The sequence below is a fragment of the Dendrobates tinctorius genome, unplaced genomic scaffold (assembly GCF_039654945.1).
Source record: "Dendrobates tinctorius isolate UK_male_01 unplaced genomic scaffold, ASM3965494v1 ptg000388l, whole genome shotgun sequence".
NCBI classification, from domain to species: Eukaryota; Metazoa; Chordata; class Amphibia; order Anura; family Dendrobatidae; genus Dendrobates; species Dendrobates tinctorius.
Window position 1 is genome coordinate 1,895,921 of NW_027362054.1, and position 144,179 is coordinate 2,040,099.

The following is a 144,179-nucleotide window of genomic DNA, read 5'->3' on the forward strand; positions in this document are numbered from 1 at the left end:
TGCGACAAACAAGCTAAGTAATCAGACCATATATATTTTACCTACTGTGAAGCATATATATTTACACTGACCCCATGAGGGTCTCTGTTACATGTGTGGTATTATGAATTAGTAATTTGTTAGCACTTTATGGGATTTCTTCTTTATGGCCTAATGGCACTAGCGGTCAAAACTTAGGGTCATTTAGGGACACTCTTCGTTGAGCAGGGGCAGCATATCTAAACTTTTAGTGTGCCAACCTCTGTGGAAAGGGACAGTATTTGAAGACCAGATAGCCTGTAGTCACCTTTGTCTCATTTCCCTCACTTTTTTACCATATCTGTTTGTGTGTGTTTTGTGCCCTTTTTATGCTTGATATAATTAATAAAGACATGTTTTTGTTTTTTTATTTCCCCTTTGGTTGTAAATTTATAAGATCTCCTTGTACTTATATCTTCTTTGTTTTTTCCCCAATTGCGATCAATGTAATGAGGAAAATGAGCCTTAGTGGAGCCTCAAATATCGTTTTAAATAATTATACTAATAATTAAAAAAATTGTGCCGTGTTTAAATTTACCATAAGTACTAAAGTGTCCATGATCAGTAGAAAACCCAAATATCAGAGTTAGGGCAGAGACACATTGGCGTATTTCTCCTGCGATAATCGAATCGCACTGAACGAACTGGCCGGCACCTCTCCTGACCTGAGCATGATAGTGTGACCTGAGCATGACAGCCAGTGCGAGTTTTACAATGTGATTCTCAGACGGAAAATACGGCAGTGTGACTCTGCCCTAAGTAAACTAACTGGACATGTACTTCACTAATATGTATATGGAAGGAAAACTACAGTATGATAACCTAACATAACAGCTGAGAACACAAAGGTGACCAGCGCATACTGTAATACAAGAGCAGCCTTCAGATTAATAAATTGCGACTCAGATGTTTGAGAAAATTAGAGTTCTTTATTTCCTTTTTGCTTTGTTCTTTTTTTCTTCCTTCATTTTCTTTTTGGATACAGTTGGAGACTTGGACTTGGAGTATAGATGGTATCCTATCAACCCTAAAAGAGTTGGCACTAAAGCAATGCAGAGCATGGGAAGTACATCATTTACCAGGGTCTGCCACTGGGTGGGCTTAGATAACGCTATGACTTCAGTCTCAAAATGTAGCACAGCATCGCCTATGAGAAAAAAAGTAATGTAAAGCAATAGTAAGTAACAACATAAGACAATGATAAATTAGAAAATAAAATAAAACAAGTTCTTCTTTTTTGAGGCCTATTATGCTCTTGAAAAGCAATAAAACAAAAAAAATCCAATATTCCACACAGGGGAAGTCTTAAAGCACCATTCTAGTGTTTTTTCTTTTTTGGAGTGGTGCTTCTAAACTTACGTCCCTGACCATAGTCTTATACTTACCTACTTACCTGTCACCAGCTTCACCTTTTATTGGTGCTGCTCCAGTCTTGCGGTGCCAGCTTGTGACCGCAACCTCTGCCTGGCCTGAAGTCCTAAGTAACAGTCGCAGGCTCTCAATGGAAATCTATGAGACCCAGTACGAGGTTCTCAGACTTGCATTGAAAAGTGACCTCCAGCTCGCTGCAGCGATCACTGGAGCGATCCGGCTGGAGACCAACCGGAGTGGTACTGATAGAAGGCGAAGACGGCGGTGTGTAAGTATAAGACTACAGGCAGGAACTTAGATTAGAAGCACCACTCCGGTTGTGAAATGAGAACAAAAAAAAACGCTGGAGTGGTGTTTTAAGGGATCTTTTTGATCATCAACAATCTGATTCATCAGCTCAAAGTCACACTCTCAATAGTGATGTCCAAAAGTTTTATGCTGTGAGCCATCAGAATTACAACGCAAAAAGTGAATGTATAGTTGTATAGGGACAATTCATAGCTATATGACCTGTTCACATAGTAATTAAAAAGAATCCTTACTTACCCTGCCCAGGTCCAGGGCTGCATCTTGGTGGCTGCTCCTGGTGTTTGTTGTTTGCAGTGCTGACATCATGAAGACAGTGCTGCAGACCACCGAGGCTTGTACAGTCTACTCAGGCAGAGCTATTAAACTCAGTTTGCAGTGCTGTCAAGGTGACATTAGTGCTGCACACAACAGACACCGGCAACAGCCACTGAGACTCGGTGCTGGACCTGGGGAGGGTAAATAAAGCTCAATTTTTTGTTACTAAGGATAAGCCAGTTATTTTATACAGAAACATCCAGTAAACAAAACTATACTATGTGGTATTATTTACAATAAAAGTATAAGCCCGTAGTATCTGAAGGAGACCCTAAATGCACTCTAAGGACAGGGACATTCAACAGTAGACTGTCTCATCCGAGAGAATCGCGTTGCTTATTCTAATGACACTATAATCAGATTTTTATCCGAGTGTCGACACAGGTGAGAAGATGGAAAACAAAATGTTTCCATTGTATGTGTCAGCAGAAATCGGCCTGCACTCAGATGTCTTTTGAATGCAGTCCGATGAATTCCACGTATCCATAGACTTGAATGCGTGACTGGCATCTGATTTCAGAATGAAATTGCAACATGCTGCGATTTTTTCTTTACTGACAGATTATGCCAGTGAAAAAAAATAATTATCAGCACTGCCCCACTGAATAACATTGGTCAGTGTACTCTCTGATAAAATAAAAAAATCAGAAAGCACTCGCAGGTGTGAGCAATTCCTATCATCAAGTCTGCATTCAGCTTATAAAGTCAAAGGGCTATTTCCAAAATCATAACGTGAACTCAGTTTTCTGTCCGTACAAAATTAATCATATATACAAATACAACTTATTTTTAAATCTGCACCACTATAATGATGCTCCCACACGGGTTCTCTGTACTCTCTGTTGCCACTGGATCCATCCTCCAGTCGTTCTAATGCTGTTGGCTGAGGCTGTAGCAATGCACCTAATGACCTTGTGTAATAAAGCACTCTTTCGGCTGTCGCTGCATCCTCGTTGATCTGACAGCCGGGTTGTAACACAGCTCAGCACAGCTATGCTTGGTTCCAAAGAACACAGTGATAATAGATGCAGATGCACCTAAAGACCCTGTCTAAATGCAGGTGCAGATAAGCGTATTTTTGGTCTGAGTGCGATCTGACAAAGCATCAGATCACACCGGAACCAATAATATGGTCTGCGCACATGTCAGATTTTTTCCTCAGCCCAAACTCATGAAAAATCGCTGCATGCCCGAATTTGATCTGATATTCGAATTGCACTAGGCCATGTAAGTGAATGAGTGCGTGGAAACCATCGGATTGCACTCGGATGACATCTGAGTGCAGCCTGATCTCCACAGACTGACAGAATGGAGAAGATCAAGACATTTTTATCTTTTATCATCTTCTCCTTATCTGAGAGAATCAGATCTCTCTATACTCTTCTCAAAAGCTAATCAGTGTTTGAGCAAAGTGTTGTTTGCATAATCGAGACGATTTTCTTGCAGGAGAAAACATATGTTCATATGCACCTACAACAATAAAACACTCACTGCTTTCTCATTGCGCTGACAGTCAGGTTGTAGCACAGCTCAGCTCAGATATGCTCAGCTCTGCTATATACAGTTGTGACCAAAAGTATTGACACCCCTGCAATTTTGTCAGATAATACTCAGTTTCTTCCTGAAAATGATTGCAAACACAAATTCTTTGGTATTATCTTCACTTAATTTGTCTTAAATGAAAAAACACAAAAAGAATTGTCCTTAAGCCAAATTGGATATAATTCCACACCAAACATAAAAAAAGAGGGTGGACAAAAGTATTGGCACTGTTCAAAAAATCATGTGATGCTTCTCTAATTTGTGTAATTAACAGCACCTGTAACTTACCTGTGGCACCTAACAGGTGTTGGCAATAACTAAATCACACTTGCAGCCAGTTGACATGGATGAAAGTTGACTCAACCTCTGTCCTGTGTCCTTGTGTGTACCACATTGAGCATGGAGAAAAGAAAGAAGACCAAAGAACTGTCTGAGGACTTGAGAAAACAAATTGTGAGGAAGCATGAGCAATCTCAAGGCTACAAGTCCATCTCCAAAGACCTGAATGTTCCTGTGTCTACCGTGCGCAGTGTCATCAAGAAGTTTAAAGCCCATGGCACTGTGGTTAAGGCCTCTTTCACACATCAGGTTTTCGCCGTCAGGCGCGATCCGGCGCTTTTGACAAAAACCGGATCCGGCGAAATGCAATGCCGGATCCGGTTTCCCCCCCATTGACTTGCATTTGCGCCGGATCGCGCCGGATGGCCATGCGTTTCATCCGGTTTTCGCCGGATCCGGCAATGTGTCTCAATCCGGCGTCTGGAAAAAACGGCTACTGTAACGTTTTTTGTCTCCGGCGAAAAAGCCGGACACGCCGGATCTGGCGCGTCCGGCTTTTTCACACAATGAAAGCCTATGAGCGCCGCAATGGTCTGAGCATGCTTAGTAGCTCTGCCCACAAGACACATATATAAAAGCAAGACAGTGGGACCCTCAGCCACACCCAACATGCCACCCAAGACAGCAACCAGGCGCAGGAGAAGGCAGGAGACCACTGCAGCACCATCAGCACCACCACCACGCCAAATGGAGCAGCAAATGGAACATGCTGAGGAGGGGAGTCCAGCAGCAGATGAGAGACGGTAATTATCAAATCCCCCATTCCTCCAAACTAGGGCCATGGAATATCAAGATATTCATTGGCCCTTTGTTTCTCTTTATTCAACAGCCGCCCAAGAGATGCAGCAGCAGCAGCACTGGCAGCAGCTGTAACACCACCCACAGCCATGGAGTCTGGCCAGCAAGAGGACAGCACATCTTCTTCTGGGAGCCCTCCCTCGCATCGTCAGCGTTTGACGGTAAGTTTTTATTTCCAAAATCCATCATCTCTGTAATATATGTCTATTCATTGCCTTTTATTTCAAAACAGGAATCACAAGATGAAGAGGAGCTCCCAGAAGAAGAAGGAAGGGGTGGACAGACACTTGGAGTGGGCTCACAATTGGTAAGTTTTTTGCATCAAACGCAGAAACACAACATCACACTACACACAACACATAGAAAACAATGTTCTGCCGGCCACACACAGCAAACAAATGCCTACATCCAAAGACATAACATTTTTTGTTTTCTTCTCTAGTCTTCCCAATCTGGTGCTCGGTCAAGAGGTCCTCGCAGTGCCTCCCAGGGTCGTCGGCGACAGCAACGCGGCGGTCACCAGCATGTAAGTATAAATATTTTTGCTTTGTTTTTTTGCACTTTTTATTTCATTTCTTTTGTGGAGGCTAATTATGTTATTTTTGTCTTTTTCTTTAACAGCCTTCACAGCGTGCTCCTGACTCTGACGGTGAGGATGGAGGAATCGATGTGGACCACCTCATCGATCTCGTCAGAGAAAGGGAGCCGCTCTGGAATATGGCTGACCGCCGCCACGCTGACCTTATCGTTACCCGACGACTCTGGGAGGAAATCTGTTCGCTCCTTGTGGACCGCTGGGAGGACCTTGATGCTCAGGCCCAGATTAAAAAGCGTAAGTATATACAGTACCGGTTGCTTGATGTAAACCAGTGTTTCCCGAACAACAGTCCTCGTGGTCCCCACGGATCATGTGTTCAGGATTTCTATTTACTATGGAAATCCTGAAAACATGACCCCTGGGGACCATGAGGACTGGAGTTTGGGAAACACTGATGTTGTATACTAACCACTCCTTTCTCGTTTCAGGGGAGAGAATTGTGAAGCGGTGGCGGTCTGTGAGGGATCGTTTCAAGAAGGAGTTCAATAAAGATATGCGGGCCCCGAGTGGATCTGGAGGACGCAGGAGCAAGTACAAGTACGCACAAGCCCTGTCGTTCCTCCGGGATACAATGGTCACTAGAAGGTAAATATTACACACCACATGTGAAAAAAAAATGTTTAGATGTAACAATTTTTTTTCAGCCAGGGCCATACCATGTCACTTTTTTAATTGTTTTTTTTTCTCTTTATTCCACAGCACGGTGAGCAGCACTCGGGAGCCTGCACGGTTGGACCCTTCTGAGGCGATCCCTGAGGAGACCGGCACCGAGGGACACTTCGACCGCCCCGGTACATCTGCACCTTCACAGCCTTTCCACACATTCGACCCATCTATCCCATCCACCAGCACAGGAGCATCGTGGCCGCCTACATTACATGAAGCTGCTGGTGAGGAGATCGCTTTCCCTTTACCCCACCCTTCTGCCCCTGCCACCTCTAGTACACCTGCGGGTACTGGGCGGCAGCGGCAGAGGGGTCAGGAAAAGACTTATGCGCCAGAGTTCTTGCATCTGAATGCATCTTTCCAGAACTGTCTAAAAGTCTTGTCAGAGCAAATCTCCGCAGGCTTTCAGCAGATCAACTCCAGCATTCTGGAGGTGAAGACACTTCTGCAAACCATGCATTCAGAAGCAAGATCTTCGCCAAACCACACCTTTTTCAGGTCTGTTGTGGAGCGCATGGCAACGCTCTCTCCTACCCAGCAGATGCATGTAATGCATTCATGCCACGGTGCTCTCCAGCACGTTACCTCCCAACCTCCTCTTCCCACCCCAGTAGTTCATCCACCTGCACCCCCTCCAGCCACTTTCCATCCTCCCCCTCCTATTACATACCATCCACCTCCCCAGTACCAGCAACCTCCCCAGTACCAGCAACCTCCCCAGTACCAGCAACCAGACATCTCCCCACTTCCAGCAACCTGCCCCATACCAAACTCCTTCCCCATACAACTTGCCATCAACATCATCTGCTCCTACAGTCCCTGCCCAACCCTCCACTCCACCGCCCACCACCTCTTCTGCCTCCCACATGTCCAGCCATTCTGTAGCTTTTTCCACACCTTCACCTCTAACTGTTCCTTCCCCACCACGATCCCAGTCCTCTCTCCACACTCCCAGTGTCGAAGTGTCCCGCAGCCCCTCCAGCAGTATTTCCACCCCACACTACACAGATTTATAATGTGTGTATTTTAATAAAAATGACCAGTTTTATGGTTTCAAAGCTTTATTAAAAAAGTTTATTAAAATTTAAAAACAGTTTACTAAAAAAAACATTTTTCAATAAAAGTTAAATTATTTTACACTGGTTGTCTGTCATTTCTTTCTGCGGCCAAAAAGGTTAAATACAGGGTATTTAAAAGGTAAAATGGTATTCAAAACTAGGTATATAACTGTGGGTAAATTTTAGCTTTTTGCCACAGTTGTGTTCCTGGTTGTGTTTGAAGCAAAGTATTTCACCTAAAAAGTTGTGTTTATTGTTGGTGATTTCCTAACAATGTACACAACTTTTGTTAAAAGGTGAAATACTTTGCATAAAACACAACCAGGTACACACCTGTGGCCTAAAGCTAAAAATAGAGACCATGACAAGATAGCCAACTTTGGTTGGCAAAGGTATATACTGTTGGTACAGAAGGTACACAAGTTTGGTTAAGGGCACAAATCTTTCACACTCTGTCATCCTGCCAGTGTACTCTGCCTTGAGGTGACATAAAGTATAGTGCAAAATTGTCCCTCATTACTGAAACCGTCACAGAACTTCTAGTGGTAATGTCATGGTAATCTTGCAAGGTGGTTTCTTCAGAGTGTCCTCAATGGAAATGGGTTCCTTGCAGATAACAAAATTGTGGAGTACCACGCAAGCTTTGATCACCTCGTCCACAGTTTCTGTCTTGAGGTTGATCGCAGTCAATAGGACCCGCCATTTGGCTGTCAGAATACCAAAGGTACATTCAACCATTCTTCTTGCTCTTGTGAGGCGGTAATTAAAAATGCGTTTTGTTCTTGACAATCCTCTGCTACCGTACGGTTTCAAAAGGTGTTCTGACAGCTGGAAGGCTTCATCCCCTACACAGACAAAAGGCATAGGTGGACCAGATGTTTGCGGCAGCGGTCTAGAGGGTGGGAACTGGAAGGTGTTTCCATACAGTTTACGCCCCATGGCAGACAGTTTGAAAACTTGAGTCATTGGAGCGGCCATAGGCCCCAATATCAACAGCAATAAATTTGTATTCCGCGTCAGCGATGGCCATGAGGACAATTGAAAAATATTTCTTGTAATTGAAATATTCCGATCCCGATCCGGCTGGCTTTACAATGCGGATATGTTTCCCGTCCACAGCGCCCAAGCAGTTGGGAAACTGACATATCTGTTGAAACTTTTCTGAAATTTCAATCCACCTCTCTGTTGTGGGCTCTGGTAAAAACTCTTCAGCTAAGGAGTCCCACAGTGCACGGCATGTGTACTTCACTATTCCAGATATGGTGGAAATCCCGAGTCTGTACTGGAAATGCAGTGACGAAAGGGATTCTCCAGTTGCAAGAAATCTGTGGGGAATTAAAAAACAATCAATTAGTTTTAAATCACAGCATTACATACCAAAACTGAGCTATAACACTTGGAGATACAAACTACCACCAACAAGATTGCAGTGAAAGTGTGCTCTGATGCGATCACATCCAATAAATGTGGCTTACCTTAAAGTCACCATCAGACGCTCTGCGGGTGAAACAGAGAAGCGGCAATAGGTGTCTGCTTTTCTTATGAGGTGTGCAATGCGCTCCACCAAGTAATCAAAATTCTCCATTTTCATCCGAACATATCCAAAAAATGTATCCGGGTTTCGTCGAAGGTCCATGCAGAGTGTAGAATAGACCCCACGCGTCATTCTCTTGGCTGTGATGGGGTGGATCCACAAACGTCATCTACGATGCCTGATGCGCTGCTGTCTCGCTCTCTCCTTCTCCAGAACAATCACCCTCAAACGATTCGCCTCCGCTGTAAAATCCGCCAAATTCTTCAAAATATTTCCAATGACAACATCCATCTTCGCCAGTAACTTGCTCTTCTCTCCAACCTGCACTTTCTCCTCGACAACCTGTCAAAGAAGGGCTGTAGGAACACGCTATATATAGTTTTCCAGTAGCCAATCCCGTTCGGAAGGCCCCAAGGGGTGTTTTTAAAAACCGGATCCGGCATAATCCGTCGAAAAACGGATGAACCGGATGAGACGGATCCGGTTTTGTCTGTCAAGAACAAGACGGATCCGGCAGAAAAACGGATCCGTCACATCCGGTTTTATGAAATATTTGCCGGATCCGGCGCTCCGGCACGACGCCGGATCGCGCCTGACGCCGAAAACCTGATGTGTGAAAGTAGCCTAACCTCCCTAGATGTGGACGGAAAAGAAAAATTGACAAGAGATTTCAATGCAAGATTGTGCGGATGTTGGATAAAGAACCTCGACTAACATCCAAACAAGTTCAAGCTGCCCTGCAGTCCGAGGGTACAACCGTGTCAACCCGTACTATCCGTCGGCGTCTGAATGAAAAGGGACTGTATGGTAGGAGACCCAGGAAGACCCCACTTCTTACCCCGAGACATAAAAAAGCCAGGCTGGAGTTTGCCAAAACTTACCTGAAAAAGCCTAAAACGTTTTGGAAGAATGTTCTCTGGTCAGATGAGACAAAAGTAGAGCTTTTTGGGCAAAGGCATCAACATAGAGTTTACAGGAGAAAAAAAGAGGCATTCAAAGAAAAGAACACGGTCCCTACAGTCAAACATGGTGGAGGTTCCCTGATGTTTTGGGGTTGCTTTGCTGCCTCTGGCACTGGACTGCTTGACCGTGTGCATGGCATTATGAAGTCAGAAGACTACCAACAAATTTTGCAGCATAATGTAGGGCCCAGTGTGAGAAAGCTGGGTCTCCCTCAGAGGTCATGGGTCTTCCAGCAGGACAATGACCCAAAACACACTTCAAAAAGCACTAGAAAATGGTTTGAGAGAAAGCACTGGAGACTTCTAAGGTGGCCAGCAATGAGTCCAGACCTGAATCCCATAGAACACCTGTGGAGAGATCTAAAAATGGCAGTTTGGAGAAGGCACCCTTCAAATATCAGGGACCTAGAGCAGTTTGCCAAAGAAGAATGGTCTAAAATTCCAGCAGAGCATTGTAAGAAACTCATTGATGGTTACCGGAAGCGGTTGGTCGCAGTTATTTTGGCTAAAGGTTGTGCAACCAAGTATTAGGCTGAGGGTGCCAATACTTTGTCTGGACCATTTTTGGAGTTTTCTGTGAAATGATCAATGTTTTGCTTTTTGCTTCATTCTCTTTTGTGTTTTTTCATTTAAGACAAATTAAATGAAGATGATAATACCAAAGAATTTGTGTTTGCAATCATTTTCAGGAAGAAACTGAGTATTATCTGACAGAATTGCAGGGGTGTCAATACTTTTGGCCACAACTGTATGTGGGGAAAAGAATGATCATGCTTACTAGAGGAGAATGAAACATCCAAGGACACATTGTAAGTAGAAAAATCTTTATACATCAACCTGTCTCTCTGTTTACCCATTATGCATTGATTATCAGATGTGGACATATATATTTTTAATAAAATTAACCTTATGATAATTTTATAAAATAAACTAAGGTGATAACCGAATACAATAAATAGTCTAGTATACCACTTCTCTGTTTCCCTTCTCTCTTTCTGTAATGTCCTCATTTCCTCTTTGTCCCGCTCTCTTTTGTGAAGTTGTTAATATTTATTATCGTGCTGTCTCTTTCATTCCCTTTACTTTCTCTCGGCACTTACATTTCTTTCACACCGCCTTTTTCTTTCTTTCTATATATATTGAGATCTATCTATCTATCTATCTATCTATCTCAGAAAACAAACAGGAGAGGGTGGGGCCTGCAGCACTGAGGAGAAGCAGTGAGCTGCTGGAAATTGTAGTTTTAGCAGATAAAAGGATTGCCCATTCAGTTCAGTGAAGCTGGATGCACAGAGAGCAAAATGACATGAAAAAAACAAAAAGGTCGAAGAAAGAAACTTCTGTTTGCTGTTGTGGAAATAACCCTTTAATGGGATTTGAGAACTGATAACTTTAAGGCTGGAGTCACACTAACCTGCGCAAAATACGGTCAGTATTTTACATGCGTAATACGGATGACAGACCCCTAAATAGTGCTCCGTATGTCATCCGTAATCAAGGTGTGGTCGCGTATTTTGCGCATGTAAGCATCCGTATGTAATCCGTATGGCGAGATTTTCTCGCAGGCTTGCAAAATGGACAAATAATGGAGCCCTATGACAGGGTTTCTAAAGACACCAGGTGCGTATTTCTCGCAGGTCACATGTGTGGTCTGTGTGCAATCCGTATTTTTTGCGCACCCATAGACTTGCATTGGCGTACTACGGCCGTAGTACGCTGACAATCGCAGCATGCTGCGAGTGGCACGGAGCGTAGGATACTGAGGAGAAATATACGGCTGGTGCGAGGGACCCCATAGAAAATCATTGGTCCGTGTCTAATGCGTGCTTTTTGCGCCTCTCACTCTCCCGTATTCCTCGCCAGTGTGACTCCGGCCTTAGGCTATGTGCACACGCTGCAGATTTACCAGCGGATTTTTCCTTGCGGATCCGCAGGTAAATGGACCTGCGGATTGGCCAGCGGTTTTCCCCGGCGGTTTGACACCTGGACAATGGAATAGGTGTCAAACCACAGCGGAATTCGCAGATTGACATGTCAATTCTTTCTGCGGATTTAAAACCGCAGCTTTTCCGCAGTGAAAAAACCGCAGCGTGTGCACTGCGGATTGTAAATCCCATAGACTTACATGGTACTGTACACTGCGGAACTGCTGCAGATCCGCAGAGGCCAAATCCGCTGCTGATCCGCAGCAGAATCCACAGCGTGTGCACATACCCTTAGTAAACTAATAACAAATTGGGGAGAACCTCCCCAAAACCCTCTATCAAACTATAAAATTTAACTCTTTAATGAGTGTACATTTAAAATACTAAGGGTATAAAACTTGTCCCTAATCTGTCTCAGATTAGATTGCTCCTAACAATTTTGTTTGTGAATATTCATTGGATGATACCCAGGGGTGCCAACACTTATAGGGCAGAATAGGACAAATAATATTATAGCACTAGTCCCCCCCAACATGTTTCACCGCATGTGCGGCGTCATCAGGGGATGGGACACTGGCATTCAGTAAACAGTTTTTCTATGTCTGCAGTAATATTAACAGTAGGTTTTGCAACAAAGTTGTTAAAATACTCAGTCCACTCGTATACTGTATACGTGTGAAGTTTGGATAAGGTGAAGGTGTTCTGTGGCATCTTATCAGGTACATTTCTTGCTATCCACTTTTTGAGTTCTTCTGTTCCACAAATAATATGGAATATTCTGGATTCCATAGTACTTTCGTTAAGCATAATAAGTTTTGCTAATACTTTCGTTACAGAATAAAACCTAATACAATAATAGATTCTATTCAAAGGGCCAAAGAAAAAATCGGATTAGAGAGGATCATGTATTACCTGGTATGGAGGGTGGGAATCCTCGCTTTCCGTAAGCCAAATGAGGCGGGATGACAACTTTACGCTTCTCTCTGATGATAAAGTAATAGTAAGATTATCAAGGTGGCACATACAAGTAACAGCTTAGAAACACAGCGTGATAATTATCGTAGCTTCTGTCCTGCTGTGATACTGATAGAAAATGAGTTCAATTATAACTGCAGCGCTAAAGAGAAATCTATCCTGCTGTAATTGGGAGCTTTGGAAGACTCCGCAGCAGATTGTCGGGGGTTCCAAAAACAAGTTGTCTCCGGGAGCAGCCAGTGGGGGATCAGATGTGTCACTGTGTTAAAGTCTGATCATTTTTCCGCTAAAGATGTAATCCATAGAAAATAAAGTTTAGAAGAAATACCAATATTTCAAAGTGCAGCCTTAGATGGATGATTTACAGAATATCCCAAACTTTGTGGGACAAACTCTAATATTCGCTATTGCAGCGTATATACATGACTATAATATGTAACGTAACTGGAAGCGACTAGCAACGTGTCTGTATAACCGAGCTATTGTCTATTTCGGACGAATATATATGCAACAGGAAAGTTTTCAGAGCCAACACAGCGTCCACAAAACAAGTTTTAGGATTCAAACAGGTGAAAAAAATAATACAGCTTAGGAACCTGTCTGCTCTCCAATTCTTTTTAAAGGGAAATCTATTCATTGTTTTCTGATAATATCTAGTCAATTTATAACTAAGGACTTTGTTCCCATCTGTGCTTTGTAGCTCCGTTACTAGGAACCGATTAATTACATAACAGATGCAAACAGCATCATAAGGACCATAATTAATCATTTATTTTACTTACTTATATAGCACCATCAAGCCAAAGCGTTTTACAGACATCATGATCACTGTCCCCATTGGGGCTCACAATCTAAATGACTTATCAGTATGTGTTTGGAGAATGGGAGGAAACCAGAGAACCCGAAGGAAACCCACGCAAACACGGGGAGAACATACTGAACATGAAAGATGTTGTCTTTATGCTATATATACACCATCACTGACACCCCACATTACATTACGTCTTTATGACCCATTAATACCGCTATCTTATACCTATTCCCTTAGGACCCATCTAGGACCTCACAAAATGAATCTTTGGGGATTCTTAAAGTATCTTCCATGTAAGTGTTCCCCATATTGGACACTATAGACTCAATTTTTATACTATTTTTTGAAACGTATATATTGGTTATCCAAATAGATGCTATTCACACAGACAGCTCAGGAGCAGTTGGGTATGTCCTCATTTTTTCGCTTTTTCTTGGTTTCTTTTCTTTATCACTTTCCATCACCTGTGCACTTTTTGACATTGTAGCTTATATTAGACCCATTGTCATAAGTATCACAGTTATTGATTGGCAGTTTATGTATTATTTAAATCTTTGCAGTGTATTGAGGAAGGTCAGATGTGCTGATCGAAACGTCTACCTGTGACTGCTAATCTTTTTCTTAAGTTGAGTGCCAAAAGTTTATTTGAATATTATTCTGGTGTGGGAACCTCATTTGAGCACCATCAGAGCTGTGCCACGATATACAGTTTCACCAGTGTGAAATGTCATATATGTATAACATATGTATTATTTTGGATTGCTACAGTTAAAACTTTTTTCAGCATTGCTATTTGGAATGCCAAATATTTTTTTACATTGGACCATGGGTTGGTGCCCAACTTGCTTTGGGAGTGCAGTTTATCCATAATATCATTACGCATCGTAATAATTATTTTTTACATTACATCTGGACATAAGGAAATTTGAAGGGAAGAAGCAGCTGTAGCAGTATCTCTCCCTCTGTGTGAGGCTGCGGGTAGTTATTACTGTGAGAGGGGAGAAGGAGCATTAGGGATAGAGGTCTATGCAACGTAGAACATTACAGCAGATACAGAGGACCCAACTAGGACAACAGACGCAGCATTTCTGACTACACTACATCTACAGCTGGGTGTTAATGCCAGGTACTTTTTAAACAAGAAAAATGCAGTTTGCAATCAGTTGTTAATAAAGCATAATAAAATGGATTTTGTGCATGGAGGGTACTGAGATTTTCCTGGATACAAAACAATGTTATAACACTGAAATATAAAATTTGCATACCGATCACAGAGTGTGAAATAAATGTAATAACCCAAGATTAAATAAAGTCGAGCAAGACAACGGCAATGATTTCATTTAATTGCAATTTCCACAAGAGACATCCATAGCTCTATTTATTATCACTTGGTCCGATGCTCACTAGTTTTTCCTGGCATGGAAAATGATTCACCACTGGAAAGGTGATGTGTTTTGTAGAGCAGTGACCTTTCAAGTTCTGCCAGGTCTGTCTATGTGAATCAGTCATTCACTGCGGACACATTGTGATGATTGGGGTGTGGAAAGAACCAACATCTGAGATTAGGCTTTAAGGGCCCGTTACACATAGCGATATCGCTAGCAATATCGCTATAACGTCACTGGTTTTGTGACGCAGCAGCAATATTCCTAGCGATATCGCTACATGTGATACTTACCTCCGACCGGCTCCACCGCTGGTTATCGCTGATCGCGCGAGAACGTCCTGGGCTGTTTCTCGTCGTAGGCTTCCTGCTGTGGCGACGAGCGACGCGTGGACGCCGGCGGGAGGACGTCAGGATCGCCTCGTCTGACAGGTAAGTAGCGATCCCCGTCCCCAGCGATGTCGCTGGTGAGATCTGCCTGTGTGGCAGCTCACTAGCGACCACTTAGCGATGCACCAGTGATCCTGACCGCGTCATATCGCTGGTCGGGATCGCTGGTGCATCGCTAAGTGTAACGGTACCCTTATACTGTACACATCACATCTGCAAGTAAACTGCTACTTATTGTGACTTTGGAAGAGCTGGTTGGGATGATATGGAGAAAGGCTAAAACAGCACAAAAGAATAAGTTATGCTGGATATAGGCAGACGAACAATGGCTGTTTCATGACAGCTGTTTGGTTAGGCTGACCATACAGCTACTAGCACAGATTAATCGCTGATACTGTCATTCTGTGAGCATTCGATATCACGTTCTCTTTGGCGCACGTCCTGTTTACACAGAATGATGTGCTGCTGAGAACAAGGATTTTTTTAAAAGAGCCACAGGGGCATGAGTGAGTTTGCTGCACTGAAAGTAAAGGGGCTGAATAATATTGCACGCCCCACTTTTCAGTCTTTGAATTTCCACAAAAATTTAAAATAACTAAGAAATTTCGTTCAACTTCACAATTGTGTCCCACTTGTTGTTGATTCTTCACCAAAAATTTACATTTGGTATCTTTATGATTGAAGCATGATATGTGGGAAAAGGATGAAAAGTTCCAGGGGGCCAAATACTTTCACAAGGCACTGTATGTCCTTGACCTTGTCACTGTATAATCCTTTATTGTAATTCTTTATGCATTTTTTTTCCCCACAAAAAAAACAAGCTATTTAACCCTTCATAAAAATCCCCTTGTATGCATATACTAGATTGATTTGTGATTTGTCATTGTGATCACCCTAATAACTTAGTCATCCTAATAACATTGTACTTGGGTATTTAAGGATACATTTTTTGTTTACTTTTAAATGTCATAATACAGTACGTCTTTTTATGGGGGGTTTCATATGTTAGTTCACTACCCTCTGAAATTATTTTCGTTTTGTGAGTTCATAAAAATGTATTGTAACCACCCTCGGTCTAGCATTTCTCTGTTATAAATATTAAAATTACAATTGTTTAGGAGGATTTTTTCTAGAAAAGAGCTAAAGAGCAAGAAACAGCTGTTTTTTTTAAAAGTAAAATGCAATATTTTGCCAATAAATGAAATCACTAGAACAGCATCCAAAACCAATTTATACTACGGCTAACTCAACATCACAACTAAACAAATCCTCATACATCACTCATCTCAGTGCAGATCTAACCTACGTAGCTCTACCATTAAAATACCATTCTTTATAGCACAGTCTGGTATAGATCAAGCAACCTATTATTTATTTCAAAGCCACCTAACTCCACTGTACAAAGATATGTGGCTTGGATTACAGGACAAATAAGACAGAGAAAAAAAAGATGTAAGAGCAGAAATTCATTTTTTCTGTGGCAGAATCTAATCAAGTGCTTTCTATCCATTTCATACCATCAAAAGATGAGAATATGATGTAGTAAAACTTCAATAAAGCCAACTATGACAACTCAAAGAGAAACAAGGCGAAATTGTAGTATATAAGGGGGCTATAAGCTGAATACAAGTTTCATAGTTTGTTTTGTAATAGTTAGATTATATGGGATAAGATATTTATATCACATTTATCCAAATACCCAACACCGTTCTTGACAGTGTATGTTATCATAAAGTAGTAGATTAGTACAAAAGGATCATGGTATTGAATGCACCAGTTACATGATCCAGCATCATCTTGCTGTTTGTAAGCCCAGAGAGACTAAAGGTACTGTCACACTTAGCGATGTACCAGCGATCCCGACCAGCGATATGACTCGGTCAGGATCGCTGGTGCATCGCTATGTGGTCGCTAGTGAGCTGCCACACAGGCAGATCTCACCAGTGACATCGCAGGGGTCGGGGGTCGCTACTTACCTGTCAGACGAGGCGATCCTGACGTCCTCCCGCCCGCGTCCACGCGTCGCTCGTCTCCACAGCAGGAGTCGCAGCAGGAAGCTGACGACGAGAAACGGTCCAGGACGTTCTCGCACGATCAGCGATAACCAGCGGGGGAGCGGTCGGAGGTAAGTATCAGACATAGCGATATCGCTAGCAATATCACTATAACGTCACAAAAACCAGTGACGTTATAGCGATATCGCTTAGTGTGACAGGCTCTTTAAAATCCTAGTATGAGAGTACAGAGCGGAAGAGATAGGTGGCTGAAGATGGACACTTCCCTGATTCCGAGATACTCACCCAACGCACATTCCCAGAAGACTCTTTTCTAGACCTGAAAACATAGAAAAAAATATTTTCAATGGCTGAATAAATCTCTACACGGAATACATATTCAATAGCTTTTAGCTTTGGAGCATTACCGCAACATTCAAAGTTTATGGAATTGGTGGAACCTGCTGAGCGATATACTTTGCCATCTCTATAATTGTCATACACAACGAATGAAGCAGTAGTGTGTTTTCATGTCTTCATCACCACCACTCATCCTCAGCCATCATGTATTTATCCCCCATTTTAATGCATATAACCAAACACCATGACATGACCTATGGTTTTTGAACTCAATAGTTTTTACTTACTGCTGTAAAATGAACTGACGCATATGGACATATAAAGTAATAAAAATAAATCAAATCAAGCCATTAAAAGACATAATGCGTATAAAGTGGGTTTCGGAAAGTGTTCAGACCCCTTTAATTTTTTCACTCTTTGTTTCATTGCAGCCATTTGGTAAATTCAAAAAAGTTCATTTTTTTTCTCATTAATGTACACTCTGCACCCCGACTTGACTGAAAAAAAAACAGAAATGTAGAAATTTTTGCAAATTTATTAAAAAAGAAAAACTGAAATATCACATGGTCATAAGTATTCAGACCCTTTGCTCAGACACTTATATTTAAGTCACATGGTGTCCATTTCCTTGTGATCCTAATTGAGATGGTTCTACTCCTTCATTGGAGTCCAGCTGTGTTTAATTAAACTGATAGAACTTAATTTGTAAAGGAACAACACACCTGTCTGTATAAGACCTCACAGCTCACAGTGCATGTCAGACCAAATGAGAATCATGAGGTCAAAGGAACTGGCCAAGGAGCTTAGAGACAGAATTGTAGCAAGGCACAGATCTAGCCAAGGTTACAAAAGAATTTCTGCAGTACTCAAGGTTCCTAAGAGCACAGTGGCCTCCATAATCCTTAAATGGAAGAAGTTTGGGACCATTAGAAGTCTTCCTAGACTTGGCCGTCCAGCCAAACTGAGCAATCGTGGAAGAGCCTTGGTGAGAGAGGTAAAGAAAACCCACAGATCACTGTGGCTGAGCTCCACAGATGCAGTAAGGAGATGGGAGAAAGTTCCACAAAGTCAACTATCACTGCAGCGCTCCACCAGTCAGGTTTTTACGGCAGAGTGGCCTGACGGAAGCCTCTTCTCAGTGCCAGACTTATGAAAGCCCTCATAGAGTTTGCTAAAAAACATATGAAGGACTCCCAGACTGTGAGAAATAAGATTCTCTGGTCTGATGAGATGAAGATAGAACTTTTTGGTGATAATTCTAAGTGGCATGCGTGGAGAAAACCAGGCACTGCTCATCACCTGCTCAATATACTCTCAACAGTGAAACATGGTGGTGGCAGCATCATTCTATGTATGGGGGTGTTTTTCAGCTGCAGGGACAGGACGACTGGTTGCAATTAAAGGAAACATTAATGCGGCTGAGTACAGAGATATCCTGGATGAAAACCTCTTCCAGAGAGCTCTGGACCTCAGAACTGGCTGAAGGTTCACCTTCCAACAACACAATGACCCTAAGCACACAGCTAATGGAGTGGCTTCAGAATAACTCTGTGACCATTCTTGACTGGCCCAGCCAGAGCCCTGACCTAAACCCAATTGAGCATCTCTGGAGAGACCTGAAAATGGCTGTCCATCAACGTTCACCATCCAACCTGATGGAACTAGAGAGGATCTGCAAGGAAGAATGGCAGAGGATCCCCAAATCCAGGTGTGAAAAACTTGTGGCATCATTCCCAAGAAGACTCATGACTGTACTAGCTCAAAAGGGTGCTTCTACTCAATCCTCACTCACAGGGGGGTGATGACATGTCTGGAAGCAAGGAGGGGCCCCTTAGCCATGTAATACCAACATCCAACACTTTTCCTACTCCATACCAGAAGGGGGAGCTCTAAACCCAGTTTCAGGGGAGCTTTCCTAAAAGTTCTGGGCTGGAGGTGGAGTTAGTTGCAGTCTGTGAGTCTGTACAAGGGACAGGAGCTGTGAGGAGCTCGTCCCAAGAGCAGAGTGAAGAGAGAGGAAAGTGGAAGTTTAGGAAAGCCTGGGTATTGGAGCTGTGACCAAGCTCACCCCAGAGAAGAGCGCTTGACACCAGACATCGGAGTCCGTGGCTGCACAAGAACAACAGTCCCAGCAGCCAAATCCGGAGGGTAGGAGACTGCAGGCCTCCTGGCCCCATGACACACCTGAAAGCACAGCAGCATACCAGAGCCGGAGTCACCACGAAGCAGTGACATCTGTAAAAGGCTCAAGATGCCTGCCATACATGCAAGGACTAAAGAACAGTAAGGAACAGAGGACTGAGCATAGCTTCTGGAAGCAAGGACCTCAGAGAACAGCGCAGTAAGGAGGCCTCCAAAACCATCTGGCTTAGGGGATCCTAAATTGCTTCCAGGCTGCCCGAATCTCCTTTACCATCTGTAATCAGTGCCCTGGACTGCAACACAAACCATGAGTAAAAGTGTGAAGACTGTACCCTGCTGTGTCCTCAGTTATTTACTGCACCATCCCCTCTGCACTACAACCATCACCACTATCTTTAACATCATAAGTGCCCTGGGACTTGGCTCTACCTGTGGAGAGCTGTACCAACTCTGCTGCATCACCATCAGCCAATTGGTCTCTTTAAGGCCGGTTTCACATTTGCGTTTAGGGCCGCAGCGTCGGCCTGCGCACGGCCGGCGCTAAGCCTCACCCCCTGCCGCGCCTCCTCCGGTAGCTCCGCCTCCGGGCGCATGACGCTGCATGCGTCATGCGTCCCCTATCTTTATCACTGAGGACGCAGGCTGTGCGCAGTATGTGTTTGGTGGCGCCTGCGTCCTTTTGACGGTGCGCCGAGCGCAACCAAATTGCAACAGGTTGCATTTGGCGCTGATCGGCGCACCGTCAAAAGGACGCATTCGCCGGCAAACGCATACTGCGCACAGGCCTGCGTCCTCAGTGATAAAGATAGGGGACGCATGACGCATGCAGCGTCATGCACCCGGAGGCGGAGCTACCGGAGGCGGCGGGGCAGGGGCGGGGCTTAGCGGCGGCCGTGCGCAGGCCGACGCTGCAGCCCTAAACGCAAATGTGAAACCGGCCTAAGCATCGCTGGCTATCCATTGCCGAATACCACTGGTGGCGTCACAAACTATATCTTATAAACGTTATTGCCATTTTATCATCATTTTCATTGGATGCCCAGGGCCACGGACTGGGTCACTGGTTCCATGACACATCCCCTTAAGAACTGGCCCGATACCGAGTACCCCTCAGCTCTGGCGGGCGTGCCATCACTCTTCAAAGTGACTTCAAATGTTAGGTGGTCCCTAAAAAAATGGTTTGGTAAATTTTGTTGTAAAAATGAGAAATCACTGGTCAACTTTTAACCCTTATAACTTCGTAACAAAAAAAATGTTGTTTCCAAAATTGTGCTGATCCAAAATAGACATGTGGGAAATGTTATTATTAACCATTTTGTGTGACACCACTCTCTGATTTAAGGGCATAAAATTTTTAGAAAATTGCAAAATTTTAAAAATTTACCATATTTCTGTTTTTTTCATAAATAAACGCAAATCATATCAAACAAATTTTACCACTAACATGAAGTACAATATGTCACCAAAAAAAACAATCTCAGAATCAGTGGGATCCGTTAAAGCATTCCAGAGTTATAACCTCATAAAATGACAGTGGTCAGAATTGTAAAAATTGGCTTGGTCATTAAGTAGCAAATTGGCTCTGTCACTAAGGGGTTAACCCAGGGGGTTTGCATGAGATGTTGGTGACTAGTGAACTGCAGCATATGACTAGTTAATGACAATCGTAGCAGACATGCATACAGTTAGGTCCATATATATTTGGACAGAGACAACATTTTTCTAATTTTGGTTCTAGACATTACCACAATGAATTTTAAACAAAACAATTCAGATGCAGTTGAAGTCCAGACTTTCAGCTTTCATTTGAGGGTATCCACATTAAAATTGGATGAAGGGTTTAGGAGTTTCAGCTCCATAACATGTGCCACCCTGTTTTTAAAGGGACCAAAAGTAATTGGACAATTGACTCCAAGGCGATTTCATGGACAGGTGTGGGCAATCCCTTCGTTATATCATTCTCAATTAAGCAGATAAAAGGCCTGGAGTTGATTTGAGGCGTGGTGCTTGCATTTGGAAGGTTTTGCTGTGAAGGAAACAGCCGGTCAAAGGAGCTCTCCATGCAGGTGAAACAAGCCATCCTTAAGCTGCAAAAACAGAAAAAACCCATCCGAGAAATTGCTACATTAGGAGTGGCAAAATCTACAGTTTGGTACATCCTGGGAAAGAAAGCAAGCACTGGTGAACTCATCAATGCAAAAAGACCTGGGCACAAACGGAAGACAACAGTGGTGGATGATCGCAGAATAATCTCCATGGTGAAGAGAAACCCCTTCACAACAGCCAACCAAGTGAACAACACTCTCCAGGAGGTAGGCGTATCAATATCCAAATCTACCATAAAAAGAAGACTGCATGAAAGTAAATACAGAGGGTTCACTGCACGGTGCAAAACACTCATAAGCATCAAGAATAAAAAGGCTAGACTGGACTTTGCTAAAAAACATCTAAAAAAGCCAGCACAGTTCTGGAAGAACATTCTTTGGACAGATGAAACCAAGATCAACCTCTACCAGAATGATGGAAAGAGAAAAGTAAGGTGAAGGCGTGGTACAGCTCATGATCCAAAGCATACCACATCATCTGTAAAACACGGCGGAGGTAGTGTGATGGCTTGGGCATGCATGGCTGCCAGTGGCACTGGGTCACTAGTGTTTATTGATGATGTGACACAGGACAGAAGCAGCCAAATGAATTCTGAGGTATTCAGAGCCTTACTGTGTGCTCAGATCCAGCCAAATGCAGCCAAACTGATTGGTCGTCGCTTCATACTACAGATGGACAATGACCCAAAACATAAAGCCAAAGCAACCCAGGAGTTTATTAAAGCAAAGAAGTGGAATATTCTTGAATGGCCAAGTCAGTCACCTGATCTCAACACAATTGAGCATGCATTTCACTTGTTAAACACTAAACTTCAGACAGAAAGGCCCACAAACAAACAGCAACTGAAAACCACCGCAGTGAAGGCCTGGCAGAGCATCAAAAAGGAGGAAACACAGCGTCTGGTGATGTCCATGAGTTCAAGACTTCAGGCAGTCATTGCCAACAAAGGGTTTTCAACTAAGTACTAGAAATGAACATTTTATTTACAATTATTTAATCTGTCCAATTACTTTTGGTCCCTTTAAAAACAGGGTGGCACATGTTAAGGAGCTGAAACTCCTAAACCTTTCATCCAATTTTAATGTGGATACCCTCAAATGAAAGCTGAAAGTCTGAACTTCAACTGCATCTGAATTGTTTTGTTTAAAATTCATTGTGGTAATGTCTAGAACCAAAATTAGAAATTGTTGCCTCTGTCCAAATATATATGGACCTAACTGTAGCTTTCTGTGCTCTGCATCTTCTAAACTGTCAAACAAAAGAGAATGACATTTAATACAAGCTGGATACACAATCTCATTACCTTAATTTCCATTATACCCTCAGGACTAAACATTACATTTTCAGCTGGGAGACACCAGACAGCTGCTCTGTTTTCAGGATTTGATAGTGGTTACTTTAGCATCTGGAGTCTCATTTTAGAATGAATGTTGAACTTTTTAAGGTTAACTTCAGTGAATGCCAAAAGGTTGTGGAAATGGAGTAATGTATTAAGTTTAACAATTGTATTCAGTTTATATTTGGAAGCGCAGTATTTTCAGCGCCAGCTCAGTTGGAGAGAAAACCAAAAATGCATCCTAAACACTGTGCCTGGATCTGACGTAAGGCTTTCAGTAACTACAGGGAGTTCAAAGTTTTAGTTTTGCAATCTGCAGGTCTTTCTTCTCTGCTCTCTATACTGCTGCTGTGTCTGTGATCTCTTCTGTTCCCCACAGATTCAGCAGGGGGTTCTCCTTTCTCACTACACAGCCTATGTGAGCTCTTGCCCTGCAGACTCTTGGCCCTCTAGTCCTATTTAACAGCTTGCTCTGCTGTGTGAAAGAATGGAGGGGAAGAACCGATAGAGCGAATTATGCCAGTCCTATGATAATACAGCAAGGAGCAGTGGTTGTCAGCTGTATATCAGCAGCAGCAGCACAACCAGATACCGTATGTACAGGAGCTGCACAGAATCTGCACCAGCAAAATGGTAAAACATTTTTAACCCCTTTTCGCTGCAGTCAAATTTCACTTTTGCACTTTCGTTTCTCCTTTTCTTCTTGCAAGAGCCATATTTTTTTGTGGCGAAACAGCTTTTTGTTATTTGTGTCAGCTTTTTTTGTGGTTTTTTTACTTCTTTACAAATTTTATTCCACTTTTTTTTCTACTTTTTCACTTAGTTCCACTGTGGGACATGTATTTTTTTTTACTTTGATCACTGGTCTCATTCATGCATTGCTGTACTCATGTAGTGCAGTGCCTGAGACCTGTCAGTGTCTCACTGACAGCCTGTAGGATCCTGTACATAGCTGGGTCTAACAGGCCACCATACCCTTGGGTTACCAGATGACCTCTGATCGGCCCCAACGATTATGATCAGGGATCGGGGAGGGTCGATCCTGTCAAAGGGGGTCTTTTAATCCCCTTTCAACCACTTAGATGCTGAGGTCGCGATTGACAGCGATATTTAATAGGCTAATTGGCTACGATCAGTTCCAAAACTAGTCGGGGCCGATATTGCAGGGTGTCAACTGTCATATACAGGTGTTTTCCGTGGAATTTGCGCCTGCGGGGAGGAGATGCTATTTACTTATTCCTGTGCACCATCAAAAAGTGGAACGTTTAGGAATTGCAACCATTTTTCTACAAAGACTCCTCATTTCAGCAGCTCAAAAGTAATTGGACAAATTAACATTACCATAAATAAAATGTTCATTTTTGATACTTTGTAGAGAATCCTTTGCAGACAATGACTGCTTGAAGTCTAGAAGCCAAGGCCACCAAACACTGGGTTTCCACCTTTGTGATGCTTTACTAGGCCTTTACTGCAGCTGATTTCAGATGTTGCTTGTTTGTGGGTCTTTCTGCGTTAAGTTCTGTCTTAGGCATGTGAAATTCATGCTCGGTAGGGTTGAGATCTGGTGATTAACTAGGTCATTACAGAATATTCCGCTTATTTGTCTTAAAAAAACTTCTGGGGTACTTTCACATAATGTTTTGGGTTATTGTCCATGTGTACTCTGAAGCGCCTTCCAATCAACCTTGCTGTATTTGGTTGAATCTGAGAAGAAAATATCATCCTGTATACTTTAGAATTCATCCAGATGCTTCAGTATTCAGTGACATCATCAATAAACACTGGTGGCCCAGTGCTATTGGACGCCATGCATGCCCATACCATCACACTGCATGCACCATGTTTTGCAGAGGATGTAGTGTACTCTGGATAGTGAGCCGTTCCAAGCCTTCTCCATGCTTAATTCTTCCCATCATTCTGGTACAGGTTGATCTTGGTTTCATTTGTCTAAAGAATGTTTTTCCAGAAATGGGTTGGCTTCCTTAGATATTTTTTGCAAAGTATAATCTCGCCTTTCTATTTTTAAGGCTGATTAATGGCTTGCACCTTGTGGTGAACCTTCTATATTTGTTCTCATGAAGTATTCTCTTTATGGGAGCTTTAAGGACCTGTCACACTTAGCGATGCATCAGCGATCCCGACAACTATATGGATCGCTGGTGCATCGCTAAGTGGTCGCTAGTGAGCTGCCACACAGGCAGATCTCACCAGCGACATCGCAGCGGTCGGGGGTCGCTACTTACCTGTCAGACGAGGCGATCCTGACGTCCTCCCTCCCGCGTCCACGCGTCGCTCGTCTCCACAGCAGGAAGCCCAGCAGGAAGCTGACGATGAGAAACGGCCCAGGACGTTCTCGCGCGATCAGCGATAACAGCGGGGGAGCCGGTTGGAGGTAAGTATCAGACATAGCGATATCGCTAGCAATATCGCTGCTACGTCACAAAACCAGTGACGTAGCAGCGATATTGCTAGCGATATCGCTTAGTGTAACGGGGCCTTTAGATACCGAAACACCTACATCCCGGAGATTGTTCTTCACTTGGGTGGATATTGTGAAAGAGTTTTTCTTCATCATGGAAAGTATTTTGTGATCATCTACCACTGTTCCATTGACATCCAGGCGGTTTTTAGTTCCCATTTTTCATTCTTTTCAGCCTAATGGGTCAGCTTTACTTCCATTGAGAGCTCCTTTGACTGCATGTTGTGGGTTCACAGCAACAGCTTCCAAATGCAAATACCACACCTGGAATCAGCGACATACCTTTTACCTACTTAAAAGGGTTGTCCACTACTAGGACAACCCCTTCTCATTCTCCATGCTTGGCCCCAATAAAATAAAAACGCCTATACTCACCTTGCATGCTGGATCTGTTCCAATGGTGTCGGCACTCGAGTTTCCGAGGTTTTTGTGCAGTTGTTATGGCACGTGAGCCCTATCAGTGCTGGCTTCACTGTCTCCGTCTTTGGACTAATCGACTGCCTCTTGCTGTTCGATTTGTCTGAAGGCAGGAACAGTGACGCCAGCACTGTCATAACAACCACACAAGAGCCCCGGGATCGCAAGTTTCGACACCAATGGAATGGCGCCGACACAGTAGGTTTGTATAGGTGTTTTTTCAGTGCCTTGAGAAAGTATTCACCTCCTTGGCTTTTTATCTATTTCATTACATAACAACCTGTGTTTAAATATTTTTGTAATCCGATTTGTGTGTAATGAATCAGCACTAAATAGTCTAAGTTGTTGAAGTGAAGTGAGAAAAATATAGGCATAAATCAAATTTAAGTGATCAAATAACTACAAATTGGCATGTGCATATGTATTCACCCCCTTTGCAATGAAGTCCCTAAAAATTTCTGATGCAAGCAATTACCTTCATAAGGCATATACTTATTGAAAGGAAATCCACCTGTGTCACGTGGTCTGTCAGTATGTGCACACCTTTTTTGAACGGCCACAGAGGCTGCAACACCATTAAGCAAGCGGCACCACTAACCAAATAACATGAAGACCAAGGAGCTCTCCAAACAAGTCAAGGACAAAGTTGTTGAGAAGTACAAGTCAGGGACGATCTCCTGAAGCACCATCAAATCCATTGTCATCAAATGTAAACATGGTACCACAACAAACCTGCCAAGCTCACAAAAACTCTCAGCCAGGGCAAGGAGGGCATTAATTCGATAGGCAGCACAGAGACCAAAGGTAACCCTAAAGGAGCTGCAGAGTTCCAAAGTATCTGTCCATATGACCATAATAAGCTGTACACTCCATAGAGGTGGCCTTTATGGAAGGGTAAGCAGAAAAAAGCCTTTACTTGCACACAAAAATTAAGGGTCACTTTGAGTTTGCCAAAAGACATGTGGGAGATTCACCAAATGTATGGAGGAAAGTACTGTGGTCAGATGAGGCTAAAATTGAACTTTTTGGCCACCAAGGTAAATGCTATGTCTGGCGCCAAACCCACACAGCTTATCACTCCAAGAACATCATCCTCAGAGTGAAACATGGTGGTAACATCATGCTGTGAGGGTAGTTTTTCAGTAACAGGGACCGGGAAAATGGTCCGAGTTGAGGGGAAAATGGATGATGCGAAATACAGTGATATTCTTGAGTAAAATCTGTTTCAGTTTGTCAGTGATTTGAGACTGGGACAGAGGTTCACCTTCCAACAAGACAATGACTCAATGCATACTGCTAAAGCAACACTAGAGTGGTTTAACCCCTTAATGACCAGGGGTATTTTTGGTTTTACATTTTCATTTTTCCCTCCCCTTCTTTCCAGAGCCATAACTTTTTTATTTTTCCATTTATATGGCCATGTGAGGGCTTATTTTTTGCGGGACGAGTTGTACTTTTAAATGACATCATTGGTTTTACCATATCGTGTACTTGAAAACGGGAAAAAAATTCCAAGTGCGGTGAAATTGCAAAAAAAGTGCAATCCCACACTTGTTTTTTGCTTGGCTTTTTTGTTAGGTTCACTAGATGCTAAATCTCACCTGCCATTATGATTCTCCAGGTCATTACGAGTTCATAGACACCAAACATGTCTATTTCCTCTTTTATCTAAGTGGTGAAAAAAAATTCCAAAGTTTGCTAAAAAAAAAAAAAAAAAAAATGTGCGCAATTTTCCGAGACCCGTAGCGTCTCCATTTTTCATGATCTGGGGTCGGGTGAGGGCTTATTTTTTCCGTGCTGGACTGACGTTTTTAATGATACCACATTTGTGCAGATACGTTCTTTTAATCGCCCGTTATTGCATTTTAATGCAATGTCTTGGTGACCAAAAAAACGTAATTCTGGCGTTTTTATTTTTTTTCTCGCTACGCCGTTTAGCGATCAGGTTAATGCTTTGTTTTTATTGATAGATTGGGCGATTCTGAACGCGGCGATACCTAATATGTGTATGTGGGATTTTTTTTTTTACTGTTTTATTTTGATTGGGGCGAAAGGGGGGTGATTTGAACTTTTAGGTTTTTTTAATTTTTTTTATTTTTAAACATTTTTTTTTTTTTACTTTTGGCATGCTTCAATAGCCTCCATAGGAGGCTAGAAGCTTGCGCAACCCGATCGGCTCTGCTACATATGGGCGATGAGCAGATCGCCCATATGTGGCAGATTTACTGCTGTGCTTTCAGCGCCGACCACCGGGTGGCGCTGAAAGCCATATGCCTGGAACAACCATAGAGGTCTCATAGAGACCTCTGGTTGTCCAGGCAACATGACGCCGACCCCCGATCACGTGACGGGGGTCGGCGGTGACGTCATTTCCGGCCCGGCGGCCGGAAATGCTATTTAAATGCACGCTGTCAGCTTTGACAGCGGAATTTAACTAGTTAATAGGCGCGGGCGGACGGCGATTCCGCTCGCGCCTATTGCGGGCACATGTCAGCTGTTCATAACAGCTGACATGTCCCGGCTTTGATGCGGGCTCAGCGCCGGAGCCCTCATCAAAGCAGGGGAAATGTCTGATGACGGACTGTGTCCGTCATTGGACATTAAGGGGTTAAGGGGAAATGTGTAAATATTTTGGAGTGGCCTAGTTAAACCCCAGACCTTAATCCAATTGAGAATCTGTGGTCAGATTTGAATATTGCTGTTAACCAGAGGAAAGCATCTACCTCGAAGGAGCTGGAGCAGTTTTGCCTTGAGGAATGGGCAAATATCTCAGTTTTAGGGGTGTGTTATGCACACTGAAGTTCTCAGTTATTTTGTCCTATCTGTTGTTTTCTTCACAATAAAAAGCAAACCAAATGCTCACAGTTGTAGGCATGCTCTTTACATGAACTGATGCAAACCTTAAAAAAAAAACAGTGAAATTCCAGGTTGTGAGGTAGCAAAACACAAAAAATTCCAAGGGGGTGAATATATTCGCAAAGCACTGTATTTTATCAGGGCATATTATCGGAAATGATGTAGATATATTCCAGACAACCCCCAGAAACCTGCAAATCTCTAGTATAATAACGAGGGCTCTTACTGCCTAGCCACAGAGATTGGCACCCTGGATAAACGAAATGGCACATCATCTTAACGGTGGCTCTCCCTCACTGTCCTTAGCGTTCCCTGTTCTTTTTATAATATAAGTGATAAAACAACTTAGATGCAGGGGCATGATTAAAGGACTTATAAGTTAATGCCTAACTAATAACATATAAGTTACCGTAATCCCTAACTTATTATGAGATGTGTGTGCTTCTTGATGTCTGTGCCTCGATGCATACACCTTATTACAATAAGTTTTTTTCTTTTCTTTTTTATTTGTTATGTACCTATGATCATATGCAGATCTGTATGTCACTTATCTCTTTGGACTGTCAGTATAAATTCTTTTGTTAATTACAACCCTTGTTCCCAGTGTATCCACACTGTATACTGAAACTCTGCCTGTATCTCTTCATATTTAAGAAAGTGTTTGCATACAGTATCAAACCTTATTATTCCGATGATCTATGTTACGGTGGTTACAAGCAGTGTGGAATGCAATTGATTGGGTTCGACTGCTACTAACAAAAACTGGGCTGCTACTAGAAAATAGTGTTTCTATGCAACTTTATGCTCCTTGAGCGGTGTGGTGCTCATTGTCACTATTTCCCCATAAGATTATCCTTTAAAAGATGCTTTTATGAAAGACAATTTTTTCTCAATATAGTTTTATTTTTTAGAAATCTTTAGAAGATCGCATTTGCTTCCATTTTTTCTTTTGGGTATTCTATTCAATCAGAAGTGCTTATACTATTGAGCAGGTTCTTTTGGGGTACTTATGAAAAGCCGCATAGCAAAGTCACTTAAAGGGAATTTGTCACCTATTTTTTCGTATATAAGCTGCCGGCACCGCCATCAGGGACTTATCTACAGAATTCTGTGATGTCGTAGATACGTCCCCGATGTAACCTGAAAGATAAGAAAAACGAGTTATATTATACTAACCCGGGGGGGCGGTCCGGTCCGATGGGTGTTGCCGATCCGGCGCCTCTCATCTTCTAGCGATGACGTCCTCCTCTTTGCTTCCCGGCATGGCTCCGGCGCAGGCGCACTGCTCTGCCCTGTTGAGGGCAGAGCAGAGTACTGCAGTGCGCAGGCACCTGCGCACTGCAGTATTCTGCTCTGCCCTCAACAGGGCAGATCAGTACGCCTGTGCAGGTGCCACGACGGGAAGGAAGAGGACGTCATCGCTAGAAAATGGGAGGCATCAGACACGGACCTGCGACACCCATCGGACCCGGACCACACCGGACCGCCCCCCCAGTGAGTATAATATAACTATACGTTTTTCTTATCTTTCAGGTTACATTGGGGGTTTATCTAGAGCATTACAGAATGCTGTAGATAAGCCCCTGATGGCGGTGCCGGCAGCTTATATGTGAAAAAATAGGTGACAGATTCCCTTTAATGAATTACCTGAATGCAGGAGCCTATAAGGCAGACTCCTCGGATTCCTCAATATAGAAATGATATAGAGTGTGTGATCATGTAAATAATTTAATATGATTGTCATTATTTTATGCACATAACTGAAGAGACACACTAAGAGAAGGTTATGGAAAATGATTGCTTACGATATTAATACCATAATCGTATTCTCTGTTCATTTAAAACCTGTCTAAACAGAAACCATTTCATTCTGTATCAATTTGGTGCATTACTTTACTAATAGCGCCAAGAGTGTAAAACTAAGAGCCCCAGTCTCCTAAATGCAGAATGAAATAGCTCGGTCCAGCAAGCTCCATAACCAATAGACATGTAGTTTTCTTAGTGCCGCTTGTAAAATCCATTCCTGACACTCTTATAAATGGGCTTTTAGAGCGTCTGCTCAGCCGAGATAGGAAATATCAGGAATGAAATGTAAAATGTTTGATGTTCTCTTGCTCTGGACACTCCAGAAATGAGTATGTTCTCTCTCCAGCAGCTTCTATCCTCTTACAAATACAGCAGCTGTTAAGCTAGAAGAAGCATAAGTGAGAAGTGATGCGCGGCAGCAAAGACATGGCCTGATGGACACTAATTCCCTGAAACAATAATGGAAACAAGCCCTGAAATGAGAATAATGTATCCGCCACAATGTTGCATATAAAAGACTAGAAATTATTCTTCCAGGCTGCGGACCAAGATTAAGTTTTCTTTTGCCAAGTGAGGAAGTAATCCCCTACTCAAAGGATAGGGGATAACTTTCGGATCGCTGAGTACCCTGTAGATTTCCAAGAACAGGGCTTAGAAGAGCCCCCTGCTCCATTCATTTACTAAGGGACTGTTGGCCTTTTCACACCCCATTCCCGGGATTGGTAGGGGTCTCAGCAATCACCCCCCACAATATTAAAGTTAGCCCTTATAGATTCCATATTTAGTCTAAACCCTTTTAGATCTTAACGTATTAAAGCTCATATGTAAGGATCCCTTTATATGACATTTAGGGACACAATTTATGGTATACACCAGGAAAGGCTTTTGACGTTTATGCTAAACAGATACAGTGCCTACAAGTAGTATTCAACCCCCTGCAGATTTAGCAGGTTTACACATTCGGAATTAACTTGGCATTGTGACATTTGGACTGTAGATCAGCCTGGAAGTGTGAAATGCACTGCAGCAAAAAAGAATGTTATTTCTTTGTTTAATTTTTTTTTAAATTGTGAAAAGTTTATTCAGAGGGTCATTTATTATTCAACCCCTCAAACCACCAGAATTCTGTTTGGTTCCCCTAAAGTATTAAGAAGTATTTCAGGCACAAAGAAGAATGAGCTTCACATGTTTGGATTAATTATCTCTTTTTCCAGCCTTTTCTGACTATTTAAGACCCTCCCCAAACTTGTGAACAGCACTCATACATGGTCAACATGGGAAAGACAAAGGAGCATTCCAAGGCCATCAGACAAGATCGTGGAGGGTCACAAGGCTGGCAAGGGGTACAAAACCCTTTCCAAGGAGTTGGACCTACCTGTCTCCACTGTTGGGAGCATCATCCGGAAGTGGAAGGCTTATGGAACTACTGTTAGCCTTCCACGGCCTGGACAGCCTTTGAAAGTTTCCTCCCGTGCCGAGGCCAGGCCTGTCCGAAGAGTCAAGGCTAACCCAAGGACAACAAGGAAGGAGCTCCGGGAAGATCTCATGGCAGTGGGGACATTGGTTTCAGTCAATACCATAAGTAACGTACTCCACCGCAATGGTCTCCGTTCCAGATGAGCCCGTAAGGTACCTTTACTTTCAAAGCGTCATGTCAAGGCTCGTCTACAGTTTGCTCATGATCACTTGGAGGACTCTGAGACAGACTGGTTCAAGGTTCTCTGGTCTGATGAGACCGAGATCTTTGGTGCCAACCACACACGTGACGTTTGGAGACTGGATGGCACTGCATACGACCCCAAGAATACCATCCCTACAGTCAAGCATGGTGGTGGCAGCATCATGCTGTGGGGCTGTTTCTCAGCCAAGGGGCCTGGCCATCTGGTCTGCATCCATGGGAAGATGGATAGCACGGCCTACCTGGAGATTTTGGCCAAGAACCTCCGCTCCTCCATCAAGGATCTTAAGATGGGTCGTCATTTCATCTTCCAACAAGACAACGACCCAAAGCACACAGCCAAGAAAACCAAGGCCTGGTTCAAGAGGCAAAAAATCAAGGTGTTGGAGTGGCCTAGTCAGTCTCCTGACCTTAACCCAATTGAAAACTTGTGGAAGGAGCTCAAGATTAAAGTCCACATGAGACACCCAAAGAACCTAGATAACTTGGAGAAGATCTGCATGGAGAAGTGGGCCAAGATATCTCCAGAGACCTGTGCCGGCCTGATCAGGTCTTATAAAAGACGATTATTAGCTGTAATTGCAAACAAGGGTTATTCCACAAAATATTAAACCTAGGGGTTGAATAATAATTGACCCACACTTGTATGTTTAAAATTTATTAAAATTTAACTGAGCAACACAACTTTTTGGTTTGTAAGATTTATGCATCTGTTAATAAATCCTGCTCTTGTGTGAAGTTTGAAGGCTCTAACTTATTTGCATCTTATCAAACCTGCTAAATCTGCAGGGGGTTGAATACTACTTGTAGGCACTGTATGTTGAACAGGTGCATTACAGCGGTATCCGCCACCCGCAGGTTCCCAATGTAAAAGCCAGGGGTGGAAACAGTCGAGCACAGTACATTAAATTACAGACAGCTGATAAATGTTTTTTGTAGATCTAATTCTTTCCATATGTAATGGTTTATCCCATGTACATGTCCCTGGTCTCCCGAATTCAGTGTTGTTTTTCTTTTGTTCCTGCACCTCTCCACCCTGTGTGTAAATCTGGTCATTTTTTAGTAACTGGGAAAGCCTCTCAAATTCTTCTGTATGGGTGTCCTGAGTACCACGTCCAAATAGCTAAAAAGAGTAAATTTATATACAGGGAAGAGGAGATCATATCTGTGGAACCGAGCACAAAAAATAAATAACACCAGATTGGGGAGAACAGTGGTATATATAACTGGCGAAAAAAATGTGATGCGTATTTTTGGTAAGTGACGGCTCCTTTTTAAGTACAAGACATACACTTTTCAGACACAATGTGTATAAATGTTCAGGCACAATGAGACCATATACAATATAACCTGTGCTATATATTCTCATGGCTTTGAGTAAACCTTGAGAAACCGTAATCTAAGCTTGGATTACCTGGTATCACTTGTTTCTTTCCAAGCACCACCACAAGTGGATCCCGAGAGAGAGAGCTATCAATCACTCGTCCATCATCAAGTCTTCCCTAGAGACACAGAGAAATATTTTCATTGCTAAACTGAATGAGACACGATAAAAGTCAAGAAAGGGCTGTGCCAATACTATACGATAATGACCACAAAAACAAAAAGAACAGTAGCATTATTCACAGTGATGTGAATCTCTCACCAATGTATGAGGTGCAATCATTAATTGATATTTTCCCTTGTGCACAACTTGTCATATTTTAGTTACTTTTATTTGGAAGTGAATCTACAGGGTCAGTCTGCTTCTAGAGCTTATTTTAAATAAAAAGGGGGCGGCGTTACCAGTGTGAGACGTGTAATGACCGACACTTTGCTCAATGCAGCAGAGCTAACACAGTACAGCAGAAGTGATCTTTGTCTCCTTACAAACATGTACAGCAACACTTGTGCTCTCATAGTGCTGTCAGTTCTGCTGAAGAACTGTGCCTAATTATAACCAACACAGTACAGCAGAGTTAAACCTTGTCTCATTAAACACAACAAGTACATTTGCAGTTGGCTTCTCACGGTGCTGTCAGCTCTGCTGTACTGCCCTTCTCCTACACTGGCTGCCTGTGAGATGGAAGATGAAGCACTATGAGAGGACAACTGCAAATGTTTGTAATCTGACAAACTTCACCTCTGATGTTCTGTCTTAGTTCTGATCTCAACGTGTGTGCTTATGAGAGCAAAGTGTCAGACATTACAAGTCTCACATTGATAGCGCCTCCTTTCATTTAAAGTAAGCTCTGGAGGCCGATTCTCAGGGGCATCTACAGTTTGTCCCGCCCATAGATCTTAACAGCTCATTTTCACATAAGAAAAATGTGGATTTCTCATTTTTTTTGCCTTGAACTTCAGCTATCGCCTCCAGTTCAGGGTTCAGCAGCTCCACATAAAATTGAGTGTTCTGCCAGGTCATTGCTGCACAAGTGATTGGTTGAGCACTCACTTCCTGGGTGTCTAGGACTAGGAAGCAGAGAGCAACCAGTACCTGGGAAGCATTAGAACAGGGGTCAGAGGGGATATGTGGAGTGAGCATTACTTGTTTTTTCTTACATGCTATTTTGATTAATTTTAAAATGAAACATATTGTCTGGACATCCCTGGTATTCCCAGCGTTGGTCATCTGGAAGATTTAGAACAAGAATCTGGTTGCTGATTGGGGAGAGGAGGGTGGACCCCACTCCAATAGTACAGACCATTTTTATCATATGGGTGCAATTTCTTGAAGGGAGTGGTGTTATTAAGAAGGAGATCTCTGACTTGGGACTTGGAATGACAACCTGTGGGATAGCTGAGTGCAGTAGTCTACAAGTATTTTTACATAAAATGTGTTTGTCCATGTAGTAAGAAAAAAAAATGATGTTATTTTTGATGGCTTATAACAGTTAAAATAAACCTAACAACAAATTGGCTAAACAGGAATCTGTCATCAGGTTTTGCCACCTAAACTGACAGCAGCATAATGTAGGGGCAGAGACCCTGATTTCAGCGATGAGTCACTTAATGGGCCTCTTGCTGTAGTTGTCATAAAATCACAGTTTTGTCAGCACAAAATTATCATTAGAGGTCTAAACCTGCTGCCATGTAGTCCTCATATTCATGAGCTCTCTATAACCACACCTTCAGAGGCTGTAATGGACTCCAGCTAAGGCCGGTTTCACACGTCCGAATGGGTCTACGTGTGTACGAGTCTCTGGTTCGTTTGGAAACTGTCACTACATGTACCGGAGACACGGATGTATGAAAGAGGCCTAACAGATACTACATGAGAAGCTCATGACATATCGTATATATGTATAATGAATTCCTGTGAAGGATGCCAGTAACATCCATCACTGAAAGACATCATGTGAAAAAATATATATATATATGATTAATATATAGTTCCCATAGACTGTAATGTGATATTTTTGCGGATTCCGTGCGCATGCGTTTTTTTGAGACAGGTTGGACGGACCAAAAATGCAACAGGTTGCGTCCAGCGCGCCTAGGCGCACACTACAAAAAAACGCATGCGCACGAAAAAGCATACGAACGCGTGCATACGCTAGACCATGCACCCCCATGTTAAAGATAGGGGCGCAGGGACGTGCACAAAGCGCAGCGCTAAAAAACGCTAGTGTGAAACCAGCCTTAGAGACAAGTAAAACTGCGCAGATTCTAAGCAGAGGTTTTTGTTCTGCAAATTTAAAGCTGAAATTCATGCGACTGTCATAGTCAGGTTGTCAAAACACCACATAATAATTACCCAACATGAGACCATCCCTGCAATCAAATACAATGGCCTCACACTCAGACAGGGGATTTGTTTCCCTGTTTACTGCAGTTAATAAAGTGTTTATAGCACAAAACAAGAGCCAAGGAGAACGTGTCTTTCCTTGCGCTGATAGAAATGACAATACTGTGTGATCACACCACAGTTATTACTGCAATTACCTGCCTTTTATTGGAAGCAGAAAATTCGGCTAATGAGACAGAGCTCTTATGGGGCAGACATAAATGGCCTCCTCTTTTGTTATACAAGATGGAGCTCTGATCACGCTGCATCCCTCTTTGTATTTTTCAAAAAGGAGAGCAACGTAATATCAAACAATATAACAAATGGAAAATATATGTGACGTGCTGTGTAAGGACAGTAGTACTTTTAGTGATCCTATATATGCTCACAATGAGATGTATGCACCCCAATACATGACTGGCACATAAAAACATTCAAATGGCTTAATGTTGTTTTTCTTGTGGCGAGCCCAACAAAACCACATATAGCTGCACTGAACGTGTCAATCAAAAAGATACCACTAGTGAAAATTAGCCCCAACTGTGCTATAAGCTGCATAGCTGAACGGGACAGCAACACAATGAATATGCAGTGGGCTGCCTGTTACACACCTGAGCAGATTCAGAATACATTTTGTGGGAATAAATTCTGTATAACTTGTGATTTATTGATTTAAATCCTTGCTGATTGTGAGCTTAGGAGTCCAGTGGGTGGTCCTACTCAGTGAATGACGACTTTCTGAATGCACTCATACAGTGAAGGCTGTCAATGTTTGTGTAGAACCAAACACTACACTCCTAAACTCACAGTTGGCAAGGATGTATATCAATAAATTGAAAATTATATTAATCTTCTTGTTACTTCTCCTGAATCCAGGCATGCACTGCCTCCTCCACTTAATATTGGCTCTCTCTGCTCTTTGGTGCGCCAGGTTGTTGTAGCAACCCAGCGCATAACTCTGACACCATGCTCTCCAACTTAACAGGCCAGTTCAGGCAGAAGATCGCTGCCTGAGTACTCAGGTAGTTGGCATCCACACCATTTCTGTGCCAGTTCTGTTATATTTTCTAAGTGATTTTCCAAACCCAGCTCTACTTTGACATTAGACTCTGCTATAACTTTGCTAAGCAGCTGTCCTGACAAACACTACTGTGCCATTGACACAACTCTGCTTCTTCAGTCTTCCTAGGCTGAGTCTTCAGTCTCTGCTGCCTCCATTCCTCCAATTGTCTTGCAGTCTCTGCAACCTCCAGTCTTTCAGCTTCCATCATGCATCTACAGCCTGTATTCTTACACCTGACATCTACAGCCTTTGTTCTTCCACCTGACATCTACAGCCTGTATTCTTCCACCTGACATCTACAGCCTTTGTTCTTACAACTGACATCTACAGCCTTTGTTCTTCCACCTGACATCTACAGCCTGTATTCTTCCACCTGACATCTACAGCCTTTGTTCTTACAACTGACATCTACAGCCTTTGTTCTTCCACCTGACATCTACAGCCTTTGTTCTTACAACTGACATCTACAGCCTTTGTTCTTCCACCTGACATCTTGTATCTACAGCGTCAGTTATTCCAGCTGCTACTGTTTAAAATACTCTATATTAACTCTGCTACTTCTCCTCTATGAAAAGAAAAGGGGGAGACAGGGCGCTTCCAATGCGTAGGTCTGTATGGAAAGTAAATGAGTGCACAGCAAGTGTTAGGCTCACCTGATAGGGTTGTGAGAGTCACAACACCTATAACCGCATAAAACAGCTGCAGCAGTCTGCACGAGGTCCAAGGACTTGGTACAAAGAGAAGGCTGGTAGTGCAATAAGAGACTGCGCTGCTGTGGTAGAATTCAAGATATCTTTATTGCCAACGCGTTTCCTGAGCCAGTCCCAGCTCACTTCATCAGGGCATGATGAAGTGAGCTGGGACTGGCTCAGGAAACGCGTTGGCAATAAAGATATCTTGAATTCTACCACAGCAGCGCAGTCTCTTATTGCACTACCAGCCTTCTCTTTGTACTTCTCCTCTATAACATACTGCCTACTGATCAGCCTGAATTTTCAATAAGAAGTGCTTCCTTCAACTTACATCTATTTTTGATGTCTGTTCTGCAACTGTCCTGAGTGTAAAGCCCATGTGCATTTAAATATAGACCACAGCTAAAATATATACAGTCATCTTTCATGATGTACAAATACTACAGGCTCAGATAGTAATGATAATTTCATAAATTACACCGGAAAATCATATACAGAAGATACGGATTCAGAACACTCACACTTACCAAAATCACAGTAATGAGTACAGACGATCTGCTCTCCTGTTAGTTTTTTTCCATCAAAAAGAAGATCTGATCTCGACACTAAGGAGAAAGAAACATTCCCTCTATTTGATAAAAAAGACGCACAGGAGAACTTTAACATGGGGAAATATAAAAGTTGCAATATGCAGTAACGACTTGATTTTAGAAAAGAAACAATGGGTGACTTAATGCCATTATGGGCAGCACAAGGGTCCTGAGTCTCACCAAGGACAACATCTGCAAGTAATTTGTATGTTCTGCATGCATGCAGTCCCTGTGTTGAATGGGTTCTCCGATTTCCTCTCACACTTCAAACACATACTGATAGGGAATCTATATTGTGAGCACCAATGGGGGAGTCATGATGTCTGTAAAGCACTGTGGAATTAATGGTGCTATATAAGTGAGTAAAGTGAAGAGCGCCTTACAAACCCTCCTAATGTGACTACTACTTTGATCTTCAGATTGTTTTAAGCGAAGTGGATGTAATCAAATTTTAGTTGGCCATTTGAATGAGAACGATGGGCAGTACATATTGTACACGTGTGGTGACCAGGTTCAGAGTGTAAGTTGGCCACAAGTGGCTCCCAGGTGCCAGAATGTATGTTGGTCACAAATGGAGCTCAGGTCCTGTATATATTCGTCACAAGTATATGTTAGTCACAGAATGTATGTAGTCACATGTGGCTCCCAGGTCCCAGAATGTATGTTGGTCACAAATGGAGCTCAGGTCCTGTATATATTCGTCACAAGTATATGTTGGTCACAGAATGTATGTAGTCACATGTGGCTCCCAGGTCCCAGAATGTATGTTGGTCACAAATGGAGCTCAGGTCCAGAGTGTATATTGGTCACAAGTATATGTTGGTCACAAGTGGCTCCCAGAATGTATGTTAGTCTCAAGTGACTCCCAAGTCCCAGAATGTATGTTGGTCACAAGTGGTTCCCAGAATTTATGTTGGTCACAACTGGCTCCCAGGTCGCAGAATGTATGTTGGTCACAAGTGGTGCCCAGGTACAGAGTGTATGTTAGTCACAAGTGGCTCCCAGGTCGCAGAATGTATGTTGGTCACAAGTGGCTCCCAGGTCACATAATGTATGTTGGTCACTAGTTGCTCCCAGGTTCCAGAATGTATGTTGGTCACAAGTGGTTCCCAGAATGTGTGTTGGTCACAAGTGGCTCCTAGGACGCAGAATGTATGTGTCACGGGGTTATCACAACAGAACAGAGCCAGAAGACCGCAGCGTCTGATGGCTCCTGCTTTGCCGCTGAGAAGAAGCACTTCTCCGGCGTATTAAGGGTGTTTGTTTTTTTCAGCAGGAAGGGGTTAATCGGCCATGTGGAAATCCCTGAGAGAGAGAGAAAAGCTGGTGTTTGGTGTGCTGGAGGACTTTATTGTGCGACAGTTTTTTTTTCTTCCCCCATCCTTCACACCCTGGTGTATACCTCTGTTGCTTGTGAGAGTATTATTTGTGAGTGGAATTTTCTTTTACCCTTGTCTCGTTCCCGTCTGTCGGGTTGGTGTACTTCGGTTCACGGTAGCGCCTCTCTTCCCCGGGAGGGGGGGGAAGGGGACAGACGCAGGGCTAAAGCTAGGAGACAGGGCTAGGGCGGAGGCCCCGGCATCCTCGCCATCTGAGGTATCCCGGGGAACAGAGCAAGCTAGGGTGCCCCCTAGTGTCAGGGCAAGGAAAGGTGCCCCTGGTCCCAGTTTACTCGCCAGCCCAATCGTGACAGTATGTTGGTCACAAGTGGTGCACAGGTTCAGAGTGTATGTTGGTCACAAGTGGCTCCCAGGTCCCAGAGTGTATGTTGGTCACAAGTGGCTCCCAGGTCGCAGAATGTATGTTTGTCACAAGTGCTTCCCAGGTCACAGAATGTATGTTGGTCACAAGTGGCTCCCAGAGTGTATGTTGGTCACAAGTGGCTTCCTGGTCGCAGAATGTATGTTGGTCACAAGTGGCTCCCAGGTCGCAGTATGTATGTTGGTCACAAGTGCTTCCCAGGTCACAGAATGTATGTTGGTCACAAGTGGCTCCCAGGTCCCAGAGTGTATGTTGGTCACAAGTGCCTCCCAGGTCACAGAGTGTATGTTAATCTCAAGTGACGCCCAGGTCCCAGAATGTATGTTGGTCACAAGTGGCTCCCAGGTTCCAGAGTGTATGTTGGTCACAAGTGGTTCCCAGAATGTATGTGGGTCACAAGTGGCTCCCAGAATGTATGGTCACAAGTGGTGCCCAGGTCCAGAGTGTATGTTGGTCACAAGTACATGTTGGTGACAATGGCTCCCAAGTCCCAGAGTGTATGTTGGTCACAAGTGCCTCCCAGGTCGAAGAATGTATGTTGGTCACAAGTGGGTCCCAGGTCCTAGAATATGTTGGTCACAAGTGGGTCCCAGAGTATGTTGGTCACAAGTGGCTCCCAGGTCCAGAGTGTATGTTGGTCACAAGTGGCTCCCAGGTCGCAGAATGTATGTTGGTCACAAGTGGTGCCCAGGTTCCAGAGTGTATGTTGGTCACAAGTGGCTCCCAGGTTGCAGAATGTATGTTGGTCAGAAATGGCTCTCAGGTCCAAGTTATGTTGGTCACAGGTGCCTGCCAGGTCGCAGAATGTGTGTTGGTCAGAAGTGAATCCCAGGTCCCAGAGTGTATGTTCGTCACAAGTGCCTGCCTGGTCGCAGAATGTGTGTTGGTCAGAAGTGAATCCCAGGTCACAGAATGTATGTTGGTCACAAGTGCCTCCCAGGTCACAGAAGAATATATGTTAGTCTCAAGTGACGCCCAGGTCCCAGAATGTATGTTGGTCACAAGTGGCTCCCAGGTTCCAGAGTGTATGTTGGTCACAAGTGGTTCCCAGAATGTATGTGGGTCACAAGTGGCTCCCAGAATGTATGTTGGTCGCAAGTGGTGCCCAGGTCCTAGAGTATGTTGGTCACAAGTGGGTCCCAGAGTATGTTGATCACAAGCGGGTCCCAGAGTGTATGTTGGTCACAAGTGGCTCCCAGGTCCAGAGTGTATGTTGGTCACAAGTGGCTCCCAGGTCGCAGAATGTATGTTGGTCACAAGTGGTGCCCTGGTTCCAGAGTGTATGTTGGTCACAAGGGGTTCTCAGAATGTATGTTGGTCACAAGTGGCTCCCAGGTTGCAGAATGTATGTTCGTCAGAAATGGCTCTCAGGTCCCAGTGTATGCTGGTAACAGGTGCCTGCCAGGTCGCAGAATGTGTGTTGGTCAGAAGTGACTCCCAGGTCCCAGAGTGTATGTTGGTCACAAATGCCTGCCAGGTCACAGAATGTGTGTTGGTCAGAAGTGACTCCCAGGTCCCAGAGTGTATGTTGGTCACAAGTGCCTGCCAGGTCGCAGAATGTGTGTTGGTCTGAAGTGACTCCCAGGTCCCAGAGTGTATGTTGCAAAATAAAGGATGGAATCTCCAGCGCTGGACTTCAGTTAAAAATACATCATTTATTGTAAATTCTTAAAATCGAACAGAAAAAAGTGTGGATAAGGACATACAGGCAGATGGGGTCTCTGGTGGTCTCCAACCAACGCGTTCCGACCTAGAGGGTCTTACTCATGGTTCACACTAGACCAATACTGACGACTACAAATAGTACAAAAACTAGTAAATCACAGGTGTTGGACAAAAGAATTAATGAAAATAGGGAGTATCCCTACCAGTTAACTCTTGCAAACACTTAGTCTAATGTGGAGCTGAAACAAAAACTAGTCGGAAAAACAGGAAAAAAAAACAAAAACAAAACACTAATAAAAAGATATCATAAGAATATAATAACAATCACAAAAATTATCAGAATAACCAGAATAGAATAGGACTAAGTAGAATATAAATATACAGAAGAAAATATCAATCTAATTGCAATATTAAATCAAGTCGTTTGTTCAGACCTAATGGTACTCTTGTATTTAATTTAAAAATCCAAAAGGATTCACGATTTAATAATTTTCTCCTGAAATCACCTCCCCTAGTAGATCTATAGACTTTCTCTATTGCTATAATTTTGAGGCTATCAGTTTTACCTCCATGAACAGTTTTACAATGATAAGAAACTGCTGAAATATTATAATTGCTACTAGTAGCTTCTGACAAGTGTTTCCTAATTCTCTTTTTAAGAGGTCCTATTGTGCAGCCTACATATTGTAGGTTACAAAAAACGCATTCAATAACATATATTACTCCTTCTGTATTACAATTTATGTGAGACTGAATAGGGTATGATATGCCAGTAACACTAGAAGTGAATCTGCTGGTTTTAACCACATAGTTGCAGACTTTGCAGGGATGATGTCCACATTTGGAAAAGCCTTTATATGACAACCAAGTATTATTTTTAGTTCTCCTATTACTGATAAAAAGACTGGGGGATAAGATATCGCTCAAAGCAGGAGCTTTCCTGGCTATGTATCGTATCTGGGTATTGTCCAGAATTTGACCAAGTTTATTATCATTGTGTAAAATAGGTAAGTATTTTTTGACAATGTCCGTTATCTTATTGAATTGTGGACTGTACATGGTAGAAAAACTAACTATAGGACGGTCATAATTATTACAGGGGGCCCGTGTGCGATTCTTTTTCTTGTTAGCAGTGATTCCAGTGTGTACAAGGCTCAAAGGAGATTCATTCAGCAGGGTGTGTCTATCGATCCTGCTGACAATATTATCAGCTTTCCTTAGCATCCAATTAGCATATCCTCTGTCCTTAAGTCTAGAAAGGGTTTTGTTTGATTCTTTAGCAAATATTATAGGTGAACTACAATTTCTTTTTAACCTAATTAATTCTCCCACTGGAATGTTTTTAACCACGTGCTTGGGGTGACAAGAATAAGCTTGTAAAATTGAGTTTGTATCTGTGGGTTTTCTGAAAGGAAAAACGCAGACCTTTTGGCTGTCAGAATTCACAGACAAAGTCACATCCAGATAATTAATAGAAAAATCTGACACTGTAAATGTAAATGAAAGATTAAAATCATTCATATTAATATAGCTAATGAAATCACTAATCCCTGAGATGTCTCCCTTCCAAATCAAAATCAGGTCATCTATAAAGCGACCATATAGTTGTATATTTTGTGAAAAGGGATTATTGTTACATAAGATATATTTCTCTTCCCAAACAGCTACTGTAATATTAGCTAAAGCTGGGGAACATTTACCCCCCATACTTACTCCTTGTTTTTGTAAGAAAAAAATTCCATCAAATGAAAAATAATTATGTGAGAGAAGAAAGGAAACTGCATCCACAATGAAGGATTGAATTTCTATCACATATGTGCTATATTTGTCCAAAAAGAATGTGAGACTAGAGATAATCACATTATGTGGTATGGACGGGTATAAACCCACCACATCACAGGTAATCCATGAATATTCTGGTGACCAATGATAATCATCCAAGGCAGAGATTAACATTTTGGTGTCTCTGATATATCCTGGAAGATTAATGACCAAAGGTTGTAGGTAATGATCAACCCACTCTGCCAATTTCTCTGAAAAAGACCCTATCCCCGAAATTATAGTTCTAAAGGGGGGGGGGGAAACAAATCCTTGTGGATTTTAGGAAACGCATGATAAATGGGAATCACAGGGTTCTTGATATTGACATAATCATAAATTTTCTGTGTTATGGCCCCTGTGACTAAACCATCGTTTAATAATTTTGACAAATCACACTGAAATTTAGACGTGGGATCACTAGAAATCTTGGAATAGGTAGCAGAATCATTCAAAATGCGCAGATTTTCTGAATAATACAGGCCAGCATTAAGCACGACTACTCCACCCCTTTATCTGCCTGTCTCACCAGAATGTCAGCATTATCTTTTAACTCTTTCATAGCTGCTCTCTCTTGTACTGTTAAATTGTCATATGTCATTTCTGTTATTTTATCAAGCTCCACTAAATCTTTCTCTATTAGTTCTTGGAATATATCTAGAATAGCAGGTCTGGACTGAACTGGATAAAACCCTGGATTGGGCATTTTAAAGAGATCATTTAAAGTCCTATTTTTTGGTAAGGAATGTGATTGTAAGTCTCTAAGAGTGGAATAGCCTATAAGATCTTTAAAAGAAAAATTTCCATAGGGAAAAATTAACTCAGGAATATTTGTAGATCCAGACAGTGACAAGGTCTCTGAAGAGGTGGACTGGTAGTCAAAATGACATTTCAAAGTTAAATTTCTGGCAAACTTATTCACATCTAGAAGAGTCTGATAAATATCAAATTTGTTGACTGGACTAAATCCCAAGCCTTTGCTCAAGAGAGTCATATGAGCTTCTGATAGGATATAGCTTGAAAGATTTATTACAGGGCATGTTGATATCTCCTCCTGTTTCTGAAGTGGTAGTTTCTTTTTATGTTTCCTCCCCGCTCTTCTCCGTCGTTTTTTGATCTCCTTACGATAATTCCATCACTACGGATATCCTCAGAATGATTAGTGTTGAAGGAAGCATCTAAGAACTCTTCTGACGTATTCAGATTAGAACTGGAAGACACTGTTGAATCATGAGACCTGGTGAAGCTGACCCTGCGATCTCTATGGTGAAAGCCTGAAAAACCATGCTGATATCGTTTTTTACCTTCTTGAAAAGGACGGCTTTTCTTCCAGGAATAGACCTGGTTCAATTCAAAGTCGCGTTTGTCTCTTGTGAATTTACTGCGTTTTATATCTGCAATATACAGTGCCTACAAGTAGTATTCAACCCCCTGCAGATTTAGCAGGTTTGATAAGATGCAAATAAGTTAGAGCCTTCAAACTTCACACAAGAGCAGGATTTATTAACAGATGCATAAATCTTACAAACCAAAAAGTTATGTTGCTCAGTTAAATTTTAATAAATTTTAAACATAAAAGTGTGGGTCAATTATTATTCAACCCCTAGGTTTAATATTTTGTGGAATAACTCTTGTTTGCAATTACAGCTAATAATCGTCTTTTATAAGACCTGATCAGGCCGGCACAGGTCTCTGGAGTTATCTTGGCCCACTCCTCCATGCAGATCTTCTCCAAGTTATCTAGGTTCTTTGGGTGTCTCATGTGGACTTTAATCTTGAGCTCCTTCCACAAGTTTTCAATTGGGTTAAGGTCAGGAGACTGACTAGGCCACTGCAACACCTTGATTTTTTCCCTCTTGAACCAGGCCTTGGTTTTCTTGGCTGTGTGCTTTGGGTCGTTGTCTTGTTGGAAGATGAAATGACGACCCATCTTAAGATCCTTGATGGAGGAGCGGAGGTTCTTGGCCAAAATCTCCAGGTAGGCCGTGCTATCCATCTTCCCATGGATGCGGACCAGATGGCCAGGCCCCTTGGCTGAGAAACAGCCCCACAGCATGATGCTGCCACCACCATGCTTGACTGTAGGGAAGGTATTCTTGGGGTCGTATGCAGTGCCATCCAGTCTCCAAACGTCACGTGTGTGGTTGGCACAAAAGATCTCGATCTTGGTCTCATCAGACCAGAGAACCTTGAACCAGTCTGTCTCAGAGTCCTCCAAGTGATCATGAGCAAACTGTAGACGAGCCTTGACATGACGCTTTGAAAGTAAAGGTACATTACGGGCTCGTCTGGAACGGAGACCATTGTGGTGGAGTACGTTACTTATGGTATTGACTGAAACCAATGTCCCCACTGCCATGAGATCTTCCTGGAGCTCCTTCCTTGTTGTCCTTGGGTTAGCCTTGACTCTTCGGACAAGCCTGGCCTCGGCACGGGAGGAAACTTTCAAAGGCTGTCCAGGCCGTGGAAGGCTAACAGTAGTTCCATAAGCCTTCCACTTCCGGATGATGCTCCCAACAGTGGAGACAGGTAGGCCCAACTCCTTGGAAAGGGTTTTGTACCCCTTGCCAGCCTTGTGACCCTCCACGATCTTGTCTCTGATGGCCTTGGAATGCTCCTTTGTCTTTCCCATGTTGACCATGTATGAGTGCTGTTCACAAGTTTGGGGAGGGTCTTAAATAGTCAGAAAAGGCTGGAAAAAGAGATAATTAATCCAAACATGTGAAGCTCATTGTTCTTTGTGCCTGAAATACTTCTTAATACTTTAGGGGAACCAAACAGAATTCTGGTGGTTTGAGGGGTTGAATAATAAATGACCCTCTGAATAAACTTTTCACAATTTTAAAAAAAATTAAACAAAGAAATAACATTCTTTTTTGCTGCAGTGCATTTCACACTTCCAGGCTGATCTACAGTCCAAATGTCACAATGCCAAGTTGATTCCGAATGTGTAAACCTGCTAAATCTGCAGGGGGTTGAATACTACTTGTAGGCACTGTATTCTTCCAGTTTGGAAAGATTTTTTTCCATTCTTGAATTAAATTTATCAAAGTCTTTCACATTATTGTGTTTGTTCAGAGAAGTCTGCATCTTAGTGATCTCTTCTTTAACACAAGTCATCTCCAGTTCCTCATATTTAATAATCAACTCCATTAATTTGAAAGAACTTTGTGTAAAGGGGGTTTTACACTAAGCAATATCGCTAGCAATATCGCTAAAACGTCACTGGTTTTGTGACGTTATAGCGATATTGCTAGCGATATCGCTATGTGTGATACTTACCAGCGACCGGCTCCCCCGCTGTCCATCGCTGATCGCGCGAGAATGTCTGGCTCCATTTCTCGTCGGGCACTTCCTGCTGAGACTTCCTGCTGTGACGACGAGCGACGCTGGACGCGGGCGGGAGGACGCAGGATCGCTGTGTGTGAATGGTGAGTATCGTGCGCTGCGTCGCTGCTGCATCGCTGTGAGGTCTTTCTGTATGAAAGCTCACTAGCGATCATTTAGCGATGCACCAGCGATCCTGACCGGGTCGGATCGCTGGTTGGATCGCTGGTGCATCGCTAAATGTAAAAGGGCCTTAAGAATCTGCTCCCACTCTAATCTGAAAGTGTCTGAGTAGATGAAGGTAGGTCTTTTATTCAGTCTCAATCCCCTAGGGATAAGTTTTTTCGTCAGATAAGATTTTAGAGAGGTCATGTCCCACCATAATCTGGTTTCCTTATTTTTCCGATTTTCCAGTTTATTAAAAAGGTTTTCTAAAGACTCTACCTGAGAGACCCCACTGCTCACATTAGTAACATCATCTGTAGAGTCAAAAATGGCTGCAAAGATATGCTGCCTATTTCTGTCCAAATCCATGTCCATAGAATTAGTGTTTACAAGCGTCCACAACAATTATAGAGTAAGGGAGCAGGACTAGATCATAAATATAATTATAAAAGGATAGGGAAAATGAAGGGAGGTCAGCTCACCAGTCTCAGTTGCGATCCATAATCCTCCTGCGCACGGAGTCACCTTGATCAGGGGTGTTGACTGAAGCAAAATAAAGGATGGAATATCCAGCGCTGGACTTCAGTTAAAAATACATCATTTATTGTAAATTCTTAAAATCGAACAGAAAAAAGTGTGGATAAGGACATACAGGCAGATGGGGTCTCTGGTGGTCTCCAACCAACGCGTTTCGACCTAGAGGGTCTTACTCATGGTTCACACTAGACCAATACTGACGACTACAAATAGTACAAAAACTAGTAAATCACAGGTGTTGGACAAAAGAATTAATGAAAATAGGGAGTATCCCTACCAGTTAACTCTTGCAAACACTTAGCCTAATGTGGAGCTGAAACAAAAACTAGTCGGAAAAACAGGAAAAAAAAAAAAAAACTAATAAAAAGATATCATAAGAATATAATAACAATCACAAAAATTATCAGAATAACCAGAATAGAATAGGACTAAGTAGAATATAAATATACAGAAGAAAATATCAATCTAATTGCAATATTAAATCAAGTCGTTTGTTCAGACCTAATGGTACTCTTGTATTTAATTTAAAAATCCAAAAGGATTCACGATTTAATAATTTTCTCCTGAAATCACCTCCCCTAGTAGATCTATAGACTTTCTCTATTGCTATAATTTTGAGGCTATCAGTTTTACCTCCATGAACAGTTTTACAATGATAAGAAACTGCTGAAATATTATAATTGCTACTAGTAGCTTCTGACAAGTGTTTCCTAATTCTCTTTTTAAGAGTGTATGTTGGTCACAAGTGGCTCCCAGGTCACAGAATGCATGTTGGTCACAAGTGGTGCCCAGGTCCAGTGTGTATGTTGGTCACAGGTGCCTCTCAAGTCACAGAATGTATGTTGGTCAGATGTGGCTCTCAGGTCCCAGAGTGTATGATGGTCACAAGTGGCTCCCAGGTCCAGAGTGTATGTTGGTCACAAGTGGCTCCCAGGTCGCAGAATGTATGTTGGTCACAAGTGGTGCCCTGGTTCCAGAGTGTATGTTGGTCACAAGGGGTTCTCAGAATGTATGTTGGTCACAAGTGGCTCCCAGGTTGCAGAATGTATGTTCGTCAGAAATGGCTCTCAGGTCCCAGTGTATGCTGGTAACAGGTGCCTGCCAGGTCGCAGAATGTGTGTTGGTCAGAAGTGACTCCCAGGTCCCAGAGTGTATGTTGGTCACAAATGCCTGCCAGGTCACAGAATGTGTGTTGGTCAGAAGTGACTCCCAGGTCCCAGAGTGTATGTTGGTCACAAGTGCCTGCCAGGTCGCAGAATGTGTGTTGGTCTGAAGTGACTCCCAGGTCCCAGAGTGTATGTTGGTCACAAGTGGCTCCCAGGTCACAGAATGCATGTTGGTCACAAGTGGTGCCCAGGTCCAGTGTGTATGTTGGTCACAGGTGCCTCTCAAGTCACAGAATGTATGTTGGTCAGATGTGGCTCTCAGGTCCCAGAGTGTATGATGGTCACAAGTGGCTCCCAGGTCGCAGAATGTATATTGGTCAAAAGCATATGTTGGTCACAAGTTGCTCCCAGCTCCAGAGTGTATGTTGGTCACAAGTGGCTCCCACATCACAGAATGTATGTTGGTCACAATTAGCGCCCAGGTCCCAGAGTGTATGTTGGTCACAAGTGGCACCCAGGTCCCAGAGTGTATGCTGGTCACAAGTATATGTTGGTCACAAATGGCTCCCTGGTAACAGAATGTATGTTAGTTACAAGTGGCGCTCAGGTCCTAGAGTGTATATTGGTCACATGTGACGCCTAGATTGAAGTGTGTATATTGGTCACATACGTCGCTCAGGTTATAGAATACATGTTGGTCACATGTGGCGCTCAGGTCACAGAGTGTATGTTGATCACATGTGGCGCTCAGGTCACAGAGTGTATGTTGATCACATGTGGCGCTCAGGTCACAGAGTGTATGTTGGTCACATGTGGCACCCAGATCCCGCAGTGTATGTTGGTCATATGTGGTGCATAGGTCACATAGTGAATGACTTGTGAGAAAGTACAGTATTTTAAGACGATATTACGAGTAAAAGAAACTAATATTTATTGAAAAAAAATGAACAAAAGAGTTTGCAGCAGTGCGGACTAGGAAGAATTTCATAAATATCCAGAAATATATATTTGTATGTAGGAAAGCAGCAATCTAACTACAAGCAGAATAACTTTGATCTGTTAGTGTCATTCACAGATGGTCAGTATATCAGAAAGTTGCCATGAGTCATCCTGAGATTGCTTGATGGCAATTTGTGGAGAGTCAATATTGGGTTTTAAGGTGGGGAGACTAGACACACAGATTTAATACAATCTGTATGACAGCAGATAACTAACCACTGCTCCGTTCACACTGTCTGAAAAGGCCGACTTGGTGGTACTCTTTTAGAGTCATGATGCTGAAGTCCTATTTTTAGGAAAATAGAAAGTGAAGTGTCATCATTTCTAGACATCTTCTAACATTAACTGTCATATTCTGAGAGTAATTGGCAGCTTTATCACAGATGAACCTCCATCAAGAATTTACCTACAGGATAGTCAAGCTGAGATCAAGATCATGTTTTTTACAGTACCGCTGGGTATTTTCATGGAAAATATTGCACCCTCAGATATATTCTCTTTAGTTTAGAGTAGAAAAGGAAATATGGTTCCTGGCACATTACAGTATAGAAGTAAATGCATTTTGAACTTTTCAACCAAGTATAATTTTCCAGATCCCTAACTGATCCACAACTATCCCAAAAATATGCAAAATCTGCAGTCACCATTCACCATCAAGTGTATCCTCTAACCCAGGGGTCTCAAACTCAGCTGGGTAGATGGGCAGAAAAAAATTAGAAGTTAACAGGCTACATTTCTTGCAGGACAAGATGATGTTTTTAGGAGTACAATTTTGTTTTCTCTGTGACACTGATTACTTTTTATTCTATTTTATTTGTGTCACTATTCTGAAGAAGCTACATTTTTTAATTTATTTATTTTTGACATTCATGGATGCAGCGACACCAAACTTACACTTTTTTGTTTACTTTTGTTTTTCACATATAACATTTTTTAGTGACAGAATTTAGTTACATTTATTTTTAACACTTACAGAAATTTTTTCTTACTTAGTCGCTATTAACTTGCCTGACCGCTGATCTAATATCCTGAAATACTTCTGTATTGCAGGAAATTACCATAAATGTGTCAGTTTTACACTGACACTGTGCCTGTTAGACCTTGCTTACTGCAGGCCTTACAGGCCACTGTAGCTCACTAACCCAAAGGCCATGGCAATTCTCAACACCCCACAATTGCGGAGTGCCGGTTGGTTTAAAGAAAAAGCCTCCTCCCTCAAATGACCATTTAGATACAGCTGTCATTATTGCCAGCGTTATCTATAGCCACGTTCACACATTCCATATCTGGTCAGTATTTTACCTCAGTATCTGTAGGCCAAAACCAGGAGTGGGTGATAAATCCAGAAGTGGTGATGTGTTTCTATTACACTTTTCCTCTGATTGTTCCACTCCTGGTTTTGGCTAAGGCCTGTTTCACACATCCGTTTTTTGCATCCGTTTTTGTGTGAAAAAATGGATCCGTTTCCGTTTTACCGCAAACGGATCCGTTTTTTTACGGATCCGCGTTAACTGCTAATGGAAGTTTATGGGACCAAAAAACGGATCCTCCAAAAAAATGGTGGATCCGTTTTTTAACGGAAAACGACGGATTTGGACGAATTTTAAAAAATGGAAGTGTGATCCAGGCCTTACACATACTGAGATAAATCTCACCAAATACTCAATGCGTGCATGTGGCTTTAAGGGGGTCACTGGGTATTATTTGTGCTAATACCAATTGTGGCCATTGCTGCAGGGTATCAGCTATGATATAAAGTGGACTTCCACTGATGGTGTCAACTCTGCTCCGTCATACATGTACGATGGTTTGTGGGGATTCACCTGCTGCGCCATACATGTACGGCGGATGTCAGGATAGGTTTAACCCCTTACCTACAATTGACGTAATATTCCGTCCATGAGACCATGGACCGAATTACCATGGACGGAATATTACGTCATCGCGATCAGCGGCGCCCACGTGGTGAGCGCCGCTGATCGCGGCCGAGTGTCAGCTAATTATCATAGCTGACACCCGGCACAATGTGTCAGGGGCGGTCACGGACCGCCCCCGACACGTTAACCCCTTGCACACCGCGATCAAACGCGATCGCGGTGTACCGGGGGTTAAAGGGAAGCATCGGCAGGGAGGGGGCTCCCTCCGTGCTTCCCTGAGCCCCCCACGGCAGCGCAATGTGCAGCGCTGCTGCGGGGGGCTCTTTCCCTACAGGCCCCCGGATCCAAGATGGCGACGGGGGCCTGCAGGGAGCTGACTTCCTCACTGCCTGCAAAGCGCAGGCATGAGGAAGTCTGCAGCAGTGCCTGTGACAGATCGCTGATCTGTCACAGTGATCTGTGATGTGACAGATCAGCGATCTGTCACAGGACAGTGATGTCCCACCTGGGACAAGGTAATAAAGTAAAAAAAAAAAAAAAAAAGTGTTAAAAATAATTTTAAAAAAATCGCTAAATAAATCAGTAAAAAAAAAAAAAAATATTCCCCAATAAATCCATTTTTTCAAAATAAAAAAAAAAAAAAACAATAAAAGTACACATATTTGGTATCGCCGCGTCCGTAATGACCTGCCCTATAAAACTGTCCCATTAGTTAACCCCTTTAGCGAACCCCTTAAAAAATAAAAATAAAAAACGAAGCAAAAAATAATGATTTATTATCATACCACCGAACAAAAAGTGCAATAACGCGCGATCAAAAAGACGCATATAAATATGCATGGTACCGCTGAAAACGTCATCTTGTCCCGCAAAAAACGATCCACCATACAGCATCATCCGCAAAAAAATAAAAAAGTTATAGCTCGCAGAATAAAGCGATACAAAAATAATTATTTTTTATATAAAATAGTTTTCATTGCAAAAAACCGACAAAACATAAAAAAACGACCTAAATGTGGTATCGCTGTAACCGTACTGACCCGAAGAATAAAACCGCTTTATCAATTTTACCGCACGCGGAACGGTGTAAACGCACCCCCCCAAAAGAAATTCATGAAACGCTGGTTTTTGTTCATTCTGCGTCCCAAAAATCGGAATAAAAAGCGATCAAAAAATGTCACGTGCCCGAAAATGGTACCAATAAAAACGTCAACTCGTCCCGCAAAAAATAAGACCTCACATGACTCGGTGGGTCAAAATACGGAAAAATTATAGCTCACAATATGTGGTGATGCAAAAACTATTTTTACAATAAAAAGCGTCTTTTAGCGTGCGACAGCCGCCAAACATAAAAACCGCCATAAATCGTAAATCAAACCCCCCGTTATCACCCCCTTAGTTAGGGAAAAATAATAAAACTAAAAGAAAATGTATTTATTTCCATTTTCCCGCTAGGGTTAGGGTTAGGGTAGGGTTAGGGCTAGGGTTAGGGCTAGGGTTAGGGCTAGGGTTAGGGCTAGGGTTAGGGTTAGGGCTAGGGTTAGGGCTAGGGTTAGGGCTAGGGCTCAGATTAGGGTTAGGGGTGTGTTGAGGTTCGGGTTGGAGTTATAATTGGGGGTTTCCACTGTTTGGGCACATCAGGTGCTCTCCAAAGGCAACATGGCGTCTGATCTCAATTCCAGCCAATTCTGCGTTGAAAAAGTCAAATGGTGCTCCTTCCCTTCCAAGCTCTGCCATGTGCCCAAACAGTGTTTTACCCCCACATGTAGGGTATCAGCCTACTCAGGACAAATTACAAAACAACTTTTGGGGTCCAATTTCTCCTGTTACCCTTAGGAAAATAAAAAATTGGGGGCAAAAATATAATTTTGCGGAAAAAAATGTTTTTTTTATTTTCACGCCCAGGCGTTATAAACTTCTGTGAAGCACTTGAGGGTTCAAAGTGCTCTCCACACATCTAGATAAGCTCGGTGGGGGGTCTAGTTTCCAAAATGGGGTCACTTGTGGGGAGTTTCAATAGTTTAGGTACATTAGGGGCTCTCCAAACGCATATGACACCCGCATACCAATCCATCAAAGTCTGCATTCCAAAACGTCACTACTTCCCTTCCGAGCCCCGACGTGTGCCCATACAGTAGTTTTCTCCCACATATGAGGTATCAGCGTACTCAGGACAAATTGGACAACAACTTTTGGGGTCCAATTTCTCCTGTTACCCTTGGGAAAATAAAAAAAATGGGGACTAAAAGATGATGTTTGTTGAAAAAATACGATATTTTTATTTTCACGCCCGGTCGTTATAAACTTCTATGAAGCACTGGGGGGTTCAAAGTGCTCACCACACATCTAGATAAGTTCATTAGGGGGTCTAGTTTCCAAAATGGGGTCACTTGTGGGGGGTTTCCACTGTTTAGGTACATCAGGGGCTCTCCAAACGCAACATGACACCCGCAGACCATTCCATCAAAGTCTGCATTCCAAAACGTCACTACTTCCCTTCCGAGCCCCGACGTGTGCCCATACAGTAGTTTTCTCCCACATATGAGGTATCAGCGTACTCAGGACAAATTGGACAACAACTTTTGGGGTCCAATTTCTCCTGTTACCCTTGGGAAAATAAAAAAATGGGGACTAAAAGATGATGTTTGTTGAAAAAATACGATATTTTTATTTTCACGCCCGGTCGTTATAAACTTCTGTGAAGCACTGGGGGGTTCAAAGTGCTCACCACACATCTAGATAAGTTCATTAGGGGGTCTAGTTTCCAAAATGGGGTCACTTGTGGGGGGTTTCCACTATTTAGGTACATCAGGGGCTCTCCAAACGCAACATGACACCCGCAGACCATTCCATCAAAGTCTGCATTCCAAAACGTTACTACTTCCCTTCCGAGCCCCGACGTGTGCCCATACAGTAGTTTTCTCCCACATATGAGGTATCAGCGTACTCAGGACAAATTGGACAACTTCTTTTGGGGTCCAATTTCTCCTGTTACCCTTGGGAAAATAAAAAAATGGGGACTAAAAGATCATGTTTGTGGAAAAAATACGATTTTTTTATTTTCATGCCCGGACGTTATAAACTTCAGTGAAGCACTGGGGGGTTCAAAGTGCTCACCACACATCTAGATAAGTTCCTTGGGGGGTCTAGTTTCCAAAATGGTGTCATTTGTGGGGGGTTTCTACTGTTTTGGTACATCAGGGGCTTTCCTAACGCGACATGGTGTCCGATCTCAATTCCAGCCAAAAACGTCAAATGGCGCTGCTTCCCTTCCGAGCTCTGCCATACGCCCAAATAGTGGTTTACCCCCACATGTGGGGTATCAGCGTACTCAGGATAAATTGCACAATATCTTTTAGGGTCCTGTTACTTTTGGAAAAATAAGAATTGAGGGTGAAAAGATCATTTTTGTGGAAAAAATATGATTTTTTAATTGTACTGCTGTACGTTATAAACTTCTGTGAAGCCCTTGGGGGTTCAAAGTTCTCACCACACATCTAGATAAGTTCCTTGGGGGTCTAGATTCCAAAATGGTGTCATTTGTGGGGGGTTTCCACTGTTTTGGTACATCAGGGGTTTTCCAATCGCGACATGGTGTCCGATCTCAATTCTAGCCAAAAACGTCAAATGGCGCTGCTTCCCTTCCGAGCTCTGCTATGCGCCCAAATAGTCATTTACACCCACATATGGGGTATCAGCGTACTCAGGACAAATTGCACAATAACTTTTAGGGTCCTGTTACCCTTGGAAAATTAAAAATTGGGGGTGAAAAGATCATTTTTGTGGAAAAAATATGATTTTTTAATTGTACCGCTGTACGTTATAAACTTCTGTGAAGCCCTTGTGGGTTCAAAGTTCTCACCACATATCTAGATAAGTTCCTTGGGGGGTCTAATTTCCAAAATGGGGTCACTTGGGGGGGTTTCCACTGTTTAGGTACATCAGGGGCTCGCCAAACGTGATATGGCGTCCGATCTGAATTCCAGCCAATTTTGCATTGAAAAAGTCAAACGGCGCTCCTTCCATTCTGAGCTCTGCCATGCGCCGAAACAGTGGTTCCCCCCCACATATCAGGTATCAGCGTACTCAGGACAAATTGCACAATAAGTCTTGCAGTCCAATTTCTCCTGTTACCCTTGGTAAAATAAAGAAAATTGAACCTGAAGTATTTTTTTTGTGAAAAAAAGTTAAATGTTCATTTTTTTTTTAATATTCAAAAAATTCCTGTGACGCACCTAAAGGGTTAATAAACTTCTTGAATGTGGTTTTAAGCACCTTAAGGGGTGCAGTTTTTAGAATGGTGTCACTTTTGGGTATTTTCTATCATATAGACCCCTCAAAGTGGCTTCAAATGTGAAGTGGTCCCTAAAAATAAAATGGTGTTGCAAAAATGAGAAATCGCTGGTCAATTTTTAACCCTTATAACTTCCTAACAAAAAAAAATTTTGGTTCCAAAACTGTGCTGATGTAAAGTAAACATGTGGGAAATGTTATGTATTAAGTTTTTTGTGTGCCGTATCGCTGTGATTTAAGGGCATAAAAATTCAAATTTGGAAAATTGCGAAATTTTCAAAATTTTCGCCAAATTTCCGTTTTTTTCACAAATAACCGCAAGTTATTTGAATGCAATTTTACCACTAACATGAAGTACAATATGTCACGAGAAAACAATGTCAGAATAACCGGGATCCATAGAAGCGTTCCAGAGTTATGACCTCATAAAGGTACAGTGGTCAGAATTGTAAAAATTGGCCCGGTAGTTAACGTGCAAACCACCCTTGGTAGTGAAGGGGTTAATGAAACAAATCCAAAGTGGAAAAAAAGAGCCGGGCTGAATAAACCGCGCTGACCAGAAAAAAACGCACCTTCGGCAGTCCATATAATAAAAAACTTCTTTAATAAGCCTACGCGTTTCGTGGCAAAACCAGCCACTTCATCAGGGCATAAAGAATAATCACAAATTCAGGATATAAATACAATCACAAACTGTTTCAATACACCTTTCTTTGACATCATTTCCTGTGGAAACGCCCATATGTCATATAAAACCATGCATATAAATAAAAATTGCTTAAATATTGTGATTAAAATCCAATAACATTTCTATCAATATCATGGAAATATTATACACCAAAATAACAAAAAATATATATTATAAAATAAAATGCAAAAAAATATAAACTCGAAGCCACCACTTCACGTGTCTTAGCCCACTAGACCACACCAAATCCACATACCCCCTCAGATCCTCATATATAATTAACAAATACCCCACTCCTTTTATTATTTCACAAGAATATGTCTTAAAAAGGTCACTGATTTCATTTAAACCCATTGGTTGGAGTGTATTTAATCTATATATCCAATAAGTTTCCTTTCTTTTAAATTTTCTATTCTATTCGGGGTATGTTCGGATACGTGATCTATGGGACGCACCGTCAGAGACACAGAACCCTGATGGAACACTGCGCAATGACGGGACAAACCATGTTTCATATATCCCTTCTGAATGTTAAATCTATGGGAATTAATCCTCTTATGTAATGGTTGAGAGGTCCTACCTACATATTGCTTCCCACAGTTGCATTGAATCAGATAGATGACAAAACTGCTATTTCAGCATCGGCCATGGCTGGATTGTAATATTTCATCAATTTTCATTGATGAAATATTACTATCGCTCTGATTGGCTGTTTCACTTTTAACAGCCAATCAGAGCGATCGTAGCCACATGGGGGCGAAGCCACACCCCCTGTGAAGAACAAAGCCCCCTGTATCTGCGGGTCGGGTGACCTTTCAGTGACCCCGGTCACCCGACCCGCAGAGGGGCTTTAAAGTCATGACGCCACATAGGCGTCATGGGTCGTTTTGGCACCACTTTTCATGACGCCTATGTGGCGTCAAAGGTCGTGAAGGGGGTAATGCTGTAGATAAGCTCCTGATAAAACCTGAAAGATAAGAAAAAATAGGATAGTTAATTATACTCACCCTGGCGTTCTGTCCAGTCCAATGGGTGTCGCCGTCCAGTCCGGCGCCTCCCATCTTCATACGATGACGTCCTCCTCCTTTCTTCTCCCTCGGCTCCTGCGCAGGCGTACTTTATCTGCCCTGTTGAGGGCAGAATAAAACTGCAGTGCGCAGGCGCCGGGACCTCTCTGACCTTTCCGGGGCCTGCGCACTGCAGTACTTTACTCTGTCCTCAACAGGGCAGATAAAGTACGCCTGCGCAGGAGCCGAGGGAGAAGAAAGGAGGACATCATATGAGGATGGGAGGCGCCGGACCGGACCGCGACACCCACAGCACCCGACCCTGCCCCCGGTGAGTATAATCTAACATGTTTTTCTCATCTTTCAGGTTTCATCGGTGGCTTATCTACAGCATTACAGAATGCTGTAGATAAGCCCCTGATGGCGGTGGCCGCAGCTTATAGGGCTAAAATGGGGTGACAGATTCCCTTTAGGCTGTGTGCACACGATGCAGATTTGCAGCGGATCCGCAGCGGATTTTACCGCGCAGAAACGTTGCATATCCGCATTGTTATGTACAGTAGCCTTAAAATCAATGTAAAAAAAAACCCGCTGTGCAGACGCTGCGGATTTTTCCGCACGGTTTTCCCGCAGTACAAAATCCGCAGCATGTTACTTCTTTTGTGCGGTTTTCCATCTCCCCTGTCACCAAATCCGCAGGGGGAAAACCGCGATGGAAAACCGCATGAAAACCGCATGAAAAATGGAAGAAATCCGCAGAAAAAATGCAGGTCATTTGACCTGCAGATTTCTTCCATTCTGCGTGGAAAAATCTGCAGGGCCAAAAAGTACGTCTGCACTCAGCCTGTATGTTTAAACTGTATTTTGTGATCAAATCATGGCTGTGTGGTTTGTTTGGCTATTTTCTTGCTGAAGAGGACAAGTTTACTTTTCAAATGGTGTACCATTTGTGTGTGGGTGCAGTATGAACGGAGATACAAAGGAATCACCGGAAAACAGTGTTAAGAAATAATAGAATAGATACAGTATATACAATATGTGTCACTGACATAGAACAAACACACACACACACATATATATATATGTATTCTATGTGTATATACAGTATATATTCTCTTCTAATCTGTCAGTGTGATTTTACTGTACACTGCACATGAATTGCCAGCTATTCAAAGGACACCGGTGTGTAAAAATGGGAGAGCACTCGCATGGTCCTAGCGCTGTGCAATTTTTTTTCTCGCATCCATTGACTTGCACTGGTGAGTCTCGTCCAAGATACGCTGCAAATAGAAGCATGCTGCAATTTTCTTTCTCAGTTCGATTTCAGCTGAGAAAAAGTTTGCAGATGAGATGTAACCCATTGAATAACATTGGTCAGAGTGCAATCCAATTTTTTATCGGATTGCACTTGTCCGTTTTTCTCGCAAATGAGTATGAGCCCTAACTATTATAATGGTATAGTGCGACTATAATGAGCCTTCTATGTATTGTATTTAAGCGACCTTACTGCATTGATTTATCTATGCCCTAGTGGTGGCATTTATGTGTGACCATCACTCTATTCAAATGGGGCACTTCAGGGCCGTCATGGGGATCAGTGGGACCCCCAGTAATCAGCAAGTTATCACTTATCCGCAGATCGATGATATGTTGCTATTGGGACACCCCCTTTAACACTTACATAGAATCACTATAAGGCTGTGGTCATACTGGCGAGTGCAATGCGAGAAACTCACGCAAGTCTCTCGCCTCAATACCCTGCACTGCCGCCGGCACTCGGGACCGGAGTGTGCGGCTACATGTCTTTCTATGCAGCTGAACGCTCCGGTGCGAACCGCCGGCGACAGTGCCAGGAATTGAGGCGAGAGACTCGCGAGTGTTTCTCGCATTGCACTCGCAAGTTTGACTCCGGTCTAACCAAACTCTTGCTATGCGACCTGTAAGAAGCTATTACCTATAGATACTTAAACACGGCAGCCAGGTAGATTCCAGCTGTCATTCGGTTTTGCCTTTTTGCTTAGCTTGGACATTGTGAAAGTTTTGTTTTGCAATATATGGGTTATGGTCATGGCTTTTTAAGTATTTATTGCAATGTTTTTCAATTTTCTAATAAAAAAAAGAATTCCAGCTGTCATTCTGTAACGGGTGCCTTATAAGTTGGTGCAAATCAAACTACCGTCATTAATTAGACTGGTGCGCCGAGCTCAGAAATAAAGGTTAAGAAGTAATAGATGAGAAGCAGCAGCTTCTATAACAAGTATATAAGACTGTCCGGGTACAGACGAGCCTATGAAACTGTCTGGTTTTCATCCAGAAATAGGGCCAATTTTTCATACATACGATGCTCTGTAAGACCGGTTTAAATGCCCGTATATCATCATTCATCCATATGGCATGCTCACGACCCTTATATCAACAATTTAAAGAAAAATACAAGACAATAAACCGTTTCTATATTAATAATTGCCAGGGATCAGTTAAAAAACATAAACTATATTAATGGTGTCCATATGGCATCTGTATTTTTAAGCATCCATTGAGTTTAATGGGCGAGTCTGATGTTAAAACCGAGTCAGAAAGTACTGCACGCTGGATATTAGCTGAGTAAAATGTTCATGAGAATTAGAGCAGTCACTTGCGTTGGTATGTGCGCGATCTCTATGACATACGACTCAAAAATATCCCTATCCGAACTGAATGAACCCTTGGGGTATGTGCACAGGACTATTTTTTTTTACCCAGATGGGCAAAACTGATGAGGATTTGAAGCAGAAACCGCCTCAGAAAACGTTTTCCAAGCATCTTTTTTATCGTAAGGCTACGTTCCAATGACAAGTTTTTAGTGACTTTTTTTCGCTGTGTATTTTCGAAAAAATGCAAGTAAACTATTTTACGTAATGGCTGCAGAAATGGTGCAGGAAATCTGCAACATCAAAAACTCAGCAAAAGCTCATGGTGTGAATGGAGCCCAAGGCTTCTTTTTGCGCATATTATCAGGCGTTTCCTGGAGCTATGTGTAAACTTCTTTTAGGAAATTTTCTTAAATATTTTTTGTGGAGCTTTTTTTTTGGGCAGAAACGCTCACAAAACACCGCATCCTATACATAGGACTGGGATATTTATCTTGCGGAGACTGAGCGTCTCCGCAAGATAAATAGACATGCTGCGGTCTAGAAAGACGCGCTGTATGTCCGGTTACACAGGGAGGCCGCGGGTGTCCCTGCACGAATAGCGGAGATGGGATTTCATAAAATCGTATCCAGCGTCCAATCTGCAGCATTTACCGACCGTGGAAACATACCGAGGCTGAAAGAAGGTAATTCTGGTCCCATGCACACAGACCAATGTAAGTCAATGTGCAGGAGCAAGAGCGTTTTCCTCATGGACCAAAGGACTGCGGAAGAAAAACCAAAAGCAGCATCCACTAGTGAAGGAAACAACGAGTTTGGCTCATGGGCAAGTCAATGGTTTTTCAAACAATTTTTGGTGGGAAAGTTGTGGCATTTTTCTATGCATTGTTTCCCCTAAAAGTACTATGGCCAGATGTTACCAAAGGTCTATAATATTAGCATAGAAGTATTTGATTGTGACATTTTTCTGGGGTCCTGTGATTTTTTTATCTTAAAATGTGGCATGATCTGGTACGACATTTTTTTGCTGGTGTTCTCCCATCAGAATCACTGCAGGGCATAAGAAACTCGTCCAAATGTATAAATTAAAAAAAATACAAAATGGTGTATGTACCCCAAAATAGGATCAATAATAACGACAGCTCGCGACACATCTCCATGGGCGGACAATAGAAAATGGTGTCACAAGGCAAATCGTTTCTCTACTGTATATAAGTTTAGAGTCGCTGTACTCAAAGTTATATAAAGGATAATATTGCTATGGGACTTTTATAGAATGAATGGCATAAAATAAAGCCAAAAAATGAATATAATAGTGGAATTGTGGGATGTTTTCACCGTTTCACCCCAATCTTTGCTTCCCGGACATTGCACACATTCAAAAGTACATATTCTGCTGCCAAAAAATAATCTCTCATACAGACAAAATGAAAAAAAGTTATGGCTCTTATAGGGGGATGAAAAGATGGATAAAAGCGTACAAACTAAAATTAGCCTCTGTGGGAAGAGGTTAAAAAAAAATAATGGAAACAAAAGATAAGTGCATGTGAGCGCGCATATATATATATATATATATTATATTTATGCACTATATACATATGTATGTATACAAATATATATATATATATATATATACACACATCCAATATGTCTATAAGTCTCGATGTACAAACTGTATCTGTGCCAACCAATCGGATTCATACTCTCACCGTACATGTGAGAATTCACAGAAAAGCCGTGATCTGATTGGTTTGCACGCGACTCCATTCTCCTCAGCTCTCGTACATATCTTTCCCGCTGTTTGCAGTGAGGAATGTGCGTCCACGCGGCAGACACGAGTGACGACAGACAAGTGTGGTAAGTGCTGGTTTTCCTGTGCTGTCACGTGGACGGAGCTCCAGTGTTAGGAGGCCTCCTCAGTGCGGGCTCTCCGCCCCCAGCCGCACGGTCCCCTCCCCCGGGGTGTGCAGGCCGGGCCGAGTGCTGACGTGTGATTGTTGTTACAGATGTTACTGCTGAGGCCCAGAAGTGGCCTCGGGAGCAGTGACCGGGTACTCACCGTGTAGTGGAGCTGGATGGTGTCTCCCCAGTCCACGGTGTCCACACACGACTCCGGCTTCACCTGTAGGAGATATAAAGGGTTGACATCAAGAGGAGACATTGGGAGGCACAACACCAGAGAATGGGCACAGACCGGGCACAACACCAGAGAATGGGCACAGACCGGGCACAACACCAGAGAATGGGCACAGACCGGGCACAACACCAGAGAATGGGCACAGAGTGGGCACAACACCAGAGAATGGGCACAGAATTGGCACAACACCAGAGAGAATGGGCATAGACCGGGCACAACACCAGAGAATGGGTACAGACCAGGCACAACACCAGAGAATGGGTACAGACTGGGCACAACACCAGAGAGAATGGGCACAGAACCAGAGAGAATGGGTACAGACCGGGCACAACACCAGGGAATGGACACAGAACCAGAGAGAATTGGCACAGAGTGGGCACAACACCAGAGAATGGGTACAGACCGGGCACAACACCAGAGAATGGACACAGAGTGGGCACAACACCAGAGAGAATGGGCATAGACCGGGCACAACACCAGAGAATGGGTACAGACCAGGCACAACACCAGAGAATGGGTACAGACTTGGCACAACACCAGAGAGAAAGGGCACAGAACCAGAGAGAATGGGTACAGACCGGGCATAGTACCAGAGAGAATGGGCACAGAGTGGGCACAACACCAGAGAGAATGGGCACAGAACCAGAGAGAATGGGTACAGACCGGGCATAGTACCAGAGAGAATGGGCACAACACCAGAGAGAATGGGCATAGACCGGGCATAGTACCAGAGAGAATGGGCACAGAGTGGGTACACCAGAGAGAATGGGCACAGACCGGGCATGACACCAGAGAGAATGGGCACAACACCAGAGAGAATGGGCACAGACTGGGGACAACACCAGAGAGAATGGGCACAGACTGGGCACAACACCAGAGAGAATGGGCACGACACCAGAGTGAATGGGCACAGACCGGGCACGACACCAGAGAGAATTGACACAGACAGAGCACAACACCAGAGAGAATGGGCACAGACCTGGCATGATACCAGAGAGAATGGGCACAGACCAGGCACGACACCAGAGAGAATGGGCACTGACAGAGCACAACACTAGAGAGAATGGGCACAATACCAGAGAGAATGGCACAGACCAGGCAGAACACCAGAGAGAATGAGCGCAGACCGGGCACAACACCAGAAAGAATGGCACAGACCAGGCACAATACCAGAGAGAATGAGCGCAGAGCGGGCACAACACCAGAGAGAATGGGCACAGAGCGGGCATAATACCAGAGAGAATGAGCGCAGAGCGGGCACAACACCAGAGAGAATGGGCACAATACCAGAGAAAATGGGTACAGAACAGGCACAACACCAGAGAGAATGGGCACAGAGCGGGTACAACACCTGAGAAAATGGGTACAGAACAGGCACAACACCAGAGAGAATGGGCACAGAGCGGGTACAACACCTGAGAAAATGGGTACAGAACAGGCACAACACCAGAGAGAATGGGCACAGAGCGGGTACAACACCTGAGAAAATGGGTACAGAACAGGCACAACACCAGAGAGAATGGGCACAACACCAGTGGGGATGGAAACAAGTGGTTGGAGAACACTAGAGAGGATGGCACAGAGGGGACACAGTACCAATGGAATCGGTACAACACTGTAAAAGATGGCACAACGTGGCGGTTGGGGGGGCAACACAAGAGAGAATGAACACAAAGATGCATAGTATCAGATGAACACAGAGGGCACAATACCAGACAGGATGAGCAGAGAGGGGGTACAACAGAGAATGGGCACAGAGAGCAGGTGGCAGATGGGCCAGTGACCACACACACATGCACTGGGCATGCAGCTGAGCAGTAAATGGATGTCGGGCGATGTCACGCATGGGACCATGGCACTGCGGGCACATAAGTGGCTGCATACAAGTATCATTGTATCTGCAGGAGTAGGGAGCCTGGCGCCCCGTTATGTGGGCAGATACTGCCTGGGCATATGGTGTAGTACCGGGGTATGGTGTTCGGTGTATCGGGGGTATGGTACTGGGGGATATAGGGCTGGTGTGTAAAGTGGGGGAGTTATGGCACAGGGGTGTATAGAGCAGCTGCCACCTGTGGGTGACATTACACGTGCACCGGTGCCCCCTATACTCACCACTGTCTCAATCACCAGCTCGGTGCCATTCTCATTGTCCTCCTCCTCGGCGTCCGCCCGGATCAGTGCAGAGGAGGAGAAGAGGAGCAGCAGCAGGAGAGGAGCCCGGAACATGGTGCAAACGGGATGGAGGGAAGGTGACAGCTGCCAGGAGAAGAGGACCGAGAGCGCTGAGACTGGGGCTAAGAGAGAGGAGGAGCCGCATGCACCGCCCACCCGTACTCCCGCCCCCTGCCTGTATGTCCCTGCCCAGAACACCTTCACTCTTTGATGCTCCCTCCACCTGGAGCCTGCAGTGCTTGTGTGTGAGTGAACGTCAACCTCAGCATTAATGCTGCCATCATACCCAGCCCATAATCTCAGTAACTACACTTGTGTTCACACTCAACGTCACTGTTGCAGCTGCTCTGGAATATGAGCTAGGCTCTGCAGTTCTAAAGTTTGCATGTGAGAAGACACTGGTGGGTCACTTGGCTATATAGGCTAGGGAAATGCATCTTCCCATCTAGTCACAGTTCTACTTAAAGGGAACCTGTCAACAGGATTGTGAACAGTAACCTACACACAGTGTCAAATTGGCACTGTTATACTGATTAAAGGGAATCTGTCACCCCATTTTTGCTCTATGAGCTGCAGCCACCGCCATCAGGGGCTTATCTTCAGCATTCTCTAATGTTGTAGATAAGCCCCCCAATGTAACCTGAAAGATAAGAAAAAAAGAGTTAGATTATACTCACTCGGGGGTCCGGTCCAATGGGTGTCGCGGTCCGGTCTGGTGCCTCCCATCTTCTAGCAATGGCGTCCTCCTTCTTCTGCTTCGGCTCCTGCGCAGGCTTAGTTACTCTGCCCTGTTGAGGGCATTGTAAAGTACTGCAGTGCGCAGGCTCCGAAACTCTCTGACCTTTCCCAGGCTCCTGCACACTGCAGTACTTTACTCTGCCCTCAATAGTGCAGATAAAGTACGTCTGCGCAGGAGCCGCGGGAGAAGTAAGAAGGAGGACGTCATCGCTAGAAGATGGGAGGTGTCAGACCGCAACACCCACCGCACCCACCCCCGGCGAGTATAATCTAACTTGTTTTTCTTATCATGCTGTAGATAATCCCCTGATGGCGGTGGCCACACCTCAGAGCAAAAATGGGGTGACAGATTCCCTTTAAAATGATACCTTGCTATCTCCGAGCTGCTACTGCGCAGGCGCAGGAGGCGCCATCTTGGAGGAGGAATTTTTTTCTTCTCCAGTAAGATGGCGCTGCTGGCGCATGTGCAGTAGCAGCTGGCAGGTCACAGCTATAGACACTGATAGCTGCTACTGAGCAGGCGTGGCGAGCGCCATTTTCAAATAGATTTTTTTTTTCCCTAGCTGAGTAAGGATATGTTTCTACGGTCAGGATTGGCTCAGTATATGCTCAGGATTTGACGCAGGTGACATTTGCATCTTAGGTCACTGGCAGGTCACCTGCGTTTTTGATGCGTTTTTTCATTCCATGCGTTTTTTTGGCACTTGAAATAAAGCTTATTGAAAGTTGGCTTCTGGGAAGGAAAAAAAGTGATTTCCTGTTTGCAGATAGGGTATACAGTCAGTAAATGCTGCAGGTTGGACGCTGCATACATCTGTAGCGTCCAACAAGCAGCGTCCAGATGTTACAGCATAGTGGATAGGATTTCAAGAAATCCAATGTCCACTATGCCTTCACTGACGCAGGCGGTGACCTGTGTAAACGGACATGCGGCGCGTCTTTCCAGACCACAGCATGTCTACTTAGAATGCGGAGACGCTCTGTTCCCGCAGCGTAAATTTCCCATAGACTATCATGCGGTAAAACCGCATCTAATTACCGGGGTCACACTTGCGAGTGTGATGCGAGAAACTCGCGCGAGTCTCTCGCATCAACACCCAGCACTGCCACCGGCACTTGGACCAACGTTTGCGGCTGCATTGAAATACATGCAGCTGCACACTCCGGTCCCAAGAGCTGGCGGTAGTGCTTGGTATTGATGTGAGAGACTCGCGTGAGTTTCTTGCATCACACTCGCAAGTGTAACCCCGGCCACACAGGTAGTTCCTGAAAGCAGAGAGAAGTCAGTAAGGCTAGGGTCAGACATGCGAGAAACTCGCACGAGTCTCACATGTCAATACCCGGCATTGCCGCCGGCACTCGGGACCGGAGCTGCGGCAGCATATAAATACATGTAGCCACACGCTCCAGTGCCGGGTATTGACATGCGAGATTCGTGTGAGTTTCTTGCATGTCTGACCCCGGCCTAATATGTAATGTCCTTTCCTTTTTCTAAATAAATAATTTAAAAAAAAAACGGTGTGGGCTCCCACGCAATTTTCTGCACCAGAGAGAGAAAGCCGGCTACTAAGCTAAGTTATCACGAGAACTGCAGTGGACGCGGAGTTTCTGCGGTGTGACAGGGAAGACCTTATTTAAATTAGTAAACATGCGTAGTAAGCTGCGTTTTTGCAGTTATTACCATATCTAATGATAGTCTATGGGAAATTTACGCTGCGGGGACTGGGCGTCTCCGCATTGTAAATAGACATGCTGCAGTCTAGAAAGACGCGACGCACGTCCGGTTTTGCAGGTCTGCCACCTGCGTCTCAGAACGCATAGTGTAGATGAGATTTCATGAAATCCCCCCACTATGCTGTAACATCTGGGCGCTGTGGGTTTGATGCTGCGGATATACGCAGCGTCAAACCCACGGCGTTTACTGACCGTGGAAACACAGCCTAAAGGGGGCTTCACACATAGCAATATCGCTAGCAATATCGCTAAAGCGTCACCGATTTTGTGACGCAGCAGCAATATTGCTAGCGATATCGCTATGTGTGATACTTACCTCCGACCGGCTCCCCTGCTGGCTATCGCTGATCGCGCGACAACGTCGCGTGGACGCGGGCGTGAGGACGTCTTCATAGCCGCGTCTGACAGGTAAGTAACGACTGCCGACCGCTGCTCCGTCGCTGGTGAGATCTGCCTGTTTGGCGGCTCACTAGCGACCATTTAGCGATGCACCAGCGATCCTGACCGGGTCGTATCGTGGTCGGGATCGCTGGTGCATCGCTAAATGTGACGGGACCCTAAGGGTATGTACACACGATCAGGAGTGGCTCAGTATTTGCTCAGGATTTGTAACAGGTGAAATCTGCACCAAATCTGCATCTGGGGTCACTGGCAGGTCACAAGCATTTTGTTGCCTGCAATGTAAGGGGGTGAAGCACAAGAAGAATCAGAATGGGGTTACCTCCTCTGCTCCGTGTCCGGAACCATATAGCTAGGCAGCAGGGGGAAGACTTTTGGACCTGGACCGACTGCATCATGGGCGTGTCAGTAGCAGTGGGGAAGGGGAAGTTGTGCTGGACAGGAAGCAGTGCAGGCTGAGGACGCGAAGAGAGAGCGCACGCAGGTCAGAGCAGTGTGTGCAGCAAGGAGAGCAGGTCGCAGCTGCGCGCAGGAGAGGAGAGAGAACTCCCGGTCAGAGGGATAAGACAGGAGGACGTGGCATACATACTATGAGTATGTGGACGCGGAGTCCCCATTGACTAGAGGAATACATCCTCCTGACCGTGCAGAGACGAAGTCCCGCGCACGCTGCCCCGGTACACGCGGTGACAGGTTAGAGCCCCTGATTCCAGCAGAGAAACTTAAAAGACAGCATCGTTCTGGCGGAGAGACTGTTAGTTTGAAAGCAGATGTGGCGCCCCCAGGAGTATGGTCGCCACAGTGGTTTTGCCTCCCTCCAGGGGAGGGTAATGCCAGGCTTGGAGGCAATGATGGGTCTCTCTCGCAGTCAATCCATACATGCAACACAGTTCCACTCCAGGCCAGCAGGGGGAGCTCTGAACCAGAATTAAGGGGAGGAATGCTCTCTGAGGGCCAAGAGGAAGGAGTGGTCAGTCTGAGGAGGGTGAAGTGTGCAGACGTGTAGAGAAGCTGGAGATTGAGCTAGGAAAGGAGAGCTCCCTCGCAGTGAGAGCGCATGAACTGGAGCCTGGTCTCCACGGTTGTATGGATACTAATGGTCCTGCAACAGACACCAGAGGAGTAGGTGGCTGTAAATGCCCTACTCCCATCTAAGGCTTGAGGGCACAACAGCAGCTTGATAGAGAGCCGGGACTCAGGAGAAAGGAGCCCCCGAGATAGGCTACAGCTGTCTGCCGTGCAAGTAAGGTTCTTGGGAACATCTGACAGGAGGAACTTCAGTGTAACTCAGTACTTGGAGTACTTCATTCAAACAAGCGCTAGGAAGGAGACTGCAGAGCCCGTCTGCAGAGAGAGAATCCCTGAATTGCTTCCAGGCTAGCCTGCTCCAATACCATCTGTAATCAGGACCCTGGACTGCAGTTATCAAGTAAAGGTACAGAAATTGCACCCCGCTGTGTCTTGTCTGCTTCCTCCCTTTTCGGCACTGCTACATCCCCGTGCCAACCACACCTACACTGCCCTGGGACTATAGCTTCACCTGTGGGGAGCTATAACATCATTGCTGCACCATACCATCAGTCCCAGCGGATCTGTCTGCAGCGTCGGCTTAACATCTCCCTTGCCGAACACCACAGGTGGCGTCACAAACTATTCCATTCCATTAACTACATTCCCCCATTACTTGGGCGTCCAGGGCCACGGACCGGGTCACCGCTGCTGTGACAATTCCCCTGACACCGGCCCGGTACCAAGTCCCCCACAGCCCTGTGAGGGCGACCCAACTTGGCATCACGAACAGGATTACGGAGCCCGGTACCAGCGGGTCCTGTGTGCCATAGACTATGTGTGAAAATTGGTGCCAATAGCTGCCATTACCGCGCTGCTTGACGCGAGCGGGATGAAAGAGGTGGGCCTTCGTGGGCGGAGCCTGCCGCAGAGCATGAAGAAGCGAAGTGCCGCGCGGGAAGAGAGGACAGCGTGCAAGAAAAGGAGCTGAGGCCTACAGCCAGAGCATCGGGCCTCCCAAGCGGCTGCCGGCGAGCTCACACAACCCCCCGGCATGGCTAACGTTAACTAGGGGGGAGGAGAATGTCTACGCCACACGACAATGCAGCGATAGACACCGCCGCCAACCCCGCAGCGCCACGAGGAGGAGCGCCCGCCGCAGCGGACCCCATAATGCCGCTGTCTATGCCCTACATACCGGGAGAGGCCTGGTTACCGCAGTACTCAGGTGAGTCACATACCCTGAGTGAATTTAGAGAGACTGTGCAGTTTGTTTAAGGTATACCCTCTGAGAGCCAGAAAGTGAATATCCTGATTGGACAGCTAACTGGTGCAGCGCAGAGAGAAGTGAAAGCCTGGCAGGACACTGATAAAGAGACTGTTGCAAAGGTCCTGGCCAAGCTGAAAAGCACCTTTCTGCAGCTGAAATCAAGATGAGGTTCTTCGGTTGTAAGCAGGGGGCGCAGGACGGTATATGGGACTATGCCCTCAACCTGCAGGAGGCACTGCGAGCAGTTAAGCAAGTTGATCCTGATAGTGTGAAGGAGGAGGATAAGCTGTTAAAGGAGCAGTTCATTGAAGGACTCCTATCCAGTACCCACAGAGGACAATTGGGTATTATAACCCTGCAAAACCCTGATCTGGACTTTGGTGATTTTAAGGACAGGGCTATTCGGGTACTGCAGGAATCCACTGACAGCCGTCCAGCGCCCCCTAGGCGCCCAGCAATCACCTACCATCAGGAAGAAACATCTTTTCCTGTCATCCCTGTGGAGGCTGATGCACAAACTCTGGATAAAGATCCAACTGAGGAGCTGCGTCTTCAGGTCCAGGAGTTGACCAAAGGGATGGCTGCACTTACTAAAACCATGCAGTCCCTGCAGGTGTCCTCCAAAGAAAAGATCCAGCTTGCTTCCAGTCCAGAGGATGTCCCGTGGCTCTGGAGGAGGAGAGCCTCGCCACTTCGAGGGAGGAACAACGATCGCTATGACCAGAACGGACGTCCCATCTGTCGTCGCTGCTACAAGGACGGTCATCTTGCAAGATATTGTCCTTTAAACGAGCAACCCCTGGGGCAGAGGGCCAACCCCCAGGAGTAGGATCCCCAGGCCCAAGGAACTGGAGAGCCAAGTATGTGGGAGGGAGACCGATCCTTCCTGTGGTGATTGACGGCATCCCCATGAACGCTTTGCTGGACACTGGCTCCCAGGTGACCACTATGCCGTACATTCTGTACAAGAGGTATTTGGCTGATTCAGAACTTACCCGTGGCCCCACTGATGAACTGACAGTAGTTGCTAGTAATGGTCAGTCTTTACCGCAGATAGGATGTAAAGAAATTACTGTTAAAGTGGGGCGGTTAGAGCTCAAGGTTTAATAGAAGTTGATATTGATCAACGTGAATGTAATCCCATGATGACTCTTGGTACAAATGTAATTGAAAACTGTCTGTCCGAGGTTATTGTCTTGTTGCAACAGGTGGCTGAGACTGCTGGTTCCAGTGAACAACGAGTCCTACAGAAGGAGATCAGAGCCCTGATGCAAAGACAACAGGTAGAACTCTCTGGCGGAGAAATTGGCAGTGTCAGAGTGAGTGACCCCTTCCCCATTGCAATACCCCCCAGATGTGAAATGTTGGTTTGGTGTCGGGCAGCTATAGGTCTTAGAGGGAGAGATTACCAGGCGTTGGTAGAACTAGTATACTCCGAGAGCAGGCCCACTGTCCTGACAGCCAGAGGGGTGGTTGACGTACGAAAGGGGAGAGTACCTGTACGCCTTTTGAATTGTGGGGAAGAGGAAGCCACAATACCTCGGTACGCTACAGTTGCTAAGCTGCTCACTGTCAATAACAACTCTTTGCAGGCAGCAGAGCCCTTGGTCTCATCTGATCAGGTTGAGCACAGTGGCTCTGTGAAGCAGCCAGAGGAGTGGTGCCAGCAACTGCAGGTGAGAACTGACTCTACGCCCTCCTACCAGAAAAATGGGGTTTACAGAGTGACACAAGAGTATGAGCGGGTATTCAGCAAACACCCACTAGATTTTGGGCAGGCAAAAGGGGTTCAACATCATATCCCCACTGGAGACCATCCACCCATAAAAGAGAGGTACAGACCTAAACCCCCAACACAATACCAATGTGCTAAGAGTAAGTTGAGAGAGATGAAGGAGGCAGGGGTCATCAGAGACAGTTGTAGCCCCTGGGCAGCTCCAATAGTGTTTGTAAAGAAAAAGGATGGTACCATGAGAATGTGTGTTGATTACAGGAAAATTAACAGCATTACACATAAGGATGCCTACCCATTACCCAGAATTGAGGAATCATTAGCTGCACTTAAAACTGCTAATTACTTTTCCAATTTGGATCTCACCAGTGGGTATTGGCAGGTTCCCGTGGCAGAGGAAGACAAGGAGAAAACAGCATTTACCACTCCAATGGGTCTCTGTGAGTTCAGTTATATGCCATTTGGGCTCTGCACTGCTCCAGGAACATTTCAACGGCTGATGGAGTGCTGCCTGGGACACATGAACTTTGAGACGGTCCTGTTGTATCTGGATGATGTCACTGTTGTCTCCAAAACCTAAGAAAATCATCTGGAACACCTGGCTGAAGTGTTTGAAGCTTTGTCCAATTTTGGCCTGAAGGTGAAGCCTTCCAAATGCCACCTCCTGAAGCCCAAGGTACAGTACCTCGGTCATGTGGTCAGTGCAGAAGGTGTGGCACCAGATCCTGACAAGGTCACAGTCATCCGGGACTGGCCGAAGCCCAGCAACCTTCATGAAGTACGCCAATTCCTTGGACTGGTAGGCTACTACCGCAGATCCATCAAAGGCTTTACAGAAATAGCCACCCCAATGCAAAACCTTCTGGTGGGGCAGTCCAAGAAGACCAAGCAGAAAAATTCCACCTTTGAATGGACTGAAGAGTTGGAGAGATCCTTCACTCGGCTGAAGATGGCTCTCACTGGGGATGAAGTTCTGGCCTACCCAGATTATGACAAACCCTTTGTGCTGTACACGGATGCCAGCAATGTGGGACTAGGAGCAGTACTGTCGCAGGTACAGAATGGAAAGGAAAGAGTGATCTCCTATGCCAGCAGGAAGCTGTGCCCCACTGAAAGGAACCCTGACAACTACAGTTCTTTCAAGCTGGAGTTCCTTGTCATAGTCTGGGCTGTCACCGAAAGTTTCAAACATTACCTAGCTTCCGCCAAGTTCACTATCTTCACGGACAACAATCCGTTGATGCATTTGGACACTGCAAAACTAGGTGCACTGGAATAGCGATGGATGGCTCGGCTATCTAACTATGAGTTTACCATCAAGTACCGGGCAGGGCACAAGAATGCCAATGCTGATGCGCTGTCCAGAACGCCTAACCTACCAGATGCAGGAGAAGACCCTGAGGCTCTTGAGGAAATACAACTACCTCCCTTCCACCGGCCACTTGCGGCCCAACGTGCTCAAGGAGTGAGAAACAGACGGTCTGGCTTGAAGGAGGTCACCCTGAATCCATTGCCCCATCATGATTGGGCAGAAATGCAAGATAGTGACCCTATCTTGAAGGAGCTGCTGACACGAGCTGACTCATGTCCAGAGTCGGATGCTCCTGAAGAAACGCAGCAGTTGTGGAAGGAGATTGGCCGGCTGTTCATTTATGAAGGGAAGCTGTGTCGGAGGAGTATCAATGCCCGTACTCATGAGCTGGTTTGGCAGGTGATAGTCCCAAAGAGGGAGGCATCAATGGTCCTGGAAGCATACCACAATGGAGCTGGACACTTCGGATAGAAGAAGTTGGAAGCATTGCTTCGAGAGAGGTTTTACTGGGCTGGTATGAGGAAAGCCAATGAGAGGTGGTGCCGGGAGTGTGGACAATGTAACCTGCGCAGAAAGGTTTGAGACAGCCAGAGAGCTCCTCTACAGCCAATCATCACCAAACAGCCCCTTGAGTTGGTAGCCCTGGACCATGTGAAGCTGGTTCCAAGCCGGTCAGGCTACATCTATGCTCTTACCATTGTGGACCACTACTCAAGATTCCTGGTAGTTGTGCCTGTCAAAGATCATACAGCCAGGACAGCAGCCAGAGCATTCCAACAGCACTTCTGTAGACCACATGGGTATCCTGAAAGAGTGCTTATGGATCAAGGTCCAGCTTTCGAGGCGGAAGTGTTCCACGAATTCTGTAACTTGTATGGTTGTAAGAAGATCCGGACAACACCGTACCACCCACAGACCAATGGCATGTGTGAGAAGATGAACCAGGTAGTGATTGATCTCCTGAAGACTTTGCCCTTGGAGGAGAGGAATCTGTGGCCAGAGAAGTTGCCAGATCTGGTAGACCTCTACAACCATATTCCAGTGAACTCTACCAACTGTACCCCAGCCTACTTAATGAGAGCACGACCTGGTAAACTGCCTATTGATTTGGACATGGGAGTCCTGACACCTGTAGTAACGTCACCAGATGCTGACTGGGACACAGAGAGGCAGCAACAGTACAGAAGAGTTCAAGAATGCATGGAAAGGAGTCTGGCTCAGGCAAGACAAAAGCAGGAGAGGCTTTACAATCAAAATGCACCTGCCGTTCCTTTGTCGCTGGGAGAGCAAGTCTTGAAAAGGAAGAGAAGATTGCACAAATTGGATGATCAATGGGAAGCTGAACCTTATACCATTCTGCTCTCGAACTTTGATAATACTAAGGTATGCCTTGTTAGCAAAGATGGAGGGGAGACCTCAGCAGCGGTATCGAAAGATCATTTGAAGTTATGTCCTGACCAGTTAAAAGAAAGAAAAGAAGAACCAGATAACATCCAGCCCATAGTGGAAGAGGAGAAGGTCAGCACAATACTTGGGGAATTCCCTGCGAAATGGACTAAAGTGAACGATGCTATAGTGGTGCCAGTGTTGCTGTTTCCCCAATTGGTAGCACAGGAAGATGTGACTCACAGAAATCCTGAGGATCAGGAAAATCAGGCAGAAAAAGCCACACCAGCAGTGGAGCCAGAGAACCCTCGCCCTGTCAGTGGTGAACCTTTTATGCCCTTGGTGAGTCTAGGAGTTCACAGACAATCTAGTATCCCTGTGTTACATAGAACCCCCAGTAGTGTATCCAGTACATTACCCACTACACCAGTATTACGCAGGTCTACCCGCATTACACAAGGGGTACCACCCATCAGATATCGTATATAGCTAAATGTAAATGTTGAAATTGTGTATGTGTAAATATGTAACTGTTTGTCAAGTTTTGTGCCTACAGGTAACCTGTAAGAGTTTCCTTTAAATTTGCCAGTTTGTTTTATGGACATTGTACCACAGGACTTGTGTGGTCAAAAACTTTCACCATTTGCCCAGGAATGGACCATGGACCTTGATGCTTGGACTTGTCATCATAGGACCATTTTTGAAGCTCTTGGTTTTTGTAACTTCTTCATTTTTAACTCTTGTACAATTATTATTGTTTAACTGTTTATATGTTTCATGTTTTTGTTCAGCCCAGGAGTGCTGACTTGCACTAGGGGGGAATGTGGCACCCCCAGGAGTATGGTCGCCACAGTGGCTTTGCCTTCCTCCAGGGGAGAGTAATGCCAGGCTTGGAGGCAATGATGGGTCTCTCTCGCAGTCAATCCATACATGCAACACAGTTCCACTCCAGGCCAGCAGGGGGAGCTCTGAACCGGAATTAAGGGGAGGAGTGCTCTCTGAGGGCCAAGAGGAAGGAGTGGTCAGTTAGTCTGCGGAGGGTGAAGTGTGCAGACATGTAGAGAAGCTGGAGGTTGAGCTAGGAAAGGAGAGCTCCCTCGCAGTGAGAGCACATGAACTGGAGCCTGGTCTCCATGGTTGTACGGATACTAATGGTCCTGCAACAGACACCAGAGGAGTAGGAGGCTGTAAATGCCCTACTCCCATCTAAGACTTGAGGGCACAACAGCAGCTTGATAGAGAGCCGGGACGCAGGAGAAAGGAGCCCCCAAGATAGGCTACAGCTGTCTGCCATGCAAGTAAGGTTCTTGGGAACATCTGACAGGAGGAACTTCAGTGTAACTCAGTACTTGGAGTACTTCATTCAAACAAGCGCTAGGAAGGAGACTGCACAGCCCGTCTGCAGAGAGAGAATCCCTGAATTGCTTCCAGGCTAGCCTGCTCCAATACCATCTGTAATCAAGACCCTGGACTGCAGTTATCAAGTAAAGGTACAGAAATTGCACCCCGCTGTGTCTTGTCTGCTTCTTCCCTTTTCGGCACTGCTACATCCCCGTGCCAACCACACCTACACTGCCCTGGGACTATAGCTTCACCTGTGGGGAGCTATTACATCTTTGCTGCACCATACCATCAGTCCCAGCGGATCTGTCTGCAGTGTCAGCTTAACATCTCCCCAGGTGGCGTCACAAACTATTCCATTCCATGAACTACATTCCCCCATTACTTGGGCGCCCAGGGCCACGGACCGGGTCACCGCTGCTGTGACACATTCCCCTGACACCGGCCTGGTACCGAGTACCCCACAGCCCTGGGAGGGCGATCCACAGAGACTCAGAGCAGGGGAGACCTAGTTTGGCCCAGTGTCCCCCCTGCCTTCCTCCTTAACCACGGAGACACCGGTTACCCTCTAACAGAGACTACAGCGCTTACAGAGACTACAAGTGCTGCTGCTGTCGGCACCTACATTGGATAAGGCGACCAAGCAAGATTTCTTCCGAATGATAAGTTGCACGAATTCCCGTTAATTAGGTCATGTGCACATGCTGCGGATTCACCTGCGGATTTTTCCATGTGGATCTGCAGGTAAAACCGCAGGTAAAGTGACCTGCAGTTTTACCTGCGGATTGGCCAGCGGTTTTCCCCTGCGATTTGACACCTGGACAATGGAATAGGTGTCAAACCACAGCGGAATCCGCAGATTGACATGTCAATTCTTTCTGTGGATTTAAAACCGCAGCTTTTCCGCAGTGAAAAAAATGCAGCATGTGCACTGCGGATTGTAAATCCCGTAGACTTACATGGTACTGTACACTGCGGAACTGCTGCGGATCCGCAGAGGCCAAATCCGCTGCAGAATCCGCAGCGTGTGCACATACCCTTACTGTTGCCCTGCTTGACTGTTTGATAACTTTGTCTAGTTTACATAAACCATTAAATCACTAGTACCTTGCCAGTTTAACCCACACTGTTTTCTCCCTGCGAGGAGATTTTGACTCCTGTAAATAAACCCTTAACTTTTGTTCTGTCTCTGTCCCCTGCTGACATACTCAGCACCTGCATGTTTATAACAGCAGAAGGGTTTTTTGTCCCTTTCTTCAGTATATTAGGTATTCATTATGCAAACTAGGGGACAGGTCACTGAGGGATCAGTGACCTATCAGCAGGCTTCATTATGAATATCTAATCAGAGCACCAAAAACATCACCCCAACCTTAGGGCACAAGAATCTCATTTACTACAAACTGAAAAACAACCATAAGATGGATTTCATCCACCAAGGTATCATTTTAATCAGTATAACGGCGCTGGCCTGACACTGTGTGTAGGTTACTATGCACAATCCTGCTGACAGGTTCCCTTTAAAAATGATTCCCACGTGCATGTGGGGCCATTATAATATTTAGAGGGCTATGTGGAAGCCTTTATATTTTATGGAAGGCTATATAGGGGCGATTATACTGTATGCAAGCAGTTATACAGTGTGAAGGTTTATGAGCAATCAATTATATTGTGTTGAGGACTGTGTGGGGGCGATAGCACCGTTTGGAAGGATAGTGCGGGACATTATACAGTGTGAAGTGTAGAGCCATTATACTTTATGTAGGCCCATTATACTGCATGGAGGGCTGTGTGGGGGTCACAGTTGGGGGATCATACTGTGTTGGAGACCACATACTTTGCCAGGGGAGTTAAGGTGGGACAAAGTAGGGTCATCATACTGTGCATGTGGAGGGTAGTGTGAAGGAATTCACTGTGGGAGTATCAATAGTGTTTGTGGGGCACTTTTGTTAGCATCATACTTTATAGGTACAATGAAAGGGGAACCTAGGGCTTGAGTAAGAGGAAAATAGTAACATAGTAACATAGTAATTAAGGTTGAAGGGAGACTTTAAGTCCATCTAGTTCAACCCATATCCTATCCTAACTTGCCCTAACATGTTGATCCAGAGGAAGGCAAAAAAAACCCATGTGGCAACAGTAAGCTTCACATTGGGGAAAAAAATTCCTTCCCGACTCCACATACGGCAATCAGACTAGCTCCCTGGATCAACGCAATATTAAGGAGACTAGTGTATATACCCTGTAATATTATACTTTTCAAGAAAGGCATCCAGTCCCTTCTTAAATTTTAGTAGTGAATCACTCATTACAACATCATATGGCAGAGAGTTCCATAGTCTCACTGCTCTTACAGTAAAGAATCCGCGTCTGTGAGTATGCTTAAACCTTCTTTCCTCCAGACGTAGAGGATGCCCCCTTGTCCCCGTCACAGGTCTAAGAGTAAAAAGATCATTAGAAAGGTCTTTGTATTGTCCCCACATATATTTATACATTGTAATAAGATCACCCCTAAGCCTTCGATTCTCCAAACTAAATAACCCCAAGTGTAATAACCTGTCTTGGTATTGCAGACCCCCTAGTTCCCTAATAACCTTGGTCACTCTTCTCTGCACCCGCTCCAGTTCAGCTATGTCTTTCTTATACACCGGAGACCAGAACTGTACACAGTATTCTAAGTGTGGTCGCACTAGTGACTTATATAGAGGTAAAATTATGTTCTCCTCATGAGCATCTATGCCTCTTTTAATGCATCCCATTATTTTATTTGCCTTTGCAGCAGCTGCTTGACTCTGGCCACTAAATGTGAGTTTGTCGTCCACCCATACACCCAGGTCTTTTTCAGTGACTGTTTTGCCCAGTGTTTTACTATTAAGCACATAATTATACAACTTGTTCGTTCTACCCAAGTGCATGACCTTACATTTATCCCCATTAAAGCTCATTTGCCATTTATCAGCCCAAGCTTCTAGTTTACATAAATCCTCCTGTAATATAAAATTGTCCTCCTCTGTATTAATTACCCTGCAGAGTTTAGTGTCATCTGCAAATATTGAAATTCTACTCTCTATGCCCCCTACAAGGTCATTAATAAATATGTTAAAAAGAAGCGGGCCCAAAACTGACCCCTGTGGTACCCCACTGCTAACCGTGACCCAGTCCGAGTGTGCTCCATTAATAACCACCCTTTGTTTTCTTTCCCTGAGCCAGCTCTTAGCCCACCTACACATATTTTCCCCTATCCCCATTGTTCTCATTTTATGTATCAACCTTTTGTGTGGCACCGTATCAAAAGCTTTTGAAAAGTCCATGTACACCACGTCGACTGCATTCCCTTGGTCCAGTCCGGAACTTACCTCTTCATAAAAGCTTATCAGATTAGTCTGACAGGAACGGTCTCTTGTAAACCCATGTTGATATTGGGTCATAAGGTTATTCTTCTCCAGATACTCCAGTATAGTATCTCTTAGAAAACCCTCCAGGATTTTACCCACAGTTGAGGTTAAACTTACAGGCCTATAATTTCCAAGTTCAGTTTTTGTCCCCTTTTTGAATATTGGCACCACATTTGCTATACGCCAGTCCTGTGGTACAGACCCTGTTATTATGGAATCTTTAAAGATTAAAAATAGTGGTCTATCAATGACTGTGCTTAATTCCTGCAGTACTCGGGGGTGTATCCCATCCGGGCCCGGGGATTTGTCAATTTTAGTGATTTGTAGACGCCGCCGTACTTCCTGCTGGGTTAAGCAGGTGACATTTAATGGAGAATTTCTATCCCTGATCATGTTATCCATCATGGGATTTTCTTGTGTAAATACTGTTGAAAAAAAGTCATTTAGCATATTGGCTTTTTCCTCATCCTCATCCACCATTTCACCCAGACTATTTTTAAGGGGACCAACACTATCATTTTTTAGCTTCTTACTATTTATGTAGTTAAAGAATATTTTGGGATTATTTTTACTTTCTCTGGCAATGAGTCTCTCTGTCTTAATCTTTGCTGTCTTGATTTGCTTTTTACAGAATTTATTTAATCTTCTGTATTTATTTAATGCCTCATCACTACCTACTTGCTTTAATTCTCTAAATGCTTTATTTTTATCTCTTATTGCGCCCCTTACAGCTCTATTTAGCCATAGTGGTTTCCTCCTATTTCTCGCATGTTTATTCCCATACGGTATATATTGTGCACAGGTCCTATTCAGGATGCTAATAAACGTCTCCCATTTTCTTTGTGTATTTTTATGTCTCAGGATATCGTCCCAGTTAATTGCACCAAGATCATCTCTCATCCGTTGGAAATTTGCCTTCCTGAAGTTTAGTGTCCTTGTAACCCCTCTACTACACATCTTATTAAAGGATACATGAAAACTTATTAATTTGTGATCACTATTACCCAAGTGACCCCCAACCCTTACATTTGATATGCGGTCTGGCCTGTTGGATAATATTAGGTCTAGCAGTGCCCCCCCTCTTGTTGGGTCCTGAACCAGTTGTGAAAGGTAATGGTCTCTCATAGTAGTCAAAAACCTATTACCTTTGCTGGAACTGCAGGTTTCGGTTCCCCAATGTATTTCAGGGTAGTTGAAGTCCCCCATAATAATGACTTCTCCTTGAGTCGCTGCTTCATCTATTTGCTTTATGAGGATATTCTCTGTAGCTTCCATTATTTTTGGAGATTTATAACAAACCCCTATCAGTAATTTATTATTTTTCCCCCCTCCCCTTATCTCTACCCACAGGGACTCTACATTTTCATTAGATTCATATATATTATCACGAAGGATGGGTTTTAAGGATGATTTTACATATAAACACACGCCTCCCCCTCGCTTATTTGTACGGTCATTTCTGAACAGACTATAGCCCTGTAAATTAACTGCCCAGTCATGGCTCTCATCCAGCCATGTCTCAGATATCCCCACCATGTCATAATTATGTTCCAACAACATTAACTCCAATTCCTCCATTTTGTTGGCGAGACTTCTGGCATTAGTATACATGCACTTTATGTATCTCTCTGTACCTCTATTCTTTCTTAAATTATTAACTGTTATAACCCCACCCCCCATGCCACCCCCACCCCCAATGTCATTATTTGTGCCCAGGTCTCTATCTGCACTGTCTTCCCCTCCTATAAAAGGAATACCCTCCCCCCCGTCCCTAGTTTAAACACTCCTCCAACCTTCTAGCCATTTTCTCCCCCAGCACAGCTGCACCCTCCCCATTGAGGTGCAGCCCGTCCCTAGCGTAGAACCTGTTGCCGACTGAGAAGTTGGCCCAGTTCTGCAGGAACCCAAACCCCTCCTTCCTACACCAATTCCTGAGCCACTTATTAACCTCCCTAATCTCCCGTTGCCTCTCTGGCGTGGCACGTGGTACAGGAAGTATTTCCGAAAATACCACCTTGGAGGTCCTTGCTTTAAGCTTACAGCCTAATTCCCTGAAATCATCTTTAAGGACCTTCCACCTACCTCTAACTTTGTCATTTGTGCCAATGTGCACCATGACCGCTGGATCCTCACCAGCCCCTCCCAGTAATCTGTCAACCCGATCAGCGATGTGTCGGACTCGAGCGCCAGGTAGGCAGCACACCATTCGACGATCCCTGTCTTTGTGACAGATTGCCCTATCTGTTCCCCTAATAATTGAGTCTCCCACTACCAGAACCTGTCTGGCCTGCCCTGCTCTCCTATTTCCCCCCTTACTGGAGAAGACACTCCTCCGGCTTTCAGAGGACATGCCTTGCTGCAGCAGTGCTACTCCTGCACTAACACTCCCCTCATCTGCCAACTTTGCAAACTTATTGGGGTGTGCCAGATCAGGACTAGCCTCCCTGGTGCTCTTCCCTCTACCCCGCCTTCTAACTGTCACCCAGCTAGCTGCTTCATTGTCCTGCAGCTCCAACCTAGCATCCCCCCCCTCATCTATCCCATTGAGCGTCTGCTCAGTGAGCAGAAGACTCCTTTCCATATTGTCTATGGATCTCAGTGTTGCCAGCTGCACATTTAGATCCAGTATCTGGGCTTCCAAATGCACAACGTGCTCACATCTTGCACAGCAGTATGCACCCTCGACCGGCTGTTCAAGGATTTCATACATGCGGCAAGACGTGCACTGGATGGCATTGGCAATAGTGGAGCACATCCTAATGGGGATTGCACCAGACAATAAGATAAGCAAAAATAAATAAAAAAAAAAAAAAGTATTACTATAACAGCAATTCAGTAAGACCTCCCTTGGAAACTCTCTGAATCTAAAGTCACTGAATTTCAAGTCACACACTTACCACAGTTCGCACTTACACTCAGGTCACACTCAGCTCGTTCACACTCGCTCTGGAAGAAGATTTAAAAGAGTTTTTTTTTTTTTCCCCTTTCACCAGCACACCACCATGCTGCTCAATGCACTTCCAAAAGGAGTTGAGCCCCAACCAGCTGCCCCTTATAAACCCTTAATTACTGTATGAACTCCCACCCTTAATTAACCCCTTGTGAATATAGTTACACCTCAAGATTTAAATGCAATATAGTTTACCCTTAAAAACACAGATAGTAAAAGAAGAGATTAACCCTGAAGAGAGAAAATATAGGCTAAACAAGCCCCCAAAGCCCCCCAAAAATTGAACAGGTAGAAAGCACTCAGCAACTTACAATTCAGCAACTCACACAGGTATTTGTTATAGGTTTTCCAAATACCTCTTCACTGAATTTCAAGTCACACACTTACCACAGTTCGCACTTACGCTCAGGTCGCAATCAGCTCGTTCACACTCGCTCTGGAAGAAGATTTAAAAGAGTTTTTTTTGTTTGTTTTTTTTCCCCTTTCACCAGCACACCACCATGCTGCTCAATGCACTTCCAAAAGGAGTTGAGCCCCAACCAGCTGCCCCTTATAAACCCTTAATTACTGTATGAACTCCCACCCTTAATTAACCCCTTGTGAATATAGTTACACATCAAGATTTAAATGCAATATAGTTTACCCTTAAAAACACAGATAGTAAAAGAAGAGATTAACCCTGAAGAGAGAAAATATAGGTTAAACAAGCCCCCAAAGCCCCCCAAAAATTGAACAGGTAGAAAGCACTCAGCAACTTACAATTCAGCAACTCACACAGGTATTTGTTATAGGTTTTCCAAATACCTCTTCACTGAATTTCAAGTCACACACTTACCACAGTTCGCACTTACGCTCAGGTCACACTCAGCTCGTTCACACTCGCTCAGGAAGAAGATTTAAAAGAGTTTTTTTTTTTCCCTTTCACCAGCACACCACCTTGCTGCTCAATGCACTTCCAAAAGGACTTTATAAAGGTAGCAAAGTTGTGAGATATGCTCTTCTCTGAACCTACCGAATATTATTTTGTTAATATGTTGTGCACCCCTGGATGGGTCTAATCCTTGTGCAGATCTGTGACATATCAAATACACATCTGCAATAGCAACCCAAGGGTGTATGGATTCTGGATTTTCCTTTGAGCCTGTTTGCCCTTGTCCAAGATGGAGTCTTGTGCCTCGCCCTGTCCTGGAACTTCCCGTCTGTCCTGCTATTTAAGTCCAGCTCAGAAGATACTCCTTGCCTGAGTATTTTGTTGCTGTTGGCTCCTGAGCTTTTGCCTATCTGCTTGTGGATCCCCTGCTGCTGTTCGTTACTCGGTGCTCTACCTCTCCACTCCAGCTACCTTCTGTCTTCTGTATTGTCCTTGATCCTGACTGGGGTTACTAGTGTGTAGCTGCTCGCCTCTGGAACTGCTGCAGTCAGTAAAAGTTCTGACTTAATTATCTCCTCTTGGACTGTGTCTGCTGGGCTGTGGTGCTGGACTTAAGCTGGACTTTTCAGCCCTAAAAGGTACTTTAAAGACCTTCTCCTGTTAACGCTCCACCGGTGTATTTCTGGATGTCCACATATAAGTGCCATGCGCACTTGTGAGCAAATATTAATGCTGGACTTCTATTTTTAAGTACTATGTGCATTCTCATAAATATTAATGCGGGACTTCCACGTTTAAGTACTGGGTGCATTTTCACAAATATAATTACTGGACTTCCACATTTAAGTGCCGTGTGCACTCCTGCATCATAGTTTCGCTAGATTGGTTTGTATTAGCGGTTGCGCCCCGCTATTCTGTTTGCTTTACCTTACTATATTGTGCTGTGCACTTTGTTACAATTGCAAGAAGATCTCTGTTTGTTTTGTTGCACTTCTACTTTGTTAAATACATTTATTAGCCTTCAGCTTTGGTCTCAGATTGGTTTTATCCCACACAATCAGATTCCATAGTACCCACATAATTGTTACAAAGGGTTAAGAAAATCTGTGACGTGTGACCAAACCCTTTCTCTGCATGCATTACAAAGAGAGGGCCTGGAGGGGGGTAAATAAGCGACTACCTGGTTCTTCACTAGAGCCTCTGATGGTATGTTAGACTAGGACTAAGGTGGATGCCAGGTACCATTCCAGGATGGACTCCTGAGCCACAGCAGCTGATCCCCAAAGAGGTGTACATGAGCAGCAATGGACTCAAAGGAACTGGAAAGCAGGGGGTTAGATACTGCATGACGGGTAGTCAGGACAGGAACTGGAACACAGGAACAGATGGGGCACAGGATCACAGAATGAGCAGGATAAGGAGGGCGGGCAGGATCAGGTACTGACAGGGTGAACAGGAGCTGGGAGCACGGGTACAGGCACCTTGCAACTAATATGGATGTGTAACACACTAATGACTAAAGGTGCTAAGGCACCTCCGTATTGGAGAGGGTGCCTTAAATATCAGACGTCTCCAAGCCATTGGCTGGGGACTTTTCAGAAGAACACATGCTGCCCCTTTAAGAAGCGGGGAATGCATGGCATGTGCCCTAATCATTCTCCCAGGAGACGTAAGCGCTGTGAGTAGTTTCTGGGAGGAAGCAGACAAGTCAGGGACTGGAAAAGAGGGTGTGAGTGCATGTCGGTGTCCATACTGGGAGAAAGGAGATTAATAGTGCAGGAACGTCATTACTGTCATTGCATCATAGCTCTACATATGATATGATGCACCCCATAGTCCTCCATACAGTATGCTGCACTCCATATTGTCCTCCATACATTATACTGCACTCCTTTTAGTCCATCATACAATTTAGTGCACCCCCCAAAGTCCTCCATACAGTATATTGCATTCACCAGAGTCCTCTATACACAATAATGCACTCCCCATAGTCCTCCATACAGTATACTGCACTCCCTATAGTCCTCTCCCATGGGAGGAAGAGGAATCATGCAGGGATGCTGGTTACAAAATAGCTCTCCATATAGTATGATGCACCCCATAGTCCTCCATACAGTATGTTTTATTCCCACTTGTCCTCCATACATTATAAAGCACTCCCCATAATCCATCATACAGTACACTGCACTCCCCATAGTCCTCCATATAGTATACTGCACTGCTCATAATCCTCCATACAGCATACTGCACTCCTCATAGTCCTCCATTCAGTATGCTGCACTCCCGGTCCTCCATATAGTATAATGCATTCCCCATAGTCCTCCTGTAAACAATGAATTACTCTCTGTGTTGTGATCAATAAATAGTACATGCAAAACTTTTGGCAGTCAGTTTTCTTTCATTAAATGACCATACCAATATTCTAAACCATTTTGGTTAAAACTAAGGTCTTGAATGATAACAACTTCATGCACTTTCAATTCCTTACCAGGAAAATGGCATCACAACAACCAGACAGAAGTAATCACACTTTAAAAGAAAGCAAAACTTTTGTTCGCCACTGTACATCATATAGGTGAAACTGGAGCTGCTTTATATGCATTATATAGGAGACCCTGGGGCTGCTGTATATACATTATATAGGTGACACTGGGAATGCTGTATATGCATTATATACTGGTGCTTCTCACAAAATTAGAATATCAAAAAGTTAATTTATTTCAGTTCTTCAATACAAAAAGTGAAATTCATATATTATATAGAGTCATTACAAACCTAGTGATCTATTTCAAGTGTTTATTTCTGTTAATGTTGATGATTATGGCTTGCAGCCAATGAAAACCCAAAAGTCATTATCTCAGTAAATTAGAATAATTAACAAAAACACCTACAAAGGCTTCCTAAGCATTTAAAAAGGTCCCTTCGTCTCAGTAGGCTCCACAATCATGGGGAAGACTGCTGACTTGACAGATATCCAGAAGGCAGTCATTGACACACTCCACAAGGAGGGTAAGACACAAAAAGTCATTGCTAAAGAAGCCGTCTGTTCACAGAGTGCTGTATCCAAGCATATTAATGGAAAATTGAGTGGAAGGAAGAAGTGTGGTAGAAAAAGGTGCACAACAAACCGGAATAACCGCAGCCTTGAAAGGATTGTTAAGAAAAGGCCATTCAAAAATTTGGCGTAGATTCACAAGGAGTGGACTGCTGCTGGAGTCATTGCTTCAAGAGCCGCCACACACAGATGTATCCAGGACATGAGCTACAAGTGTTACATTCCTTGTGATATAGGAAAGATATATATTTTTGCACCGTGTTAGCCAGTAGATAGAAAAATATTTAGAATTGAGAGTCCTCAGTGGTTGATATCTTTTAATGGCCAGCTGAAAAGATGGTAACACATTGCAAGCTTTCAAGACTACTCAGGTCTCTTCATCAGGCATAGACTAATACAAAATCTAAAGAGTCACATATTTATACACAAAACAGCACAGAAATAACACAATAGATAAGACAAGTGACATGAAGCAGAATTGTCATTCTGGGATAAACTTTATTTACGTTTATCCCTCTCCCATAATGACAATTCTGCTTCATGTCACTTGTCTTATCTATTGCGTTATTTCTGTGCTGTTTTGTGCATAAATATGTGATTCTTCAGATGTTGTATTAGTCTAGCCTGATGAAGAGACCTGAATAGTCTGGAAAGCTTGAAATTTGTTACCATCTTTTCAGTTAGCCATTAAAAGATATCAACCACTGAGGACTCTCAATTCTAAAAATGCATTCCTTGTGTTAAGCCACTCATGACCAATAGCCAACGCCGGAAGCGTCTTACCTGGTCCTAGGAGAAAAAGAACTGGACTGTTGCTCAGTGGTCCATGGTGTTGTTTTCAGATGAATGTACATTTTGCATTTCATTTGGAAATCAAGGTCCCGGAGTCTGGAGGAAGAGTTGAGAGGCCACAATCCAAGCTACTTGAGGTCTAGTGTGAAGTTTCCACAATCAGTGATGGTTTGGGGAACCATGTCATCTGCTGTTGTAGGGCCACTGTGATAATGACTTTTGGATTTCATTGGCTGTAAGCCATAATCATCAACATTAACAGAAATAAACACTTGAAATCACTCTTTATAATATACTAGATTATGGCCCGATGCTATCGCATCGGGAGGATGCCATAGCATCACACCTCTTGCCATGTTAACCCTCAACACACACACTCCTCTCACCTTTCACCATCTCCACTCACTCTTTCACTCCACATACGACCCCTTCTCTCACTCCGTGTCTCATACTCACGCCGTCATCGCCGCTGCTCCACGATCCCCGACATCTTCTTCCGCCGGCGCCATCCTGGATCCAGACGTTGTCCACGCCAGCAACATGTTCTTCCGGCGACGCCATCTTGAGTATCGTGAAATCTCGCGATATTCAAGATGGCATCGCCGGAAGAACATGTCGCCGGCGTGGACGACGTCGGGATCCAAAATGGCGTCGGCGAAATCTCGCGAGTTTTCGCCGACGCCATTTTGGATCCCGACGTCGTCCTCGCCGGCGACATGTTCTTGCGGCGACGCCATCTTGACTATCGCGGGATTTCGCCGATCCAAAATAGCGTCGCCGCAGGAACATGTCGCCGGCGTGGATGCGGTCGGGATCCAAAATGGCGTCGGCGAAATCTCGCGAGAATTCGCCGACGCCATTTTGGATCCCGACATCCTCCATGCCGGCGACATGTTCCTGCGGCGATGCCATCTTGACTATCGCGGGATTTCGCCGATCCAAAATGGCGTCGCCGCAAGAACATGTCGCCGGCGTGGAGGACGTCTGGATCCAGGATGGCGGGGATCGTGGATCAGCGGCGATGACGGCGTGAGTATGAGAGACGGAGTGAGAGAAAGGGTCGTATGTGGAGTGAAAGAGTGAGTGGACGTGAGTGGAGATGGTGAAAGGTGAGAGGAGTGTGTGTGTTGAGGGTTAACATGGAAAGAGGCGTGCGGTGACGTCACCGGTTACAACTGGACGGAAGTTGTTATTACAACCGGAAGCTGCTTAGGGCATTTATTATTATAGATGAGTTTCGCTTATTGTATTGAAAAACTGAAATAAATTTACTTTTTGATGATATTCTAATTTTTTTGAGAAGCACCTGTAGGTGATACTGGAGCTGCTGTATATACATTATATAGGTGAAACTGGAGCTGTTGTATGTATATTATATTGGAGACACGGGTTGTTGTATAGACATTATATATGTGACACTTGGACTGCTGTATATGCATTATTAGAAAGACAGAACCAGGTTGCATATTTGTTGGAAAGCAAATTTCACCTAAATGTGCAATGAATCCCATAAGGGAATAACCAACTCCATAATTAACATGAAATAGAGGAGGAGAAGGAGTAGTATGGTTACAAAGATTATTTTATTACATAAATATATATAGTAAATCGCACAAAAAAGTAAAGTGCATTACAGATGGAACAAACCAACGGTGCCAGCTAAGGCCTCTTTCACACATCAGGTTTTCGCCGTCAGGCGCGATCCGGCGCTTTTGACAGAAACCGGATCCGGCGAAATGCAATGCCGGATCCGGTTTCCCCCCCATTGACTTGCATTAGAGCCGGATCGAGCCGGATGGCCATGCGTTTCATCCGGTTTTCGCCGGATCCGGCAATGTGTCGCGATCCGGCGTCTGGAAAAAACGGCTACTGTAACGTTTTTTGCCTCCGGCGAAAAAGCCGGACACGCCGGATCCGGCGTGTCCGGCTTTTTCATACAATGAAAGCCTATGAGCGCCGCAATGCGCCTGATCCGGCGACAGCCGGATCCGGTGGCCGGATCCGTTTTTTTTGGTCTGAGCATGCTCAGTAGCTCTGCCCACAAGACATATATAAAAGCAAGACAGTGGGACCCTCAGCCACACCCAACATGCCACCCAAGAAAGCAACCAAGCGCAGGAGAAGGCAGGAGACCACTGCAGCACCATCAGCACCACCACCACCCCAAATGGAGCAGCAAATGGAACATGCTGAGGAGGGGAGGCCAGCAGCAGATGAGAGACGGTAATTATCAAATCCCCCATTCCTCCAAACTAGGGCTATTGAATATCAAGATATTCATTGGCCCTTTGTTTCTCTTTATTCAACAGCCGCCCAATAGATGCAGCAGCAGCAGCAGCAATGTCAGCAGCTGAAACACCACCCACAGCCATGGAGTCTGGCCACCAGGAAGACAGCACATCATCTTCTGGGAGCCCTCCCTCGCATCGTCAGCGTTTGACGGTAAGTTTTTATTTCCAAAATCCATCATCTCTGTAATATATGTCTATTCATTGCCTTTTATTTCAAAACAGGAATCACAAGATGAAGAGGAGCTCCCAGAAGAAGAAGGAAGGGGTGGACAGACACCTGGAGTGGGCTCACAATTGGTAAGTTTTTGGCATCAAACGCAGAAACACAACATCACACTACACACAACACATAGAAATCAATGTTCTGCAGACCACACACAGCAAACAAATGCCAACATCCAAAGACCTAACATTTTTTGTTTTCTTCTCTAGTCTTCCCAATCTGGTGCTCGGCCAAGAGGTCCTCGCAGTGCCTCCCAGGGTCGTCGTCGGCTACAGCAACGCGGCGGTCACCAGCGTGTAAGTATAAATATTTTTGCTTTGTTTTTTTGGCTTTTTTATTTCATTTCTTTTGTGGAGGCTAATTATGTTATTTTTGTCTTTTTCTTTAACAGCCTTCACAGCGTGCTCCCGACTCTGACGGTGAGGTTGGAGGACTCGATGTGGACCACCTCATCGATCTCGTCAGAGAAAGGGAGCCGCTCTGGAATATGGCTGACCGCCGCCACGCTGACCTGATCGTTACCCGACGACTCTGGGAGGAAATCTGTTCGCTCCTTGTGGACCGCTGGGAGGACCTCGATGCTCGGGCCCAGATTAAAGAGCGTAAGTATATACAGTACCGGTTGCTTGATGTAAACCAGTGTTTCCCGAACTCCAGTCCTCGTGGTCCCCACGGATCATGTGTTCAGGATTTCTATTTACTATGGAAATCCTGAAAACATGACCCCTTGGGACCATGAGGACTGGAGTTTGGGAAACACTGATGTTGTATACTAACCACTCCTTTCTCGTTTCAGGGAACAGAATTGTGAAGCGGTGGCGGTCTGTGAGGGATCGTTTCAAGAAGGAGTTCAATAAAGAGATGCGGGCCCCGGGTGGATCTGGAGGACGCAGGAGCAAGTACAAGTACGCCCAAGCCCTGTCGTTCCTCCGGGATACAATGGTCACTAGAAGGTAAATATTACACACCACATGTGACAAAAAAATGTTTAGATGTAAATTTTTTTTTTCAGCCAGGGCCATACCATGTCACTATTTTAATTGGTTTTTTCTCTCTTTATTCCACAGCACGGTGAGCAGCACTCGGGAGCCTGCACGATTGAACCCTTCTGAGGCGATCCCTGAGGAGACCGGCACCGAGGGACACTTCGACCGCCCTGGTACATCTGCACCTTCCCAGCCTTCCCACACATTCGACCCATCTGTCCCATCCACCAGCACAGGAGCATCGTGGCCGCCTACATTACATGAAGCTGCTGGTGAGGAGATCGCTTTCCCTTTACCCCACCCTTCTGCCCCTGCCACCTCTAGTACACCTGCGGGTACTGGGCGGCAGCGGCAGAGGGGTCAGGAAAAGACTTATGCGCCAGAGTTCTTGCATCTGAATGCATCTTTCCAGAACTGTCTAAAAGTCTTGTCAGAGCAAATCTCCGCAGGCTATCAGCAGATCAACTCCAGCATTCTGGAGGTGAAGACACTTCTGCAAACCATGCATTCAGAAGCAAGATCTTCGCCAAACCACACCTTTTTAGGTCTGTTGTGGAGCGCATGGAAACGCTCTCTCCTGCCCAGCAGATGCATGTAATGCATTCATGCCACGCTGCTCTCCAGCAAGTTACCTCCCAACCTCCTCCTCCCACCACAGTAGTTCCTCCACCTGCACCCCCTCCAGCCACTTTCCATCCTCCCCCTCCTATTACATCTACACCCCCTCCAGCCACTTTCCATCCTCCCCCTCCTATTACATACCATCCACCTCCCCAGCACCAGCAACCTCCCCAGCACCAGCAACCTCCCCAGCACCAGCAACCTCCCCAGCACCAGCAACCTCCCCAGCACCAGCAACCTCCCCAGCACCAGCAACCTCCCCAGTACCAGCAACCTCCCCAGTACCTGCAAACTCCCCAGTACCAGCAACCTCCCCAGTACCTGCAAACTCCCCAGTACCAGCAACCTCCCCAGTACCAGACATCTCCCCACTTCCAGCAACCTGCCCCGTACCAAACTCCTTCCCCATACAACTTGCCATCAACATCATCTGCTCCTACAGTCCCTGCCCAACCCTCCACTCCACCGCCCACCACCTCTTCTGCCTCCCACATGTCCACCCATTCTGTAGCTTTTTCCACACCTTCACCTCTAACTGTTCCTTCCCCACCACGATCCCAGTCCTCTCTCCACACTCCCAGTGTCGAAGTGTCCCGCAGCCCCTCCAGCAGTATTTCCACCCCACACTACACAGATTTATAATATGTGTGTATTTTAATAAAAATGACCAGTTTTATGGTTTCAAAGCTTTATTAAAAAAGTTTATTAAAATTTAAAAACAGTTTACTAAAAAAAACATTTTTCAATAAAAGTTAAATTATTTTACACTGGTTGTCTGTCATTTCTTTCTGCGGCCAAAAAGGTTAAATACAGGGTATTTAAAAGGTAAAATGGTATTCAAAACTAGGTATATAACTGTGGGTAAATTTTAGCTTTTTGCCACAGTTGTGTTCCTGGTTGTGTTTGAAGCAAAGTATTTCACCTAAAAAGTTGTGTTTATTGTTGGTGATTTCCTAACAATGTACACAACTTATGTTAAAAGGTGAAATACTTTGCATAAAACACAACCAGGCACACACCTGTGGCCTAAAGCTAAAAATAGTAAGACCATGACAAGATAGCCAACTTTGGTTGGCAAAGGTATATACTGTTGGTACAGAAGGTACACAATTTTGGTTAAGGGCACAAATCTTTCACACTCTGTCATCCTGCCAGTGTACTCTGCCTTGAGTTGACATAAAGTATAGTGCAAAATTGTCCCTCATTACTGAAACCGTCACAGAACTTCTAGTGGTAATGTCATGGTAATCTTGCAAGGTGGTTTCTTCAGAGGTGTCCTCAATGGAAATGGGTTCCTTGCAGATAACAAAATTGTGCAGGACCACGCAAGCTTTGATCACCTCGTCAACAGTTTCTGTCTTGAGGTTGATTGCAGTCAATAGGACCCGCCATTTGGCTGTCAGAATACCAAAGGTACATTCAACCATTCTTCTTGCTCTTGTGAGGCGGTAATTAAAAATGCGTTTTGGTCTTGTCAATCCTCTGCTAGAGTACGGTTTCAAAAGGTGTTCTGACAGCTGGAATGCTTCATCCCCTACACAGACAAATGGCATAGGTGGACCAGATGTTTGCGGCAGCGGTCTAGGTGGTGGGAACTGGAAGGTGTTTCCATACAGTTTACGCCCCATGGCAGACAGTTTGAAAACTTGAGAGTCATTGGAGCGGCCATAGGCCCCAATACCAACCGCAATAAATTTGTATTCCGCGTCAGCGATGGCCATGAGGACAATTGAAAAATATTTCTTGTAATTGAAATATTCCGATCCCGATCCAGCTGGCTTTACAATGTGGATATGTTTCCCGTCCACAGCGCCCAAGCAGTTGGGAAACTGACATATCTGTTGAAACTTGTCAGCAATTTCAATCCACCTCTCTGTTGTGGGCTCTGGTAAAAACTCTTCAGCTAAGGAGTCCCACAGTGCACGGCATGTGTACTTCACAATTCCAGATATGGTGGAAATCCCGAGTCTGTACTGGAAATGCAGTGACGAAAGGGATTGTCCAGTTGCAAGAAATCTGTGGGGAATTAAAAAACAATAAATTAGTTTTAAATCACAGCATTACATACCAAAACTGAGCTATAACACTTGGAGATACAAACTACCACCAACAAGATTGCAGTGAAAGTGTGCTCTGATGCGATCACATCCAATAAATGTGGCTTACCTTAAAGTGACCATCAGACGCTCTGCGGGTGAAACAGAGAAGCGGCAATAGGTGTCCGCTTTTCTTATGAGGTGTGCAATGCGCTCCACCAAGTAATCAAAATTCTCCATTTTCATCCGAACATATCCAAAAAATTTATCCGGGTTTCGTCGAAGGTCCATGCAGAGTGTAGAATAGACCCCACGCGTCATTCTCTTGGCTGTGATGGGGTGGATCCACAAACGTCGTCTACGATGCCTGATGCGCTGCTGTCTCGCTCTCTCCTTCTCCAGAACAATCACCCTCAAACGATTCGCCTCCGCTGTAAAATCCGCCAGATTCTTCAAAATATTTGCAATCAAAACATCCATCTTCGCCAGTAACTTGCTCTTCTCTCCAACCTGCACTTTCTCCTCTACAACCTGTCAAAGAAGGGCTGTAGGAACACGCTATATATAGTTTTCCAGTAGCCAATCCCGTTCGGAAGGCCACAAGGGTCAATTTTAAAAACCGGATCCGGCGTAATCCGTCGAAAAACGGATAGAAAAACGGATGAACCGGATGAGACGGATCCGGTTTTGTCTGTCAAGAACAAGACGGATCCGGCAGAAAACCGGATCCGGCACATCAGGTTTTACAAAACATTTGCCGGATCCGGCATTCCGGCACGACGCCGGATCGCGCCTGACGCCGAAAGCCTGATGTGTGAAAGTAGCCTAACAGCAAAAGCTAAATGATATATCACCAGTGTTACAGTGGAAAAAGCCCTATATTTTGGACAGTAGATCCATAAGGCCAAATAGCGATATACATGATGGAAATTAGAGCATAGCTTACCACAAATAAAGCAAAGCTGTTAAAAGGATCGGCCCAGATGATGAAACCCCAAACTACGCTTTGTGCGTTATTCACTGCTGTTCTGTTTACTCCTTTCTTTTCCCCTTCCTATCCTATCCCCAAATCTATTCCAGATTTTTTGTTATTTCCATGTTATTATTCTATTTTATGCTATTATTGTTTACAGCCATGACCGTCCTGTGGTGCCACCATCAACCCTTCATGTTTCTCCATCTGCTGGCATCCCACCTGGCATCCACCCCGTTTCCCCTGAATGGCATTTGGAACAATCTCATTCACTCATGCACTCATGTGGTTATATTTACGGTCTTATTATGATTACTTATTATGTAATTGCTGAAATTTTTTCCTCTCGCCAACACGGGAGATATATTTGTTTTACAAATGATGCAGGCTTGTTTAGGTGACCGCACTTACACTCTAGTATGCTCGTGTCTGTGCACGCCACACTACAGCCTTCCCCCACTTCCACTTCCCCCGCGCGGATGCGCAGTGATGCTTGACGGTCGTGGCCACGTTTATTGGACTCGGTGGGTATGGCGTGCACGTGCCACTGGAGCCATTCTATTGGTCCCTAGTGACCATCTGACCGATCATCTGACTGGCCACCTAGGAAATAAAAAGGTCCTTGCACCATTACCGCATCCCCTTGAGAAATCAGTGAATAACATGCGAAACGCACGTTGGGATTAAATCAACAGGTCTAACTGCTTTATTTGTGGTAAGCTACTAATTTGCATCATGTATATCGCCATTTGGTCTTATGGATCTTTAATACCATATACAGTGCCTTGTGAAAGTATTCGCCCCCCTGGAACTTTTCAACCTTTTCCCACATATCATGCTTCAAACATAAAGCTACCAAATGTAATTTTTTGGTGAAGAATCAACAAGTGGAACACAATTGTGAAGTTGAACGAAATTTATTGGTTATTTTAAATTTTTGTGGAAATTCAAAAATTGAAAAGTGGGGCGTGCAATATTATTCGGCCCCTTTACTTTCAGTGCAGCAAACTCACTCCAGAAGTTAATTATGGATCTCTGAATGATCCAATGTTGTCCTAAATGACTAATACATTTTTTTATTATAGTCTGGGAAGCAACCGATAACCATGGCCCCTTTCTCTGGCTATTAATGCCAGGCCGCAGCAGTTGGCTTAGCCGCTTTGACTTTTCTGGCTACTATACAGGGAAACCCCCCCAAAAAATGACGTGGGGTCCCCCTATAAATTGTAGCCAGTAAAGACTAAGCGGACAGCTGTGACCTGATATTAGTAGCCTAGAGAGGGGCCATGGTTATAGGCCCCCCCAGACTATAATATCAACCCCCGCTGCCCCAGATTTGGCGCATCATATTTGTGCACCAAATCTGGCGCTTAGCTCCGCTCTTCCACACTGCCCTGGTGCGGTGGCAGGGGGTAACAGCAGTGGGGTTCGTGGCGGCGCCAGCCACCATGAAGCCCAGGTTAATAATGAGGGGCGTCTATAAGACACCCCCATTACTAACCTACAAAAAGTTTTAAAAAAAGACACAACACCCAGAAAAAAATATTTTATTTGATTCTTTAATTGACTAAAAAAAAATTTACCTGTCCACGTTCTTGCGATGCTCTCCCATGACAGCTGTCGCATCTGCAGATGTGGCATCTGTCATGGCTGCTGCATGCTCACACTGCTGGGAACACGTCTGCTCTCGGCAGCGTGAGTCACCGAATGAGGTCACCGGAGTGCATTAAACTTGTGCTGCTTCGGTGACCTCATTTACGGCCCTGCTGTACCGCGAGAATTTCACACGGTCTTCAGGTCTGTAACGAGTTCACCCGAGCAGCGCGAGCTGCATTCGGGTTGAACTCATTATACAATGAACGGGGCAGCTTTACGACCCCGTTCATTGTATCGGCGGCGATTTAGAGCAGCCACATGCTGCTGTAAACTTTAGATCATCGTGGGACACTCGATTAAAATGTATTCTACGGGGGTAGGTATCTTTTGTGGTTTATTATTTTACTTTTTTTTCAGGAGAATGAGGGCTTTGGGGAATTAGGTGTCTAGGTGAGTGTATGCTATTTTTTTATTTTATTTTAGGAGGCGATCGGCGGGGACAGGTAAGTATAATTTATTTCCACAGGTAACCACTGGCCACCAATGAAATTTATTTTTGGGGACAAATAAAAAAAGGGACAAAATAATAATATTGGGGCAGGCAAAATAAATAAATATAGGGGAAAAATATTTTTTAAAAATAATGGGGAGCATAAAAATATAGGGGCAAATATAAAAAATATATAGACAAACAATATATGTGCCAAAAAATAAAAAAAAAATAGGGGACAATATAGTCTTCCTGGATTATGGGGTGCTCATGGGATGGCAGGATGGCAGCAAATGCACTTGAAATCCGCAAACATTTTTCATATTGCAAGTCTATGGTGGCAAAAATTCCGCAAAATTAATGAACATGTTGTGTATTTTTCTGCAATGCAATTCTGCTGCGGAAAAATACGCAGCATGAGCACAACAATTGCGGAATTTAGATAAAATGAATGGGATGCGTTTTGTAAGCTTTTTTAAGCGTTTCCGCAGCACCATGACCGCTGCGGAAACGCTTAAAAAACGCAACGTGGACACACAGCCTAACACTGGTGATATATAATTTAGCTTTTGATGTTAGCTGACACCGCTGGTTTGTTCCATCTGTAATGCACTTGACTTTTTTGTTCGATTTACTATATATATTGTGGTAGAGCGGCTCACTCGGCTGCACACGGAGGTAGCCATGGGTACACTGTAACTTTAAGAACTTCTTTTGGTTTATTGTAGGCAGCATAAACCAAGGTGTAGTAAAGAAAGTAGAGCCCTCTGGGCAAAACAGGAGCGCAAAACAAAATGATGGCAGAAAAAACACAGTCCTTCTGTGAGCGGGGTTCCTCCCGCTCACAGCTGACAGAACACACACTGTTCAGGTTCACTAGTCCATGCAGCACTCTCTTGCAGTGCTCCTTCTCCAGGCGCACACACTGAACACTGAAAGCTCTTTCATTCAGCCATTTAAGCTGACCATGTGACTCCTGAACAACATGATTGATCACATGACTGTGACCTCACCAAGGTCCTGTCAGCACATAGTGGTGCAAGCTCTGTAGGTGGAGATATGGGGGGACACTCTCCCACCCGCTCTATGAATGCCCCCATTAAAATCAGCCAATAATATACGTTAACTTAACCCTCGCAATACTCACTGTGCTGTGCTAGGTTTTATATCACTGATGTCATTAGGCGTAGTGAAACACATCTCCCCTCTATTACATTACCAGTGACTCTCACAATATTTATATAATAAGATAATCTTTTTTAACTGTACTACTCTTTTTCCTCCTATTTCATGTATATACATTATATAGGAAGCTGTGACTGCTGTATATCCATTAGTTAGCCGATACTGGGTCTGCTGTGTATATATTATGTAGGAGAAATTGGGGCTGCTGTATATGGGTCGCCCTCCCAGGGCTGTGGGGTACTCGGTACCGGGCCGGTGTCAGGGGGATGTGTCACAGCAGCGGTGACCCGGTCCGTGGCCCTGGGCACCAAATATCAATGGCGGATGATGTTTGTAATGTAGTTTATATGGAAAGTTCGTGACGCCACCTGTGGTGTTTGGCAAGTGAGGTGTTAGCCAACGCTGCATGCAGATCCTCTGGGGCTGATGGTGTAGCTCCCAACAGGTGAAGCTGTAACCCCAGGGCAGTGTAGGTGCAATGGATGAGGAGAGGCGCAGAAGGCTATAGATGCTGGTGCCCAGAAGTAGCGGTGTTGAAGGTGCCAGAGACGAATGAATGGAGGACACCAAAAGCTTTCAAAGCTTTACTCACAGTTCGTGGTATCCACTGGTGCCTGCCTCCGTGCCATGTCCTCCGGGGTAGAGACTCAATCAACCTCCCGGGCAAGTCAGGGCTCTCCTCTCTAACACTCCGCCAACATGTGCCTTTCCTGAACGACTCCCCTATTACGCCTTTTAGTGTGAAGAGCTCCAGTACCGTGGTTCTCTGAAGTTCCTCCTGTCAGATGTTCCTAACAACTCTACTTGTATGACAGACAGCTGTAGCCTGATCAGGGACCTCCTGGATCCCGGCTCTCTATCCGTGTTGCTGTTGTGTCCCAAGTCTTGGATGGGAGTAGTGCATTTACAGCCAACTACTCCACCGGTGTCTGCTGCAGAACCACAAGTGTCCATACAACCTCGGGGACCGGGCCCCAGCCTTGCGCTGAGTACCTATAGGCAGGGTTCCTATCCAACCCACTCCTCCTCTCTGTTCTCTCTCCTTCTTCGTTCCGTACTTGTCTTTCTCCCTCTCATGGAAATGCAGGTTACAGTTCTTCGTCTCTCTCCTTCTCCTTCCTTTCCCGTGCCAGCTGGCTCAGATCACTGAGGTAGCTGCAGCACTCCTTCCTCCATCCCTTCTTTCAGGTATCCCCCACTCCTCACTGAGTGGCTTCCTACTCCGCCGACCTTCTGTCAGACTCAAAACTCCAACTGAAACTGTACTTCTAAACTTTCCCACTCTTTTATATGGATCTCAACTCCACCCACCTCCCAGCACATCTCGTGTTACGAAGCAAGGAATCACCAGAGGTGCTCTGCTACCCTCTAAGCATGAGACGCAATGTGATCAGTGCTGAACTATCCTGTGTGTGGGATGCAGGTGTTGGAGAGTGGAAAGGAGCCCCCAACTTACCAGGATGGTGGGGCACTACACCTTAGGAGAAGGTGCAGTACCTCTGTGGCGACTGAGCCTCAGGGGCGCCACATATATACAGTACATTATATAGGAAACACTTGACCTGCCGTGTATACATTACATAGGAGACACTTGGGCTGCTGTATATACAATTTATAGGTGACACTGGGCTGCTGTATACTGGGTGGTCTAAAAGTATTATTTTGATTTATATATAACATTATATTTACTAACACAAGCATAACAATGACAATTACATTTTATTCTGAACAATAATACAAAAGGCCTTACATTTTATCAACGCAGGTGCTCAAACTGTTTTCCATCACAGTTTGCACAGCTTTGAAGTCTGCCTCTTACGCTTCGACAAACATTTTTGCACAAGTCTCTTTGGGTATTAATTTCTTGAAATGCATCTCTTATGTAATTTTTCAAATCACTGACACTTTTTGGTTTTCGGCTATAAACTTTGTCCTTGAGTACTCCCTAAAAGAAAAAATCCATTGGGGTCAAGTCTGGTGAACGTGCCGGCCAATCAAGTGGGCCTTTTCGGCCAATCCATTTATTAGGGACCGTACATTAACATTATATCCATTAGAAATACCTTTATTATAGCTATATTCACTGAAGACAGTACCACACATAAAAACAGCCAACCGTGTTGCCTACCATGGCCCTGAAAAATGGGCTCTGATTGCAAATTACCTGACAGCGGAGGTTGGCAGCTTAAACACAGTCGAGATTGGCGCCCCCTTTCCACGAAGGCTGAACCCTAGAGCTCCTAGATATCCCTGGATTAGTAATGATTGCAAAAATAGCAATAATTTTTGTTTTTAAATAACATACAAAAAGTGCACAAAGTCATGTTAAAGTGTCAATATGACGCAGATGAATACACACCCGACCAACCCCTCTCCATCCAAGATGGAAATAGTATCCTCATGTACATGTTCTAAACATAATGCCTAAAAAGTGGAAGCACAAAGTGTAATGCTACCCTGCAAAGGGTTAAAGGCCATATGGCTCAGGTTACTCCAAATCTATTCCCTGAGAAAAGCTCAGAATCATGAGAAAGATAAATACCGTCCTTAGAATGCAGGGAGTCTAAGTACAGACAAGGGCCAGCTCCACTGGGAGAGAGAAATAGTAAACAATTGAAGATCTTACCGAGGATGAGGAGGAGAGGGGGAATGTCTGGCAGTGACCCCCGACGCGCGTTTCGCGGCGCAAAACGGACGCTTTCTCTCCTTGAAGCCAGTGGCATCAAATTTGTCACAAATGCAGTAAATGGTTTGTCTCTTTGGGGCTTGAGTACCAAATGTTTCAACCCAATTTGCTCTAACTGTTTCAGCATTTTGAGATTTCCAATACTGTTTTAAAATCCATTTTCTTTGATCTTTATTTAAATTATTTGCCATTATGGGTTATCTGAATTATCTGAAAAGAAACCAGATTTGGGGGAGATTTATCTGTGAAAACTGGATCTGTGAAACTGACTCAGTTGCCCTTAGCAACCAATCAGATTCCACCTTTCATTTTGCAAGGAGTCTGTTAAGAATGAAAAGTGGAATCTGATTGGTTCCTAAGGGCAACTGAGTCAGTTTCACTTTACACCATGTTTGATAAATATCCCCCTTCATAACCCTATTACACATACTGTCCACCTACTTTTGGACCACCCTGTATATATTATATAGAAGATAAGATACTGCAGCTGCCTATTATAAATTGTATAGGAGACACTGGGTCTGTCGTATATAACATTATATAAGTGACACTGGGCTGCTGTATATACATTATACAAGAAACACTGTGGCTGCTGTATATACATTATATAGGTGACACTCGGGCTGCTGTGTATATACAGTGCTGTGCAAATTTATTGGGACAAAGCATTTTAAGTACAATCGTAAATTGGTTACCAGTCAGTGATTCAAACCAGTTTTAACTGCTTTGAACAGGTGTGAGTGTCTGCTCAAAGCAGTTAAAACTGGTTTGAATCACTGACTGGTAACCAACTTACAATTTTACTTAAAAAAATGCTTTGTCCCAATTAATTTGCACAGCACTGTATTATATAGGAGACAATGGGTCTGCCGTATATAAATTATATAGGAGACAATGGATCTGTTGTATATACGTTATATAGGAGACAATGGGTCTGCTGTGTTAAGCCCTTTCCTACATTAGACATACTATTCCGTCCATGTGACCTGGGACCTAAGTCCCAAGGATGGAATAGTACGTCTAGCGCGATCAGCGGCGCTCACGGGGGGGGGGAGCGCCGCTGATCGCGGCCGGGTGTCAGCGGATTACCACAGCTGACACCCTGCACTATGTGTCAGGGGCCGTCACGGACCGCCCCCGACACATTAACCCCGGCACACTGCGATCAAACATGATCGCAGTGTACCAGGGGCATAGGAGAGAAGCGCGCAGGGAGGGGGCTCCCTCCGAACTTCCCTGGGGCGATGTGCTGCGCTGCTCCGGGGGCCTCCTTCCCTGCAGGTCCCTGGATCCAATATGGCAGCGGGGACCTTCGGGGGCCTGCTTCCTCACTGTCTGCAGAGCGCAAGCATGAGGAAGCCTGTGCAGCACCTGTGTCAGATCGCTGATCTGTCACAGCGATCTGTGATGTAACAGATCAGCGATCTGTCACATGACAGTGATTTCCCCTGGGACAATGTAATAAAGTTAAAAAAAAAGTGTAAAAATAATTTATAAAAAAATTGCTGAATAAATAAAAAAAAAATATTCCCTAATAAATTCATTTTTTGAAAATAAAAAAACAATAAAAGTACACATATTTGGTATCGCCGCATCCGTAACGACCTGCCCTATAAAACTGTCCCACTAGTTAACCCCTTTTTTTCCATTCTACATGACGGCACTACAAGAGAGGGGATCCGCCCAGCGAGGACAGAAAACCTTCAAGATAAAAGGGGCGGCTCCTCTCTCCGCATCAGTTGGTTTCCTGTCCTCGATGGGGAACCCTCAAGATGAAAACCTCTTGAAGAAAGAAGCAAGAAGAGGATGCCTGGACCTGGGTCGGGTGATTAGTGGCAGGCACCGGTCTGCTACGCCCGTCGCCAGGTACCTGTATTCGCCTCGGGGGCCATATATTCCTATGCCCCCCCTGAGCGAGTGCATGGCCACGGCCTGTGAGGCAGATTGCCCGGGTGAAGCTGGATACCTTGGAGACCACATGCGGTGTACCCTCCCAGACGTTGATATACCCCGTAAAAAGTCCACGCAGGCCACTTTCTGTGTTCCTTCCCTGTCCACATACAGTGGTCATGCAGCCCATGTGGCACATCGGTGCCCGGGCAGAAGTAATGCTCCTTGGATGCCACATATGTGTACCCTCCCTGTTGAGGCCAGACACCAGACCCCTTGGATGTGAACCCTGGAAGCAAGTACCTGTGAGCAGTGGTGGCCAGGGTGACGTCCATATTCCCTCAGGTGACAGCCAGTCGGCAGGGGTCCGGAGGAAGCAGGTATGAGGGCGCAGGTGTCATGGCAGCCGAGCGAGTGGGAACGCCGCAAGAGTCCCGGGTGTGCATCGGAAGGGAAGCCGGGTACACGCTGCTGAGGGGGACGCTCGTGCACAGGGGTCGGCAAGGCGCGCGCACTGTGAGCGCGCATGACGGGGCCAGAGCTGTGAGGAGCTAGAGATAGATCCAGCCCCTCAGTGGTCTCTCAGGAGGACTCCACAGGGTCAGAGGGGGACTCAGATAAAACCCGCTATTCAGATAGTAGTTCTGACGAGGAAGACGCATTCCCAGTAGAAGCTACAGATAAACTTATAAAAGCAATCCAGTCTACCATGGGGCTGGTAGATGAGTGAGCAAAAAAGACAGCTCAGGAACTCATGTTTCGTGGACTACAAAAGAAAAAACGTAGAGCCTTCCCTATTAATGAACAACTGGAAGGACTCATAAAACGGGAATGGGAAAAACCAGAGAAGAAGTCCCAGATAATCAATTCCCTAAAAAGGAGGTACCCTTTGAGGAAGAGGCATCCTCGTCCTGGGATAGAGCTCCAAAAATTGATGTAGCGATATCAAAAGTCGCCAGGAAATCCTCCCTACCCTTTGAGGATTTAGGTTCTGTAAAAGAACCTCTGGACCGAAAGACAGACAATTGTCTTAAAACGGCCTGGGAGGCCTCGGCTGGGGCACTAAGGCCCGCCGTCACGGCCACTTGTGTGGCTAGGTCCCTGAAAATATGGGTGGACAACCTGGAAGACCAGCTAGAGCAAGGAGTCCCCCCAGGGAATCTATTCTGGAAGCATTGCCGGCCATCAGAGCAGCGGCAGTCTTTCTCGCTGAGGCTTCAGCAGATTCAGCCAGGCTAGCAGCAAAGTTAGTGGCCTTAACCAATGTAGGACGCCGGGCAGTATGGCTCAAATGCTGGCCGGGGGACACTCAGGCAAAGATGAAACTCTGCTCTCTGCCATGTGAGGGAAATTTCCTGTTTGGACCGGCATTGGATGACGTGTTGGAGAAAGCCGGCGACAAAAAGAAGAATTTCCCAAAACAGCCATTTCAGGCCTTTCGGCGCTCCTTTCTGAAGGGCCAAAAATTCAGAAGACAGCAGTACAGGGATCGAGACAGAAACAATTATGACAAGCGAGCCAGAGGTGGGAGAGGCTTCTATTTCGGCAAACCCTCCAAATACGCAAAAAAACCCTCCCAGTGCCGGTTCTTCTCAGGTGGGAAGAAGGCTCTCTCACTTCCTCCCAGCCTGGGAGAGGATCTCATCCAGTACCTGAATCCGACAAATAGTAGGGTCGGGTCTGGAATTAAGATTCCACCACTGGCTGCCACAAAGATACATGCAGACTCCAGTACAGTCATCTCAAGAAAAACAAGAAAGTCTGGAAGGAGAAGTATTATCACTTCTAGAAAAACATGTCCTGGAAGAAATTCCGGAAAAAGAGAAGAAGAAAGGGTTTTACTCCCCCCTATTTCTTATAAAAAAGCCAGACAATTCCTGGAGGATGATCATAAATTTGAAAGGCCTCAACAAATATCTGATAGTTCCATCATTCAAGATGGAAACGATAATGTCAGCGGTGAAGCTCCTCTATCCTCAGTGCTACATGGCAGTCCTGGATCTCAAGGATGCTTATTATCATGTCCCGATCCGGCAACAAGACCGCAAATATCTCAGAGTGGCGGTCCAGATAAGGTCTCAGTGGCGTCACTTTCAATACAGGGCCCTGCCCTTTGGTGTAGCGATAGCCCCCCGAGTCGTCACAAAATTAATTGCAGAGGTCACAGCGCATCTCAGGGAAAAAAACACTCTGGTGATACCATATCTGGACGACTTCTTGATAGTGGGAAGAAATTTGTATCACTGTCAGGAACAAGTCAAAATAGTGATGGAGACACTACAGACCCCGAGTTGGCAACTGAACCTCAAAAAATCCAAACTGGTACCAGCAATAATCCAGAATTTTTTAGGCTTAACAGTGGATTCGGTGGTACAGGAGTGTCGCCTCCCAGAGGAGAAAGAAGAGAAGATCAAAAATCTAATCATGGCAACATTGAAAAAACCAGAAATGACTCTGAGAAGGACCATGTCAGTGTTGGGGTCCCTAACTTCCTGCATACCAGCAGTAAAATGGGCCCAGTTGCACACAAGAGAACTTCAGTGGTGTGTTCTACAAAACGACCTGAAGCTCACCCTCCCGAACCCTGTACTCCAGTCACTCAAGTGGTGGTTACAGATAGTGCGGTGCCCCTGAGGGTTCTGTCGCCACAGAGGTACTGCACCTCCTCCTGAGGTGTGGTACCCCACCATCCAGGTAAGGTGGAGACACCTGACCATACTCCAACACCTGCACCCCACACCACAAAGTAGAGTAGCAAAGTACCTTTGGTGGCTCCCTGCTTGGAGTGTAGCATAGCACCCCTTGGTGGCTCCCTGCTTGGAACACGAAACATGCTGGGAGGTGAGTGGAGATTAGTTCACATAAAAGAGCGGGAAGAGTTGAGTGAGGAGGTTCAGTCTTTCAGTCAGTGAGTGAGGATGTAGAAGGACGGAGCGTGAGACAGAGAAGATCCCCGGGAGAGGGATGGAAGAAGGAAGTGCTGCAGCAGGCCACAGTGATCTGGGTCTGCTGGCACAGGAAAGAAACAGAGAACGGAAGCTTGATTCTCCTTTGGGAAGAAGGATTAGCACGGAACATGAGGAGAATAAGAGAACAAGGACCAGGGTTAGAGGAGAACCCTTTTCAAGTTCTAAGTGCAAGGCCGGGTTCCGATCCCCAAGGTTGTACGGATACTAATGGTCCTGCAGCAGACACCGGAGGAATAGAATTAGTGACCACTTTATTCCCACTCAAGACTTGGGGGCACAACAGCAACATATTAGTGAGTCGGGACTTAGTAGCAAGGAGTCCCCGAAGCAGGCTACAGCTGTCTGCCGTACAAGTAGAGTTCATAGGAACATCTGACAGGAGGACCTCCAGTGTAACTCAGTACTAGGAGTACTTCATTCAAAGGTGGTATAAGAGGAGACGTTCAGGAAAGGCACATATGTTGGTGGAGTGTTGGAAAGGAGTACATTCATCTTGCCTGGAAGTTGGCTGAGCTCCTGACCCGGAGGACACGGCACGGATGCGGGCACCTGTACCTGCAACAGACTGTGAGTAAAGCTTTGGAACTACATGCCCTGGTGTCCTCCACTTATTCCTGCCCCAACCTGCCCAGCACTGCTACATCCCGTGCGCCTGACACTACACCATCTACGTGTCACTTCACCTACACTGCCCTGGGACTACAGCCCTGCCTGTGGAGGGCTATAACATCACTGCTGCACCACACCATCTGTCCCAGAGGATCTGTCTGCAGCGTCGGCTTACATCTCTATTGCCGAACACCACAGGTGGTGTCACGAATCACTCATCATAAGCACACTGAACATTTCACTTTTACAGTGGGCACCCAAGGCCACGGGCCGGGTCCCAGCTGCCGTGACATCTCCCATTGAAGCTCATCGGGCCCGGTACCGAGTACCTCACAGCCCTGGGAGGGCGACCCAACTTGGCGTCACGAACAGAATGACGAAGCCCGGTTCCACCGGGTTCTGTGTGCCTACGATTTATTGGACTTAAAAGTTTGTGGAAATGTGCAAAAGACCCAATTTGATAGACTGTAAAATGAATGCTAAAAATGGCCGCCAGCGCGGTGAAGAAGGGCGTGATAATATGGGTGGTCCTAAGAAAAGAGCGCGAACTGTCCTGGGCCTCCCCTGTCTGAAATTCTATGCGACAGCAACATGGCCCACCCCCCCGAGGGGTTCATATACTGCCCTGGTCTTTGTCGTCCACGGGCAACATCCTGGTGTACCTCTGCTGGTGCCCCCTGTCTCTGGTGTGCCTGCGGCTGATCTACTGTCCTGGGAGTTCTCCAGGATCTGGCAGGAGACAAGGACTGCCCTCGAACAAGCTCGGGACAGAATGAAGAAACACGCAGACAAGAGGCGCCTAGACCCTCCACTATATCACCCGGGAGATAAGGTCTGACTGTCTTCTAAATTCATCCGCCTAAAGATCCCTTCGCATAAGCTGGGTCCCCGTCACATCGGACCCTTCGAGGTCCTGGCTCACATCAATGATGTCTCTTACAAGTTAAGGCTACCCGCCTCGCTTCGTATCCCCAATTCATTTCACGTTTCTATTTTGAAATCAGTTTCATGCTTCTACCACTCTTTCGCCTCAGCCAGTCTCCACTGATGATGTCTTTGAGGTTAGAGACATCCTCGCCATGAAAAAACGAAGAGGCAAAACCTTTTCCCTTCTTGATTGGAAGGGTTTTGGCCCTGAGGAGAGATCTTGGGAGCCCCGAGAGAACATCCAGGCTCCTCGTATCCTGGCTAAATTTGTCTCCGGCCGTCGGAGGGGGGTGCGCAAGGAGGGGGGTACTGTAACGCCGCCGCTGTGGCCGCCTCCTATCACACCACCGCCTCCTGCTCCTGCCTCCCTGCCACACGGCGCACCGCTCCCCCCAGAACCCCGCTACACTTACCGGGCCTCGGCGTCCCAGCGCAGGTCCGCTCTGGCTCCTGCCTTCCATCGGGGATGTGCACGCACTAAGTTCAGTGGCTCGCGCGCGTCCCATTGTTAGGCAACCCCTCCTAACAAACCCGGCCTCTCTCCAGCCTGCTCTATGGCCAGGAGGTCCCTGACCCAGAAGTCCTCTGCGCACTCTGTTTATCAGGCCGCCCCTTCCTCTGGGCTGTGCCTGACCATCAATTGTGTTTTTACAAGTGATTCTGGCCCCTCGTCCGCTTTTGCACCTGATCTTCCCTGTTACTATCCCTGCCGCCTTACCTCTGTTCTGACTCCTCCGTGTGTGTCAGGTCGGCGGTCACGGCTGCACCCGCTCCCGCCCCTCCTCCAGCGGCGACCGCCGCCTCCTCCTCCTACCGGCGTCCTCGCCGCGGCGCGATCCCATGCTCTGCCTCCCCTCCTGTGACGGCACCGCGCTCCTTCCTTAGGGCGCGCGCGCGCACCAGCGTTCCCTCTTCCGCCTACGGGGGGTGGCGCCGGGGGCGGCACGTACCGCCCGCTTCCGGACCCTAGGGTATTTCTGGCGCGCTCTCTATTGAGAGGACGCCTGAGTGTTTCTGTGCGCTCGCCACGTTGCGCTTTGGCCCCCTTCAGGTTCCTATAGTGCCGCCTGTTTCCTGTCTGTCTCCCCCTTGGCTTCCAGTCCCCGCTCTTCATCCTTGTTCCCAGTGTTCGTTCCCTGCATGCCCGCTCTGTTCTCCCTTCTGGTAACCCCTTGTGTGCTTCCTCCCGGTCCTCTCCCCTCTAGTACCTGCTCCCTGTCTGTCTACCCATCCAGTAGTCCTGTTTGGTCCTCTACCTCTCAGTCCTGTACTCCTGCCTACGGGCGCCTCTTATCCTTGAGCTGCCCCTCCTGGTACCGGCTGTCGCGGTTCTGTCCTCGGTGGTCTTGCCCCAAACGATCCCTGTATAGGGGTCGGTCTTCACCTGGAGCGCTCGATCCCCGGGGCTCCAGATCCGCGACCCAGAGGGTCCACTCTCGGACGTCCTTTCCCGAAAAACGTCACAGTACACTCAGGCCATGGACCCCGCTGGTGCCACGGCTGCCACGCAGAAGGAACTGTTGTTCCTGCGTGAAAATCAGGCCCGAATCATGGCTTTTATGAAGTCCATGGACACCCGTTTGTCCGCTATGCAGACCTCTGACCCCGGGCATGCTCCCCTCCTAGCCAGCCTGCAGCAGGAGCTCGCGCAGCAGCGCGATGCCCAGTCCCACGTTTTGGCATATATGGCATCCATCGATGACCGACTGCTTGCCTTGCAGTCCGCTGCAGTCGTCTCTAACCCTCCCAGGGACGCCGTCTCCTCTCCGCCCCCCCACCTGGGTAAGCCTCCCAGATATGGTGGAGATCCTAAACTTTGTCGGGGCTTTTTAAACCAGTGCAGACTGCACTTCGAGCTGTTGCCCCAACAATATCCCACGGATCACGCCAAGGTGGCGTTCATAGTATCCCACCTCGAGGGAGAAGCCCTGTCCTGGGTGAACCCTCTTTGGGAGAGGGATGATCCCGTCGTAGTGAATGTCCAGAACTTCCTGGAAACATTTCGTAGGGTGTTTGACGAACCCGGCCGCTTGGCTTCTACCACAGAAGCTCTCTTTAATCTCCGCCAAGGGTCGCTTACGGTGGGGCAGTACGCCATCCGTTTTCGGACCTTGTCGTCTGAACTCGGATGGAATAATGAGGCACTTGTGGGTGCCTTCTGGAGAGGCCTTTCTAGCAAGATTAAAGACGAGCTAGCCGGTCGGGATACCCCCACCTCTTTGGAGGACCTTATAGTCCTGGCTACGCGCATAGACCTCCGTTTTTTGGAGCGCTCGCGGGAATCGGTTAGAGAACGCAGACCCTTCAGGCTATATCAAGCGCCCATTCTACGCTCTGCTGCTCCTTCTACTAGCAGCGTCCCCGAGCCCATGCAGGTTGATCGGGTCAGGTTGACTGAGCAGCGTCGCAGAGAGAGGATGACTAACGGGCTCTGCCTGTACTGTGGTGGGGCTAATCATTTCATCCGCACTTGTCCTGAGAGGCCGGGAAACGCCTCCACCTAGGTCAGGTAAGAGAGGTCTCCCTAGGTGATCATAATTCCTCTCTGCCTCTTACCCTTTCAGCCTTAATTATTTCAGGACGGGAGCGCAGATCTGTGGAGGCGTATGTGGACTCGGGTGCGGCTGGCAATTTCATCCGGCAGCAAGAGGTGGACCAACTTCAGATTCCGGTGGTTATCCTAAAAGACCCACGGGCTATCACCTCCGTCGATGGAACACCCCTTCCCGGGCTCGTTACCAGGATCACGACCGAAGTGGACTTACAAATTGGAGCGCTTCATTTTGAAAAGATAGCCTTCTATGTGCTGCCTAAATTGTCTCACGCTGTCCTCCTCGGATTACCCTGGCTTCGGCTGCACGAGCCAGTTGTCGACTGGCGCTCAGGGGAGATCCTCCGCTGGGGTCAATCCTGCCACACTCGTTGTTTGCAATCCGTCCTCCATCCTCGTCTCCTGCCTACGCCGACCAATCTCACGGGTCTCCCCGTACCGTACTACGCGTACGCCGATGTTTTCAGTAAAAAAGATGCGGAGTCTCTGCCTCCGCATCGGGCCTATGACTGCCCTATTAACTTGCTTCCTGGAGCCACTCCGCCCAGGGGGAGGACGTATCCCCTATCTCCAGCAGAGACCTCGGCCATGACTGAATACATCCGGGAGAACTTGGCGAAGGGGTTCATCCGAAAGTCCTCGTCCCCAGCTGGTGCAGGCTTCTTCTTTGTTCAGAAGAAAGACGGATCTCTTAGACCATGTATCGACTACCGGGGCCTGAACAATATCACAGTTAAGAATCGATACCCACTTCCACTCATCCCAGAACTCTTTGACCGGCTGAGAGGGGCTCGAATCTTCACGAAGCTGGACCTGCGGGGAGCCTACAATTTGATCCGGATTCGCGCAGGCGACGAATGGAAGACGGCCTTCAATACCCGTGATGGTCATTACGAGTATTTAGTCATGCCGTTTGGTCTCTGCAATGCTCCAGCTGTCTTCCAGGAGTTCGTTAATGAGGTGTTTCGGGACCTTCTGTACACTTGCGTAATAGTGTATTTAGACGATATCCTCATCTTCTCGCCTGACCTTCCCTCCCATCGGAGAAGCGTACGCATGGTCCTGCACCGTCTCCGGGAGAATCACCTCTACGCCAAGATTGAGAAGTGTCTCTTCGAGCAGACCTCGTTACCCTTCTTGGGGCATGTCATCACAGTTTCCGGTCTGAAGATGGATCCCGAGAAACTCTCGGCGGTACTCAAGTGGCCCCGTCCTGTCGGAATCAAAGCCATCCAGCGTTTCCTCGGATTCGCAAATTATTACCGACAGTTCGTGCCGCATTTTTCCTCGTTGACCAAACCTATCTCGGCCTTGACCCGCAAAGGAACTAAGCCTGATCACTGGCCCTCCGAGGCGGAAGATGCCTTTCTGGCGCTGAAACGCTCCTTTGCAGCAGCACCGGTCCTACATCGGCCGGTGGCCAGTAGGCCTTTTGTTCTTGAAGTAGACGCCTCCTCCACCGGAGCTGGGGCGGTCCTCTCCCAGCGAGTTCCCCCTGGACGTCTGGTCCCCTGCGGGTTCTTTTCCAAGTCCTTTTCGCCAGCAGAGTGCAACTACTCCATCGGTGATCGGGAGTTGCTGGCCATCAAGATGGCTCTGGAAGAGTGGCGGTACCTGCTCGAGGGGGCTGTGCACCCCTTTACCATCTTCACGGACCACAAAAATTTGGCCTATCTGCAGTCCGCCCAAAGGCTCAATTCCAGACAAGCCAGATGGGCCTTGTATTTTTCTCGATTCGACTTCCAGCTTCACTTCCGGCCCGGTAATAAGAACACCAAAGCAGATGCACTTTCCAGATCTCTACAGTCGCCAGAAGAGGACGAGAGCCCCTCGTATATTATCGAGCCTGCCAAAGTGATCACCGTGGCCCCGGTGAACTTTTCTACTCCTCCACCAGGCAAGACCTTCGTGCCTCAGAATAAACGTCTGGAGGTGTTGCGCTGGGGGCACTCCTCCAAGGTTGCGGGGCACGTGGGGTCCAAGAAGACTCTATCGCTTCTCTCACGTTATTACTGGTGGGCTACCCTTCGCCAAGACGTGGCAGATTTTGTTGCCTCTTGCTCAACCTGTGCGCAGAACAAGGTTCCAAGAACTTTCCCCTCCGGCCTTCTCCATCCGTTGCCGGTGCCGGAGGCTCCTTGGCAACAAATTGCCATGGACTTTATAACCGACTTGCCCTGCTCAGCTGGTTGCACCACCATCTTAGTCGTGGCGGACCGCTTCTCTAAGATGGCTCATTTTATCCCCCTGGCCGGGCTGCCCTCCGCTCCGAAGTTGGCCGAGATCTTCATCCATCAGATCTTCAGGTTGCATGGTCTTCCCCTACGGATTGTGTCTGATCGAGGGGTCCAATTTACTTCTCGCTTCTGGAGGGCTCTATGTCAGCTCATGGGTACGTCCCTCGACTTCTCCTCCGCCTATCACCCGCAGACCAATGGGCAGGTAGAACGGATTAACCAGGACCTAACGACTTACCTGCGCCACTTCTCCAACGCCCATCAGGATAATTGGGTCTCTCTTCTACCCTGGGCTGAATTCGCCCATAATAACCACCCCAGTGAGTCTACCACCAAAACTCCGTTCTTTGTGGTTTCTGGTCGCAATCCTGGTGTTCCACTACCCTTTGTCGCCTCTTCAGGAGTTCCTGCAGCTGATGCCCTCGCCACAGAATTTTTGAATATTTGGAAGGAGACCAGAGAGGCTCTGGTGAAGACCAGTGCCCGAATCAAAAGACATGCAGACAAGAGACGGAGGGACCTTCCCCCGTACCACCCTGGTGATAAGGTCTGGCTCTCAACCAAGCACATCCACCTGAAAGTTCCTTCCTATAAGCTGTGTCCTCGTTACATCGGTCCCTTCGAGGTACTAAAACCCATCAATGAAGTGTCTTACAAACTGAGGTTGCCGGCTTCTCTCCGGGTCCCTAACGCCTTTCACGTCTCGCTCTTGAAACCTGTAGTTCTGAATCGGTTCCAACCGGTCTTCGTTGCCCCTCCTTTACCTATTGGGTCGGATGACATCTTTGAAGTAAAAGATATTTTAGCCATGAAGAGAGTCAGGGGGAAGACTTTCTTTCTCATTGAGTGGAAGGGATTTGGTCCTGAGGAAAGGTCTTGGGAGCCTCAAAAGAATATCAACGCTCCTCTAATCCTAAAAAAGTTTCTGGCCAATCTCAGAAAGGGGGGATGTAAAGAGGGGGGTACTGTCAGGTCGGCGGTCACGGCTGCACCCGCTCCCGCCCCTCCTCCAGCGGCGACCGCCGCCTCCTCCTCCTACCGGCGTCCTCGCCGCGGCGCGATCCCATGCTCTGCCTCCCCTCCTGTGACGGCACCGCGCTCCTTCCTTAGGGCGCGCGCGCGCACCAGCGTTCCCTCTTCCGCCTACGGGGGGTAGCGCCGGGGGCGGCACGTACCGCCCGCTTCCGGACCCTAGGGTATTTCTGGCGCGCTCTCTATTGAGAGGACGCCTGAGTGTTTCTGTGCGCTCGCCACGTTGCGCTTTGGCCCCCTTCAGGTTCCTATAGTGCCGCCTGTTTCCTGTCTGTCTCCCCCTTGGCTTCCAGTCCCCGCTCTTCATCCTTGTTCCCAGTGTTCGTTCCCTGCATGCCCGCTCTGTTCTCCCTTCTGGTAACCCCTTGTGTGCTTCCTCCCGGTCCTCTCCCCTCTAGTACCTGCTCCCTGTCTGTCTACCCATCCAGTAGTCCTGTTTGGTCCTCTACCTCTCAGTCCTGTACTCCTGCCTACGGGCGCCTCTTATCCTTGAGCTGCCCCTCCTGGTACCGGCTGTCGCGGTTCTGTCCTCGGTGGTCTTGCCCCAAACGATCCCTGTATAGGGGTCGGTCTTCACCTGGAGCGCTCGATCCCCGGGGCTCCAGATCCGCGACCCAGAGGGTCCACTCTCGGACGTCCTTTCCCGAAAAACGTCACAGTGTGCTTTCTCCTAGTGCCTACCCAGTGGTGTCTCCGTGTCCAGCCCGTGTTCCCGTGTCTACCTGCTAGTCTCTCAGCCGTGCTCTCCTCCCGGTGTCTCCTGTCCGCCTGGTTCCCGTGTCTCACCCTTGCCAGCTGCCACTGTCTGCGTTCCCTCCGTGTGCCAGTGTCGCAGCCCTGTCTGCTGCCAGTCTGCCTAGTTCTTCGCTGAGGTCTTGTGCTTCCCCGGTTACTAGCTGCCGTGGCTATAGTCTCCCTCGGGCCTGCCCCTAACGCTCCCTGTATAGGGGGTGGTCCACCTGGTCCGCTCGTCCGGGGGAGGTTCGTTGTCACGGTTCAGGGGGTCCACCCTTGGAGGTCCACTAATCAGCACAGTCATCTTGTCCCTCAAAAAATGAGCCGCCACACAGCGTTATCAGCAAAAAAATAAAAAATGTATAGCTTGCAGAATAAAGCGATGCAAACAATTATTTTTTATATAAAATTGTTTTCATTGCATAAAAGCGCCAAAACATAAAAAAAGACATAAATGAGGTATTGCTGTAACCGAACTGACCCGAAGAATAAAATCGCTTTATCAATTTTACCACACGCGGAACGGTGTAAACGCACCCCCCAAAAGAAATTCATGAAATGCTGGTTTTTGTTCATTCTGCTTCCTAAAAATCGGAATAAAAAGCAATCAAAAAATGTCACATGCCCGGAAATAGTACCAATAAAAACGTCAACTCGTCCTGCAAAAATTAAGACCTCACATGACTCGGTGGGTCAAAATATGGAAAAATTATAGCTCTCAAAATGTGGTGATGCATAAACTATTTTTAGAATAAAAAGCGTCTTTTAGCGTGCGACAGCTGCCCAATATAAAAACCCGCCATTAATAGTAAATCAAACCCCCCTTTATCACCCCCTTAGTTAGGGAAAAATAATAAAATAAAAAAATGTATTTATTTCCATTTTCCCATTAGGGCTAGGGTTAGGGGATTGTTGGGGTTAGGGTTGGAGTTAGAATTGGGGGGTTTCCACTGTTTTGGCACATCAGGGGCTTTCCAAACGCGACATGGCGTCCGATCTCAATTCCAGCCAAAAAAGTCAAATGGCGCTGCTTCCCTTCCAAGCTCTGCCTTGCGCCCAAATAGTGGTTTACCCCCACATATGGGGTATCAGCGTACTCAGGACAAATTGCACAATAACTTTTGGGGTCCTGTTACCCTTGGGAAAATAAAAATTGGGGGTGAAAAAATCATTTTTGTGGAAAAAATATGATTTTTTAATTGTACGGCTGTACGTTATAAACTTCTGTGAAGCCCTTTGGGGTTCAAAGTGCTCATCACATATCTAGATAAGTTCCATGGGGGGGTCTAATTTTCAAAATGGGGTCACTTGTGGGGGTTTCCATTGTTTAGGCACATCAGGGCTCTCCAAACTTGACATGGCATCCAATCTGAATTCCAGCCAATTTTGCAGTGAAAAAGTCAAATTTCACTTCCGAGCTCTGCCATGCACCCAAACAGTGGTTCCCCCCCACATATCAGGTATCAGTGTACTCAGGACAAATTGCACAATAATTTTTCCAGTCCAATTTCTCCTGTTACCCTTGGTAAAATAAAAAAATTGAACCTGAAGTAATTTTTTTTGTGAAAAAAAGTTAAATGTTCATTTTTTTTAAACATTAAAAAAAATTCCTGTGAAGCACCTGAAGGGTTAATAAACTTCTTGAATCTGGTTTGGATCACCTTGAGGGGTGCAGTTTTTAGAATGGTGTCACTTTTGGGTATTTTCTATCATATAGACCCCTCAAAGTGACTTCAAATGTGATGTGGTCCCTAAAAATAAAATGGTGTTGTAAAAATGAGAAATCACTGGTCAACTTTTAACCTTTATAACTTCCTAACAAAAAACATTTTGGTTCCCAAATTGTGATAATGTAAAGTAAACATGTGGGAAATGTTACTTATTAAGTTTTTTGAGTTCCATATCTCTGTGATTTAATAGCATAAAAATTCAAAGTTGGAAAATTGCGAAATTTTCAAAATTTTCGACAAATTTCTGTTTTTTTCGCAAATAAACGCAAGTTATACGAATGAAATTTTACAACTAACATGAATTACAATATGTCACGAGAAAACACTGTCAGAATCACCGGGATCCATGGAAGCGTTCCAGAGTTATTACCTCATAAAGGGACAGTGGTCAGAATTGTAAAAATTGGCCGGGCATTAACATGCAAACCACCCTTGGGAGTAAAGGGGTTGACATTATATAGGAGACACTGGGGCTGCTATATATACTTTACATAGGAGACAATGGATCTGCTTTATATACATTATGTAGGAGACAATGGGGCTGCTATATATAAATTATATAGGTGACACTGGGCTGCTATATACATACCTCCCAACTTTTGAAGAAGGGAATGAGGGACAAAGGCTGCAAATTTTAGACCACACCCCCATTTCACAACTAGTCACACACATGTCCATGCCCAACCGCACCCATTTAACACTGCTGATCACACTGACTGGTACTGAAGGCACAGTGGCTGGCATTATGGGCACAGTGTCTGGTACTGTGGGCACACTGACTGGTTCTAAGGAAAAGAAAGAGAAAACAGAGAGAGAGAGAAAGAAAGAAAGAAAGGAGAGCGAGAGAGAAAGAAACAACAGAGAGAGAAAGAAGAAAGAACAGAGAGAGAAAGAAAGAGGGGAAAGAAAGAACAGAGAGTGAAAGAAAGAACAGAGAGAGAAAGAAAGGGGAAAGAAAGAAAGAACAGAGAAAAAGAAAGAGAAAGAAAGAACAGAGAGAAAGAAAGAGGGGACAGAAAAAAAGAACAGCGAGAGAGAGCAAGAAAGAACAGAGAGAGAAAGAAAAAGGGGAAAGAAAGAAAGAGGGGAAAGAAAGAACAGAGAGAGAACAGATAGAAAGAACAGAGAGAGAAAGAAAGAGGGGAAAGAAAGAAAGAACGAACAGAGATCGAAAGAAAGAACAGAGAGAGAAAGAAAGGGGAAAGAAAGAACAGAGAGAGAGAAAGAGGGGAAAGAAAGAACAGAGAGAGAAAGAGGGGACAGAAAAAACAACAGAGGGAGAGCGAAAGAAAGAGGGGAAAGAAAGAATAGAGAGAGAAAGAGGGGAAAGAAAGAAAGAACAGAGCGATAGAGAGAAAGAAAGAGGGGAAAGAAAGAAATAGAAAAAAGAAAGAGGGGAAGGAAAGAAAGAAAGAAAGAAAGAGGGGAAAGAAAAAAAAGAGCAATAGAGAGAAAGAAAGAGGGGAAAGAAAGAACAGAGAGAGAAAGAAAGAAAAAGAAAGAACAGAGAGAGAAAGAAAGAAAGAAACAGGGGAAAGAAAGAAAGAACAGAGCGATAGAGAGAAAGAACAGAGAGACACAGAGAAAGACCTGAGAGAGAGAGAAAGAAGTAAAGAAAGAAAGAAAGAACAGAAAGAAAGAAAGAAAGAAAGAAAGGAAAGAAAGAGGGGAAAGTAAGAACAGAGAGAGAAAGAAAGAAAGATTAGAGAGAGAAAGAAAGAACAGAGAGGGAAAGACAGAACAGAGAATGAGAATCTCCGCTCTGTACACCTCGTACACACGTGGCTCCGTACACCTCGTACACACGGCTCCGCTCCGTACACCTCGCACACACACGGCTCTGCTCCGTACACCTCGTACACACGCGGCTCTGCTCCATACACCTCGTACACACACGGCTCCGCTCCGTACACATCATACACATGTGGCTCTGCTCCGTACACCTTGTACACACACAGCTCTGCTCCTTATACCTCGTACACACCCGGCTCTGCTCCGTACACCTTGTACACACACGGCTCTGCTCCGTACACCTCGTACACACACGGCTCTGCTACATGCACCCTGTAAACCCCTCCTGAACCCACACAGAAACTTCACCTCATCCAGCACCATGACAACCAGCACAGCAGAGTCCTGCAGAGTGCAGACGGAGGCCCCTGATCATGTGACCCCTGACTCCTCCCCTCCTGTGATCTCATCACAGGTCCTGTGCACGCAGCCACCCACAGAACAGCTCGGCTACATCATTGCAGGCTGCGATGGATCTCTCTGGGACGGCGAGGATGGGGTCGGTGCGGCTCAGTGCAATGCTGGAAAAACAGCTTCCCGGGCGGGACACGGGTGGGGGGGTGTCAAAAATGGGACTGTCCCACGGGAATCGGGATGGTTGGGAGCTGTGTATATATACACATTATAAGGGAGACACTGAGAATGCTATAAATACATTATATAGGTGACACTGAGGCTGCTGTATATACATTATATAGGTGAATGGAGCTGCTGTATATACATTATAAAGGAGACACTGGGGCTGTTGTATATAAATTATATATGAGACATCGGGGATACTGTATACACATTATATAGATGACACTGGCGCCTCTCTAAAAATATAAAAGGATTCATCTTAGGGCTCACCCAGGAAAAATGGGGGGGTAAGATGAAATTCTGCATACCTCGAGTGCAGAGGAGCCAATTCCATTTGCCCACCTGGTATAGGACAGCAGAACACTGAGGCTATGTGCACACGTTGCGGAATTGCTGCAGAAATTTCCACGGGAATTCCGCAACTCCCTGCCGCGGGAAATACTCTAGAATTCCGCATGCGTAATTGCCGCGTATTTCCCGCGTTTTAACTAGCGATTTGCAAGCGTAAATAGCTTGCAGAATGCTAGCGTTTTCCAAGCGATCTGTAGCATCGCTTGGAAAACTGATTGACAGGTTGTCACACTCGTCAAACATAGTGTTTGACGAGTGTGACCAACTTTTTTTTTAATCAAATATTTTTTATTACAACAGATAACCATATTGTAATACAGTCTGACACAAACTCCAGACAGATACAAAATGTAATGTAAAAAGCAGATTAATACATTTTCCTTTTTTAACATAACTAGCCCCTTAACTCAATAACCCACCCCCTACCCCCTCCCTTCCCACCAATCCTATCCCAATATCCTTTATACTTCAGCTAATACATCACCTCTTAGTAAACTGAAACATAGCTTTTCAGATGCACAACTTTATAAATATGAATTTCTCTCCCAAACAATCAAACTGGACCCAGCCTACTCGCAGACGCCACACCTGGACAGTCCATCCATCTGCCCCAAACATTTTGTGACCAACTTTTTACTATTGAGGCTTCCTATGCAGCATCAGTAATAAAAAGATATAAAGTTAAAAATTATTAAAAAAAATTGTGTTTTTCTCACCTTCCGGCGTCCCGTGCAGCGTTCCCGGTCCTCGTGATGCTCCCGGCAAGTCCCGTTCCCAGCGATGCCTTGCGACAATGACCTTTAATGACGTAGAGGTCACGCGAGACCGCTACGGTATCGTGAGACCGCAACTTCAAAGGTCATTGTGGCAAGGCATCACTGGGAACGGGAGTTGGCAGGAGCATCACTAAGGCCTGGGGACGCTGCGAGGGACGCCGGAAGGTGAGAAAACACCATTTTTTATTTTAATTCTTTTTTTTACAGGGATATGGTACCCAGGGCCTGGAGGACAGTCTCCTCTCCTCCAGACCCTGGGTACTATCCGCACATTTTCTGCTTACTTTGCGCTTGGTGGGCATAGCCACATGCGGAAAGTAAGCGGAACAATGCTTTCCTATGTGTGAGGAATTCCCGCAATTCTGCACAAAGAATGGGCATGCTGCGTATTTTTTCACGATGCGATTTTGCCGCGGAAAAATAGGCAGCATTAGCACAGCATGTGCGGAATGCCATTGAATACAAAGGCTTGCGTATTTTATGCGTTTTTGCAGCGGCGAAAAAACACGGCAAAAACATAAAATCATAAGCCTAACACCATCTACAGAAAAATGTTCTGACGCTAGTAATGGCCAGCATCTGATAATGATAGGCCGGTGAGCACACGGTGGTGCTAGGAATGCGTGTGCGCCTCCGCGTGTACAGACACCGGTATTTAAATGATTTAAAGGTCTGACAGCCCACCTTCTAGGTTAGTGCACTAGCCCACCTGGCATCTGACCTGTTTGGCAGATTGCCAATCCAGGCCTGGCACAGATAGTTGGAAAAACAAGTAGGTGGTAAGGTGCAACTAAATGTTCGGCCACGCCGAGAGCACACTAAATACCTGTACTTCATTTGAACAGTCATTCTGTAATGACAGACTTCCTTTATTTTGGCAGGGAAATGCTGTTTCACCTGCAAGATCGCATGTGTAATAATGACCGTGCTGTCTTGCATGTGAAACAACTGCTTTCCTGCAAGATTAATAAGGAATTCTCATTTTTGAAAGTTATCACCTATCCATTAGTTAGATGAAAAGGTTAGGAAAAACTCGGTCTTCCATCTGAATCCCTAAAAAATGGGATTCATACGTGCCCCGGACAGAGCCATTCATTACAAATTGAGTTCCAGTGGACTCCATTTGCTCTCCTTTGTGGCGGTATTGTTCGCCTTTTCAAAGGGGCTCAAGACCATACTTAAGATAAGTACATGATCTCGAGCACGGTACATGCAGTCTGAGTGCTGCTTGTAAACAAACAAATCAATTATGGATCAGTTTTTCTTTATAGATAATGCTGCTGGACAATGCTTTACACTAAGTATTATAATTCATTGTCCATGCCATTACTATTAAACTTGATTGCAGACATCAGTCAGGTTAATCAAGTTTCAAGTTCAAACAATGTCAAAGACACCTAACTTATATTTGCTTTCATTGTTTGCTCTTAATATTTACCTTTCTGTAGAGCTGTAAGCTCAAACTTTACCAGTGATAGCAAATTAAAAACCTGTAAAATAATTCAGTATTATCATTTTTGCTGTCCGGACCGGACCACGACACCCCCTGCCCCCCAGTGAGTATAATCTAAAGGCCCCGTTACATTTAGCGATGCACCAGCGATCCCGACCACGATATGACCCGGTCAGGATCGCTGGTGCATCGCTAAATGGTCGCTAGTGATCTGCCAAACATGCAGATCTCACTAGCGATGCAGCAGTGGTCAGCGGTCGATACTTACCGTCAGACGCAGCGATGACGTCTTCTTCCGCCTGCGTCCATGGCTCGCTCGTCGGCGCCAGCAGGAATCCGGCGACGAGAAATGGACCAGGCCGATGTCGCACGATCACCGATAACCAGTGGGGGAGCCGGTCGGAGGTGAGTGTCACATGTAGCGATATCGCTAGCGGTATTGCTGCTGCGTCACAAAATCGGTGACGCTTTAGCGATATCGGTATGTGTAAAGCCCCCTTTCCTCATTTTTCTTATCTTTCAGGTTACATCGGGAGCTTATCTACAGCATTTCAGAATGCTGTAGATAAGCCCCTGATGGTGGTGGCCGCAGCTTATACAGCAAGAATGAGGTGACAAATTCCCTTTAAGAAGTGCTCCCATCAAAGTTTTAGGCTGTGTGCCCACGTAGTGTTTTTTAGGCTGTGTGCCCACGATGCGATTTTTAAGCGTTTTTGCCGCAATTTTCGGCGCAAAAACGTTTAAAAATCTTGTACATGACGCACCCCATGCATTCCTATGGCATTCCGCACATGCTGTGCTAATGCTGCACTTTTTTCCGCGGCGGAATCGCATTGCGGGAAAAAATCGCAGCATGATCATTCTTTTGTGCGGAATCGCAAAGAATTGCTGCGATTCCGCACCCATAGGAATGCATGAGAATCGCTTACTTCCCGCATGTGACTATGCCCACCATGCGGGAAGTTAAGCCTCTCATGTGCGGTTGGTACCCACGGTGTGGAGGAAAGGAGACTGTCCTCCAGGCCCTGGGTAACATACCCCTGTAAAAAAAGAATAAAAAATAAAAAATCGGGGTATATTTACCTTCCGACGCTGCCATCCCGGGCCGCAGCGTTCCCAGTAATGCCTTGCGGCAAGGTCCTGTGATGACGTGGTCTCGCGAGATCGCTATAGTAACGTGAGACCAACGTCATCACAGGTCTCGCAAGGCATCGCTGGGAACGCTGAGGCCCGGGATGGCAGCGCGGGACGTCGGAAGGTAAATATACCCTGATTTTTTATTTTTTTTATCATTTTTAACATTTTATTTTTTACTATTGAGGCCGCATAGGCGGCCTCAATAGTAAAAAGCTGGTCACGCTTGTCAAACACTATGTTTGACGAGTGTGACCAACCTGTCAATCACTTTCCAAGCGATGCTTCAAATTGCTTGGAAAGTGCTTGAGAAAATCGTGGCAAAATCGCAAACAGAATCGAGGTAATATCGCGGTGAAATCGCACGGAAAAAAACGCGTGATTTCTGGGAAGGAGTCTGGTTTTCATTGTGCGTTTTAAAACGCTACGTGGGCCCATAGCCTTAAGCGTTTCTGCAGCACTTTTAGACAAGCGTTTCTGCTGCAGAAACGCTTAAGAAAAGCACCCAATGGTTTTGTAATGGAAAACGCACATGTTGTGCTAACTCATAACGTTCTGTGTAATGAGATAATCATCCAGCCCTTTTTTAAAAGCTGTTATAGTGTCTGCCATTACCACCTCTTGTGGATGGCATTACACAGTCTGACTGCTCTAACTGTAAAGAACTCTTTCCTATTTAGCTGCCAGAATCGCCTTTCTTCCACCCCTAATGAGTTCCGCCTGGTCCTTAGTATGGTCTTTGGAAGGAATAAGTCATGTTTCATTCCTTTGTACTAACCACACATATATTTATACATTTAAATGAGATCTCCTCTGAGCCATCTTTTTTCTAAGCTAAACAAGCCCAACTTTTCCGACCTCTCCTCATATGAGAGGCCTTTCATTCTTTTAATAATGTAGTTGCCCGCCTTTGAACTGACTCTAACTTCTGAATATCCTTTTTAAAATGTGGAGCACAAAACTGGATCCCATATTATAGATGTGGCCCCACAAGTGATTTATAAAGGGGTAACAATACATTGGGATTGCGGGATTTTATCTCTCTTTTTATCCTAAAATCTTGTTTGCTTTTGCAGCTGCTGATTGACATTGAGTACTGCTGCTCAGTTTTTTTGCAACCTGAATACCCAAATCCTTCTCTTGTTCTGCAGTCCCGAGTATACTCCCATTTAATGTACATGCAGCTATAGGATTACTCCGTCCTAGGTGCATAACTCTACATTTATCAACATTTAGGCTGTGTACACACATTGCACATTTGGTGCGTTTTTTATACGTTTTTTCCTTGCAGATTTTCTAGATAATCCTTAAGCAATTCTGATCATAGAATCATAGAATCGTAGAGTTGGAAGGGACCTCCTGGGCCATCTGGTCCAACCCTCTGCTCAAAGCAGGATTCGCTAAATCATCCCAGAAAGATGTCTGTCCAGCCTCTGTTTGAAAACTTCTATTGAAGGAGAACTCACCACCTCTCATGGCAGCCTGTTCCACTCATTGATCACTCTAACTGTCAAAAAGTTTTTTCTAATATCTAATCTGTGTCCCCTCCCATTCAGTTTTATCCCATTGCTTCTAGTCTTTCCTTGTGCAAATGAGAATAAAGATGATCCTTCTACAATGTGACAGCCCTTGAGATATTTGTAAGTCTCCTCTCAGTCTTCTCTTCTGCAAGCTAAACATTCCCAAATCCTGCAACTTTTCCTCATAAGACAGGGTTTGCAGACTGGTCACCATTCTGGTCGCTCTTTTCTGAACTTACTCCAGTTTGTTGATGTCTTTTTTAAAATGTGGCGCCCAAAACTGGACACAGTATTCCAGATGAGGTCTGACCAAAGAGGTGTAGAGGGCAATAATGACTTCACGTGATCTAGACTGTATGCTTCTGTTAATACATCCTAGAATTGCATTTGCCTTTTTTGCTGCTGCATCACACTGTTGACTCATATTCAGTCTGTGATCTATTAGTATACACAAGTCTTTTTCATATGTGCTGTTGCTTAGCCCTATTCCTCCCATTCTGGATATGCTTTTTTCATTTTTATTGCCCAGATGTAGTATTTTTCCCTGTTAAAAATCATTCTGTTAGTTGCTGCACACTGCTACAGTTTATTTATATCTTTTTGAATCCACTCTCTCTTCTCTAGTATTAGCTATCCCTCCTAGCTTTGTGTCATCAGCAAATTTAATCAGTTTACCCTCAATTCCTATATCTAAATCGTTGATAAAGATGTTGAACAATACAGGGCCCAGGACAGAGCCCTGTGGTACCCCACTTAATACATTCTTCCAACTAGATGTGCAGCCATTTACGATCAATCTTTGGGTCCGATCACTAACCCAGTTATGAATCCACCTAACAGTTGCCTTGTCCATTCTCTACTTAGCCATTTTTTCAATAAGGATTTTGTGAGATACTTTGTCAAATGCTTTGCTGAAATCAAGATATACTATATCTATAGCATTTCCCTGATTCCACCCAATCAGTGATTCTGTCATAGAAGGAAACTAATTTAGTCTGACATGACTTATTAGTTACAAACTCATGCTGACTCTCTTTAATCACTTCATTCTTATCCAGGTACTTACATACATGTTGTTTAATAATTTGTTCAAAGATCTTTCCTGGTATAGAAGTCAGACTCACCGGCCTATAGTTGCCTGGGTCCACCTTCTTCCCCTTTTTGAAGATAGGGACAACATTTGCTCTTCTCCAGTCATCTGGGTCTTCTCCTGTTCTCCAAGAATTTTCAAAGATTATGGAGAGGGGTTCAAAAATTTCTTCTGTTATCTCCTTCAGTACACTGGGGTCCAGATGAATTACACCCCAGAGTACTGAAGGAGATAGCAGAAGAAATTTTTGAACCCCTCTCCATAATCTTTGAAAATTCTTGGAGAACAGGAGAAGTCCCAGAAGACTGGAGAAGAGCAAATGTTGTTCCTATCTTCAAAAAGTGGAAGAAGGTGAGCCCAGGCAACTATAGGCCGGTGAGTCTGACTTCTATACAAGAAAAGATGCAAGCAAAGTGAATGAGAAACCTGAAGTGTCATGCACATGTTGTTTATTTTTGACCTGCAGATTGGATGGAGAAAATAACCTGCAGCATGTCAATTCTCTGTGCGTTTTTGCCCTGCATTTTTCACCACTGACGTCAGTCTAAAATGCAGGCAAAAACGCAACAAAAAACGTGCATTTTTTCAGCTGTGTTTTTCCTGCCAAGACCTGCAGAAATGTTACTCAACCTGTGAACATACCCTAAGTCTGATTTGCCAAGTGTTTGCCCATTCAGACATATAATCCAGATCGTTTTGTAATATTGTAATGTTAAGGTCAGATTCAAATATCCTACGTAGTTTGAAGTCGTCAGCAAATACTGGAACTTTACTCTTAATCCCATCCACAAGGTCATTTATAAAGAGGTTAAAAAGAAATGGTCCTAGCACAGATCCCTGTGGTCCCCACTGCTGACTATATCCCATTTAAGGAATGTACCACTTATGACAACTCTTTGTTTCCTGTCATTTAGCTTAATTCCTTATGCATCTGCACATAGTTTCCCCCAGTCCCTGCATCTGTATAAGGCTGTTATGTTGTACAGTGTCAGAGTCCATATAAATCCCATCAGCCACATTACCAACATCCAGATTTGCACTTATCTCCTCATAGAAACCCAACATGCTAGTTAGACATGACTAGTGTTGAGCATTCCGATACCGCAAGTATCGGGTATCGGCCGATACTTGCTGTATCGGAATTCCGATACCGACTTCCGATATTTTTTCAATATCGGAATTCGGCATCGGAATCGGAAGTTCAAAGTTGATTGACAGCCTGACGTCATCATGATGCGCGGTGTGTGCGCATCATGATGCGCCGTCATTTCGGGCCTTCCGGGGGTCTCTGCCGGCCTGCCGGGGGGCTGTGTGGACTGCCCGGGGTCTGTACCGGCCTGCCGGGGGGCTGTGCCAGCCTGCCGGTGGTCTGTGCACCCTGTGGGGGTCTGTACCGGCCTGCCGGGGGGCTGTGCCGGCCTGCCGGTGGTCTGTGCACCCTGTGGGGGTCTGTACCGGCCTGCCGGGGGGCTGTGCCGGCCTGCCGGGGGGCTGTGCTGATGTCCGGGGGTCTGTGCAAGCATCGTCCGATGGGACTACAAGTCCCATCTGGCGATGCCTGCTACCATGACAGTGATTGACACATTAGCCAATGATGGGACAGTAGTAGTCCCATCATCCGGCTAATGTGTTAAATGTTAAAAAAAAAAAAAAAAAAAAAAAAAATACTACATACATACTACATACATACTACATGCATGCTACATACATACTACATGCTACATACATACTACATATATACTACATACATACTACATATATACTACATACATGCTACATACATACTGCATGCTACATACATACCACATACATACTACATACATACTACATACATACTACATGCTACATACATACTACATATATACTACATGCATGCTACATACATACTACATGCTACATACATACCACATACATACTACATACATGCTACATGCTACATACATACTACATATATACTACATACATACTACATACATACTACATGCATGCTACATACATGCTACATACATACTACATACATACTACATGCATGCTACATACATACTACATGCTACATACATACCACATACATACTACATACATACTACATACATACTACATGCTACATACATACTACATATATACTACATGTATGCTACATACATACTACATGCTACATACATACCACATACATACTACATACATGCTACATGCTACATACATACTACATATATACTACATGCATGCTACATACATACTACATATATACTACATGCATGCTACATACATACTGCATGCTACATGCATGCTACATACATACTACATACATACTACATGCTACATACATACCACATATATACTACATACATACAATACATTCATACAATACATACATAGACATACAGTACATATAACATAGAGTAACATACTTACCAATACTTGTCACATTGTTCCCCGAAGCCATTGTCTTTTCCGGAATAAATATTAACATAACAAACCACAAAAATACTCACCCACAATCCGAAGCAGTCCACGAGTGTGTCCCACGACGATCTTGGGTAGAGAACGGCAGCATCAGATGATGCTGCCGTTCTCTACGGGCTGCAGGAATCCAATGACGGAAGGTAGGTATCCTTCCGCACTGTATTCCTCCGCCACTTAAAAAAAAAAAGTCCCTAGTCTCACTTTATGCCATTGCTGCGTGGGAATTTCCCACACAGCAATGGCATAAAGTGAGACTAGGGACTTTTTTTTTTTTTAAGTGGCGGAGGAATACAGTGCGGAAGGATACCTACCTTCCGTCATTGGATTCCTGCAGCCCGTAGAGAACGGCAGCATCAGCTGATGCTGCAGTTCTCTACCCAAGATCGTCGTGGGACACACTCGTGGACTGCTTCGGATCGTGGGTGAGTATTTTTGTGGTTTGTTATGTTAATATTTATTCCGGAAAAGACAATGGCTTCGGGGAACAATGTGACAAGTATTGGTAAGTATGTTACTCTATGTTATATGTACTGTATGTCTATGTATGTATTGTATGAATGTATTGTATGTATGTAGTATATATGTGGTATGTATGTAGCATGTAGTATGTATGTAGTATGTATGTAGCATGCATGTAGCATGCAGTATGTATGTAGCATGCATGTAGTATATATGTAGTATGTATGTGGTATGTATGTAGCATGTAGTATGTATGTAGCATGCATGTAGTATGTATGTAGTATGTATGTAGCATGCATGTAGTATATATGTAGTATATATGTAGCATGTAGTATGTATGTAGCATGCATGTAGTATATATGTAGTATGTATGTAGCATGTATGTAGCATGCATGTAGTATATATGTAGTATGTATGTAGCATGTAGTATGTATGTAGCATGCATGTAGTATATATGTAGTATGTATGTAGCATGTAGTATGTATGTAGCATGCATGTAGTATAAATGTAGTATGTAGCATGTAGTATGTATGTAGCATGCATGTAGTATGTATGTAGCATGCATGTAGTATGTATGTGGTATGTATGTAGCATGTAGTATGTATGTAGCATGCATGTAGTATATATGTGTTATGTATGTAGCATGTAGCATGCATGTAGCATGCATGTAGTATGTATGTAGTATGTATGTAGTATGTATGTGGTATGTATGTAGCATGCATGTAGTATATATGTAGTATGTATGTAGTATATATGTAGTATGTATGTTGCATGTAGTATTTATGTAGTATGAATGTAGCATGTATGTAGTATGCATGTTGTATGTATGTAGCATGCATGTAGTATATATGTAGTATGTATGTAGTATTTATGTAGTATGAATGTAGCATGTATGTAGTATGCATGTTGTATGTATGTAGCATGTATGTAGCATGTAATTTTTTTTTTTTTTTTTTTTTTTTACATTCAACACATTAGCCGGATGATGGGACTACTACTGTCCCATCATTGGCTAATGTGTCAATCACTGTCATGGTAGCAGGCATCGCCTGATGGGACTTGTAGTCCCATCGGACGATGCCTGCACAGACCCCCGAAGCCTGCACAGACCACCGGCAGGCCGGCACAGCCCCCCGGCAGGCCGGCACAGCCCCCCGGAGCCTGCACAGACCACCGGCAGGCCGGCACAGCCCCCCGGCAGGCCGGCACAGCCCCCCGGAGCCTGCACAGACCACCGGCAGGCCGGCACAGCCCCCCGGCAGGCCGGCACAGCCCACCGGAGCCTGCACAGACCACCGGCAGGCCGGCACAGCCCCCCGGCAGGCCGGCACAGACCACCGGAGCCTGCACAGCCCCCCTGGCAGGCCGGCACAGCCCCCCAGCAGGCCGGCACAGACCACCGGAGCCTGCACAGACCCCCTGGCAGGCCGGCACAGCCCCCCGAAAGGCCCGTACAGACCCCAGAGAGGCTGTACAAGGCAAAAACAGGGTTTTTCTTATTCCGATACCGGAAGTCCCATAGACTTGAATGGGACTTCCGGTATCGGAATCGGCGATACCGATACTTTTTTTAAAGATCGGCCGATCCATTCCGATCCGATACTTTGAAGTATCGGACGGTATCGCTCAACTCTAGACATGACTTATTCTTCATTAATCCATGCTGGTTGTCAGTTATATTATTCTCTGCAATATATTTTTGCAGTTCATCTCTGATAATGCCCTCAAAAACTTTGCACACTACTGATGTCAGACTTGCCATACAGAAGTTGCCTGGATCCATCTTCTTACCTTTCTTAAATATCGGTACCAGGTCAGCCATCCTTCAGTCCTGTGGCACCACTCCTGTTACAAGAGAGTCTAACAATATGAGATACTGCGGTCTGTCAGTTACTAAGCTCAATTCCCTCAATAACTGTGGATGAATTCCATCTGAGCTGCAGGGGAGGATTTGTCAATGTTTAATTTGCTCAGACACAGACGTACTTCTTCTTATGTTAAAACTAGTTATACCAGGTGTTGATCTTTGATTTTTGCCTTGTTGAAAGATCTCTGGAACGGTCAGTTCCTTAGTGAATACGGATGAAAAGTGCTTGTTTAATATCTCAGTATTTTCTTTGTCCTCTATAATTATCTTGTTATTATTGTCTTTTAAGGTGCCGATACCATCTGTTTTTTTCTTTTGGCATTGATGTATTTACTAAATTATTTAGGATTTATTTTAATGTCGCTGGCAATTTGTTTCTCTATAGATATCTCTGCTAGCTTGATTTTTTTTTTACATTTCTTATTGAGATCTTTAGGCTGTGTGCACACGCTGCGGATTAGGTGCGGATTCATCCGCGCGGATTTTGTAAAATCCGCAGGTGAAACCGCAGGTCAAAAGACCTGCGGTTTTACCTGCGGATTGCTCTGCGGTTTTGCCCTGCGGTTTTTCATCTCCTCAATGGAGGAGATGGCAAACCGCAGGAGAATCTGCAGAAAGAATTGACATGTCAATTCTTTCTGCGGATTGAAAACCGCAGATAATCCGCGCGGAAAATTCCGCACTGTCTGCATTGCGGTTTTTGATTCCCATAGGGAATCATGGTACTGTACACCGCAGCAAAAACTGCTGCGGGTCCGCAGCGGCCAAAACCGCTGCGGAACCGCGGCAAAATCCGCAGCGTGTGCACACAGCCTTATACTCCTGAAATGCTATTTTTTATACTCTTGGCCTTCAAGATTTTGAATGTCCTTTGTTTTGGTCTTATTAACCCCTTTACCCCTGAGGGTGGTTTGCACATTAATGACTGGACCAATTTTTGCAATTCTAACCACTGTCACTTTATGAGGATATAACTCTGGAATGCTTCAATGGATCCCTGTGATTCTGAGAATGTTTTTTCGTGCCCAATTGTACTTCATGATAGTAGTAACATTTTCATTAGTATGACTTGCATTTATTTGTGAAAAAAACGGAAAGTTGGTGAAAATGTGGAAAATTTAGCAATTTTCAAACTTTCAATTTTAATGCCCTTAAATCACAGATATATGTCACACAAAATAGTTAAGAAATTCCATTTACATCAGCACATTTTTGGAATAAAAATTTTTTTTTGTTAGGAAGTTATCAGGGTAAAAAATTGACCAGCGATCTTTCATTTTTCCAACAAAATTTACAAAACCATTTTTTTCACAAAAAATTGACTTCAGTTCCAATTTTTTCTATTTTGACAAGGGTAAAAGGAAAAATGAATCTGAAAATTTGTTGTGTAATTTCTCCTGAGCATGCTGATACCCCATATGAGGGAGAAAACCACTCTTTGGGCGCTCGACAGAGCAAAATTTGCTGGAACAATTGGTGGACGCCATGTCGCGTTTGGAGAGCCTCTAATGTGCCTAAACAGTGAAAATCTCCCACAGGTGACACCATTTTGGAAACTAGACCCCTCAGGGAACTGATCTAGATGTCTGGTGAGCACACTGAACCCTCAGGTGCTTCACAGAAGTTTATAACGTTGAGCTGTAAAAATGTTAAAAAAATCTAATTTTCCCCACAAATATGTTTTCAGCACAAAATATTACATTTTCATAAGGATAACAAGAGAAATTGCACCATACAATTTGTTGTGCAATTTCTCTGGAGTACACCAATACCCAATATAAGGGAGAAAACTACTGTTTGGGTGCACGGCCGGGCTCAGAAGGGAAGGAGCGTCATTTGACTTTTTGAAAGTAACATTTCCTGGAATCAGTAGCCGACATCATGTCCCATTTGGAGAGCCGCTGATGTGCCTAAACAGTGGAAACCCCCCACAAGTGACCCCATTTTGGAAAATAGACCCCTGAAGGAATGTATTTATATGCATGCTAAGCACCTTGAACCCCCAGGTGCTTCACTAAAGTTTATAATGTTAAGCCGTGAAAATAATACAATCACTTTTTCCTCACAAAAATGTTATTTTAGCCCCAAGTTTTTAATTTTTCTAAGGGATAATCGGAAATTTTTTACAGCAAAGTGAGGTCCATTTTTTCCTGAGTGCGCCAATACCCTACAAGTAATCGGGAAGTATTTTTCAGTCACAGTGCAAAGCTCAGAAGGCAAGGAGACCCAGCTTTTACTGCTATGGTATGCAGGTGTCATGACCCAATGGGAGAGCCCATGAGGTGAAGTGATCATATTGACACCGCGAGTGTGTCACAGAATTTTATACCATTGAGCAGTGAAGAAAAATAACTACATTTTTACCATCAAAATTTAGTTGTAGCCCCAGATTTTACATTTTCACACCTGAAGTGGGTAAAATGGCACCAAAATTTGTCCCACAATTTCTACTGAACGTGGCAATATGGAATGAGTTACCGGTCCAGGCACTTAATGCTGACACCCAGAATGAGCTGACACCCAGCGGCGATCGCCCGCACACCACTCATGTGTGCAGGCGATTGTGCAGGTGTAATAAACCGTCCATGGTCAAATAGGCCCAGGTCACATGGACGGATAATTACATCTGATGTCAGAAAGGGGTTAAACTTTGTACTGTCTTATTTAGCCATGATGGTTTCTTTTTATTGCTGGACATTTTATTGCTAGAGGATATGAGTTTTCTTCAGGATTCTAGTAGTATAGCCTCAAACATGCCCCATTTATGTTCAGTATCCTCAGCTACCTTAAGATGGTCCCAGTCTACACGATTAAGCTCTATCCTTAATTTGTTGAAATCAGCTTTCCTAATGTTCCAGGTTTTTGCATTTCACCTGAATATTTGATTGAAAATTACATTGAAACTTACCATGTTATGGTCACTGCATCCCAAATGCACCTTGACCTGTAGATCTGAAATTGTATCTGGTCTATTTGATAGAACCAGATCCAGCAGATTACCTGACCTGATTAGTTCATCTACCAGCTGAGAGAAGTAATTTTCTTGAACTGCGGATAAGAACTCACTTCTTTTAGTACAACCAGAAGATTCTATGTCCCATTGCATGTCTAAGGGCTCATGCCCACTTGCAATTAAATCGGACTAATTCAATCGGAAAATAAAATGGATTGAATTCGGACCAATGTTAATCTATAAATGGTGTCTTCATCTGCTTTTTTTTCCAGCTCGGATCGGATCATGATCGGACTGGAAAAAAATTGCAGCATGCTGAGATTGTCATCAAAAATCGGATCGCATCCTGCAATAAAAGTCAATGGGCGCGATAAAAAAAAAAATCACACAGCACTTGCACAGCAATCATACCATACGAGTGCTAATCCTTCACATGAAGTCCACTTTGGCTCATACAACGACGGATGGTGCGATCTGATACTGATGTTCCTTGAGTTTGAAGTTCACCCTTAATCTGTTTAGAAGATTTTCTGGGCTCTTTTGTTACCATCCATATTATCCATCTCTTTTATTTGTCATCAATTTTCCTCCTGTGGCCACGTCCAGGGAGGTTGGCTACAGTCCCATGGAGCTTAACCCCTTAGTGACAGAGCCATTTTGCAGCTTATTTTTTTTACAATTCTGACCACTGTCAATTTGTGAGGTTATAACTCTGGAACGCTTTAAAGGATCCCGCTGATTATGAGACAGTTTTTTTGTGACATATGTTACTTCATGTTAGTGGTAAAATTTCTTCGATATGACTTGTGTTTAGTTCTGAAAAAAACGGAAATATAGCGAAAATTTTGAACATTTTGCAATTTTCAAACTTTAAATTTTTATGCCCTTAAATCAGAGAGATGTGTCACACAAATGTCTTAATAAATAAGGTTTCCCACATGTCTACTTTACATCAGCACAATTTTTTAACAAATTTTTTTTTTTTGTTAGGAAGTTATAAGGGTTAAAAGTTGACCAGCGATTTCTCATTTTTACAACAAAATTTACAAAACCATTTTTTTAGGGACCACATCATATTTAAAGTCAGTTTGAGAGGTGTACATGATAGAAAATACCCAAAAGTGACACCATTCTAAAAACTGGACCCCTCAAAGTGCTCAAAACCACATTCAAGAAGTTTATTAAAGATAGTGAGGAAATACTTAGCTAACCTAAATGAATTCAAGTCTCCAGGTCCAGATGAATTACACCCCAGAGTACTGAAGGAGATAGCAGAAGAAATTTTTGAACCCCTCTCCATAATCTTTGAAAATTCTTGGAGAACAGGAGAAGTGCCAGAAGACTGGAGAAGAGCAAATGTTGTTCCTATCTTCAAAAAGGGGAAGAAGGTGGACCCAGGCAACTATAGGCCGGTGAGTCTGACTTCTATACCAGGAAAGATCTTTGAACAAATTATTAAACAACATGTATGTCAATACCTGGATAAGAATGAAGTGATTAAACAGAGTCAGCATGGGTTTGTAACTGATAAGTCATGTCAGACTAACTTAATTTCCTTCTATGACGGTATCACTGATTGGGTGGATCAAGGAAATGCTGTAGATATAGTATATCTTGACTTCAGCAAAGCATTTGACAAAGTCTCTCATACAATCCTTATTGAAAAAATGACTAAGTATGGAATGGACAAGGCAACTGTTAGGTGGATTCATAACTGGCTTAGTGATCGGACCCAAAGAGTGGTCGTAAATGGCTGCACATCCAGTTGGAAGAATGTCTCAAGTGGGGTACCACAGGGCTCTGTCCTGGGCCCTGTATTGTTCAACATCTTTATCAACGATTTAGATGAAGGAATTGAGGGTAAACTGATTAAATTTGCTGATGACACAAAGCTAGGAGGGATAGCTAATACTAGAGAGGAGAGAGAGATGATTCAAAAAGATTTAAATAAACTGGAGAAGTGGGCAGCAACTAACAGAATGGTTTTTAACAGTGAGAAATGCAAAGTACTACATCTGGGCAATAAAAATGAAAAAAGCATATATAGAATGGGAGGAATAGGGCTAAGTGACAGCACATGTGAAAAAGACTTGGGTATACTAATAGATCACAGACTGAATATGAGTCAACAGTGTGATGCAGCAGCAAAAAAGGCAAATGCAATTCTAGGATGTATTAACAGAAGCATACAGTCTAGATCACGTGAAGTCATTATTTCCCTCTACTCCTCTTTGGTCAGACCTCATCTGGAATATTGTGTCCAGTTTTGGGCACCACATTTTAAAAAAGACATCAACAAACTGGAGCAAGTTCAGAAAAGAGCGACCAGAATGGTGACCGGTCTGCAAACCCTGTCTTATGAGGAAAGGTTGCAGGATTTGGGAATGTTTAGTTTGCAAAAGAGAAGACTGAGAGGAGACTTAATAGCTGTCTACAAATATCTAAAGGGCTGTCACATTGTAGAAGGATCAACTTTATTCTCATTTGCACAAGGAAAGACTAGAAGCAATGGGATGAAACTGAATGGGAAGAGACACAGATTAGATATTAGAAAAAACTTTTTGACAGTTAGAGTGATCAATGAGTGGAACAGGCTGCCACGAGAAGTGGTGAGTTCTCCTTCAATGGAAGTCTTCAAACAGAGGCTGGACAGACATCTGACTGGGATGATTTAGCGAATCCTGCTTTGAGCAGGGGGTTGGACCAGATGGCCCAGGAGGTCCCTTCCAACTCTACGATTCTATGATTCTATGATTCTATGATTCTATGATTTTTATGTGCTTCACAGGAGCTGAAGCAATGTGGAAGGAAAAAATTAACATTTAACTTTTTTTGCAAAAAATTTACTTCAGAACCAACTTTTTTTATTTTCAAAAGTGTTAAAAGAGAAAATAAACCACAAAATTTGTTGTGCAATTTCTCCTGAATACGCCGATACCCCATAGGTGGGGGTAAATCACTTTTTGGGTGCACGGCAGAGCTCGTAAGGGAAGGAGCGCCGCTTGACTTTTTCAACTCAGAATTGGCTGGAATTGAGATCGGACGCCATGTTGCGCTTGGAGAGCCCCTGATGTGCCTAAACAGTGGAAACCCCCAACAAGTGATGCCATTTTGGAAACTAGACCCCCCAAAGAGCTCATCTAGATGTGTGGTGAGGACTTTGAACCCCCAAGTGCTTAACAGAAGTTTATAACGTAGAGCCGTGAAAATGAAAAATCCTTTTTTTCCACAAAAATTTGCTTTTCACCCTTAAATGTTTATTTTTACAAGGGTAACAGGAGTAATTAGACCACTAAAGTTGTTGTGCAATTTGTCCTGAGTACGCCCATACCCCATGTGTGGGGGTAAACCACTGTTTGGGCACACGGCAGAGTTCAGAAGGGAAGGAACACCGTTTGACTTTTTCAATGCAGAATTGGCTGGAATTGAGATTGGACGCCATGTCGCGTTTGGAGAGCCCCTGATGTGCCTAAACAGTGAAACCCCCACAAGTGTACCGATTTTGGAACCTAGACCCCCCAAAGGAGCTTATCTAGATATATGGTGAGCACTTTGAACCCCCAAGTGCTTCACATAAGTTTATAACGCAGAGTAGTGAAAATAATAATCATTTTTTTTCCTCAAAAATGATTTTTTAGCCTGCTATTTTTTATTTTCACAAGGCTAACAGGAGAAATTGGCCCACAAAGCCTGTTGTGTAATTTGTCCTGAGTACACTGATACCCCATATCTGGGGGGGGAACCACTGTTTGGGCGCATGGGAGAGCTTGGAAAGGAAGGAGAGCAATTTTGGAATGCAGACTATGATGGAATGTTCTGCCGGCGTCATATTGCGTTTGCAGAGCCCGTGATGTGCCTAAACAGTAGAAGCCCCCACAAGTGACCCCATTTTGGAAACTAGACCCCCAAAGGAGCTTACCTACATGTGTGGTGAGCACTTTGAACCCCCAAGTGCTTCACAGAAGTTTATAAAGAGCCGTGAAAATTAAAAAAATCATTTTTTTCCTCAAAAATGATTTTTTTAGCCGCTATTTTTTATTTTCCCAAGGGTAACAGGAGAAATTGGACCACAAAAGTTGGTAAATAGTGGAAACCCCTCAATTCTAACTCCAACCCTAACCCCAGCACACCCCTAACCCTAATCCCAACCCTAACCCTAATCCCAACCATAACCCTAATGCTAATCCCTAACCCTAATCCCAACCCTAACCCTAATCCATAACCCTAATCCTAACCCTAATGCCAACCCTAACCCTAATTCTAAACCTAACCCTAATTCTAACCCTAACCCTAATGGAAAAATGAAAATAAATATATTTTCTTTATTTCATTATATTTCCCTAACTAAGGGGGTGATAAAGGGGGGGTTATTTACTATTTTTTTATTTTGATCACTGTGATAGGTTTTTTATCACAGTGATCAAAATGCACATTGAATGAATGAATGGAATCTGCTGGCTGGCAGATTCGGCGGGCGCACTGCACATGCACATTTTCTTCCTGGACCAAGATGTTGTGCAATTTGTCCTGAGTACGCTGATACCCCATATGTGGGGGAGAACCACCATCAGTTTGTCAAGAGTGGGAGAAGAGGGTTGCATTGACAATCCAACACAATGGAAAGCAATTTGAACACATTTTATAAGTGGTCATAAACTTGTAAATAACTCATTAAAGAATAAAGTTACATTAAAACCAAGCACACCATTGTTTTTCTTGTGAAATTCTCAATAAGTTTGATGTGTCAGATGACTCTCTTCCCATTGAAAAAAAAGTTGGATCCAAAATGACAGACTTCAAAATGGCCCCCATGGTCACCACCCATCTTGAAAAGTTTCCCCCCTCCCATATACTAGTGTGCCACAAACAGGAAGTTGATATCATTAACCATTCCCATTTTATTTAGGTGTATCCATATAAATGGCCCACCCAGTACATCCCAAAGCCCATTTTTTGCTAACTATGGCTTGCTGTCACAGCCCAATTCTTGGATCTGTGTCAGATTCTGGATTCCCTCATTTAAACCTTTTTTTTCCTTTCAGGTCTTTGGGGCCTTAATATGGGTTTTTGCCCCCGGTGGTCACAGGTGTTATTACATGTCTTTACCTTTTGCCCCCGGTGGTCACTGGGGTTATTACTAGAGATGAGCGACTTTGCCTTTTTTCGGGTCGAGTCAGGTTTCATGAAACCCGACTTTCTCAAAAGTCGGGTCGAACGAAATTGGCCGATTATTGTGAAAAGTCGAAGGCCGACTGAAACACGAAACCCAATGCAAGTCAATGGGGAAGAAAAGTTGGCAGTGAGTGGAGGACAGGAAACACACCTACAGTGCGCATTTTAATATCAGAAATATCAATTCTTATCACTTAAGCTTGTCAACCTTAATTTACTTTATAATAATAGTTAGGCATTGAAAACTGGGGGTTATTTGGCTAAAGTTGTGGGGGGGGGTAGGGCTGGCTCCAGATTTTCGTGGGCCCAGGGCCAAAGAGTGTCAATGGGCTCCTTTAACACATGCCACAATTCATGATCCTCTGATACGGCAGAGAAATAGCGGTATAGTACAATGAAAAATACTTCACTTCTTACATCTCATGACTGATATCCATTTTAAATTCTCCAATAGCTCCAAAAACGGACAGTATATTACTCCATACAGTATTATGGCCACCGCATAGTGCGCTATACAGAGTAATGAGGCCCATATATTTCTCCATACAGAATCATTGATCCCATATAATGTTTGAATCAGTATATGATGAGCTCCACATGATGCTACAGTATATGTTGGTCCCCATGGATGAAGCTCTACTGTGTTAAGGGCCCAAATAATGCTCCATATATAATGTGCCCCATTTCTAATGCTCCAGTGCATAATGGGCCCTGTAAATGCTGCTCCAGTGTCTGATGTCCTTTGGAATGCTACAGTGTATGGTGGGCCTCATATATCATTCTCTAGAGTATAGTGCTCCCCAAAAATAGCTGTCCCAACATTGAAAACAATTAAATAAGTCTCCTCGCTAGGGAATCCCTGTACTAGTCTGGACTCCTCGTCGTCCCCATCTTCCATCTCACTGCACTTGGACTGTTTAGGCAGAGGGCATACAGACGTGAGGTCATCGCGCTCTCTGACCAGAATGTCACTGTCAGGAAACGTGGAAGACGTCACGGCAGTGGAGCAGGGAGAGGTAAGTATTTCAGCTTTGCAAGTGCTGTGATCCTGAGCAAGCAGGGGGGGCCGACTCGTTGGCGACGGCACTGGCACAGGGCCCCTCATAGTACGCCGGTGTGTCTGACGGCGGGTGTGCACCCCCACCATCAGAGACACTTGATTCTACTATGAGGGACCTTGTGCCAGTGCCGTTGCCAAACAGTGTGCCCACCCACCTGTCCAGTGCGCCAGTAGGTGACCTCGGCCCTGTGGGGGGAAGCAGCCCAGTTAGGGAGGTGGAAAAATTGGCATATGTTGATGTTGGACATTCAGCAGCTGCAAATGGAGTAATTGGAGAAGTCCGCGGAAGAGGAGGACAAAAGCAAGCCATTTTTCTGGCAACCTACGTGTCAGCAGGGGAGGGTGGGACAAAATCCTTTGAAACCCATGCATGGTTTATTTTAATGAAGGTTAGATCATCAACATTTTGGGTCGACAGACGGGTCCTTTTTTCTATCAGGATTGATCCAGCAGCACTGAAGACTCGTTCAGATAACACACTAGCAGCAGGGCAGGCGAGCTCCTGTAAGGCATATTGTGCCAATTCAGGCCAGGTGTCAAGTTTACTGGCCCAATAGTCAAAGGGGAATGACCGGTGAGGTAGAACATCGATATGGGAGGAGAAGTAGTTTGTTACCATAGTTGACAACTGCCGTCTCCTGTCACTTTCGATCGATTCAGTATTACCAGTCGTGTGAGCGGTACTTGAAAAATCAGTCCACAACATGGTCAAGAAACCCCTGTGTCCAATGCCACTTCAGCTGTGTGCACCACGAACACCTCTTTCATGTTGCCACCTACGGCTTGTTGGAAAAACATCACCGCCGCTGTGTGCTGGGAATGCCTCAAACAAACTGTTTACCAGAATTGCTTGTTTGTTAGCCAATATTAGCTCTAGGTTCTCCTGTGGCATGATGTTTTGTAATTTGCCTTTATAGCGTGGATCCAGGATGCTGGCCAACCAGTAGTCGTCATCGTTCATCATTTTGGCAATGCGGGGGTCCCTTTTTAGGATCTGCAAGACATAATCAGACATGTGGGCCAATGTTCCAGGTGTCAATGATGCACTGCGAGTGCTGGGTGGAGGAGCACTTTCTAGCAAATCCACATCCCTCCAGTCACGCACAAACCCTGTACCTGACCTTGCCACGCCAACATTTTTTCTTGCCCCCTGAGAAGCATCCTCCTCCCCAAAATAATCATCCCCATCATCCTCCTCCTCTTCCTCTTCTTCCTCCACCTCGTCCACGAGACTTCCCTGACCAGAAAATGGCTGACTGTCATCAAGGCTTCCCTCCTCCTCTTCCTCCTCAGCTGCAGACGACTGCTCCTTAATGTGCGTCAAAGTTTGCATGAGCAGACGCATAAGTGGGATGCTCATGCTTATGATGGCGTCGTCTGCGCTTACCAGCCGTGTGCATTCCTCAAAACACTGAAGGACTTTACAGAGGTCTTTCAGCTTCGACCACTGCACACCAGACAACTGCATGTCTGCCTGCAAACTGCCTGCCCGTGTATCCTCCCACAAATGAATTACAGCCTGCCACTGTTCGCACAGCCTCTGAACCATGTGCAGGGTGGAGTTCCACCTTGTTGCAACGTCGATAATTAGGCGGTGCTTGGGAAGGTGGAGCAATCGCTGCAGCTTCTGCATACGACTGGAGTGTACGGGCGACCGGCGGATGTGCGAGCACAGTCTTCGCACCTTATTGAGCAGGGGTGTTAACTCCGGATAATTATTGAGGAAGCACTGCACCACCAGGTTCAAGGTGTGAGCCAGGCAAGGTATGTGTCTGAGTTTTGAAAGGGCTATGGCTGCCACAAAATTCCGGCCGTTATCACTAACTACCTTGCCTGCCTCAAGATGTAGACTGCCCAGCCATGACTCAGTTTGTGGCTGCAAGTAGTTGGCCAGTACCTCCGCGGTGTGTCTGTTGTCGCCCAAACACATCATCTTCAACACAGTCTGCTGACGCTTACCACTAGCTGTTCGATAGTGGGACACCTCGTGTGCAACACTGGCAGCTGCGGATCGAGTGCTCATGCGACTGCGCTCTGTGGAAGAGCTTTCGTTTCTGGAGGAGGAGGAGGGTCGAACGCCTACAGCCAACTGTTTCCTATACCGTGGGCTAGGCAGCACTGTCCCACCGCCGCTGTCCCCTGTGGACCCTGAGTCCTCCACATTAACCCAGTGCGCAGTGATGGACACGTAACGGCCCTGGCTACTAGACCATACATCTGTTGTGAGGTGCACCTTTCCACTCACTGATTGCTTGAGTGCATGGGCAATGCGGTCTTTCACATGCACGTGGAGTGCTGGGATGGTTTTTCGCGAAAAGTGCCGACTGGGTAGGTCATAGCGTGGTACTGCATAGGCCATGAGCTCGTGGAAAGCTTTGCTTTCAACCAACCGGTAGGGCATCATCTCTAATGAGATTAGTTTGGCAATGTGGGCGTTCAAAGCCAGTGTACGCGGATGAGAGGATGAGTACTTTCTTGTCCTACTCAGTCTCTGGTAGGGTGAGCTGGACTTGAGAGCTGCATATGGTGGAACTAGCGGTGGACATGGCGGACTGAGGGTTGGTGATGGTGATGGTGTTGGTGGTGTTGCTGATGGCCTAGATTCAGTCTTTCGTAGCAATAACATTGTGATTCCATGACTGCTTTGCCCTTGCGACGACACCTCGACATTTGCTGCTGGTGGTGTGCTAACTAGTGGGCTTACAGTGGGGAAGCGATGTAGCGTTGCTGACTACCTTCATTCGGAGCAGGTGCACATGTGGTGCGTGAGGTTTGGTAGTCCGTCCACGCTTGCAAGTGCATGGTGGTTAAATGTCTAAGCATGCAACTGTTCTCACAGGGTAACTTTTGCCGGCCTCTCTTTGGATCTGGGAGGGGTATTTATACTCACTCCAGACTAGCCTTCTGTCATGATACCAGTGCTGGGTGACCGGCACTTCTGGGGTTAATGTTCTGATCGCAGTGCAGACTCTCACCTGCACACCTGGGACCTATTAGGGTGGCCTCTCATTGGTTCTGGGGAGGCTTCTTATAGCCTCAGGAAGCTCCCATCCCCCGTCAGTTATACTTTCGCCCTTGGCATTGTGTGGTGACCCCTGAGTGTGTTAGTGCTGTGTTCTGGTTGTTTGATTCCCTGTGCATGACTCGGTCTGTTCTCTGGATATTGCTTTGGATTCTGCTTGGTACCTTCTATGTCAGTTTGGTTTTTGATCTCTGCTTGGCCCTGACTGTCCGTTCTGTCTCATCCCTGGTACTGTATTGATATCTTGTGTATGACCTTTGGCTTTGTCTGACCTCCCGTCTGTTTATCCCTCCTGTACCTCGCTTGCCTGTATTGTGCCTGACCTCTGCTTTGCCTGACTCTGAGTTTTCTTCCTCCTCTGAAAGCAGGACGTTATGCCCCGCCCCCTTGCAGTCACATGACCGTTCACATGACCTTAAGTCCTGTGCCGGCTTTCTAATCTTCTACATTCAGGTCCCGTGCATCTTTATTGTCTGGCTGTTCTTGTCCCCAGGGGTCCCTACGGTGCGGGTGAGTCCCTGCTTAGCGGAGGCTGTATGCCAGCGCTGTCAGGACCCTGACATTATAACTGACCATTAATTTTTTGGGGGGTTTTTTATGCAGAGAGTTATGGATTCCATACAGTCTCTGGCTGACCGGATGAAAAGTCTGAGTCAGATGTTTCAGGGTTTATCTCTGGAGCAGCAAGCTCTGGCTCGTTCTCAGCAGCAGGTTTCTGAGACAGTGCGGGGAGCTCTAGCTGCTGGGTCTCTGGGGGCGGGGTCGAGTGATGTTGTTTTGGTGTCCCCAGAACCACCTGTTAAACTGCCTGACTTTTTTTCTGGAAACCAAAATGAGTTCAGGGTCTTCATGAAGGGGTGCAAACTTTTTTTAGTTTGAGACCACGTTCCTCTGGGGACGAAAGTCAGAAGGTCGGGGTTGTTATGTCTCTATTAAGAGGGTTCCCACAAGCTTGGGCTTTCTCCCTTTCTCCCACTGCCCCTGAGAGAGTGTCCGTGAATGCATTTTTTGAGGCTCTCTGGCACATTTATGATGAGCCTGACCGAGTGCGATTGGCAGAGGACATGGTGATGAGTGTCTGTCAGGGGAAACAATCACCTGAGTGGTTTTGTACTGAGTTCAGCTGCTGGGCCGCAGAGGTCTCTTGGAACGACGCCGCACTCCGAGGATTCTTTTGCAGAGGCTTGTCTGAGCGTCTGCAGGATGCCTTGGCGTTACATCCCCCACCTAATTCTCTCGAGGACGCCATGACCCAGGCCGTCCGGATGGACCGCAAGCTGCGGGCCAGAGGGGTGATGCAGATGGAAACTCCATTGTTCCCCAGTGGAAAAGAGACTGCCCCTGAGCTCATGGATGTAGGCGCCCTCTCCCTGAAGGATATGGAGAGGAAACGCCGGAAGGACAAGCAGTTATGCTTTTACTGTGGTAAAACGGGACATTGGAAAAGGGAGTGTCCTGATTGCCCGTCTTCAAACCCGGTCGGCGGGAAACGACTAGGTCTGGGTAGTCAACGGGGAGACTGCTCAGACCCTCAGGTACCCTTTTCCTCGTTTTCTAAAGTGTTACTGCCTGTGGAACTGTTGGTGGACGGTAGTTCTTTTTCCTCTACAGCCTTCGTGGACTGCGTGTCATCGATTAATCTCATTGACTCCCAATTGGTCACACACTGCAAGATAGGGACAGTTAGGCTCAAGGTTCCGATCAAGGTGATGGCCATTGACTCCTCTCCCCTCACTAAGGAGGGAATTCGCTTTATGTCTGACTTGTTTTCGCTCAGAGTGGGAGCTACTCATGTTGTTTTGTGCTGGACAATCTACCTGCAGGGTTGGTGTTGGGCATGCCCTGGTTACAACGCCATAACCCAGTTATTAACTGGAAAGCGGGGGAGATTGTTTAATGGGGGTTTAATGATTTTGAGTTATGTGATAAATCCACACTGCTGGTTGAACCTGTTAAATCTGTGTCTGTATCATCTGTCGAGCTGGAAGGTATTCCGGAACGCCTGAAGGACTTCGAAGATGTATTCTCCGAAAGCGAGGCCAAGACGTTACCGCCACATAGACCCTTTGACTGCGCTATTGAGCTGGTCCCGGGGGCTAAATTACCTAAAGCCCGTCTGTTTAATTTGTCCGGTCCTGAGCGCTTGGCTATGAAGGAGTACATTGCTGGAAGTCTGCGCAAAGGACACATACGTCCTTCAGTCTCACCTGTGGTGGCAGGTTTCTTTTTTGTAAAGAAAAAAGATGGCGGGTTACGTCCCTGTCTCGACTTCCGGGAGCTTAATCAGATTACTGTACGGAATACGTACCCCCTTCCGTTGATTCCCGATTTATGTAACCAACTATCAGGGGCAAAGTGGTTTTCTAAAATGGATCTTCAGGGGCATATAATTTGATAAGGGTCCGAGAGGGGGCTGAATGGAAAACCGCGTTCCTCACGACCGAGGGACTATTTGAAAATGTAGTCATGCTGTTTGGTCTTACCAATGCCCCCACCATATTTCAGAATTTCATCAACGTGGTATTCTCGGATCTCATTGGTCGTTATCTATTTAGATGATATTTTGATATACTCCACCGACAAGCATTCTCATTTGGAACATGTACGAACAGTTCTCCAAAGACTGAGAGAAAATCATCTGTATGCCAAATTGGAGAAATGTGTATTCTGTGTGCAAGAGTTGTCTTTTTTGGGGTAATTGTATCCGGGGAGGGTTTTCGCATGGACCCCAAGAAGGTGCAGGCCATTGCGGATTGGGTGCAACCCCGAGATCTTAAGGGTCTTCAGCGCTTCTTGGGGTTCGCCAATTATTACTGCAAATTTATCTGGGGGTTTTCGCAAGTGGTCAAATCTCTCACGGATCTAACATGCAAAGGTGCGGATGTGAGAAATTGGTCCTCGCAAAAGAGGCCATTGCGACGCTGAAACAATGTTTTATGTCTGCTCCTGTCTTGATACAGCCAGATCCTTCCAAGCCATTTGTGGTGGAGGTGGACGCCTCCGAGGTGGGGGTGGGGGCGGTGTTGTCTCAAGGGCCTGCCACGCTAACCAAACTCAGGCCATGTGCCTTCATTTCCAAGAAGTTCTCTGCTGCTGAAAGAAATTATGATATAGGCAATAGAGAGCTTCTTGCGGTTAAGTTGGCGTTTGAGGAATGGAGGCACTTTTTGGAGGGGGCAAGTCACCCGGTTACTGTGATCACTGATCACAAAAATTTGTCTTACATCGAGTCTGCTAAAAGATTAACACCCAGACAGGCCCATTGGTCACTTTTTTTTTCTCGTTTCCAGTCTACTATTACATTACGTCCAGGGTCAAAGAATGTCAAGGCTGACGCCTTATCTCGTAGTTTTCACCCTGTGTCTGTCCCTGAGCCACCGTCCTCCATTCTGCACCCAGGGGTGTTGTTAGCAGGGATCTCGTCTGAATTGGAACGGGAAATTGAGGGGGCCCAGTCTCTGGCTCCTGCGGCCAAACCAGGGGGCAAGTTGTTTGTCCCAGAACAACTTCGCCTTAAACTCTTGCAAGAGTTCCACGAATCCAAGTTGTGTGCTCACCCTGGTATATCAGCCACACGACTGGCGGTGGCTAGGATCTTCTGGTAGCCTACTCTGGGTTCTGATATAAAGAAATTCATTTCTGGTTGTGGGGTCTGCGCTTGTTCTAAAAGCTCCCATAGCCGGCCGGCGGGGGAGCTGATGCCCTTGGAAGTTCCCGAAAGACCATGGACCCATATGTCCATGGATTTTATTACCAATCTTCCCTCCTCCAGGGGTAATACGGTGTTATGGGTAGTAGTGGACAGATTTTCTAAGCAGGCTCATTTTGTACCCCTGTCCGCATTACCTTCTGCTGAGATCTTATCCAGATTGTTTGTGTAGCATGTGGTCCGCTTGCATGGGGTACCCTTGAATGTGGTGTCTGATCGTGGTGTGCAGTTTGTGGCTAAGTTTTGGCGTGCTTTCTGTAAAAAATTAGGGATATCTCTGTCCTTTTCGTCTGCATACCATCCTGAGAGTAATGGTCAGACGGAACGCACTAATCAGTCTCTGGAACAGATCCTCAGATGTCTGACTTCTGCTAAACAGAATGACTGGTGTGATATACTGCTGTTGGCTGAATTCGCCTTCAATGGTAGGGTTAGTCAATCCAATGGTATGTCCCCTTTCTTCATCAACTAGGGGTTCAGTCCTCATTTTGGTGAGTTTTCTCGTCTGGATTCGGGGTGCCCCGGGGCTGAGGACTCTGTTCAGCGGTTAAAAGATACATGGGCAGAA

At 45.1% G+C, this 144,179-nt stretch overlaps 1 protein-coding gene across 3 annotated transcripts; it reads right to left on the reverse strand.

Annotated features, from left to right (window-relative positions):
• Positions 1–927: 927 nt before the first annotated feature.
• Positions 928–64,607, reverse strand: FKBP11 (FKBP prolyl isomerase 11). Of its 3 annotated transcripts, XM_073563468.1 has the most exons (6): positions 64,403–64,607; positions 62,213–62,275; positions 33,584–33,671; positions 17,296–17,329; positions 12,348–12,418; positions 928–1,165 (listed from the first exon to the last, which is right to left on the reverse strand). In XM_073563468.1, exons 1-6 carry the CDS (start codon positions 64,514–64,516, stop codon positions 948–950), a joined length of 588 nt encoding a protein of 195 aa, XP_073419569.1. In that variant the 5' UTR covers positions 64,517–64,607; the 3' UTR covers positions 928–947. The 3 variants fall into 3 exon arrangements, with proteins under 3 accessions (XP_073419569.1, XP_073419570.1, XP_073419571.1); XM_073563469.1 differs by lacking the exons at positions 62,213–62,275; positions 64,403–64,607 and adding an exon at positions 47,499–47,636; XM_073563470.1 differs by lacking the exons at positions 62,213–62,275; positions 64,403–64,607 and adding an exon at positions 38,218–38,274.
• Positions 64,608–144,179: the final 79,572 nt, after the last annotated feature.

Coding starts and splice junctions, on each gene's coding strand:
- FKBP11 (XM_073563468.1), bottom strand. CDS start 64,516: ATGTTCCGGGCTCCTCTCCTGCTGCTGCTCCTCTTCTCCTCCTCTGCA. Junction 17,330..33,583: donor AAAGAAACAAGTGATACCAG/GTAATCCAAGCT, acceptor CTATGTTTTCAG/GTCTAGAAAAGAGTCTTCTG. Junction 1,166..12,347: donor ATTCCCACCCTCCATACCAG/GTAATACATGAT, acceptor TTTTTCTCATAG/GCGATGCTGTGCTACATTTT.